Source organism: Centruroides vittatus, unplaced genomic scaffold, assembly GCF_030686945.1.
Source record: "Centruroides vittatus isolate TY-2023 unplaced genomic scaffold, ASM3068694v2 contig_954, whole genome shotgun sequence".
In the NCBI taxonomy this organism is placed as follows: Eukaryota; Metazoa; Arthropoda; class Arachnida; order Scorpiones; family Buthidae; genus Centruroides; species Centruroides vittatus.
In genome coordinates this window covers 577,690-699,585 of record NW_027122633.1, presented here as the reverse complement: position 1 = coordinate 699,585, position 121,896 = coordinate 577,690, and the positions used below count along the sequence as shown (strand labels likewise).

Genomic DNA, 121,896 nt, shown 5'->3' with positions numbered 1-121,896 from the left:
CCTTCGTAGCGTGAAAGCTTCTTAAGCCACATCTTATTTATCTTATACTGTACATAAATCCGGCTTAAGATTTAATTTAATTTAAAGTTAATAATTTTGTACTTTTTAATATTGTCTCTAAATAAGATTTTCATATTGTACCCGAAATTTCTTATAGTATGAACTAACAATTTACAGAAAACGCCAAATTTTTCGACTAATATACAATTAATATGATAACACGTCAATGCTTTAGTTTAAATATAGTGAAATTTTAAATTTTATTTTTTGAATTGATTTTAATTAATTAATAATAATTTCATAAATATTATTGAAACTCATAACTCGAAACATTTCTTAATTCGAAATACGTTTAAATTAAATAGGAACCGTACAAGATTAAAAATCTATGTTAACAGGTATGAAAGTTAAACAATGTAACAAATGACATTTTGCAAAACATAGCAAAGATGGAGTTAAAAGACAAAATCAAAACAATTTAAATCGGTTTTGGTCACGAGAGGGCAGTAATTGTCATTAGACGTTGCTTTGCTTTATACTTGAAGTGTTGTCGCTACGTTGATGAACATTACTGGTTGGAACAAGATAAAATAACGAAGGTAAGTGTTATTACGTTTATTTTAGTTATTTAACTTGTAAAATAGGTATATATAGTTGGATTACAGTTAAATATTACTAAACGTATAACGTAAAGTCGAGGGCGAGTTTTGCTATGAAGCAGTTGGCAGCCATCTTTAGAACGAATCAAAGGTTGGACGGACGAAGATATTAATCCGTTTTCATCCGCGAGTTGATTTGTTCTAAACTGACATTTGTTTCACCATTCACTTATTATATTAAAGTATCCATATTTGAAATGATTAGTTACAATTTAATAAAATGATAAAAATAATGTTCTAAATGAATTTTCGTTTGGCGTTTAATTTCTATTCTTATGCTTTTTTAAATAATCTTTAAGACTTGTATGGAATAAAATGAGAAATATTCACGCTGACAGTAATTTCTGTCAGTTCTGTTCTTGTTTTCTCCAGACATTTAATGCTACCTCAAATAAGCTTGCCAAATTTGCATTAAAAAAAAAAAAAAAAAAAAAAAATATATTTATGTATAATTGTGAGATATAAATATAAAGTTAGCTTTTTTTTTGACTTATATTTATGCATATGTAATATTAGATTTTATCATCTAATACTTTGAGTTTGACTGATTTCTCCAAAGGACATTTGGATAAAAACTATGTAAAAGTTAAATAAGAAACTAAAATATTTATTAAAAAACATTACATTAAAATGTTCTGAAAATTTTGAAGAATTTTTATTAGTTTATGTATAATTTATAAATATGAAGAAAGGGAGAAAATTGATTTATGGACTTTTTTTTACTTACACCAATCATATCAAACTACACAGATAATTTAGAAGATTTTTAATCTGTATCTAATTACAAAGTAATAATTTTAATTTACTAATAATGCTACAATGAATAAATTATTATGTGAATATAATGCAAGAGATGAAAGAAGTCTACAGTTAATTTTATTTTAATTTAATTTCCATGTTGCTTTATAAGCTTATGTCAAGCATCAAATATATGAAGAAACTATTGAAGAAGCCAGAAATGTTTTAATAGAATAACATTCAAAAATATTTGTTTTTCTCTTTTCCATTGTCAGACCTTAGTTTTTTTTAGGTAATATTTGAAGTTAAATTTTCCAAACAAATATTCCATTTAAGCATATGGAACAAGAAATACATGCATAGGAATGTTTTATAAATTGTTTAAATGTTAAGTGATTTGGTTGATTTACAGTAACACTGAAATACTATGGTAACAAACACAAAATAGTACTGAGTTGAACATGGTGTGTCTACAAAGCAGAATAAGTAGTGATAAACATAAAGGATCAGATAATACAAAGGAGGAGAATGCTGATTTCAACTGGTGTGTGAACATTGAGAACTTTGGGCTCCGAAACATATGGATTTCAGTTAATGCTTTTTCAAACCAACAGACATGCCAATATAACTCTGCCTATGTGTTTTGTTTTTACTTTATTTTATAAACCATCTTTGTCTATTAAGGTTTTAACAAATTTTTAAAAGATTCCTGACTATGCATTCAATGTTCTGTATACTGAAATGGAATATTTGTTTTAGGACATTGAATTTCAAATGTTTAAACAACTTACATCTGATGATGGGACAGAGAATATTCTGAAAAGGTTTCTTTATTGTATTGGAATGTGTTTCTAATTACTTAAATAGTTCTTTGAATGTTTGTTTGTTTGCTTTATATATAACAATTAATTTTGGTTAATATTCTTTTGCTTTACTTTCTCTAGTGTTTAAGAATGAGATTTATTCCTGCAGATAGATAAATTTTAATTTTTAAAGTAACTTGCATTGGCACTAGAGAATGTAAAAGATGTTTTAATAGTAAAAATTATAGGCTTTTTCTAAATGTTTCTGTAATACATAGCTAAAAATATAATTGTATTTCAGCATTTTGTAACACTTAAATATCTCAATTGCATTTCATGTAAATTTAGTATGAACATATTAAATTTGATAAAATATAGCTTAAAACATAGTTGTGATTATTTATATGAATTTTATTGCTTGGAATATGGTGCATTAATTTTAGTTCAGAAATATTTAAAAAATATATAACAAATGTTTAAAATTAAATTACAAGAAATTACATAATTTGCATTTAAATTGATTGCTTTTCATCAGATAGGACAACATTTTAAATATACAGTAGAGCGTCGATAAGTGGAACCAATTGGGGACTGGGGTCCTTCCAGTTAATGATTTGTTCCAGTTTCCGACTTTGTACGAAAAAATACATTAACCTGTCCGATGTTCAAATTTTTCTCCGTTGCGTATCGCTTCCTGTTGAATTTTTCTCCGTTGCGTGTTGCTTCGTGTTGAATTTTCGTCTGTTTTAAGCCTAACGAAAATTTTTATAATAATCATCGAGGCTATCGTATCGTTAAAAATTATTTCTGCATTTTGTACAAACAAAATAAATATATTAAAGAATATAAAAAACATGAAAATTATACTTTAGAAGTAAATTTAGTATCAAAAACATTCGATTCAGCACGACACAGTCCGACTGAAAATCGTTCCACTTTCCGGCCATTCCACTTATCGACGCTCTACTGTATATCAACCAAATACATTAATGTTAATGCTTGATATCTATACAGAGCAGAAAATATATTGGGAAGAACTTTCTAAAGACTTGATGATGACAAGTTAAGTTGAAAATGTTTGTTCTTAAGATTGATACCTGAAGTCTAATTGCTAAAGAAACAATCTTTCCATGTTTTGATGATAATTTGAAGTGGAAGTGGTTTTGAAATATATATTATATATATAAATGGATAATGTAGTTGATTATATATACACAGCATAAAACCACTAACAGAATTTTATTTGAAGTCAAACATCATTTTATGATTTGGATTATTATAAATATCAATAGAACAGTAGTGGTATGGTTGAATATAAACTATTAATAAATTAATAAACCAATTTATTAATAGTTTATATTCACTGTAATAGTATATGTACTGCTTTAGTTTGATTTTTTTTAAACATAAATCAAGATTATTCATGTTTTCAATTTTGCCAATTATCAGTGGTAAAGTAGTTAAACATAATTTTAAAAGAAAATTGTTTAACAGTTCTTTAAAAATGGCTGCTTTGGGGAATGTTGTTTTGAAATGTGCATTCCTGGTGGTGATTGATAAAATACAAATAAGCATTTACTCAGATGTTTTTTGTATTTAAAAGCTCTAATTAAAGTAGTATATTGATTTTTTTTTTTTTCCACATCAGAAGAATCAGTGCTATTGACTGAAATTTTAATTTATATTTGGTTATTTGAGATTTATCATATTTAATAGAATAAAGCAGCTAGATACAGTACATCTAACATGGTCAGCAGTGTGTTTTATGATTAGTATCAGTAATATACTTACTTCTAGATTTCTTTGAAGTTCCATATTCTGTAATTTTAAGTATGAAGAATGTGTGAGTATTTATTGTACAAAATTTTAAAATAAAGTAGGCATTTTTGCATAAATTTTATGTTTCTTTGATTAATAATTACAGATGTGTTGACTAGTCATTTGAATTTTATTTTATATTTTAATTTTTGCTGGAGTATTAAAAAAAATGAAATTTTCAATTTATAGTGAATATAAAAAATAAAGTTTTCCTCAAATGATATCTATCTTTATTTAAATTGGTATCGTTTAACAAATTTTATGTAATACAAACTTATAATTGTTTAATACAATCTTTTTAGTAAATGAATGAAATAAAACAACCAAGAAATGGGTCTCTAAAATAGGTTACTGCCAAAAGTGGCAGTCCTGTGACACAGGTTATCACTGAATTAGGAATTGTGAAATGAGGAGTGCTAAAATAGAGTATTGTCAAAGTGGGCATTGAATAGAATCTCCAGGGGAATGTTGAATTGAATTACTGCTGAAAAGGAAAATATTGGATAGGAAAAACATTGTCATTTCAGTTGCAATATTCATACTTCTAGTTAGATAGGCAATTGTTTTTAAATAATTTTTAATTTTCTCCCTTTTTTGAAAGAAGTAAATATATCCAGAACAAATATTAATTCTGAGTTGTGTATAGTGAAAAGATTTTTTATGAATTTTTTTTTTATTATTAAAAACAATGGAGGAAATACTTTAAAGAAAAGAAATACATAATTTTTGTAAGCAATGAGAAAAACTTAGCTGTTTGTTGTAACCTACTTAGAACTAAAAATACTTGAAATGACGAGAATTCTTTTGCATGCATAAAGGTTTGACATTAGAAAAGCTAAATTCTGACAGTGACAATGAAGACAGTTTGTGACATTCAAATCATTTGATATTTTATCTGTTTTGTGACTACTATTTAAAAATTAATCATCTAAAATTATAAATCTTATTTCTTAATAAAGTAGATGTAATTTACATTTTGAATTAAAATTACATCTATTTTATTGTTTGGAAATAATTTATTCTTTTTTTAATTTTACAAATAAATTTATATAACTACAGCTTTAAAATATCTGCTTCTTGTATCAGCATGTGACAATAGGATTATAACCATTGACTAAAAGTATAGCAGTTATCTACCAATTAGAGAAAATTGATTGATTGTTGAATTATAAGCATTCCATTAAATCTCTGCTATAATAGTAATTTTTAAAAAAATTAAATACAGAAAGACCTAGAAATTACAGAACATTGTAGAATAGTGTTTTGATACATTACATTAGAATAGACAAGTCATTCCATCTGCTACTTTTGATAATTCATGACTTTATTCCTCTAACTGCAGCCCATGGCTATCCATGGGCTGCAGTTAGAGGAACAAAACAGAAATGGAGTTGAGTTTTGATTTATTCTATTTATAAAAATGTAAAATGGGAATAATTCTAAATGTAATTATGTATTTTAACTTATTAAATATCACTATTACAAATATTTATTAAAAACTTCTAAAAAAAAACTTTATTCCAAATGCAAAAATAATCACTGTATAAACATTTGTTTGAAATATTTTAGTGTAATTGGATAACAATGACTACAGTAAAAGAAGATTAAAAAATACATAAAATGAAATCATAAATGAAAATGAGAGAATTTAGTTAAATTGCAAAGTTTTTTTCACTGCTAAATCTATACATAAAAACTCTCCCCCCCCTGTTGTTCTTGTTACAGTTTTTATTGTCAAAGTCCAGTGTTTCTCAGTCTGGAAATTCATTTTCCATTAAAATACAGTACCATAACAATCTGCCAGAATTTTAATTTCTATTAATGTAACAATACTGGATATGTCACATGCTCTTTAAAGGGTTTCTGACAAGGAATGGTATATACCAGGGGTGGACAAGCAAGAGTTCAGTGGGAGGCAAAATGTAGGTTTTGCAAAATGCATGAGAGCTGCAGTTCTGTACTGTTGTGGCAGATAGTATGGTAAGGTATGTGATTTTATTATATAATATAAAACAAATATTGAATTTTTTAATAAACATATTTTCACAAAATTATAAAAATAAAATTGTAAAAAAAAAAATAAAAAAAAAAACAGAAATTAACACTTTCAGCAAGAGCCGCACGTGACTCAAAAAGAGCCGCATTTGCCCATGTCTGGTATATACTCTCTAATATACATATGGTTGTGTTCAATTCTAGATGGTTCATTGAAATTAGTGGTAGGATGAACCTATTTTAATTATATGAAACAAACATTAGCTTTTTTAGATATTTGATTGAATTTAATTTAAGAATTGTTGCTAGGCCTGCATTGGAATAACAACTGAGTTCTATAAAATTTTTATGCATTGACCTATTATTAAAGGCTTTTTTCAATAATATTGAGTATATGTTTGATATTTAGAATCAAATGTAATGCAAATTTGGTTTTATTTAAAAAGCAACCAAACTTTCTGATATGCCCTTTTATATATTCTGTTCCTGAAAGGATACTCAAAAATAACATACAATAAACGTTTTCTAACTGTTAACACTGTAGAGAGTAATACACTGTCACGAACAAAAACCTTTTTTTTTTTTTATCATTGTTGTATTCGGCAGAAACACACTAAAAAAGTTTTTTTTTTTGTGACAGTGTATTCAAAAATAGAATAATTTTAATAAACATTACTAATAGGTAATAATGTAGATCATATGTAGGTCAACCTGTAATGATATGCCCACTTTTGGCTTGCAAATAAATAAATAAATAAATAAAAATATATATATACACATAAAATCCATTGTTAGAAGTAAACATGAGCACTTTACAGATATTCCTTTTGTTATTAACACTTATATTTAGTTTTCAGTTTTACACCTTTTACTTAACTGAATTCATAAAAATAGCACTAAAAATTGTCACCTGCATAACTGTAACACACATGCAGTTCAAATTAACAAGGATTTCCTGTAATTAAGATAGTTCGAAATTTCATTAGTTTGTAACCGTACTCTTTTGTCCTTGCCTAGGATATAGAGATTTACGTGTTAAGGAATTTGGTTAGTTTGAAATATAGTTACTTTGAAATTTGAAGTGAAAATTCTGTTTTAACTGTGATATGCCTATGTCAACTCCTTTGTTTAGATCGAAGTGCCTCCCATACTATAAGAGAATAGACTAAGAATAACTTTAATCTGGTCAGTATGATTTTGCTTTTACAGGAACACATTTTATGGTGTCTCCTTACTACTTGACTACCCTTTTTCTTTCTTTCATAAAATATGGCTGGGTTTCAAGATTGCAAGATTGGGCTACAAGTAGCAGATTGCAATATTTGTGGGTATCTAGGTTATTACATTTGGGCGACTTACTACTTTTAGGGCTACTTTATCCTGTCCTGCATTGTTCCTGAATATTTTCGTGTTGATCTCATTTGACCTGCATGGGTGTTCCTGAATATATTCGTCTTTGCATCGGAACGTTTTTGGTACTAATGTCACTGTGTCATAATTTTTATATTAAAACAAACTTTTGAAATAAATTTTTTTGTTTTATATTTATTAATATATCTATTTTTGTTTGTGAAAAATATTAAAAAAAAATTTTTGAACGATAAAATAGCCATGATTTAGGCTAGCATTTCGAGGAATTCTGCTCTATTTTTTTACAAAACCTAAATGGCAACCTGTGAGGTTCTCACTGGACATATGCTGTTTACCTACAGTTTATATTAATTTACTTATTTTTGTTAATTAATAATGATGTCATATTCAGGTTTCTTAATAAATTACATCAGTTACATGGCATTTGGGATATACAGAAATAGGTGAATCTCAAATAATTCAAAAGCTGCAGATATTTTGAACTAACAAGGATTTCCTGTACTACTTTCCAGGTAACATTATTTTCATTGTACAGTACTTTTCTGTTAACAGGACACCAGCTGATATGTACAGCAACAGGTAAGATTCAAGCTCTGAATGAGGGGTTTCACATTACCCCAGAATTGTTGACCTTTACGAGATATTTGCCTCCAAAGATGAGTTTTTAACACGTATCAGTATACTGCATATGCTATACATTTTGCATGTAGACGTGTGCTTTTGTGCTCATCTCGGTACCCGGGTGGAGCGAGCCTCATACCCCCTAAAACTATATAACATCAAATACTCTATGAACAGTCAAGTGGGCTACTTGAAGCTGGCATGGTCGCATGGGCTAAATATTTAAATGTGATAGTCTTAGCTTAGCAATGTGGACAGTATTGCACATCAGATTAAAGTTACAAGTGATGTCCCATTAACAGAAAAGAACCCATTGTACTTCAATGCATATACATGAATATTTAGAATTGTAAACTAAAAACTTTTATTTAACCAGATATCTGGTTAAATAAAAGTTTGGCAAAAAAAGAACTGCATTTTTTTTGTAGTCAATAAAGTCTGTGTATTAAGTTTTCCTAAGCAATTTTATGCTTACTTTTAACAATTTGAAGAGAGAACAAAAAGTGATCAAGTAGAAGTGTGTATAATTTAACTTGCAGTGATTCTGAAAGTACAGGTTAAATTCTGATGTAATTAATTTCATAATAATGAAATTTTTGAATAGCAAATAATTTTCTTGTCTTTGGATAAACATACATGTGGATCATTTCAGATATCTTTGCTGGGCTTCTTCACATATCTAATGCACAGTACTCAGTTTTGTCTATTTCAACTTTTCAAAATTTGAGCTCCTGTACCAAAAATACATGGTGACATTGTCAGATTTGTTAAACAATCTGTTTAGTAAGTAGACTGACCCTGTTGGTATGCATTTTTACAGCCTGGTCAAGATTTGTGAAACAAGCTGTAATAATAAATTGTGTAAGAGAGACCTCATTTTAATGAATCAATAATGTAATATTTTTTTATTGCAAAGCCTAATCTTCTCTACTCTAGATACATAAAAATTATATTCTTTTTTGGCCCAATATGTTTAGTCATATAGTGTGTGATCTGCAGTCTGGGAACAGCATGCTTAGAAAAAAATACTTTGTAAACTTTTTTTTACTTTATTATGGTAATATTACAATCATTACATAGCTAATTTATTTTGTTGTTATTCTAATTTATTAAAAAAAATAAGTGTGCAGAAAAAACAAATGCCAGAAAGATGAGTAAAATATCAACATTTTTTTTTTTTGACATTATCCAATTCTAATTGAGCCATTTATTTCCAGAAACTAAAGTCTGAATACTTTCTGCATATTTTTCTTGTTAGTGAATTAGAAAATATATTCTGATTACTGTGTTTGATTCAATGCTATTAAAAATTAAGATATAATCAAATACCAATTACTAAACAATAAGTGCTTAACTTTGTCCATTATGAAATTTTGCTATATTGAATTAAATTTTTGTGATCACAAAGATTCATTGTAGTAAGATTGGACCTAAGTATAATAAACAGTCTGCTGAAAAATTTTATGAAACTGTGCATGATATTTTGATAATCTTATAAATTGTAGGGACTAAATTTGGTTATTTATTACCATAGATATTTTATTTGGCCTTTTATTTACAAAAGTTGTTACCACAATTTTTAAAAAGGTTGCAAATTTCCAATCCAGATGTTATACAATTGAACTTTGAGTGTTAAACTCCAAATAATCAAATCCATTTAAGTTATCCATCAATAGTTAGAATTTTTGGAGTTTTATGACCTAATTCAGAAATTCACATTCATAATTTAGATTAATAGAAAATGTAAACTAAAAAAAGTTCAGTAATTTGTAAAATATGTAGGAAGTTAGTCCATAAGTTTTTGGTATAATGCAAAGTTTTATTTTTGTTTTGTTGTAGAATATGAAATATGATTCATTTATAAATTCGAATAAAAATTTTGTTGAAATCTATTAATTCATTATATTGTTGATTTAACATTAGTTGGAATGAATTTTTGAAAATGTTTTTAAAGTTGAATATTGAGCTGTGATTTAAATTTTAATGAAAGAGTACGAAATACATTGGTGATTAAAAAGCATCTTGATGCTGTTTATGGAGCATCTCCTTCATATTCCATTGTGAAAGAATGGACAAAACAATTCTGATTAGTGATAAAATTTAAATAGTTGTACATGCCAATTTATACTATTAGAGAAAGATAATATTTCTGTAATAGGAAGTGTTTCTGTTGAAAACAAACCACAAGAAAGGCCTACTGAAATGGTTAATGAAGAAAACATCAATGTTTTGAAAGACTGTAGCTAAAAGCCAGAGAATTAACAGTAAAATCTGTTGTATCAAACACCACAGTGCTATGGATCTTACATGAACAACATTGTATGAACAAGATCAATAAGAGATGGGTGCTAAAACTTTTTTCTTCAATTCAGTTCAAAAGGTACAGCAAATGAGATGTTGCAAAGAGTTTTATCTCTAAAGATAGAGAAAAAAGTTGTCAGTTTGACAGAGGATCATGAATAAAAAAAAATCATGATCTATCAAAAAGAGAATTGGTGGAATGGAATCATCCTAGCTTTGGAAAACACAAGAAAAGGTAACAAAAATCCCCTCAGAATCCTAAAAAATTCCTGAATATGATTTTCTTTTGGGATCTTATTGACTTTTTAATGAATGCAATAAAACATTGTCACCAGAAAAATGCTACTTTCTTGCATCAAGGGATTCCATTAAAGAAACTGTAAGGTAAGCTGTCTTGCAGTGGTTCTTAACCTTTTTATACTTGTAGCCCACCAAATATTTCATAATTTTTTGTGACCCCCATGTTTTTTAATAATAATTTGTATTTGTTAAATTATCTATAATAAATTGATTTTTTTATTATTGCTTAATTTTTTTATAATAAATGTAAATCATAACTTTATTATTTCATTATCTATTTAAATAACATTCAAACTTCACAATTAAACATAAACATAAACTCATTCTTATTTTATTTTTTGTTAAAAATTAAACATGTCAATAAATCAATCCAAAGTCAATGCTAAAACTAAAACACCCACAACTTGTTGTAAAGATTTTGCATATCTTTTGCAAAAATATTTAAATTTTCAAAGCCTACTACTAAGCCTACTATTTTTCCTAATTATTTTTAAAATTCCAAGCATTAATAGTTTCTTAGAATTGCTTTGGAATAAAAGAAGTAAATACTATGGTGTAAGTAGCATATTTGCATTTATTTCTTCTGTACTAACAAAGTTGTTTGTAGGAAGAATTAAAAAATAAATAAATAAAAACTAAATAGGAAAACTTTATCTTTCTTATTTCACTTTTCAATACGATATTTGGTTAAACATCAATTTTCTTTTTATTAGCCTATATTCTGAAGGAAATTTTGTATAATTTGGCAGCCCCCTGGCAAACTTCTTATGGACCCTAAGGGGCCATGGCCCCCCTGTTAAGAATCACTGTGATAAAGCACCAGTGTACAAATCAATTATTGTGACAGCTATTCAAAAATGTGGCTTCAAAGAACTAAATTATTCACCTTACAGCTTTGATGTGGTTCCGGTAATTGTTTTCAAAATTGAAATCAGATTTACAGGAGAGAGAATTCAAGACTGATGAACTGCAGTCTGCAGTAATAGCACATTTTGAAGAGAAGGATTTGGACTGTTAACAGTTCTATACCTTTATAAAAATGGTGTTGTAAGGAATTGTTGACATACAAAGAGACTACAGTATATTGAAAAATTAAATTTATTTTTCTGTAGTAAATTAGGGCCAGAAATTTTTAACCTTACATATGTTGTTGATCTGTTTCATCATTTTCTGCTATAAATATTATAGGCTAAGTGACTAATAGGTCATTATTTGTAATGTCTGGTCATTACATGTAATGACTAAAACGACTGCACAGCTGATAAATATTAATTTATTGAATTGACCAGACATCATAAATAAAGCTATATTCCCTTTGGAAAATTTGATTTTCAAGAGGAAACCACTCCACTTTTTCATTGAAATAATTCATAAAAATAATTCTTAAAGTATTTTAAGAACAACATACTCATATAAGTAATATAGATCTATTATTTACATAACTGTTTAATAATCAACAGACACTATATAGTAGTTATAATCGTTATTAAAATAAATTTTGCTTTGGCAATTACTTTGCACATAGTTTTCAACAAAATTTTTCGGTTTGTTTTATTAATTGTATTAATTAAGATAATGTTAACAAAAAGTATTGTTAACAAACTTACATAATTAAAAAAAACTTCTGTAATGTTATTCGACTGACTGGCTAGTGTTTGTCAATGATCACTCCTCAAGGTATTGTTATCACTTTGCCCAACAGATGACAGCAGTGTTCATATTGACCTATCAGTATGATAAATTATGATAAAAGAATGCGAAATTTATTATGGGCCTGATTTTGTTTGTCATTATTTATGATGTACAGTACATATTAATCAGTTAGTCCATAACACATATATACATTACAAATTTTAACTTTTTATAATAAAAGTTTGTGCACTGAAGAATTGTTGAATATGCACTCTGAGGATTCCTCAGTGTTTCAGTACTAGCTAGCTTCGCTTTCATGTTTTGTCCGTTTGGTGTATCTTGCATTTTTTGTAAAATAAAATACTGTACTATATATAGCTTGTGTTTTGTAAATTTTAATAATTTAATTTTACTGCTATCTAAATAATACTGTATGTGTGGTGTGTGTTAGTCTAAATTAACACAAGGAAAAACTGCAAATCTCTAGTTCTCCTAAACCTTAACTCTTAACAAATACTGTTGACTAGATTAAAAAATACACACACACTTTTATTGCAATAATGTTATATAAAATATACGTGGTACGATCCAAAAGTTCAGGGAATGCAGTAATCTAAGACAACAAAAGCATGTATTTGAAGTTACAGCATATGAAATGGATTCTACCAAACCACCTCTACGTGTTCAGGTTAATTTCACCCATGTCATGTGATTAAACCTCGCGCTGCTGTTTAATTGCTGGAGTATCATTAATAACAACTTGCTGGGAAACAGGCAGTGAAGATGGGCCAGATTTTACTTTTTCAAATAAAGTTCAAATAAGGGCATTCCAGTAACAATGGCATTAGATAGCTTTGATTGTAATGTGTTAGAACAATCTTCTCTTTAACATTGATTAGATTTTTCATGGTTTCTATTTCTCCATAACTGCCTGTTTTAAAAGAAAAGATACATTTTCCATGGAAGAAGGTGACATGTCACTTAAAAGTACTTTATTCTTCCAAAAACAGTTTCTATATATAAATATTCCCTTCCATATAAGGAAAAAACACCATTTCTATTTTATAAATAGTCTGGTTTAGTTTGCATATGCCTACTTGCCTCAATGGTCTCAACTAAATTGGACTGAATATTTGAATAGTTTGAAATGAAAGTCAGCTTCTACTAAGATTCATTACTTTTCAGCTCTAAAATTTTTTTTGTTATAGATGTATCAGGTAAATACATTATAGGATTAGAACAATGAAAGATGCTATTTACTGAACAGTTATTAAATTACATGTAATGTGAAAGAGTAATTAGAGACAAACTTTGTTGTTAGGAAATGACAGAAAATGGAAGGTTAAAAGTTAATATAAAAAAGCAGTCATGAACACACTAAAATAAAAAAGGTGGTGGAAGATGTGAGGTTCTAAAACAAAAAGATTTAGTAATAGTTATCAGTGCACTAAGAGCATAAGAACTAGAAATAGAGAAGAAAAAAGTAAATTAGGATGAAGAAATAAGAATTATCAGTAATTTTTTTCATATAAAAAAAGTCTGGAGACAAAAAGGGAGAACAAGCACAATTCTTTCTCTTTGCTTTTTCTTAGAAATGAGGATGGTTAGATAGGTAATAGGAGTATAATTAAGATGAGAAAATATTTATATTTGATATAATTTCTTCAATTTAAAGAGAATAATAAAAGCATAAAGATTGAGATTATCACCATATGATGTGAAGAGATATTCAACAATGAAAATTTATGAAGTACAGAAGGAAAAGACTCAAGAAAAGACATTGAAATGGCAAGATAAAATATGATAGGAAAAAAATTGAGAGATTCCATGTGGTACTGATCAATGTAGTGATCTCTGAACATTTTGGGGTAAGATGAGAAGAAAAAGAATTATGCTATTAAAATATGTAACCATTCTTTGAAATAGTTTTTTCCTCCCCTATAAAATTATAAATTTTATATGCATTTTTGAGTGAATTGTTTTTTTTTACAAAACACTTTCATATAAATTAGTGATTTTGAACTCAAAAATATACATGATATAATTTATTTTGGGGAAGATATAATTAAACTAACATTATAACAACTGATCAAACAATTCATTTTATTTAAAAAATTCTAATGAAGACAAATCTGTCATTGTCAACATTAGAAGTAGGAAATTTTGACATTTTTAAAATATTTATATCCTGTGTTCCTAAATTGTCTGCCAGAATTATTTCAGTTTATTGAATGAATTGTAAATGACAAGTATTATCTATTAAAATTCTACAACTATACAAGAAAAATAAAGAACATAAAAACTATGCATCAAACAACAATCATAACAGAATTTGCTGAGCTGGTAATAATGGAAAGGCTGTTCCCCAAACAGGGATCATGTCAAATTTATCTCCTCTTATCATAGAATGAGCTAATTTTTATTAGATAATCTCTGAAAATTCTTATACAAAGCCTTGCAACATTGTCAGCAAACTGAATAACAAACATGAAACATTCTCTCTCGCTCTGAGTACTTATTTTTTTTCACTGACTCAACCTTTTACTCTTTCAAAACTTTATTTTAAAATGTTTTATCTCCATTCCTGTTCTTCTGAATAAAGCTTCATTGATCAGATGAAAAGCTTGCTAAAACATTAGTAAGGTCTCTCCCAAAAATTTAGGTAAAATGATTTTTCTTGACTAAATTTTAAAATACTGAACTGTCAATTGATGTATTGTGATCTCATTTCACTTAGTAAATCTCGTTAAATATTATTAAAAAAGATAAATTTAACAATTTAATAGTGATTAATTAAGATTCTTATAAAAATAGAAATTTTGCTAAACAGTTGTTGTTCCAAAAGTTTAGGTAAATTTAATAAGTTACATCAAAAAAAAACTTTTAATAGCTAATTGTGCTTCCATTATTTTTAATAATATCAATTCAATGCCAAATTGTGTGATTAACAAGAGTTTATAACAATTTTGATTTCAAGTTATTACCATGAATCTTCAATTGCACGTTTAAGTTCTGTAACATTAGAAAACTGATAATGCCCTGCCTACACCAGTCTAGCCATGATCTCTCATAAGTTTTCTATTGGGTTAAGGTCGACTTCTTGCAGGCCATTTCATAACATTAACACTTTGATTCTGAAGCTAATTTTTTGGCTGAGTTTGAACAATGAATGAGTGTGTTGCCCTGTTGAAATGTCCAGTTTGGACCACCTATCATTTTTCCTATAGGAAGGAGATTATGATCTAAGGTATCTTGATAATGTTCTGAAGTCTGCTATCCAGAAATAAATGCTAGACTGGAAATTCCATTGAATTCAAATGCTCCCCAAACCATTAGTGAGCCACCACCTTGTCTGCTATAAAACACTGTCTTCTTTTCTCAGATCATTCCAGTAGTAATTCCAGCCAAAAGGACCATCTAAGTTCCACTTTTTTTTTTTATCATTGAAGGGTGTACTTAACTGTTTCTTTCCACATGTAGCTTTTGGCCTATTCCAATTTTGCTTTAAGTTGTTCAGGTTTGAGAGATGATTTCTTCACACACCCTTGTTAATTTAATATAAGGATTTTTATTTATTATTCTGTGCACAATATTTTTAAAAATATTTAAGTTAGACACTTTTAAAACTTGTTTAACTGATAAATTTTGTCTAGATACCATTCTAATAATACATCTTTTATCTGTGGGTGATGTTACTTTGTCAACCTGAACATGTTACTGGTTTAAAATTTTATTTTCTTGCCAGAATTTTGTTATATTCCTGAAACTGTACAACCTATTTTGATTGAACTTTCAGTAACTGAATGTGTACTTGCTTTCAATCTCCAAATTTCACTTCTTATGAAAATTTGATTTTCTTTGGTGATATTGATTTTTCCTTAATCATTAATTTCAATAATAACCATTATAAAAACAAGATTTCACAAGATTTTATTGTTAAGTGATAACTGATGTCATTCATTATGAATTTGTCTAACAATTTGCTCAGAAACAAAGTATTATTATTACCTAAACTTTGGAACAGCAAAATCTAACAAAATTTCTATTGTATAAGTAACAAATATATATATATTTATTTATGGTGCAGTTTTTTATATAATTTAAAAAAAAATCAATCTTCTAAAAAAAACCTAAATGTTTTTTAAAAAGTTTCTATTATTCTAAGCAATTTAATAACTTTTAAGGTTTAAATTTATCATGTTAATGACATTCTAGTATGATGGATTTTGACATCATTTCTTATTAAATCAATTGAAAGTTCAGTATTTTAGGTAAAATGATTTTTGATGAAAAAACTTACTTTTGGGCAGACCTTATAATCTTAGTGGTGGTGTTGTTTTTACCTCATTAAAGTTTTTTTATTTTCAATAACAGTGGTTAGTGTTTTTCTTTTTTAAATTTGTTTAGTTTCCAGTATGTAATGATTATTCTGGAAATTAATAAAATTTCACCAGTTGTTTTGCCATTTTGTTTTATATCACTGTATTGCAATTTTCTATCTATTCATTATTCTATGCAAATGACTGACATTCACAGGAACACCTCACACAAATTAAAGTTACCTTGTACTTTGCCTGTTATTTTGATAGCTGATTAACAAATTTGAGATTTGATGGAATAGTTTTTTACTGTGTTTATCACAATTTCTTTTCTATAATAGATGATAATCTTGAATTATGCATACTTTTGTCTATTTTCTAGTTAACATCTTAAAGTAGAATTATGTAATTTGCAGTATTATAACTTAAGAACATAGACAAAAAGTCAAGCATTCCATATGTGATTATGAAAATTCATACACAATTTTTTACAAAATTATTTTATTTTACGAATAATAATTAAAGTTTGATTCCCAGATATTTGTGAATACAATTAGCATAGATGTTTTATTGCTTTCTTACTTGTTGAGTTAGTAATTTTTATAAATTGCATTTAAATCTTATCTAGTTGAGTTGGAATATTATAGAAAGAAATACATATGAGTGTCCAGTGCATATATATGTGACAGATTGTAAGTAATTGCTTCTATTTTGCTTATCAATTAAAAAAATGTGCTAACTTTTAGCAATTTTAATCTCAATTTTTCTCTATGGCAAGTAGCATGTCTCTTGTATGTTTCACATGTATTCTGGAAAGTATACCTGGAAATATACTATTATGACCATCACAAACAAAACCAAAACTGTGTGTTTAGTTTTTACTTCTCTTTATATTTTGATTTTATTTTCTTAAGAAGCTTTGCAATCATTATTACATGACCTTATAATAAGTTTTGGCAGCAAATTTGTGTGATTTTGATTTGAAATAGTTGGTTGAATAACATCTGGCAACAAAGTAGTCAAACCTTGGGTTACGAATACCCAAGAACAATTCAGTTTATGAACAAAATTTGGAATACCACATTTGCTCTGGTTGCCATAAGATAATTTAGTTTCCAAACAAGCTACTCAGCAGAGCTGGCCACTGATGGTCAACTTCCTATGTTGAAGAAAGTTGATGGCCCTTGGCTACTGATTTAGAAGTTAGTGGCACCAAGATCATCTCGGATCATTATACATTGCAACACACATTATCATGAGAGTAAGATCTACTTCTTCTGTTTTTTGGTATGCATCACAATTGGATTTAAATGAAATTAATAAATAAAAACAACATTAATTGACATTCATGTAATAAAAATAACATCATGAATTCATGTTTAAAGATGCTTAATTCAAATTAAATAACAAAATTTATTAATGTGTTCTAATATTAATATCTAGTATTTATTAATATTAGATATTCAGTTAATAAACTGAAACTAAAAATAAAATCAATTGAAACATTTCTGAAAGTGTGGATAAAGTACTTGTTGATTTTGGTTATGTTTCATCCAGGCAGAATTGAGTCTCTATAGCATTTCTTTGTAAAGTGTGTTTTGATTTCTGTTGACAGTATTTTGCTTTTATTTATATATATTGCATATGTAGACATTTTTATTCATGAAATACAGCTAAAATGGTAAAGGGTTTGCTTTGTGGGTCAGGAACAAATTTATCCAGTTTACTTTTTTTTATGGAAAAATTTGGTTTTTGAATAACTCTTAAGAACAAATTAATGTGAAGTTTGACTATGTAATTAATTTTTTGATGTGAATTAGTTATTTATACTGGATGGAGCTGGCTAATTTTTAATGTTGTTCTGGTACTGTAAAAAATCAATGATTCTATAAATTGCATAATTTTTCAAAATACATATATTTATTTTTTTCATTTCTTGTAAATATGCTGTATATTGCCTTATGATAAGTGAAGATTAAGTGAATTGAATGATTACAATAGAAATCCACACTTTACTGCAAAATTTATTATAAAATTTCACCAACCTTTCTCTCCAATTTCAAGATGCTTATTAGTAGACTCCTAGAAGTAAAATAGAAACAATCATCATAAACCTTAAGTTTATTATGGAGTAGCAAATACTTGTGTATAATTTAATTTAAAAAATTTCTCAAAATTGTTTTTTTCCTTCAATTTAATGTATATATACTATGAAAGGATGCCATTTAGCCATTTATTTTACCAGTTGCTGATTTGTTTTACCACTGATTAAAATATCACCATGTAGTAAAATTTGCACTACAGCAGAAAGCCTGATTGGCATTTACCACCACTATTTCAATTTATTGCATTAATATTTGTGCATTATTAAAATTAAGCAAACTAATAGTTGAAAAATATTTTATCAATTGTAATGCTAATTCTGAAAGCAGATGTTTTGACAAAATAAAGTTACAAATTATTTTGATTATTAAATTTTAATTTCTCAGTATCAAATCAGACTCAATGGAAATTTTAAAAAATTCTTCTTTGCTTTCTTGATATGTACACATGTGCATATCCATCCCAAATTTTCAGGAAATTTTATATTGGATACTGAGTTATTAAATTTTATTTCCAAAATATTAAAAATATTTTATTTTATTTACAGGTATTTTTAAATATCAGGTGTTGATATTGTATATTTGAAGTACAAATCAGTTTTCGAGCAAGTTTTTGGCCTTGTGGCTATTTCCATTCCATTTATTGGAGTATATCATGGCATCTATTCATACAGAACCATTAGTAAACTCAACTAACCATAGTCCAGCAAGTCCAGTAATGAAAAGTGTAGCAAATTCAGTTGTGAATCAGAATAACGTGAGGTGAGTATAGAAATATTCACCATTTATGTGAAAAATTCAGTTGTGTTTAACAACACAGTAATACAAAATAACATATAGATTATTCTTTTATTTTATAATATAAATTTTTTCCTTAGATAATTATATTTTTGGGAAATAGAATATCTTATGATTGTAAATGATTCAAAATCATATTCAAGATTTAACTTTTGTTTTGGATCACTATATGAAATATAAATGATTAACACTTGCACAAACTAGATGAAAATATAATGCTAGAAACATAAGTTCACATTTTTATTCAGATTTAATCATTTTTCAGGATCAAAATCCCATCTAGAATGCATGTGTATAGACAAACACACAAAAAAAAATGAGAAAAAACAGGACGCACATGATTGAAGTTACTCATATTGAAGCAAAAAAATAAAAGAAATAATTACAGATATGTTTTTCTTCTATAAATGATTAAGTGATTTATGCAATTAAGTAAATACTTCTAGCTTTTAAATGTGTGAGAAAAAACTCATTACAGGATAAATTGTCCTGATCACAAAAAACAAGCAAAAAATATTAAAAGTAAAATTTTATAATAGTTTGAATAATTATACCTGAAAAGAAAATGATGCTTGAGTCGTATTGTTTTGAAGATTTGTTTTTAAGTAAACTAATAATGTGTGTTTTACATAATCATATAAATTTAAGTTTCATGTGCTATATGGGTGAAGAGTTCATGTACCATTGTATTGTGCATACAGAACAGGCTAGTCTAGCCTCATGCCTGGTTTGGCTTGCAGACATGGATTTCTCACATACCAGTTGTACAGTCTGGCTAACAGTACTAACAAGTAGAGAAACAATCTCCAGGACGGATTGCAGAGACAATGTTTAGATGCCGACAATGGTTTAGAGATCATCTAGACTGCAGTTCAGAAAAATTAGATTGCAGAGAGAGCGATTCTTGCTTGCCACAGTTTATACAGCATTTGGAGACAAGTAATTTGATCTATTTTCTAGACTCACTTGGCAGCAGGTTTAGATGGTATTTTAATTTGAATGGAAATTTTATTTGTGGAAAAGTGTAGATAAAAATGGATATTGTTCATTTGATAAATGTCGTAAATAGTACGAATTGACAAAATAGTTAATTGCTTGGATCGAAAATATAATTAAATACTGTAAATTTGTTTTAAATGTTCCAATTCTAATATTCAAACACACCAGACTTAAAACTACAATTAATTTAAATCAGATGCATTTATTTAACTTAAAATTAGTGTCATGTAGGTTATAAAATGTTAATGCATTTCAGGATCGTTATTGTTAATTCCCTTGTCAGAACATTCTAGTAAACAAGACAATTTTCATAATTATCGAAACCTTTTTTTATAGAAATAAAAAAAATGTAATAATAATAAAATATTTAAAATTATTCATCACTATAATTATAAAGGAGAGTAATACAATGTTAGAATAATTTCTTCAAAATTATTCTGTGGATGAATTTCAAATTAGATACAAATAAATTCAGATTTAGAAAATTTATATTTTAAATCATTTGTGATGAAATTAAATATTGAATGGAAAAAAGGTGATCATTAACTGCAAAACAATGGTTGTTGATAGCCTTAAGATTTTGTTCTGGAAGCTTTCAAAATATAGCTGATGACCTTATTGGAGTTTTTTCTGATATCACAAATAACCAACCCAATTGGCTGAATCATTCCTACAGCAGTGGAGTAATGGCAATGAAAGTAAGAGCCAGTGTTTTGCTGAGGTTTGTTTAGACAGCATTCAGAAATAGACTACTATTGTCTCTGCAACTCACTTTAAATTACAGTTCAGCCAGCCAATGTTAAATGCTGTCTCTGCAATTGGCTGCCACTTTCCTTGTTTGTTTGTTTGTTTTTTTTTTATTAAGTTATGGCAATCCAACACTTTGGTGATCTGCCTAAGGGGATGCCTTCTGGGAGGTCTTGGAACTCAGAAAACTCCACTTGGCCAGCTCATTCTGGTGAGGCGTGAACTCATTCCCTGAACTTCCAGTGTTCAGGGAATGGAACCGCTTGGCCACTGGTGGGCTGCTTGTGTTCCTTCTTTTGCAGGATCTTGTAGGTAATTGTGAACAACATTCACTGATCTTTTGAAGTCTCCAATGAATTTTATCGATAAAATCCATTATTAAATTTTTCTTTTTCTGTTCATAAATTTCCTGATATGGAGTCTGTTTAATGCGTATGTTGTCATCAGGATGTGTTACAAAATGGAAAATCCCGTCTCTTTGAACATGTAAAGCCTGGCACATGCAGCTAAAGCCACTCACATGCAGCAACAGACGATGGAAATAGTTGCCATTCTGTGTCATGTGTACTCACATGCAGAAATTGCCCTGCAATTAAAACACACCATCTGTCAGCTGTAAATATAAACAAGCTACTATGGTAGGTAGGCCATGTGCCAGTAGTTGAAAATGGCATCTACTGGGATTGCTTTGTTATATCAATTAAACTTTTAAGTTTGCCTTCAATCTTATTGTAAATTAAAAAACCTGAAAAGTGAATAATTTGGATAGGAAAAATATTCTAAGTCGTCGAAAGTTGGGAATATCAAAAACTTTTGTCACCGAATTATGATTATGCCATTCCCAATACTTTACACAGTAAGTACGTCTATTTGACATTAATATTAAAATCAGATAGTAATATAGCTTATGAATGAAATGTATTAGTGTACAAATAAAGCTTTTTAGCTTGCCAACCGCCTTAGTTTGAATGCTATTGTCCCACGTGATCTTTATGACGACATTACTAAATGGCCTTCCTATTGGTCTACTTTTTGCCATTCCGCTTTCCGCAATGGCAAAACTTGAAAATTTTCAACTTTGTATTCCATCAGGTTTTACGGAAAAAGTTAAGTCATTTTGCTGTTCCGTTGACAGTTTCCGTTGTCCATTGCTGCATGTGAGTACCAGGTTTAAGTCATAAGTAGATACAACATGACTCCATCATAATAGTTAGCATAGGCCTAAGCATTCATTAAAAAATATTGTAAAAATTACTGAATATCTTAGAAGACCATGTTGTCATGTACTATTCATATAATGGCTCAAAAGCACCTCTTATAATTTAATATACAGAACAAAATAGTTTTTTTAATCCCAAACTGATTTAAGGTCAATCGAGATTGCCGAAAATTGTCCCCATCTGCTCTATAAACTTGGCTGTTAGTCCAATCTTCTTATCTCCAGTATTTTTTTTTCTTCTTAGAAACTAATAAACATCAGTGAATCACCCTGTATGTCATGTAACCCAAGTAACTTGTCCGTGTATATTGTTTGAATTGGTATTAAATATTTTATTATAAATATTGAATTAATTTTATATGAGAAGACAATTCTTAACTATTTTTTTTATTAATAAAATTCTCATTTACGTGATTCCTTCAAATCTTCATGAACTAAAAATGTTACCATATTTAGTGTTTCAGTTTTGCATATTTTTGGGATTTAATACATTGATAACTCAATCTCTAAATGAATTTTTATCTCGAATAACAGTTTTAAAAAACATTATATATTGTATTTTGTGTTGGGGTGGTCAGGATAATTAATAAATTGTTTTATTGTTTTGTCATAGTGAGGGTATCACATTTTATAGTTTTGTGTTTTAGCAGCTTTTTCTGGACTTTACTTGCTATTCCAATTTTCAAGTGATATCATGTCAGTTTTTCAAGTATAAATTCTGTTGTTCAGATACAGTATTTCTGTGCAGCTACAAACCTGGATGGAAACAAGTACAAAAGAATATACTTGATGTTCAATAGATGTGATGATATTGTCAAAAATGTTTGTTTCAAACTTAGAAACTGCAGTGAAGAAGACACATCAAACCCTGAACAGGAAACAAATATTCATGATTACTTTCAAAAGACAAGTTAACAGTTTCTTTGTGTAAAACATATCTAGATATGTTGATTTGTTTATATTTTATGAAATGAAGGAGTGAAGATCCTTACGTAATCTGTTACGATCTTTACGATGATCTGTCTCGAGTTGGTCTTTACGACTCGAGAACGTTCGTACGATGGTTCGAGGAAAGCTACACCTCCACACTCAGTCCAGTGAATATTTACAGTTTATTTACACAACAAATATTTACAGGATGTACAAGTTTGACAACATTACATACACTATGCAACAAAGATGTGGCATCTCACGTCGGCTTGTCTATTGGGGATTGTTAGAACTCAGGTCACTTTTCAGAGCTGGCTCAACCGCGTGGCCGTCCAATCTCTACACTAACCCTTCTCAGAGGAATTTCTAAGAGGAGAATGCTCTCTCTACACCTCAAGGGCTTCCCTGGTGTCAGAGACTACCACGTATCCGGTCTCTCGCCCTTCTCCCCGTTTCTCTCGCCACCCTTACAATTTAAGGGATTCCACGGCGACCACTTGCGACCAATCGGATCCTTCTTTTTCCCTGGGAGCTTCCAAAGACGTCCGCCCTCCTCCGGACGACGTAGCTTACAATCGCGTCCGTCCCTTGTTTACGTCTTTCAAGTCGACCAACACGTGGCAAACACATTGACGTGTACTCATAAACGGAGACGCTACTCCCTTTGTTGTTCCCGGCCGTTTATAGCCCCAAATTCCAGGTGGGACTAATTATCTCGGTCGCGTGGCTTTTCGACCTATGACGCTAAAAGCGGACCTTTACAGAAGGCATTTATGAAATTTCATGAAAGGCCTTATCCATTCTGAATACACACACATGTATTTGTATGTTCTAGCATGTTTTTACACAAATGTTTTGGTTTTTGCATATTCACTGATTTAGTGTATTTTTCACCAGTTACTTAAACAGTTCTACTGTATAGTTTAGTATAAGAGAGTGTTTTTCTTAAAAGTTAAATTTATCATTCACAAATAATGACTTTTATTTTGGAAAAGTGGTTTAAATAATTTGAAGGATTGTATACATTTTGTCTCCAGTTTATATTACTATCTTAAGCCAAAGATCTACTGCCAGTATTTATTGTTTATAATGGTTTTATAATAACCATATATATAATAATAATATTATTATGATTATTATCATTATTATATTTTTTTAATTATTAAATGAGAAAAACCTAATATCATATGTAAAGATTTGTTAAATTCAAAATTATGCAAAATATTTTATGAATATTTATTTCAAATTTTTTAGAGATGTTATTAGTGATGATATGGGTTGGAAAGCCAAACTGAAAATCCCACCTCGAGATAAAAGAAAGAAAACAACAGTAAGTATTTAAAATTTTTCTTAAAGAATTTTATACACTTATTACATTTTATGCAATGAAAATTGTCTTGCTTTTCTTATTTATAAAATATATTTAATTTAGTATTAATTTCTCCTAATAATGATAAATGCTTCTTCAAAACTGCTAGAAGAAATGTACTTATTCTTCCAATAAACAGTGAAAAAAAGTATGAAAATTTTTCTAAAACTAATTCCACTTTAATACAGAATTATCATGCCATGATAAATGTTGAGTTTAGTTTGAGTTTTTTAAATTTATTCACTATAAGCTGGAGGTAACTGAATAACTAACTATATATAGTGCATTTTTAAATTCAGATGAAGTAATCTGATCATATCTAGTTATTTGATTTGTTTCAGTTTATACTTCTATGATAAATAGAAGCTGTTAAAGGTCAAGTTCAATGATTAAAAGTAAGTGTTTTCTAAAATTGAATACTTTTGAAATATTGATGTTGTTATATCAAGAAAGATGATAAAGGGGGAAAAATTGGCCTTCCAGAAATGTTAACACAACGAGAGATTTAAAAATTATTACACTTTGCTCTGAATAATATGCTGAAATTAGAAGAGCATAAAATAAATTTATTCAGTAATATATAGTTTATAAAAAGCTTTTCTTGGGAAAATGTGTGTGTATGTATTTTAGAAGTTGCTTTTCAGAACAGTTTTTCTTGCATGCTATATTTGTTTTGTCAAGTTTTTAGCAGTTTGTGTTTTTAATAAAATTAATATATTTAATATTAAGAAAAATTGATTTTAGTTTAAAATTTTGGCTAGATATTTAATTTATTTATTGTAAATTTAACTCTTAAAATGAGATGTGAACAAATAGAACCTGTTTAAGCTATTGATAATTTATTAATATGAATGAAAAATTACATAGTGATAGAAATAGAAAAATCAGTGCTTAAGGATGCAAGAATATACTATGGTTTGTTAGAAGTCTACACAAGATAAGTGTCCCACTGCTTGAGAAGTATTGGATATTGTATGCAAAAAAGCTACCTTTACTGCTCCTTTAACCATTTGAAATTATTACACCTTTGGATCTCTGCTCCTTTAGCATTTTCTTTGGTTGAACAAATGAATTACATGATGACAGAGTTTTAAGCTGGATGACCAAGAACCTTTTTGTTTGGTAACACACACTGAACAATTCTGCCAGTACAATGTAGTTATGTACTGTGGTGAAGAAAAATTAGTGCCAACAGCATTCTGGGTCACTTATTCCTTATGGCTTTATACAGATTGTCAGATGTCTGCATGTAGTACAGGATGTGATTTTAACCTCAAGATCTTTAAACTCTAGAAACAAAGATCATGGTCATAATCAAATTGGTAAGAATTACCTTACTGGTAAGTTTGTCTTCAGCTTTCTGAATTTAGTGTTCTGGGTTGCTTCCATTGTATATTCTTGCTAGACAGTTCAAAATAGTAACCAAGTTTCATCACTGGTTACTGTTTGCAGAAGAATCATTACCCTTTGATTGGTAATGCTTGGTAATAATTGGTCCAAACTTGAACCCATGTGTCGTTCATTATGGTCCTTATCAAGCATCTGAGGTAGCCATTGGAAACACTTTCCTATACTTTGTATTTCTAATAATGTTTGTACTATACCAAAAGACATGTTGAATTTGTTAATGAAAATTTTTGAGTTTGGTTGTGATAGTTCAGTTGTGACTTTTGAAAGTTTATTAATTTAATATTGGTGATGGTTTTGTTTATTGCAACAATGTGTGCTTGACATGTATGCAGCAAATCTTGATTTTTCTTGTATCATTCCCAAAACATTTGTGCCCAATTAGTAATTGTTTTTGACACAATCACCATAAACAGAACATATTAAAGGGTACCCTTCAATGCGTTCTGTTTACGTTTTCACTGTTAAAAATTGAATCACTGTTTTGCTGGTCAACTTTGACATATTATTAGCTTCAGTCATGTTTACAGGCATCTAAAACCTATCTAAATACTGGATGATGTAACAATTTAGAATAAATTGTTCTATGCAATGCAGCTAGATTACATTTCACTTGACATAAGACAAACTGGTTTCATTTGCTTACACCTCATACAATCAATGTATTTACTAGTTTTTTTGTTATATGTTGATGTTTTTGTTATATGTATGTTTTTTTTTGTTATATAAATGATGCTTTAATTTTTACATGGTATAAGTACAATAGAAATTTCTAAAAATGTGTGTACACACTTTCATTCATACACTAACTGTTCTTGTTTTTTTTCTGTTCATTTTATGAATCAAGTGTCGTCCATCTTTCTTTATTTAAATTTATCAGATTGATTTTAATATTTTCTAAATTTTAGATTGGGTACTTCTAGATTGACTATAAATTGCATAAAAATATTAGTCATGAATTATGATTTTTTAGTTATTGGGACCTTGAATAAGTTCTCGCTGTTTTCCAACAGATGGCGTTACCAGAACTGTGTGCGTGTATTTTTAGATGGTGACGCATCTGTGAGGAAGTACAATAAGCGACCTTGAAAATCAGTATGTCATTTCGATGAATTGTAAACAACTTTTTTTTTCATAGCATTAAACATGTTGCATTTTGTGCCAAAAAAAGAGTATTTGCAGGGAATTTTATTGCACTATTTTATTTTTAAAAAATCTGCAGTTGAAGCACACAGAATTCTTGTTGAGACTTACGGTGACCATGCTCTGTCGGAAACAACATGCAGAGATTGGTTTAGACGCTTCAAAAATAATGATTTTGATGTTGAAGATAAAAAAAACGTTCTGGCACACCAAAAAAGTTTGAAGACGAGGAATTGGAGGCATTACTTCATGAAGACTCATGTCAGATGCTAGCTGAACTTGCAGAATCATTAAGAGTTGATCACACAACAGTTTCAAAATGTTTGAAAGGATTAGGAATGATTCAAAAGCAAGGACATTGGGTGCCGTACGAGTTGAAGCCAAGAGATGTCGAACAACGTCTTTTCACGTGTGAACAGCTGCTTCAACAGCAGAAAAGGAAAGGTTTTCTGCATCGTATTGTGACTGGGGATGAAAAGTGGATTCACTACGATAACCCTAAGCGTAGAAAATTGTGGGGTAAGCCCGGCCATGCATCAAAATCATCAGCAAAGCCGAATATCCATGGTTCATAGCTTCTGCTCTGCATTTGGTGGGATCAGCTAGATGTAGTTTATTATGAGCTGCTCAAACCGAATTAAACCATCACATGAGATCGCTATCGACTACAATTGATGCGTTTGAGCCAAGCATTGAAGGAAAACCGGCCACTATACGAGCAGAGACATGACGAAGTGATTTTGCAACATGACAATGCTCAGCCACAAGTTGCACAGTCGGTGAAAACTTACTTGGAAACGCTTAAATGGGAAGTCCTACCCCACTCGCCGTATTCACCAGACATTGCCCTTTCGATTATCGCTTGTTCCGATCGATGGCACATGGCCTGGCTGAGCAGCACTTCCATTCTTATGAAGATGCCAAAAATTGGGTCGATTCTTGGATAGCCTCAAAAGACGTGTCATTTTTCCAACGTGGAATTCAAATGCTGCCAGAATGACGGGAGAAAGTAGTGGCTAGCGATGGACAATACTTTCAGTGACATGTTTTTTGACTTTTTTTAAAATAAAGCATTAATTTTTACGAAAAACAGCGAGAACTTATTCAAGGTCTCAATAGTATTTAGATATTTCTGTTTATTTTCATGACCAAGAATATCTTAATACTTATTTTTTGTAATTTATCAATTTTCTAAAAACTAATTTACATTTACTAGTTATTTTATTGTTTAATTCATTTAAATTTATTTTTTTCTGAATTAGTAATTAAATATAAATTTAATAATTTAGTACTTTTATTTGGTTTAATATATTTTGATCAGCATTGATATTCTATTGTATAGGAAAATGAAAGAATTAGATAGTGGTCTTTTAGTCTTACAGTAATTAGTTTAAGTCAATTTTTATTTGAACAATATGGTTTAGTTGCTTATTTTTGTTTAATGAGTTCATCCTGGATTGGTGGTGATAAGTTTCCTTAATAAAAGGATATACAAACTTATATTTTGCAAGTGTTATAAAAAAGTTTTTTATCATGAAATATATCATTTCAGAGGATAATTCCAGCAAAATTTTTGTTTTACTATAAATGGATATTCTGTACTTTTTGTTCTTGCCTAATCACTTGTTGGCAATGTTTTTCTAATTTGATCCATGCAGTGAAGAAGAATTCTAATACTTTGAATGGATAATTTCAAAACTTGATTAGTCTGACTTTTTCAGTCAGATATTTTACTAAGTGCATATTATTTGTGAAACCATTAGTATGCTTTTTAATCTAAGTTGAAGAGCAAAATTGAGTTTTCTAATATTTTGACACATTTTTATAAAATTGTGTGTGTATATGTGTAATTTAATAATATATAAATACTGCACCTATAAATGGACTATGCGTGTGTCCATTTATAGGTGTAGTATTTATTCAATTTTGTTTTTCTTTCACATTTTGACCAGGTTGTGGAGTCTGTATACAAAAGCTTTGACTCTGACTCCAATTCCTGCATTTATATATTAATACAAAATTAAATATTGTATTTACTTGCATATAAGACAAGGTTTTATTCATTTATCACAGCTTCAAATTCTTAGGTTGTCCTGTACATGGGAGTGAAAGATTCTTTGCATTTTTGCAAATAATTTTTGTGAATTGTGTATTTGCATTTTTTACCGGATGCTTACCCTCTTGTATTTAAAAACATAAGTATTTTATCTGGGTTGTTTGACTTGTTCTTGTATATTGTCGGGGGTAAAGATGAATAGCAAATAAGAAAAGCAAAGCTTTTGAATTGAATTCCAGATTGAATATAAATAACATCGCTAGACGTGATATACTATAAAGCTAGACTCCAACCAAATACCGAATTCTATCAGGCTAGATATGACTAAATACTAAATAAATTATGCAACCAATTTTGCACTAGAGGGACGTGTTAGGTGCCATCTCTTATTAACTTTAATAATTATAATTTTAATTAATTTAAATAATTTAGAATTACTGGAAGAAAAAATTGAACCCACAACTCCAGCTTACTGTGCAGATGCGTTGCCAGTTACACTATCTGGACCTCCAGTCTGATCTCCTCTTCCAGCATATATAAGGTTATGTTATAACCATCAACAGTTATTACAATGCAGGTTGAAATTCCAAAATCACACAGGAGCCTGATACAAGTTTTAATCCATTTCACCACGTGAAAACAGATGATTGTTCAGAGAAACTCATAACAGTTAAATCTACTCTGTCGATTACACTTAAGAATTGACAAAAAAAGGTTCCCCATTGTCCCGCTTTACATGAACAAATTGTTGTCAATTTTATAAGATTTTTCCTTAAATTTCAAAATGCCAGTAATTTTTGCAGTACATTGCATTTATGTTCATTTGATATTTTACTTGTGATTAAACGAAATTAGAATTGTGTTAATCAGGGATGCACAACCTGCAACCCGGGGCCCACATATGGCCCCCTTTCAATGTTTATGCAGCCTGCGGAAGGTACAGGCTAAATCCATTCTTTTAAGTGTGTCTATGGATTACTCACTTTGTTGTGATGTGGGTCCTGTTATCTTAATGCAGTGAAACAAACCCTACCTATGTTAAGTCTATGGAGAACCTTTTTCACTTCATTGGACAATAAAATTATTACTTATACTTCTTTAAGCTCAGATTGACACTTTTAGGCTTGAAAGACTTGGCTTTATCCAATAAAAGTAACGAGAATCTGACTCCTGGGAAAATTGCCACCAAAACCATGCTCACTTGAGCTCTCTCATCAAAATGCATTGGTAAACAAACAAACTAAAGTAACTATATATTCTGTTTTTTAGCTCTAATTTTTCTAATTTTCATGTTGATTGACTATTTTAATAAAACCATTAATGTTTTATCTGAAATGTTTAGCCATAAAATTTTTCCCACGAAACTCACTTCACTATATACTAGGTAAAAAACAAAAAAAAAATTGTATCAAATTGAACTGATATTTTTATCTTAGTTTTTCCTCTCCCAAACAAGTTTAAAGTTTCAAGTACAGAACTTTTTCCCTTTCACGAAGTCATTAGCACCCAACTGTTTTATGACTTACCAAAGTGAGAGAGGTGAAAATGGGGGAGCAGTTGAAGTTTCTTATTTCTAGCTAATACACTTTCTGGTTTAGATATTGAATATTTTAAGTCTAATACATAATATTATAGCAATTTTTATAAGAATCAAATAGAATACCACATTTACTCGCATATAAGATGAGGTTTTTATTCATTTATCACAGCTTCAAATTCCTAGGTCATCCTATATGCGCAAACGAAAGATTCATTTCATTTTTGTAAATAATTCTTGTGAACCATGTATTTGCATTTTTTACTGGATGCTTACCCTCTTGTATTTAAAAACAAAACTATTTTATCTGGGTCGTTTGAATCGTTCTTGTATATTGTCGGGGGTAAAGATGAATAGCAGTAGGAAAATCAAAGCTTTTGAATTGAATTTCAGATTGGAATTCCAAAATCACATAGGAGCCCGATATAAGTTTTAATCCATTCCCACGTGAAAACAGATGATTATTCGGAAATCAGAATTTGGAGAAACTGAAACTCATAAGTGTAATCGACGGAGAGTGGATTCAACTGTTAAGAATTGACAAAAAAAAGGTTTCTGATTGTCCAGCTTTACATGAACAAATTATGTTGTCGATTTTACAAGATTTTTCCTTACTGACATTTTAAACTTTAAGTTTTGCGGGACAATTTGTGCATTTACGTTCATTTGTGATTAAACGAAATAAAATTAGAATTGTATTAATAAATCTAATTTTCTTTATTTTGATCTTTAAAGTCACACCTCGTCCTACATGTGAGTAAATACGGTAATAAATATAATAACTATATACTTTTTTTATGTCGATTTTGAAGGAAAGCAACAAACAAGGTATTCCATCACTGCTAACATCATACTACTTTTTAGAATTGTAATCTGTTAATCTAAAGGCTAAAACTATGCCTTTATCGCATTTACTTTCTCAATAACTGGTTGTATGTAATGAAAACATACAAATATAGCTGAAACCAGCAAAAAGGAATAAAATTATTTAAAGATGAAGTTTTATCTGTTTCTAATGAACATTATCTTATGCTTTTTTTTTATTTATTTATTTATTTAAATGCTGTTCTTGCATTTTAGGCATGGATGGAGCCTTATGGGAGTGGTGGTGATAGACTTACATCATCTAACAATCAAAATTTGCATTTATTGAGGATAACATTAGATGTTTTACAAATAATTATAGTTGTTTGAAAGAATAGTGCAAAGATTCTGATTCACTGTTGGTATTCGCAGATGACATCCTGCTGGAAGATGGGCGACCGGTATCTCTGCAGATCCAAGTTCCAACTGGTCTCTATTAATGTGGATGTCTAGTTAGAGACAGTGATCGTAGCACACTGATCTTTGCAGCTGGTTTTTTTGTTGGAGTTAGTGCTTATTCTGGAAGATGTTGGTTTCTGGTGGGAGAAGACCACATTTCTCTGGCTTTGTTCACAACTGGGATGTAACTCAGTCTTTAAGAACATGAGTTATGTGGATTTATATTTCCCTAGTTCCTAATTTTTATAAAATTCTTTCCCGAAATTCAGGTTCTGATTGGTCATGATCTGTTTCTTCCTTCCCAATTAGTTCCATCTCTGGTACTAGGGACTGAATTTGGGTTACATAGTAGACGGACAATTTCTCCATTCTGATATGGGCCAACTCTCCCCAAAGTGTTCACTTCCTCAAATGATAGCCGATAAATTAGAGAATATGGTGTTTCTCTTTCCTTTCAGAGAAGCAGCAGTTGTGTCCACAAGATTCCCAGCTACACCTCAGAGAAAGTACTTGATCTTTCACTTCTGACCATATATATAATTATGTGGCAAGTAAAGTTTTATATCAATATCACTTTCCTTTCATTACATAAATGTCAAACAGGAAACATGATAAACAAGTTTTTATAACACCAAATTCCCTTCACCATGACAAATCTCGAGCAAAGAATGTATCACCTGAACTTAAACTTTTATTTCAGTTACATTCTCCTGCAACGTTTAGTGGGGTCTGGACTATAAAAGAAAATTAGGAACATCTTTTTGTATCAGTTTTCTTTTCAAGACTAAAGAATTGTTGAATATAAAATGATCTGAAAACATAGGTTAATCAAATTACTTCAGAAGTAATTTATTAATTATTTTAAATGTTAGTATAAATAATGTTAAAATCTTATTTTAATTCCAAAATAACTGGATAGAACAATATAATTTTTAGAATAACCCAAAATCCAGCACAAAGTAACTTACTTTAATAAGATTATTGAAAATGTTTATTATTATTTACTTTGTGCTCACTTTTGAGTTATTGTTATAATTGTTACTTATATTAAAATTTATTAGTAAAAAATAAACCAACTCCTATCTCCAGTGACTTGAGAATTGCTTTAGACCTCAACTCTACAGTCCTGATTTTGACACATCTAGTCAAATTATCAGTTGCTCTTATAATTTTGATTTGTTTGAATAATTTGATTTATAACTTACTGATATCAATGCATTTGTAATCAATAACATTTTGTTTTGATAAGATACTAGTACTAAAAGTTATCTACAATTGAATAAAAAAGTTTATCCATAAACAGATGATAAAATTGATTTTTATTTTTAAATATGTTATAATCTTTAAATATTATATTATTATAATTACTTTTGTTTTAATTTAGTTTTTTAATAGCAATTTATCATTATAAATCGTTTATCTTTTTATTAGATTTTAAAATCTGTAATCCTAAATTCAAAGTAAATAAAATTAAAAATTGATTTGAATTATTTGATCCTGTTGCAAATGCCCTAAATTTTAATTCATTGTGGAGATAACAGTGAAATTTCATTATTTTATATGATGATAACTTAAGTCAGTTCTGCTACTGAATATTGTAAATGAAGACTTAATGTATCTGAGTTTAATTTAAAATAATTCTCAAATCAAATTTTTGTATTTTATTTTATAACAACAATCTTTTTCTGTAGGATGTTACTGATACTAAAGGAAATGAATTTGAAGATTTTTGTTTAAAGAGGGAATTACTGATGGGAATTTTTGAAAAAGGATGGGAAAAGCCATCACCTATCCAAGAAGCCAGTATTCCTATAGCATTATTAGGTCGTGATATACTTGCACGTGCCAAAAACGGTACAGGCAAAACTGGTGCTTACATCATTCCTATTTTACAGCGGGTGGATACTTCAAAAAATAGTATTCAAGGTAACAGTTTTGAATTCTTTCTGGACCTTTAAATTATATATTCAACTACAGTAGAGCGTCGATAAGTGGAACGTCGGTAAGTGGAATAACCGGAAAGTGGAAGGATTTTCAGTCAGACTGTGTCGTGCTGAATCGAATGTTTTTGATACTAAATTTACTTCTAAAGTATAATTTTCATGTTTTTTATATTCTTTAATACATTTATTTTGTTTGTACAAAATGCAGAAATAATTTTTAACGATACGATAGCCTCGATGATTATTATAAAAATTTTCGTTAGGCTTAAAATCGACGAAAATTCAACACGAAGTGACACGCAACGGAGAAAAATTTGAACATCGGACAGGTTAATGTATTTTTTCGTACAAAGTCGGAAACTGGAACAAATCATTAACTGGAAGGACCCCAGTCCCCAATTGGTTCCACTTATCGACGCTCTACTGTATATAATATATATATATATAATTCTGAAATTGTTAATGCATACCTTTCAACTCTCTTGATTCTGGCAGGATTTTTTTCTTCCTCTTTCTCCTCCTGATTTTTCTTTTCATACAAAATCTTTTCATCTTGTTTATGTATAAAGAAATTTTGCTTAAACATAACAACTTCAAATATTAATATATCTAATAATAGTAATAATATAAGTCATTGATTGCACTGTTTGTACGTCTGTCTTAATATGCCTAGAATGCCCACTAGGGGTGTCCCAGGCTACTAGTTCATAATAATGTAACCTTTGAGTTTTTTTTATTTGAATGTTAATAAAATTTTACATCTGTCAAGAACTGAGGTAATTTTTGATAAAATTAGAAGCATAAAATATTAATAATTCTTCTCTGGGCAAACTAGATTTGTAACCATTCTGGACAATGAGTTCAACAGACTCATCTTGTGTTGCTTACATTTTCTCAACAAGCAGATTTGAATAGCATCTGATCAGACACTATGCTATTACAGTTAAATTGTCACTTAACATTAGAAACTATGATTACATCTTCAATTTCTGCATTTGTCTACTATCTAACAATATAAAATACTCATGGATTAAAAAAATGCATTTTTTGTGTTTTGTTTAAATGTAATATTGATCATACCTGCAGGGAGGTACTAGGAGAAAAAAGTCAACCTGCTTCTAATATAATCCCATAGAAAACATTCCACTCTTTGTTAGAGGTTGGTTAAATTACAATTTAGTTATTTTGTTATACTCGGAGAAATGTTGTCTTTAAGATTAGTGTTTTGTTCACTTAGATTATATTTTTATTTTTACATAAGTCATTCAGTTGTCAAAAATAGATTACTTAGTTTCAAAAATGAAATATTACAGAAAGCATCAAAGTTTGTGGCTGATTGTCTAAACAGGAGTGTTTTCTATATGAAAAATTGAAGCAATCACAGAAATAACAGGTGAACTATAAAATATTTGGCAAATTACATAATGATGATGAATTCACAAATTTAAAGCTTTGTAACTTGAAGCATTTTAATAATATCAATTAAAGGCATTAGTCATAATTGAATGAAAGTTACAAAGTAAACAAAAAAATTTGTTGCAAATTTGGAAGTTTTAAAAATTTTTTTATTCTTTAGTTGCAACAAGGTGACATGACACAAAAAAAAATTATATTGTCAAAAATAAATGCATTAGTCCATTCAAAATGAATTGAAATTGATCCAGAGATTAAGGAGGAGCAAAGAATATAAGGAATAGTATTTTTGGAAATGTGTATTTATTTTAATTGTTATTATGTCGAATTGTATTCATTACATGCAACAGTTGCAAAGTCAATCACTGAAAATTTTTGACTGTTACTCTCATGGCATCAAGATGCCTGCATTTTTTTTTTCTTAGAAACTAGTTATACAATGGAAAACGTTGCAATGTTGCATTTTCTGTGATTCAAGAAGGTAAGGTTACATGCAACAATTGATTTTTTCCCCCACTCGAAATTTCATGAAAAATCAATTTTTTTTAAATCTATATTAGTGTAAGAAAAATAGTTTTAACAGCATAATTTAGCCCATTGTAAAAAATAAAGGTCCAATGTATTATTAAACTGTGTACACTACTGGCAAGCAAACTAGTTTTACACAGAACACAGTACAAATGCACTTGACGATAGAATGCTGATTGCATATATGTCTCTATATTAATACATAATATAAAACAGTTTTGTTGCATTCTTTCTTTGGAAGAAGACACATGTGACATCTTTTTGGTATTTCTGCTTTATTTAAAGTATTTCCTGCAACACTCAGTGTGAATGCATCAATTGTTGCAGAAAATGATTTTTTTTTTATGTGAACATTCTTTTCCTACATTCTATCAATGGAACAACTTTTTCAGATATATAAATTCCTTCCATCAAAATATAGCATACAATTTTTTCCTAGAAACTCTATTATTTTCATGTAATTTTAATGAAATTTTCTATTACATTTTATGGTAAGATATCAACAATTATAGCACAAGTTTGGAGAAAAATAATTAATAAACAAAAGAGTTAGATATTATCATCAAAAATAGGATGTCCAACATTAATAGAAATGTACTGATTAAACTTAATTATAAAGAAAGTAATGATTGGAATCCATGAAATTTGCATAAAAATACCATCAAGTGGAAAGAAAGATTAGTAAATTTAATAGTACCTTACTATTAAAAATGGGGTGTGGGAAGGATCTAACTGTAGAGGAAAAGATCAAAATTGATGTATTTCACCAGGTAGGGAGAAAAGTAACTTGGATTGCTAAAAATTTGGGAAGACCTCTTCAACAATATAAAAGTATCTCAATAATAAGGAGCAACAAACAGGAAAACGAAACAGTGGGCGCAAGAGTTCAATAACACCTAGAGAATGATGTGCAATTGTTCAATGTGCACTGCAAGGAAACACATGCATTCAAAAAATCAAAAATGAATTGAAGCTGAGCTGTAGTAAATCAACAGTACACAATGTTTTGAGATCAACAATGTTTCATCAAAATAAAGACAGGCAGCCAGCTCAAGGAGAAACACAAACAACTTCAATTACAGTTTGCCAGAAACAACTTTGAAAGAGGGAAAGGATGGCAAAAAGTAATTTTCTCAGATGAGAAAACGTGAGAGATTGACTGATATGATGGTTAAGTACAGGGTTCCTACTCAAATTTTTGTTTTAATTTCCATGACTTCCCCTGACCAACTTAATGAAACAATGGAACCTTACAATTTAAAATATATGTTAATGTGTTTAAAATATACAATAATTTGCCATTGGAACACAATGTATATTTTAAATTGTAAGGTTCCATTAAGATTCCATTATTCTGTGCTTGAAGAAAAAAATCTAATTTGTTGAAAGTACTTGTCAAGTAAAAAAAAAATTTTAATAGTATTAATATTTTTCTTATAATTGCTGAATTATTAAAATTAAAATGTTTTATTAAAATTGTTATTTATTCTATTATTTATCTATTATTAAATGTATCATTAAAATTCTGTTATTAATTCATAACCATAAATCTACATGGCTTTCAAAAAACTCAATTATTTTTTTATTATTCATTAACAAATTCTATATAATCCATGTACAAAAGTGTATATTTATTAAATTTCCCTCTTACTAAATATCTTGAACTTTCTGATTTTTCTTCCTGTTTGTTAATATTTTAGAAAGTATTTTGTTATGCAATCAAAATTATTAAAATGATAAATATTACCATTTAAATTATTTATCATTTTGTGTACTTTGTAAATTTTTGGAAAAATTTTCCATAAGCTTAGGAGAAATTTTGGGTCCTGAAAATATTCTGCATCTCTTTTCATAAGTTGTATTTCACCACATTACTTCTTGCTCCCTGTAGATGGCTATACTTAGTCAAACATATTGTCAGCAAAAACTCAACAGAGCAGCCAAGGAAACAAATTCCCTGATTTACCCCCCCCCCTGACTTTTTGACAATTTTTAACAAATTCCATGACTTTTTCTGAACACTAATTAAAATCTGACCTTCACTGATTTTCTCTGACTTTCCAGGTGCATAGGAACCCTGTAAGTATTATTGGGCAGACAAAAGACTAGATCAAAAGCAGTACTCTTGAGAGTAGCTGGTGGTGGTACACTCATGACTTGGGCGGGAATTGGATGAAATGGAAAGACAGGTCTAATGTTTATTGAAGGTTGAAACAACTCTGAAACTTATCAGGAGCTTGTCTGAAAGCAGCTCCAAACTTACGAACAGAAAATTGCTGGACAGGACTTTGAATTTATGAAGGATAATGCGCAAGCTTCCATGTATCAGAATCAATGTTGTTCTTTTTTCAGAGCAAGCACATCAGACTTTTGGACTGGCCACCCCTCAGTGCAGATTTAAACATAATTGATAATCTTTGGAGTGACTTGGTTTTTCAAATGTATAGCAGTGGAAAACAATACAAGAAACGCTGCTCTCATTGAAGCATGGAAAAATATTCCATAAGAACGACTGCAATCTTTGATTAATTCAATGTCTAATCGTATTTTTCAGCTTGTTTCCAAAAATGGTAGCAAAAATCAACTACTAATTTTAATTTAAAAATATCACAAGTTAATTTGTTCTGTTAATGTTGGACATTCTATTTTTGCTAATAGTATCTAGCTCATTTATTAATCATTTTTCTCTGAACTTGTGCAGTAATTGTCAATAACTTTAATAAAATTTTCTAGTACATTTTATAGTAGGTTACATGAAAATAATTTCTAGGAAAAAGCTGTATGTTCTATTATTGTTGGAAGGACTGTATGCTGCTACACCACTATATATCCAAGAGGTTCATGAACATAAAAACGTCAACTGTTGAGTTTTTGTTTGTACTTGTATTGATTAACCATTTGTAAGTTTTAGATTTAGGTAGAAAAATTACAGTAAACTTCAAGATTGTTGATATACTGGGATTTTTTACAGTAAAGGATATATTTTTAAAATTGGTGTTGTTTAAAGGTTATTAATGTGTCATGAATTGAATTTATTTCATATTGGCTCACTCCATCAAATACTGGAAGTATTATTTCAGATTGGAGATTTCCAAATCAATGACTTTTTAAATTGGGACTTTCAAAGATCAATGAATGATTTTGACTTTAGACATGATAAATAATAAATTAAACACTTTTTTTTAAAAGATTAATTTTTAGTAAAAATAATAGTAATAGAATCTTCTAGTAATAGTAGTTCAGTATAATCTTTTACTACTACTATTACTTGGTGTGAGTATAACACTAAAACTAGATTAATTTTTATTTTCAGCTCTTGTAATTGTTCCCACTAGGGAACTAGCACTTCAGACAAGTCAGATTTGCATTGAATTAGCAAAACATATTGATGCTAGAGTCATGGTGACAACTGGAGGTACAAATTTGAAGGATGACATTATGCGTATTTATGGGAATGGTAACTATATTAATTCATTAGTTTTAATCAATTAAGTTTTTGTTTAATGTATTTTAGTAGTATTGAGTTTATATATAATTTATTTAGTATTGAATTTACTTAATACACATTATGAACAATAATTATAAAAATATCAAAAGGTTTAACTTAAGATTTCTATTTTTTAGTTTAATCTTACATAAACTTGATTGTTTAAAAAAATCAGACTGACTGCTGATATTGCCGTCTTTTTTCATTCAAATTGAATTTGGATTTTGTATAGAAAGGGGAAATTATTTAATCTTTCTAGGAAACAAGACAAACAGTATAATTTATTTTATAGCAAAAATACATAAGCAGTGTCAAATATAAATTGTAGTTTTTCAAAACAGAATGTAAAGAATGTTCAATAATAATTGTACAAACAGAGGGAAGAATATCTACTTGCAATGCAAACATATTCTGTGGTCCTTAAAGGTTTATGCACCACCTTGAAATTTTGAAAAGTCAGTTTTCAAAAAAAATTACTGACTTCTGAATTTGTTATTGAAGTCTTGGAAGAATTGAGAGTTTTTTTTTTTGCATAGAAATATTTGATGTAAAATATCAATTCTGATACTTCATATGATTTCTGTCTGGTGTTCTATGTGAAAGGTATTCATATTTTATAATTTTTTCTGAATTTTGTCCAGCAAAAGTACATTAAATTTGTTCAAACTTGAACATGTTGCATATTATTTTGATCAATTTAATGTGAGGACAACTTAAAAATCAGTGTGAAAGTCATTTGTAAATGAAGTAGAATGTACTGATTTTTCCATAGACTTTTCATAGTTTTTTGACAAGACATTTCAGAGGCAGATTACAGTTGCCATGGTAATTTAACAGCTGAGACAAAGTTATGACCAATTGATTCATGAATTTGTTTTACTTTTTTTCCCCTTGTTTAATGTTCCATCAAATGCATAAAAACATGCATTTTGATCAAATGACAAACATTCACACATTGTAATAGCTAAAGATTTGTGTAATTTGCTTTTTAATGCTTTTGTTCAATAACTGTTCACATGGTTAATAGGTTTTCCTAGTGTCAATTTATTTTTTATTATTTAATGAGTTCATATAGTAATTGTATCTCTATATGATTTAATTACTATTAGATTACAAATTGCCTGATATGCAACTTTTTGCATTATTTTTAATAATATATAACCTAACAGTTCCTACATAAAACATTGGAATAATGGTGGATAAATGTTTGACATTATTTCTAAATGGCGTGTGTGTGTGTATTAATAGAAAAACAATTTAAATTTAGTGGAATTCAAACAACAAAATCTTGTAAATAAATTTTTTTATATATAGAATAAAAGTAATTTATAAAATATTTTAAAGATATTAATATTAAGAAATTGGAGTTACAAAATGATTAACAGACAACTTCTCACAAATACCATGAAACCTCAATCCTTTTAACATTAGAAAAATATTGGTTTATTATTAGCAGGGGAATACATAGTGAATTATTACATTTTAATTTTAAGAAAGTAAATATTAGTAGCTAAAATAGTTTTTTTTTTTCTAATAAAAGGTTTTTATAAATTCATTTCAGTACATATAATCATTGCAACACCAGGAAGGATTTTAGACTTAATGGAAAAGAATGTTGCTCATATGGACAAATGTAACATTCTGGTTCTTGATGAGGTAAGAAAATACTAGTTAGAAATATAATAATACATGTTTTTAGAAATTAAGTTTGAGTAGAAATTTTGAAAAAATTAATATTAAATTATTTCTTTGATTCTAAGATGCACCATTAGTTTAATATAAAATTTCTTATTTTTAAAATAATTAAATTTTACACTGTAGCTAATGATTTTAAAAAATATTGGAAGATAGAGCTCTGAGCCAAATTGTTATTTAATGTAATGAATTATATATGTCATTTTAAGTTTAACTTAGAAAATTTTTAAAAATAAATTTTGTATGATAGACAATTTATAATGTCTTTTTTCACACACATGAGGAATTAAGTCTTCCAAATGGAATTGACCTTTGTTTAGAGGCTAGTCGTCTGCCTCAAAATGTAAAAAGTTAAACAACCTTAAAATATTAAAATCTTTCCTCTGGTGATGGAATAATCAATTTAAAAAAATGATACATAAATTTTTTTTATCAAACGTCATTTATCATAAAAATTATTGGTAATGATTTTCATTATAAAAAGACAGCATTATGTTAAACTGAGAAAAGATGGTGGTTCACAATATTCACAATTTGTCAAATTCTAATAGTTTTTCATAAAATTCAAATTTTCTTCAAGTAGTCTACATTTGTTAAATTTAGAGAAATCTGGCTTTAAAATTCAGCAAATAGCTTGACAGTGTGTATCTGACGAAAGAATTACTATTTACTGAATATGTGTTGCTAGCTTAAAAATACAAAACTATTCTGAAAAATAAGTGTTAATTGAAGTTTTGCTTGCCTGTGTTTTCTGAAACTGCCATTTAATGCAATTTATAAATTGATAAGATTGTCATCTGCTCATTTCCTATAAAATAACAATGATCAGGGTGTGGAATACATCTAGTCACATAAATGAGGTTCAGAGGAAATGAAAGAAGTTCTAGGGAAATTTGCAGTTGAAAAAAAAATGGCAGTAGCTGCAAAAAAATGTAGTAATGTCTTTGCCTACATATTTTAATAGGAAAATTTGCCAAAATGTGTGGATCTTGTTTTAAAAGTGAAATTGAAACATTATTTACTTTGTTCAGTTACTTGTTACTAGGGATTGCAATTGCTGGATCCTTCATCCAGCAATCCAGCTGGATCCAATGCATTCTTTGGCCTGCTGGATCCAGCACTGCAGATCCGCAAATACTCAATTAACTTTCTAAATAATGGCACAAAAGTCTACATTGTTGGTGTTGCCGCTTTGCTACGTGCACTATCGCTCGGCGGCGAGAGTGGTGTTGCCATTCAGTGTGGCACGTGCTACACCACCTCTCTATACCACACTGTCCGCCCTTTTACCTCTGCTGATCTAATTGCCAGTTGACTTTCCGCTCTCACTAAATAAAGTGTCTTTGTGCTAAATAAAATAAGTAACTCCTTTCCTAGTCTTGGTGCATAATTTTAATTTACAATCGGTTGTGACGTCAATGAATCATTTGACGGACCGATTTATGATTATTTGATTACCCTGAAACCAATTAGCATAGAGGCAGAAAGGACCTTCTCTGCAGCGGGATATATATGCAATTCATTAAGAAGTAGGTTGGGAGACAACTCCATCAATACCATTTTTTTTCTTGAGATCCTACTTCCAGAAAAGTCAAAAAAATAACAGAAGTGATTTGTTTAATTTTATTTAATCCTTTTAAAATACTTTATTCAAGACAAGACTAATATTTTATGACTTTTACTCTAATTCAATTAAGTAAGAGTTTTTAACTTTTATTTTATAAGTGGTTAGTGGGCTGGGCTAGGCAATTTTATTGTGAAAATTAGTGGGAAACTGAGACTACCTAGTTAGTTAAATACAGTAGAGAGTCGTTAATCGGAATGCCGTTAATCGGAACGATTTTCAGTCGGACTGTGTCATCTGAATCGAACGTTTTTGATACTAGATTTACTTCTAAAGTATAATTTTCATGTTTTTATATTCTTCAATATATTTATTTTGTTTGTACAAAATGCAGAAATAATTTTTAACGATACGATAGCCTCGATTATTATTATAAAAATTTTCGTTAGGCTTAAAATTGACGAAAATTCAACGTGAAGCGACACGCAACGGAGAAAAATTCAACACGAAGCGACACGCAGTGGAGAAAAATTTGAACATCGGACAGGTTAATGTATTTTTTCGTACATAATGGGTAATCGGAACAAATGACTAATCGAAACAACCCCAGTCCCCAATTTATTCCGATTTTTGACGCTCTACTGTAGTTAAATTAATGAGTATCAGTATCTTAGATATATGATGATATGAATGTATGTGATTCATGATTGTGATAATAACTAACTAACCACTAGATTACTACTAATTACTTACTCACTACTTTACTAATACTAATAATTAAATTAGTTATAAATAACTACAGGCTGATGTGTAGAGCCTATATAAGAAAACTGGTAAGACTGATAGCCACTTCGCCAGTGATTATCTGTTCTTACATTATTATAGTATATTAATATAAGTTAATTAGTAGAATTACGTTTGCTATTATTTAACTTATAGATTACATTAAATGTTTAGTTAGATTATAATTATAGTAGAGCATCGATTATCCGACTCAATTGGGGACTGGGGTTGGTCAGATAACCGAAAAGTATGAAAAAATACAATATTAGTATATCGCTACTTAACTTACTTTGCATTAAATTTTCATCGATGTTAAGCCTAACAAAAATTTTTTTTTAAAATAATAATAATCGTCGCTTATTATATATATATATATATATATATATATATACACACATTCAGGTTGCATATTTTACATAAAGTAGGCCTATACATTAGAAAAAGAAGTCCAAAATTTTCTTTTGCTTCACAGCCGACACTTGTTTTTTTGCCACTAAATCTCACACACGTTTTAAAAACAGCAATAGGATAGCGTTGTTAAATAAAATTAAGCCTCATTTAAATACTGGCTTCCCTTTCATGGTCAAGCCAGTGTTGTCAGCTAAAACACGCAAAAATTTAACAAAAATAATATTAAAGTAGCCAAGACAGCCAAATGTTGTACCGCCACATCACTCGCGGACATTTGAATTTGCGGACTAGAACACGGTCAGTTAACCGAGGTTACGGTTGATCGGGGGTCGGATAATCGATGCTCTACTGTATAAAGTTGATTATCTCTATCCGAAGTGTTAAACCGAATCAAAGTTAAGTTTACTACCTAAATGTGTAAGAACTTTTACTGATTTATAGTGACCAGTCTAAATAATAAGTTTTGTGAGTATTTTAAAATGATGTTTTTTTGTTTTTTTTTAAACATAAATTGATGGATAGATAACACTTTATTGCACCAAAAATACGTCCATGTTGGATCCAGCTGGATTGAAAACTGCTGGATTGCAATCCCTACTTGTTACATTGCTGCCTACTTAGTTACATGCTTGCAGTATGGAACCTTATTTTTGATTTTTACAGAAAACCAAAATGGAGCTTTAAAAAATTTATTTCAAAATTCTCTTCATTGCTATTCAATGGGTGAAATTTCTTGTCAGCTCAAATTAAGATGAAATATTCACTTGTTCTTTGCATAGAAAATTTTGCAAATTTAAAAAAACAATTAAAAAATTTTTTTTGACTTTTCCATTAAATAGGTAAATAGAAATTTTATTATAATTTTATAAGCATTTTCCTTTATTTTTCATAATTTATTATAAAAGAATTATTAATGTCAAAATATTTTAAAATAGTATTGCATTTTTAATAATTATAATAATAATAGTGAAACTAAAACTTTAACTTATAACAATTATCTTCATTTTGAAAACTGGTGCTTCTCTCAAATAATTTTTCAAGAAGAAAAATGTATATTGTTGTTATAAATAAATTTTGAATTTTTGGACTACAAAGTGTTAATTAGCACCCCATGCTAAAAGTTGATCAATCATGTTGTCAGCTTCTATTAATCAACATACTACATTGAGTTTGTGTGCCATCCTACGATAACGTGTAAAATTTAAAACATGTTTTAATTTAAGCATTCCTTAATTTTTTTATTTAAAAAAAAATTGTTAATTTATTAGTTTAGTGTTGCAAAGCAAATTATATGGTGATCCAATTTGAAAATTCATATCAAATCATAAACACCATAGTAGTGATTATAATAGAGACCAAGTCATTGTTTTACACCATGCTTTCTTTGTAACAAGTAGATGTTATAAAAATATATACATTCTAATATATCAAGTTTTGAAGACTGTTGAAAATTTGGATAAGTCTGCATCGTCTCCCAACATTCTTGCACAGAAACACCAAAACCTTTACAATTAGAAAATCTCTGCACAGTGAAGTTTTGTTAACTTCAAAGAATTACAAATGAGTAGTGCATGCCTTCAAAATGTCAAAAGAAGTAACTCTTATTAAGTTTTGTTGCTACTCAAAAGTATTATAAAACAATATTTATAACATTTGTGACATCAGCTAGTGTGTTCCCTGTCAGTCAGGACTTTGACTATATCATTGATTTGAAGATATAGGAAACTGGTTCAAATGATTTTTCACATGTGTTTTTCAACAAGTGAGAGTGAATGTTGTATGTGAGACTTGGGCAGATGGAGGAGGGAAGTAAGAGATGGGGAAACCCAGAAATGATGCACTAAATGTCAAAATTATTCTAAAACAAACTATGTTTACTGACAGCTGTATATGTATGTATGTATATATATATTTTTTATGATTATACAAAATAAATTCTAATTCATGTAAGCATGCCATTTTGTTGTCAGGTGTCTTTATTGAATCTCTACTTCAACACTATCTTAACAAGAAACTTCTATTGCCCTTGTGAGAGTGAGTTTACATTAGGTCACACGTAGATTACCTTTAATAATAAGGGTGATGTCTTCAGGCCAACTATTTCTCTTGAATCAAAAGTTCTGTATTTCTTCTCTATTTCTATTAGCCTTCTATTTCCTGCTGGGTGGTGGTTATTAGGTTGACAAACAACTTTCATGGCAGTTGGAATGGTTGAGTAACGACTGGACTGGGACTTGTCAGCTGAACTAGACTGGAGGATGATCACCAAACTGTATATTGTAATTGGAGGAGACTCATTTCTCTCCCAATTACAATAGTTTGTTAGTACAATAGATTTTTACTTGAATAGAATTAGTCGACCTAGTTGACTTTTTGATGGTCCTTTTATATCTTTATCTTTCCATGCTTTCTCTGGGTCAATACATGACTAATAAAGATAAAATTGGATGGAACAACAAAATATCTAATCCTAAATTTTCTCTCTACTTCTCTGTATGTCATCTCTCTAGGAAGTGTTACCTTTGTCAAGATCTGGTGACTTCTTTGTTGCTTCTCTCTCAAAATGAATATTTTTGAACAAATAATTTACGAAATAAAATTTTAACAAAATGAATATTTTGGGAATTTAAAGAATTATAGCCTGGGATCTCGCACATTCATGCAATTTTTAATTGACAATTCTTCATCCAGAAGTAAAAAAAATAATTCATGTTCTTCATAATGAAATTGGTAACATCAAGCAGCCATATTGTTGCACTGGTAGGAAATGTGACAGAGTGACTGTTTAGACTCAACAGGCATCTTATGCTGGCACTGGTTTTTCTGAATGCTGTACACTAAAACCAGCTTTTTTACAAAATGATCTATACATGCACTGATGCTCTTAGTTCATCTATTGAAATCAGCATTACTTTCTAACATTTTAAATGTTAGACACATGTTTTATTTACATATAAGAGATTTTGATTTTAAATGTGTAATGATTTTGATTATGAAAATTCAGTTTATAGCAGTGAAATTAGTTTATAGCCTACTAGCATTAAAATTATTGAGTTGCATGTCTTAATTGTCACTGAGACTGATTTAACCACTTTTCAGTAGAAATGGTTTTGTAAAGTATCTTTTGTTGGAGATGCTATAAATAAATAAATAAAATTATACAAAAGTCATGAAACATAGGGCTTCATAAACTTGCACTATAGAAAGCTGCCATACTAAAAATCTCAATCAGAATCTTCAATCTCAATCCTAATATTCTTGGATACAGAAAATGTTTTGTTTGTCTATGTAAGTATGCTGTGACATTGGTTTGGTATGCCTTGTAGGAAACAATTCAATAATAATAATGCTAGAATAAACTTGAAATAAAAGTAATAGAATATCCATGTTAAAAACTTTTCTTATCTGTAGTATATTTGATGTTTGTTTGAAGTTTTGTGGATGGAGGTGAGTTTGGGATGGCTTGACAAAAATGTGGCCATATAAATTGTAGAGCAAATAAGTGTGTACACATGTCGTCTTGACAGTTTTCAAAAAGGTTGAGGACTAAAAATCCTTTACAAGTCTTTACATAGATAATCTTACTGAGTTATTGATGAGCTTCTGATTGCAATTTAAAATACAGATAGTCAATTTAAAAGAGGTATAATTAAAACAAATAATCTAGGGGCTTCAAGAAATTATAGAACTAGCAAATCAGTGTTTAAATAAAATTGATATACAAGTATGTTAAAGTAAACCAAATAAATGTTATTACTCCTAATAATTTTTTTGTTTTTGAATAAGTAATTTATCAAATAGTTGATTATAAATTTTTTTTTGTTAGGCTGACAAATTACTTTCTCAAGATTTTAAAGGCATGTTGGACAAAGTCATAAGCTATTTACCCAAAGAACGTCAAATTCTTCTATATTCAGCCACATTCCCTTTAACTGTAGAACAATTCATGGTAAGTACTTTTTTTATATCTATAAATATTCAGTAATATAGGAAATATTTTGATACATGGAATTTTTCTAATACTTGGTAACAAAACCTATTTTGCTGTTTCTAAATATGGACTGTTCTTAAATGTCCACTTATCTTAATGGAGGTGAACAGAAAAAAGTTCATAAGATCAAATCTTAGTGATAAGAATTATAGAATTATTAGAATCTGTCATTGTGTAATATCTATATCTTTTATACATATGATGGATTAAATTAATCTTGAAGATAAGTGTCAAATTTTTAATACAGTGGGTGATCGGATAACAAACACTTTTGCGAAAGATTTTTATGTTCGGACAATGAACACATGATCGGATAACTAACCTGTGATCACAGAACAAACACAAGAAGCAGCAACGTAAAATAATGAATACTGATTGGTCTTCCCTTGTCTTCAGGCAACAATTTGAAACTTTTCGGATTGTAGGAGACATCAACATCGATGCTCAACCCGGTATATACGATCGGATAGTATTCCTCTGAACTTTGAAACTCTCCCTTGTAATTGCAGCCTTTTATTTTTCTGACAGAAACAATTCTTTTATAGTATTCGTGAGACTGTCGGGCAGGCACTCGTTAAGTTTTGCATTGGTTTTTATTTTCAAAAGGCGAGAGTATAATAGCAAAGGTAGAGAGTGGGCAGAAGATGTTTAATGTTGCTGGGCAGTATGGCTTGAACAGGTCTACAGTAGGCTGCAGTTCAATCTTGTTTAAGAAAGCTACTGTATAATCAAGAAGACTCAAGCAGCTAAAGGAGTAACAAGAATCAAATGTGAGAAATAAAGAACATTGAAGAGCTCATAATGGAAACTGATCTGACGACAGAAGAACACAAAGAACTCTTGAATGAAGAACACTGAGAAACTCGGCGAGACGTTTTCTTCTGAAAAAGAGGGTTAATACCGATATCTGCTATTAAACATCTTTTGAAGAAGTGGGAGGATGTCAGAACAGTGGTCTTAGAATGGCATCCAAACCAGGTTGAGGCTAATAGGCTTAAGGATCTTTACAATTACAATGCTATTAATTCCCTCAAATGGAAAAAACATGACATAACAATGCAAGACTGTGTGTGTGTGTATATATATATTTATTATTACATATAAATATACATAGTAAGAAAGTATATATTTTTTTATTTTTGGGGTCTCGAGAACGAATTAATTAAATTCCACTAAAAACCTATAGTAAATCGATAATCGTTTAATGAACAATTCAGATAGCGAACAAAGTCTTGGAATGGATTATGTTCGTTAACTGATCACCCACTGTATATTCTATTAAATATACAAAATGAAGATGCTAATATATATTATTAGAATCTAATTTATTGTTATTGACAGTAAATTCTAATTTTGACCGATAAGGTTGCAGCATAGTATTCTTATTTGGTTATTAAAAATATTTATATAAATAAGATGATAAATATTTTTATCATAGTAATGAGAAAGTACAGTATTTAAATTTTAAGTTTTTCTAACATTCCAATTTTAATTTTATAAAATGGATATATTTTGAAATTAATCAGAATATTTCAAAAAATTAGATGTTATGATTTCTTCAAATGCTCTTACAATAAAATTTTTGTTAGCATAGCAGCTTAAACAATAAGTTTTCTTGAATTCTTTTAACATTTCTGTTGTATTTTGTATTAGCTATAGAACATTGTTTTAGATGCATTTACATGCATAACTTACAATCTAAAAATTGTATCTCAGCATAAAATTCAATACTTAATCATACTTTATAACTACTACTTTAAGTTAATATAGTTCAAAAAAGTACTAAATGAATTATAAAATTCATTAATACTAATTATAAATTAATTTTTATAGAGAAAACATCTTAATGAGCCATATGAAATAAATTTAATGGATGAATTAACATTAAAAGGAGTTACACAATATTATGCATTTGTTCAAGAAAGACAAAAAGTTCATTGTTTAAATACACTTTTTTCTAAAGTAAGTATTTTTATCTATTATTCAGCTAAATATTGTATTAACTAAATTTAAGAGTTACTTACCAATAGATAATTATTCTTAATACTTAAACTTTAAATTTTTTTTTTTTTTTTTTGCTTTGTATTTGTAAATTTTATATCTACAGTCTGTTTCAAAATTATAAACACACCCAACTTTTTTCAATAACAAAAACATTAACAATTGTAATGTATTTATTATAGTAATATATTGTTTACAACATCAATTTAAACGTTTTCTGAAATTTTTAGAGCAATCTGACAATTACAAAAAAAATTATCACAGATATTTTCAATTTTTGATTGTTTCAAAAGTATAAATACATGTGCACAAAAAAACGATTTATGATGTTTCAGTATTTTGTAGGTCCACCATTTGATTTAATTAGTTCAAATACTCTATCAGGCATACATTTTACTAGTTTTTGAAGTTCTTGTTTAATATTTTTCCAACAACCCATGATAGCTAATTTCAGTTCATTTACAGTATTATATTGTCTGTTTTGGTCATAAACAAGATGACTCATAATGCCCCAAACATTCTCTATTGGGTTCATATCGGGTCCGTGATAACCAATCAATTACATTATTTTTTTTTCCAGCAAACCAATTTTTAGTTGACTTTAATGTATGAATGGCAGCATTATCCTGTTGGAATTGCCAGTTTTCTCCCCCAATAAGTAATCCAAAAGTTATTAAATTTTGATACAGCAGTTCTTATACTTTTCTGAATTCATTCTACTATCTATAAATACAATATCTGTTTTACCTCCCCAACCAAATTCTGCCCACACCATTACAGGTCCTGCACCTTGCTGTCTGCTCATTCTGACTGTTGTTCTTCCTCAAATCATGTTAGTAGTGACTATAACCATCAGGTTCATTCAAATTCCATTTTTTTTTATCTGAAAAGACTATTTGTTTCCACTCCTCTTTCCATGTCATCTTGTCTTTGGCCCATTTTAATCTAGCTGTTTTGTGCAATTGTGTTAATTTCAGTTTGGCAGTCATTTTTGTAAATTTGGCATTTTTATGATTATGCATGCATCTTCATATAGTAGATTGATTTATAGCTGCTAAAATTTGTCTTAGAGATTGTCCTGATCCTTTTAGTTGGTAAATTTCACATATTTCCAGTTCTGTTAGTGTTTTTCCACAAGGCATTGTTTTAAACCACAAAAACCATTTAAGATTGGCACCACAGTTTTAATAATGAGTGATACTCTCCTCTGGTGACAACTAATTAAACCAATAATTAATAAAAAAAACAGTATAAACACAGGTGCATTTTATGCACCTGTGTTTATACTTTTGAAACACCCAAAAATTTAAAATCTATGATGATTTTTTTTTTTGCGATTGTCAGATTGCTTTAAAATTTCAGAAAATATTTAAATTGATGATGTGAACAACATACTGATGTAATAAATACATTACTATAGTTAGTTTTTTTTTAACTGAAAAATGTTGGGTGTGTTTATAATTTTGAAATGGACTGTAAATATGATATCTAATCTGTTCTCAAAAATTATAATGTAAATTATTATTAAATCTCTTGTAAATTTCTTTAGATTTTTGGTATTAAACTAATATAATTTTTTATAAATATTTTTGGTATGTAATGAGATTCACAAATTTAGTTCTTTCACTTCATAATTTTTTGAAGTTTAGATTAGATGTGATGAAAATAGACCATGATAATGATATGATTAATGGTATCTTCTTCACTGGATTATATGGATTTCATATGCGAGATAATTCAGAAAGCTAATATAAAAATTAAGCATAACAGGAAATTTATAAAAATAATTTTGAAATAACAGAGTATAGAAATCTGATTAGTTTACATAACCATTATAAAAGCAGGTATATGTATTAAAAAATTGAATTCAGAAAGTTATCCAAATTTTACACACGAGTCAATAATGTTCATTCAGAGGAAGAATATATTACTAGACTAACATATAAACTAGTTGTACCCAAAAATATATTTGATAAAAGAATCATACTTAACAATTTTTTAAATAATTGCTAATTTAGTCTCACTGAATCTGGCATGTACAAATCCAGATGGCTATAAAATTGAAAATCACCATGTTTAGGTTTAGGAGGTATTTCAGAATACATTAGTTGAGAACTGCTGCAAAGCCCATTGTCTAACTGCTGCTAATTTTATGTGAATTTTTTAGAAATGAAGTTATAAACCTGTCAGATGCATGTGCAACTGAGTTAAAGAATTACTTAGGTCGTTTTTGTGCTTTAAACGATCAATGTTAATAATTTAATTTAGAATATTTATATCATTTTAAGATTATGATCTTTATCTATTTTAATTTGATTTTCTATGGGGAATCTCTCATTGTATTGGCAACACCTATTGAGTGCCATCTGTTTAACAAAACTATGACATTTGCAGGAAAATGGATCTTGGAGTGAATCTCAATGTACAGTTATTGTTAAGGCATTTTATAAAAATGATTGTGCCGCAGCTGCTAGAAGAGAGTATCTGTGTCATTTTAATCTTGGGAGGCATGATCCTGAGGATCTAATATGCAATCGGGTTTGAGTGAAGAATTTTGAAGCTATAGGAAGTGCGTTAAATGGGTAGGCCTAGGATTGTTGAACACAACAATAGAAAATGTAAAACTAGAAATCATAATCACTAACCGATGTCACAAAATTCTATGCATGCTGGGACTTGAACTTTGTCATCAGTGCAGATGTCATCTCAAAATATTTTGAACTGTGTTACAGTTAATCAGTTAGTGATTATGAACAGCAAATACATTATTATTGTTGTTTTGACTAAGATTTTGGATGATCATGCTTCCTTACATTCATTATAGATGCCTAACAAGGCACCTTTTTATCTTAGCAGTTTTGTTATTAAACAAACTATCCTTAGCGGTCATATTGTCCATCAATTGCTGATACACACCAGAAAGTAAGTATTGTGTGGTGTCACTGGGAATAATTGGTTCCCCCCTTTTTTTGAGGATCAGAAAGAACAAACTACAGTAACATCTTGCAAGTATGCCCACATGATACACAAAATTAGCAAAAGAGGCCATTTTGATTACAGCAGGATGACATACTTTGCATTCATTGACAATTTCCATGCAAGTTGTTCATTTTTTTTTTTTCAGTAAATTTCATATCTAGGAATGATGATGTTTCTTGATTACCTGAATTATTTTCTTTGTGACTACTTGTGTGAGTACCCTAAAAGCAAAGTGTATGCAAGTCAACCACATATCATTGAGGAGCTGAAACTACAATAATTGGCTATCAGCAACATTTCAATAGGAATGTTGGAATATGTGATCATTGATCTGTTACAGGCTGAATGAGTGTGAATGTTGTCAACCTGCAGGGTGCACTATTTGTGTTTTGAATAAAGCACGATCACAACTTCAGTTGTTTTACAAATGACAATGTTTAAGAGTGTAATTGATGTAAATTTTTTTTTTCCTAATTAAAATGTGTGTGTTGTTGCATTTGAAGATACTTGTTTTATTCAAACATCTTATATTTCATTAAAATTTTTATATGAAATGATTGTAGCATTATGTTTATAAAAAAGATGTAATAATTAAAATTTAGACTGAATATAAGAGTGTAGACCTAATTAATTGTTAATAGAAACATTTTTTAAAAATGTGATTGTGTAGAATGTGCCTTACTGTAACCAAATATTTAAAAAGTTTAAATATTTTTCAGCTGCAAATAAACCAATCTATTATTTTTTGTAACTCAACTCAAAGAGTGGAATTGCTGGCAAAGAAAATAACAGAACTTGGCTATTCTTGTTATTATATTCATGCTAAAATGTCTCAACAGCACCGTAATCGTGTCTTCCATGACTTCCGTGCTGGGTTATGCCGAAATCTTGTTTGTTCAGGTAATTTAAATTTTTAAACTTTCATTTTATTGCAATTGAAACTAATTTTGGTATACTTTTTATGTTGTCATATTTAATGAAAAGTTCAAAAACAATGGAATATTAAAATATCATATTGTCATGTAAAAATACTTTTTTTCATTAGTAAGTGCTTATTTGAAAGAAACCGGTAAATAAATGCTGTTGTTTTTGAAACAAGAATTAGAATGAGATTGTTCATTTTTGTTCTTTAAGTTAATGTATAATACCGTTCCAAATCTGTTTAAAAATACATAGTTTGGTTTTTCTCAATTTATGATTACAAATAACTAAGGGAAAATTTGTTAAGTCATCTGTTGTTAAAACTACAATACACTTTGCGTTAAATACAGTAGATCCCCAATTATCCAAAGTAATATAGACCAATGCTATTTCAAATAACTGAAAAATTTGATAAAATGATGGCTATTGTTGTTTCAGATTAAAAATTTGAGAATATAAGATTTATATGGTAGCACTCTTTTTATTCTTTAGTGAATTTAATCTAAAATTATTTTGTACGTTATTATGCAGCTGATACCATAAGTTGTTATAAATACTTAGCCAAACAATCGCCTTAAATACTCGGGCTATAAATCCACTATTTTTAATAATAAATACTAAGTAATTTGCTACTAGAGGTAGATGTTAGGTGCCATTTCTTATCTAAGTTAATAATTACTCCATATAATTTAAATAAATTATTAATTTAGAATCATCTAGAAGAAAAGAAGAACTGCCAGGTGGCACAAATGGAAATGGCAAGTGGAGGTTGTGGGTTCAGGCCTTGCTTCGTGCCAATTCTTTTCTTCCAGATGGTTCTAAATTATTTAAATTGTTAATGTTTAATTTTAAGACATACCATTTGTCTTAATTTGCTATTTAAAAAGTCTTTAAAAAAAATCAGAATTATACCAAGATTAAAGTAAAATTAGTTTAAATAGTTTGTTTTTTAGTAAATATTTGATTTTTATTGAATAACAATTCAAGAAGAAATAAATATTATTTCTTCTTGAAATTTTAAAAAGAAATTTTATTTGACTTTTTATTATTAATTTTGTTTGCTTATTTTTGGAATGATTATAACAAAATTTGTATTTTAACAAAGGTTATAATTTGCAGTTTATGTAATTATTACTGGCTATACTTATTACTGTTTTGCTGTGTTTTGTGTGAGAAACTTTGAATACTACTTATGAAATCAGGAAGATGATTTTGAAATTCTAAGTCAGTGAGTTTTATTCAGTATGCTTCAAAGCTGGTTCTTAGTATTCCTTGAGAGGAATTGAATTAAAAAAAGAAAACAACAGATAGTTTGACAGGGATATCCAAGCAACACTGCGGCCTCTTACTATTTTTATTTAGCTCACTGCAGCCTAAATTTTTTTTAGGTATATTTTCATTTATTTTGCTAAAGTATGTCATAAAACTTATTCTCGCTTCACTGGATACACTTTGATGTCATAATGACATAATTGGTGTTAGAAAACTGTTTTATCTAGAGCAGTGATCTCCAAACTTTTTTCATCGTGTACCCCTAAGATGAAAATAATTAAGTTGTATTTTCTTCACTATAATATAGTACAGGGGTGGGCAAGCAAGAGTTTAGTGGGAGCCGAAATTTAGGTTTTGCAAAATGCATGGGAGCTGCAGTTCTGTACTGTCGTGGCGGATAGTATGGTAAAGCGTGCGATTTTTTTTATATAATGTAAATATAATATAAAACAAATATTGAATTTTTTTAATAAATGTATTTTCACAAAATTATAAAAATGAAATTGTAAAAATAATAATAAAAAACAGAAATTAACACTTTCAGCAAGAGCCGCACGTAACTCAAAAAAGAGCTGCATTTGCCCATGCCTGATATAGTATAATATGTATAAATATAATATAATATTCTGTATGCGTAGTCAAAAATCAAATTATTTATTTATTTATTTATTTTAAACAATATACATAAATTTAAATTAAATTACAAATTTACATTTTGAGTTAGAATTACAGTATTTTGAAGGGAAACTTGGCATATCCCAAGTATTGCTTTGCATACCCCACTTTGGAGACCACTGATCTAGAGAACTATTAGGCATGTGGGGTAGTACATACTGTTGTGAACAATTTTTTTTGTGCATGAAAAACATCAAAACTGCTGAAAGAAATAAGTTGAGAGATTCCCATTTAACTAAGATTTTTAGAATTAATACTAACTAGTACCATAAAAGCAGATATTGACAATATTATAAAAGGAAGGCAATGTCAAAAATTGCATTGAATTTATATTTATTTTGTGTGAGTATAATTTATTTTTTTACTGTCAATAATACAGTATTTTTGTAATAATGTATATTTATTAAAATTTGATATTCACATTTTGAATTTTTTCGTAAGCATATATTTATATAAAGTGTGATATAAGCTTCAGGGGTTAAACTTTCCCGACCACTTACACTGCACAGGTTGGTAAAACCCGATCTCGATGTCGCTTCAGATGGCTAGGGGGACAAAAACAAGTTGGGAGTGCATCGGTAAGTGAACAGGTGTCCTTAAATTGACAAAGACAGGTTTTAACAAATAAAACATTTATTGATTAACTAACAAAATTGGTTACAAGGCTATGCTACTAGATTAAATGTGGTTAACATAGGATTAATGCATGGTTTTACAAGTTCAAAATGGGACGGCTATGAGCTAAGCCTAATGCCATTGCCAGGGGGAGAGAATTCACAGAATTCTAACAAAATACCTCTGGATGTGAGATGGGATAACAGGAGTATAGCGGTCGTGTCCTCTCCGATGAGATCCAAGGCAGTCCTTTTGCAAGGAGATCGATGGGCACAAGTATAGAAATACTTCCGTGTGCTGACGCGCGCCAAGCTTCTGGGTGTGTGGGCTTTTTTAGCATTAGTGTGGGAAAGCAGTCCATTGTTGACGGTGACTTGCAGTTCTTGACAGCTAAGTGTCAACTTTCCCACCTAATTGTTGATAATTGAAGGAGGATGTTTACAATAATTTCAGTAGGAAAAAACGAGTTTCCTTTCATTTACAAAATTTTCCTGCTAAAATCCATGGTCTCACATAAAGTATCTTTTGTGGCCTGCTGAATATACCCATATTTCTAATTTGGCCCATTAGGAAAAGGGTTGGACAACCCTGGTATAAGACTTTTTTATTAGTACAATAAAAAAAAAACAAAACTAAATTGTTTATGCATTATCAATTATTTTGAAGTTTGTATCAGCCATATATCAAGATGATGATATATGGAAATGAAATTTTTTTTTCACAATTTCATCACAAATTGAATTCCTACAAAAGACTTTTAATTCACAGTAATTTCTGATCATTTCTAATCAGTTTTAAGATGAAAAAATTAAACATAGAATAAGATGGTTTTTAATCTTGTAATTGAAAGTAGTTCTACTCTTTTTATATAGTAAATGTGAAGTTGGTTATGCTAGTATTGACTATTTTGAAAGAGTATTTATTTGTAATCATTTTACTTTGAATAATTTAATGTAAATGATTTATAATTAAATAGTAAAACTTAACGGTGGGTTAATTGTGATGAATGTTACTGACTGCTAAGAGATACATAATTCACTCATGTTCAAGTGTTTATGAAGCAAAGGAATCCTTATGTCAAAGAAATTTATCTGAACTTTTTTACACACACTTTGTGGAATGTCATTTCTCACATCTGTATATGCATGCCTTTGTAAGCACCATTGATTTAAGATAGATATGTATCTTCATACAAGTTACTGAAATTTGAAGACTTCTTTTTGTAATTTAATTCTGTAAAGTAAGGTACTTCCAATAATAGACAATGCTTTTAGCCCAAGACTATAAATTAGGTAGTTAGATAACCTAAATAAATAGAATCTAACAATTTGGAGAGCTTATCACACCAAGGCCAACAGAAAGAAGGACTAGATCTTTTACAAAAAAGTTAGTCTTTAATAATCACATTCAGATTTAGGTAAGGATGCATTTCGGGCACAAGGACCCCTCATCAGCTTACAAACACATGGCACCAACATAACAATTATAACATTAATAGTTAACCAATACAAAGGGATATCTAATACAGTGCACTGTATATATTAGATATCATTTCTTCATTCAATAAATTCCTAAAATATACTTTCCATCTTTCCTTGACCCTTTTGTAATCTTGTAATACCAGTCCTTTATCATCATTAATTAATTTAATAGAGAGAGAATCTTTCGATGCCTTATCTCTTGCTTTTGCAATTCTTATCAACTGCCTTTCCCCACCTTTCCTTTAAAAAACTTTACAAGTCTTTGCTTTCACAATAGCCACTGCTTTTTTAGTCATTTTATTTGTCAAATGGTAAGGTTTTTTATCTTCAGGCCTTCCCATCAAATCCCACTTTTCTTTGTCTCTTTCTTTTGTTTAATTGTGGATTTTACTTCAGCATTCCATCACCAAAGTTCTTTTCCTTCTGGTGACCTCTTCCCTGAAGTTTTTCCCAAAACCATTTCTCCAACTGTCAAAATGCACTTACTATTCAGCAGCCACCATGTTTGTACATCATCTGGGAACTGAATTTCTTTTAACACTTTTACCTTACTCTTTCCTCAATTCTTCCTCTTTTAGTCTCCACCATTTAATCCTTTGTTTAATCTGGCTAACACAATTCATACAATGATCCATAAGAAAGTCAATCCACCAGAACTCTGTTGTGCAGCAATACTTTCTTCACTTAATACCTTACTGTTTCTCGCTTCACTCAGATACCTCCTGCAGCACAAGAAAAAAATCAATCTGGCTGGATCTGCCTCCACTCATGCTCCTGCTGATTCATTTTCTTCTCAAAGTAAGTGTTAACTAACACAAGGTCAAAAGTCACAGCATGATAGCCTAGTCTTTTTCCCACACTCCACCTCCCAAGAATTTTTCTTTCTGCATTCTTCCTCTTCCCAACATGACCATTAAATCACCTGCACAGATTAACTTCTCGTTCACAGGAACACACATCATAACTTGGTCAAGATCTGCCCAAAAATTTGTCATCTTCACGTGGTTATGTCATATTTAAATGTGTCTGGAATAGGAGATTGAAACAGACTTGGGTAACATAACTGGCAATGTATCTGCTTGGTAAGCAGGAGTTGCAGGTTCAAGTCCCACTCCATGCCAATTCTTTTTCTTTTAGAATAGTGTAAATTAATATTTATTAAATAACTTAATTTTAATTATTATTGTGCCTAACACCTCCCTCTAGTGACTACTTTAGTAATATTTAGTAATAAATAGAATTGCAGTAAAGTAGCTTGATGTAATCCAGTGGTGGTTTTTCCTTCTACTCCTTACTTTTGTGAGCAAGGACAGTCATAATTTTCATGTAGAAATAGTCATAATTCTAATTTTTTCTCCTGGCATTGGAAATCCTTCTCAGTGATACATTATCCTATGGACAAAAAGGGCATCTGCCTGGAACCCCACCAACAAGGACTCCAAACCAATCTTGCGAAGAATATTTTTCCCTCAAAAAACCACCTTTGAAGAAAAATGTCTGAAGTCAACACAGTACATGAGACCCCCCCCCCAATTCAAATTTGCTTAGGCCCCATGAATCTATAACATGCCATTGACTCTTCTTTAAAGAAAATATAATGTTACTTTTAGTTCTAAGAAATTTCTGTAATTAATTTGTTCATAGGAATTTGAGTACATTTGAGTCTAATTACATGTTTTTTTTCCTTATAGATCTTTTCACAAGAGGTATTGATATCCAGGCTGTCAATGTTGTTATCAATTTTGACTTTCCCAAAATGGCAGAGACTTACCTTCATCGTATAGGAAGATCAGGACGTTTTGGACATTTGGGGATTGCTATTAATTTGATTACATATGACGACAGATTTGCCTTGCATCGAATAGAACAAGAACTTGGAACTGAAATCAAGCCTATTCCAAAAGTAAGCATTTACAATCTTTGCTTTCTAATTTACATACTTTTTTGGAAAAACATACCTAAGATTATATAAGATTCTAGACTATAAGTACAGTCCAGAATCTTTGGATTAAGTTAAACAGCAAAATTCAAACTAAAATTAGTATAAAAGTCAGTTTATTAGACTAACAATATTGAAGACTAGATGCAAAGATCTGTTGTAGATAATTTAGAAACATGTTGAGAGTTAAGATGCCACTTGTAGATAAGTAAGTAAAACTGCTGTCAGGTATAACTGTCATTACAGAATTTATGGAGTCAAAATTTTTATTGAATTAATTAGTTTAGCACTTTCATATTTTTACTTGTTGCAAGGTATTTGTTAATAATAGTATTTGTTATAATTAACTAGGGATAGACCCAAATACTTTTAAGAAGTGAGTGAGTTTGAGAACAAGCGATGAATTAATTTTCTGAAAAAAAAAATGAGAATAAGCTAATACAGACTGTCAGTTTGCCTTGTATAGAGTGGTTGGTAACTAATTAGTACTGAGTATTTTTGAACAAGTTTTATTGGTAATAGATATTGAAGTAACAAAATTAAGTATTAAAATTCTTTTGAGAAGTCAGATCAAGAAATAACTTTGTCTCTGTATTACTGTAATGCAATTGCAATTAGAATTTCCAACAGCAGAATGAGATACTAGTTCTTGGTATTTGAATTGGTTTGTTTACTGTCATATGAACTCATGAGGATTTCATCCAAGAAGCGTTCAAATACCTAACACAAGTTTTCTAGAACAACAAGAACTTTTGCATAGTTTCAATTTTAGCATTCAAATACCTTCAACTTTGGTTGGAATCACTGCATTAAAACTAGCAATGAAATGTTTCTTATATATGTAGTATATTCATTTTTATAGTAAAATCACTTATAACTGTGACATGTATCTAGTACAGTTTAAAGATTAAAAAACAGGAAAGTTCTAAAACTTGTTCAAAATAGCATTTGAAAAAATGGTGAAATATTTGGTACAGTGCGGTTCCAATTTATATTGGTTTTACTATATTTCTGTTTAACTTGCATTATTTTTGTTCGGCATATCTATATATATTTGTTTCATCCTGTAAATAATTTATATTGTATTGTGTGTGTGTGTTTTACATATATAAGTGACTTAATAATCCAGTTAATATTTTTTGTTTATAATGATTTTCCTATTATGGTCTAGAAATTTTAGTTTTAGTTGTTAATAATAATACAGGATACCTATGTACAATGGTCCTGCTTAATAAATTAAGGGTTGTTTGGAAATGAATGTCACTTTTAATTGATACTGTTTTACTACAACAAAAAATGCAAAATACAATTCTGTTCAAGGAATATCTCAGATTTACTTTTTGCTAAGTAATGGTCAATTCACACTGTTGTCCTATACATTTCAGTTTTGTTTAAACTCCTGTCTTGAGTGTCACTAGACTTCCCAATCTTTTAAGCAATATATATTTCTACAAATTTACTTGAATTAATTCAAGTTCTTTGCACCAAGGATGGGAGGCATATTGCTATTTTTACACAATGTCCAAAATCTCCCAATGGACAGGTTTGGGGTACATTGGGATGGTGGTCTCATTTTCCATGAACTCAAGCTCAATACTCTGAAGGTAACATTGCAAGCATGCCAGATCTGGCCAGAAGACCACATTTTCCTTATGGTGTTTTTGGAAGAAAGGAATCAAGCACTTTTTAATACTCTTTGAGGTATACAGCAGCATTGATAAATCCACAAGAAATGAATAATTTATGTTGTGTTGTGTGTGTGTTTTACGTATATAATCCAGTTAATATTTTTTCGTAAATTGCCTCCCATGTTAAGTACATTTTTGGAAATGGATTTTCCTATAAACTTGACTTCATGCAGTACATCTGACTTGTTTAGTTAACTGGTAGAATTTTATTCTAGGCAATTTAAGTTTTTAGGGTAGTATGTTTCATCATCTAGCACCAATACTTTGTCCTACGGCATGCAGGTAAACCTTAAAAATTTTGACAGTTTGTTTTCATTCTATTGGGTTGTCCGGAAAGTTCGTGCTGATTTTGAAGGAAAATTGAAACGCAATAGATTTAAATTTTAATATACATATATTAAATTATATAGCCATTCTTTTCTACAACCTTTCTCCATCTTTCAGGCAACTTAAATTCTGTCCTTCCAGAATCTCTCAGGTTTTTCAGCAAAAAACTTTTCTGTGTGATTTTTTTTTTTTTTCCTATCTTGACCAAAGAGTTGAAGTTTTTTCCATTAAGATAATTTTGTAATGATCGAAATAGGTGGAAATCAGAGGGTGCGAGGTCTGGTGAATATGGTGAAGGAAGTAGAATGTCCCAACCAAGCTCCAACAACTTTTGTCGAGTTATTAAAAGACACACATGAGGTCGCGCATTGTCCTGATGAAACACAATGCCCTTCCAACTTGCTATTTCTGGATGTTTTTGTTTAATTGCTGTCTTTAATTTGTCTAATTGGGAACAATACTTCTCTAAATTTATTGTCTCGTTGTTTGGTAAAACTCATAACACAGGATCCCTTTCCAGTCCCACCAGACACAGAGCATGATCTTCTTTGGATGAAGACCAGCTTTTGGCATGGCTAAAGATGGTTCATTCCACTTTCCCCATGATCTTTTTCATTCAATATTATTATAAATGATCCATTTTTCATCTCCCGTCACTACTTGCTTCAAAAATAGTGTCTCATTATGTTTATAGAGCGAGTCGCAAATGGAAATGTGATCCATCAGACTTTTCTCTGTTAAATTGTGGGGAACCCATACATCAAAACAGTTTATATAGCTAAGCTTCACAAAATGCTCATGGATGGTGGATTTTGACACACTTAACATTTCTGCTAATTTACGTGTTGTATAGTGTGGGTTATTCTCGATCAGTGTTTTAATCTGATCTTCATTTATGGTGGAGGACCTACCCAGGCGTTCTTGATCTTTAAGGCTGAAATCGCCAGTTTTAAACCTAGCAAATCACTTCTGCACAGTTCTTTCAGCTACAGCACCTTCACCATAAACAGCACATATCTTGTTTGCCGCTTGTGTGGCATTTTTGCCTTTCTGGTAAAAGAAAAGCATTAAATGCCTAAAATGCACTGTTTTCTTCCATATTCAAAGGCGTATAAAACTGACAAAAATTAATGTATTGTAACCAAATTTTTTCCAAATATGCCTGAAGTATCGTCTTTTACGATATGTATGCATGTCATTTGTTTTCAATTGTTCTGACATGTTCAGACCTGTCCTTATGCCACTTATCAAAAATCGGCATGAACTTTCTGGACAACCCAATACAATCCTTCTCCTGACTGTATTTTGGAGTTGGTTCCTTTCTATGATTAGTAATGCACTAACTTCTTCATTTAGTGTACTTACTGGAAGAACAAATTTTGCAGTTGCTGTTCTTGATGTATTGAAGTCTTCCTTGAATATGCATGCCACTGCCTGCAGAACTTAAGTGGCTCATATGCTTGCAGGCTGACCAGTAGATTTTCAATACTCTGCAGTGGCATGTTTCTTGAACCTGTCTAATATTCAATTGATAATTGTGAATGTTTTCAGGCATAAAATGTTGCCTAATCTTCCTTTGATCTCTTCCTGAAATGGTTTGTAATAATGGCATATATGCAGGGCAAGTCCTCACTTCTTTCACACTGCATGTCCCAACAAGCAGGTGTATAAGTTTTATCATGATTTGCATCATATAACTATGTGAATAGGTTGCTTTAAGTGACACTTATATTTCCAAATATTTTATTGAAATTTTCATACTGGAAAAGGGGACAAATGTGAGAAAATAAAATTGTTTACAAGGCATTTCTTTGACTAGTTTTATTCAGAAAATGTAATGGAAACTTTCATAATGAATACTTCATTACTTGTAACTGCTGCTGATGATCAGTTAGTAGTGGAGTTGTTTTGGTAAGGTTGGGACACCCTGTATGACAGCTCTGAATTTGCTATTTCTAATTTGAATCATTTTGAATTTGAAAATTAATTTGCTAAGTATTTTTTCTTAAGATTATTTAGTAAACAGTATTCAGGAAATAGTTATTACAATATAAAAAATTGAAATATTTTAAATTTTTCAGTTTTTTTTTTGGTATTACTAATATAATTATTGATTAAATAAATTATCACTACTATATAATCTAGGAAAATTTCAGAATAACAGTTTCTGAATGGAAAAATTTATTTCTAATGTACATATTACCAAAGAATATTAAATTTTCGTAATTCAGTAGAGCATCGATTATCTGACTCAATTGGGTATGGGTTGGTCAGATAACTGAAAAGTGTGAAAAAATACATTATTAGTATAGTATATTAGTATATTGCTATTAGCCTACTGTGTGTTGAATTTTCATCAATGTTAAGCCTAACAAATTTTTTTTAAAAAATAATCATTGCTATTATATCGTTAAAAATTATTTTGCACAAAATAAAGAAACAAATAGAAAATTAAGCCTCATTTAAATATTGGCCTCCCTTTCATGGTCGAGCCAGTGTTGCCAGTTAAAACATGCAAAAATTTAACAAAAATAATAATAAAGTAGCCAAGACACAGCCAAATATTGTAGCGCCACATCACTAGCGGACATTTGAATTTGCTGACTAGAATGCAGTCAGTTAACCAATGTGACGGTTGATTGGGGGTCGAATAATCAATGCTCTACTGTAATTAAGATAGTTTTTTTTTTTTTTTTTTTTTAAATTAAATAGGTAAACTGATTTAAAATACTAATGGATTTTGAATTAAAGTGTAATAGCAGAAAGGGTTTATATTTTGTTGCTTGTGTATTTACACAAGTTAACTAGTAATCTATAATATATCTTTGATTTAAAAAAATACTAATTATAACAGTGCCATATAATAAATTATTTATTGTTCATTTAATTACCATTTGAATAGCATCAATTAAAAAAAAATTTTTTTTGCAGGTCATTGACAAAAGTTTATATGTCCCTGAATATCAGTTAGATGAAGATGAACTTAAATAAATGCTCTTTGGGACTTCTGATCATGAGGTAACTACATAATTTTTAATTATAAAATCATAAATTAACAAAAATTAATATTTCAATTTTTAAACTTTTTTATGTATAATTGGTTTTTTATATATATAAATGTGTACATGGGTTTTGTGTCAAATATTTCTTACAATAGTTTGAGTTGTCTTTTTTTTTAAATTTATATAATATATATTGATTTCAGATTTTTATAGGAATTAGAATAATTGCACTTAAAGGTTGACTTGTGTTTTAGAAATGGATTCAGAAATATCTGTTGGTTTTATTTTGATTTTTATATTAGTATGTTTTTAAAAGTGGGATTAAATTCTTTTTGAAGTAAACACCAGAATATAATCTGCTTTTATGGCTGGTATAAATTTATGATGATTACACATGGACTACATATTTTATAATTAAATATTTTTTTACACATTCTGTATAAAATGTTCAATCTTTTTTAATTTGATTTGGCTGATGGTCATTTGAAATGATTAAAAACATTAGTATGTGTTGCTGAAGCTGTTTTTTGTTGGAAGTTTAAGGTGTGTTGATTATATTTTGTAACAGATTCCAGCTTTGATGCTAAGTAGACTTGTAATCATTATTGTAGTAATTTTCTTGTGAAAGGGCTTCATCACATTTAATTTTAAAATAAATATTTTAAAGAATTATAAAAACATTCATAATGGATGAAATAGTTTTACAAATGACAAAGCACATACCTCACAATATACTTTTACATGTTTGCTACTGCTGGAGTCAGACTTTTATCCTCCCTGCAGTCAACTTCTGTCAGAACTGTGCATTAATATACACGATATTGAAATTACAAAAATTGTAATAATAAAATTCTGATGGAAATCGATTACAAGGAGGATAAAATTGATTCCAACAGTATCCTACAAGTAAAGGCTTGTTGTGATGTGTGTGTTTAGTTATTTAGGGAACTATTTCATCAGTTATGAACATTACTATATTTTAAAAGAACTATAAAAAAAAATTTTGACACACAACTTCAAAGCCAGAGTTGTGACTGGCAAAATTGTTATGTGAGAATGTAAGACAACAGACCAAGAATACTGGTGGTGCCTCTCCTGCAGTACACAAACAAAAAGCAGTGTAATATTGTTTGATTTTTCTCAATTAGTTTACACTCTCGCTTCTTATCTGTTGTCTCTACTACATCTTCTCGTACCAACTGCCTAAGTTTTGTATGAATACAGCTTCAGGTTCAAAAACTGTCAGTTCTTTGGGCGATTATTCATGGCATTCACTTTGGTCCTAGTGGTGGAAACTTCTGCAAAACACTAAGTTTTTGAACCTAGAGCTCTTGCTCACATATCTGGGTGACTCATGCAGTTCTCATATTACTGTACTCAGTGGCGTAGCGTGGGTGTCAGCCGCCCGGGGCAGAGGAAAATTTCGCCGCCCCACTACGCTAAGCCACTGACTGTACTTGCATATGCCAACCATGTCAGTGTTATACTCTTGCTTGTCAAAAATCAGACAATAATATCCTACTCTTCCTTTGTGCCCTGCTGGAAAGTCACCATCAGTTATCTTAGTCTGTTGTCTTACATTTTTATTTGTCAAACTTATTATATATATTTCTTACCCTTCCAAATTTTAATGGCACTTTCCAGTTTTTTATTGAACTTGCCTTGTATAAAGCACTGGAGTATAAAATACTCTAACTTTTTGATAGAATATGCAATATGACTTGCTGCTGAAACTGTTCAAAATCCAAATTTGACCTAGAACAAAATTTTAGAATTATAAACATCATAAAATTGGTAACTGTACATAGCATGAGTGAGTTAGAAATTAAACTACAAACTGTTCACATCTAAAAATCATATAGTACGTTGTAACATTGAAAATTTTAGTGTATGGACATTTAATTTTCAAGTATTCATAAAATGAGAAATTAACAGATGTTTTCAATTGGAAAAATATATTTACAATAGTTTGAGACATTTTTTATTAAATACCATCTTATTTTTTAAGATATGATTTTCAAATGAGTATTACTTTCCCAGAAATATGTTCATGTCTTACAGAACATTTTATATGGTTGTTTTCAAAAATTGCATCCAACATATTTTTAACCAATTTATCCTTTCTCCATTAGTATTTTTTTAACCTAAAAATTGCATTCTCTAGAGGCTTAGTTGAAATGAAATCCTCTCGTTTCATTTCATTTAGAATGAACTTATTTTTTCAACACTTTTATGACTGAAATATTCCTTACGGACAAACAATAAATTGTTTGTTTTTTCTTACCATTTCTACAACTCTGAAGTCTCTATTATTAGGTAGAAATGAATGCCCTGATGATAAGAACTTATGGTCAATGGCATCTACATTATGTTTGGCAGATTGGACAATTTTTAACTATGTCAAAGCTACTTTTATATTCCTGTTTTGTTCTGAACACATGTCACTGTAAGCTATAATGTGCTTTTCATTCCTAAGATTTTTTAGATGTTTCAGGATGCATGATGCTTGTTTGCATTGATATGCTATATTAAAATTATATATTCAATGGAATAATTATTATTTAAAAAATCATTGAGTTAATCGAGCAATACTACATTAATAATAAAATATAAAGCTCTTATCTCATAAAATTTTACTGCATAATATGCATTTCCATATCCATTTGCAACTCTCAAAATGGGACTTAAGCCACTTTCAGAATAAAAATTTTTAACATTCTTATTAACGGGCTAATTTTCGTTTTACAAAATCTTAGTGATTTTAAATATATTACAGTAGAGCGTCCTTTATCCGAAAGAGTTCCAGTCGGACTGTGTCGTGCTGAATTGAACGTTTTTGATACTAGATTGTTTTTATATTTTTAATTTATTTATTTTGTACAAACAAAATAAATAATTTTTAACGATACAATAGTCTCGATTATTATTATAAAAATTTTCGTTGGGCTTAAAATCAACGAAAATTCAACACGAAGTGACATGCAACGGAGAAAAATTTCAACATTGGACAGGTTAATATATTTTTTCGTACGTAATCTGTTATCCGAACAACCCCAGTCCCCAATTGATTCGGATAAACGACGCTCTACTGTATTTACAATTTGTTTCAAAATGAAAAGATAACGTAAAAATGTAAATATTAAAATAGCTACCTTGATTTTTTTTTATTTTTTTTGAAAATGGACTTAGGCCACTTTCAAAATAAACAGCTCATATATATTTACAAAAGATAGTCTAAGCAAATCTACAGTTTAAAAAATTCTTACAGCACTAAACACATGATTCTGGAGAAGAATTGAGAAATGTCATTTTTCATGTTCTGAAATACACAATTTTCTTAGTCTCTTCTAATTGTAATGTATTTTACCACTTAAGCTAATTTGTGGTCCTTGTATTTCAAATGATCATGTCCTAAGCCTAGACAAAACTCAAATCTGTGATTTTTCTTATACCTTGGACTTTTGTCAATCTACTTTTTGAACTTTTGTTCTGTCACCCTATAACTATTAGAAAGGTTAATAACTTAGTTTTTTTACCTATAACTAACAAGGAATAATAATTTATTTTTTCATTTCAAATTTTATCAAACACTGTTTTGAGATACTTTTCTCAGATTTTTGTCATACAATTTTGTTTCAAAACATAATCATTTTATAAATTCCTTTGCTTCTGCTTGCAATTTTTGCAGAATCCTTACAAATTTATTTATTTTTTAATGTAATATAATATATTAAGCCATAAAACTTTTTTAATGCTTACAGGGTATTCATCACCAGTGTCATTTTTTTGCATATCAGCTGTGGGATCTCTTGTGACTAGACTGTATAAATCCTGCTCTGCTCTTGTGATGAAGATTGTCAACAGTGTTAATGATGTCATGGACACTTCATAATTCAAAAGAAATATGAAAGACGAATCTTATATTGTATTTATTTTCTGTTATTTTCATGTTTAGATATTTATATTTGTTGAGCTTGTGGAGATCACAAGCTTGTCGTGTTTGTGATGAAAAGGGAACAGAACTTCAGATCATTCAGACTTGATTGTTGTGTGTATTCCAAGCAAAAAAGAAGCATCTGATGTTGTGTTCCCTTGATGTGATCTTTGTCAGATTGTTAAGCAGTTTGACACTCTAAATGAAATGCTTTTTAAAGCAGTTCATAAAAATGAGTTTTGAACTTTTTGTTTTAAAACTGTGTTCCATTGACTCTGTAAACAATGCAAAAAAAGAAAAATTTAAAATACTGAATGGCTTAACTTCCAGACTTCAAAAAATGGAAGCTGGATATAATATTTTTTAAGGACTTTAGTGTGCCTGTGAATACTTTTATTGTATCATATGAGAAATTTAGCTGTGTAAAAGAGTTCACTTTCAGTCGTCATTAGGACAGGGTAGAAGGCCTTGCCACGAGATGTTCGCACAGCTTGGATCATCTGTCATGTTCATTGAAAGCATCATCTGGTATGCAGACGATGCTAGTTTGTAAATATATAAACTTAAGAGTATAAATCAAATGCTCTTAAGGATCGAATTCATTTCATATTGTTAGCTTGAATTTGGTTAGTTGAGAAGATTTGAAGAAGCATTCTTTTGCTTCTTATGTCTGAGACCATGCTTGTCTGGAATAACTCAACACAACTAGTCATCTTGCAGAACAGTTAAAACATGGCAATTCAGTTGTGTAAAATCTTTGCTCTCATTTCTGTTTGATATTCTATAAAATAAAGATGGTTTCTTAAAAGAAACCATCTCCAGACAGGCAAGGTCTATACTTTGTAGGTTTTCTACACCTATTTTTGTATTGTATTAACCATAATGTTCAATGAAAGTTTCTCTGGCATAATCTGCAAAAAAAAAATATTATTCTAAAAATTTAAAAAAAAATGAAATCTTTTTGACAGTTGAGTTTTGTAGAGGATCTGGGGTTTTATTAAGTATATATGTTCCTAAAACATTCATTTCTATTTCATTTTCTAATTAGGCAGATAATCCCAGAGAAACTTTCATTAACAAATGTAAATAGTAAATCACACTGACATCTTTAACTACGGAAACAGCCAACCTCTGTGCTGCACTGTTTACAGTTTTGGATATGTGCTACCGAGAATGCTTAAACTGGAAAAAATGACTAGTGTTAAAATGAAGAGAATAAGGACCCTCTCAAAGAAGCCACAGTGCCAATTTTACTGCTAACGAAAAGCAGTTTCATATCCCATGAACTGCCATTGCAGCAATGTGGAATAAAAGTGGACTTCAGTTATTTCTTTGGTGATGGTGTCCAAGAAGTTTATATAAACTATAGTGTAATACTGAAGCAGCAAGTAACTGCCATTAATATGGACAGCATTGCATGACATTTCAACAGTTGGCTTTCTAAAACAGTTTTTAAGTTCAAAGGTTATAACTGAGTGTTTTGACAACTGAACTGCCTTAAGATGAAGTACATCAAGATACAGAATTTAGAAAACTCCAGATCCTCTACATAATACAGTTTCTTCTAAGCTACATTGGTTATCAACACTTATTTTTGTTTTCTGCTCACAGACTGAGGTAATCCTTTAATTAAATACAATGTATCCTAGAAGATAGCTGTATTTACTGGTACAAATACCACAAAATCTGGAAACATCTTGAATGCTGAAGTAGTTGTGATTGGGGAAGTATGTTCAAGTTGTCCATCTTCAGCTTTTGTGGTTTGAGGAAAATGCCAATTAGTAATTTGGCCACTATTGGCTACTCATGATTTGTTCCTAAGAAGAAGAAACTTAACAATACTTTTTTGAAAGTCCATGGAAGTGTAAAGTATTGTTGTTTGATGGCCAAAACAATAGTTGCTTATCTTGGAAGGAAAGCGTCAAAACTTTTATTGCAAAGAGTCTGTTTTATTTTTCTTTTCCATCAGATTAAAATTCACATCTTTCCTTCCAAGATTTTGCACTATGACTTTTATTTTTTTGTTTGAGTAAGAATAAAAAAAAAGTGAATTCTTGGTATGAAAAAAAAATTGGCAATGAACAAATTTTGCAGTACATTAGTATAGCAGTTACTGTAGTTCTGACATGCGCAGAACATACATCCTGCAATAATAGAGGAAAATGGAAAAAGCACAAATTGAAAAAAATAAAACCTTTTTTTGGCCTTGTGATTTATTTCGTGTGGTTTTTTTAATTTAAAATCTACCTTAACATCCGTAACAGTTAACTATTTTGAACATTTCAAAATTTGTGTGCTGCCATGAGATATATTTTAAGAATTTGGTTAATGCTCTTATTGTAACGAACATATTGTAGTTTTAAGTAATGAACTTTAATTTTAAATAAGAGTAATTTTTCTAGATTTAAAATAAAAATTTAAATAAATGAAAATTGGAATAGTTAAAACAATTTTAAGTTATGAAAATTAAAGTTTTCTGCATTTGCAATGAAATAGCTTTTTAATTTTTTTAATACACATCTTAACATGTATCACAGTTCTTTGGAACATTTAATGGTGTTCTCTAATTTATAAAGATTTACACGATCACGGGTTAAATCCATAAAATGTCAAATTCAGTGAGAAACAAAATTCCATTTGCTTGTAAAGTCCTGGGGATCAAACAGTGTGCTTAATATGAATACTAAAAAATGTATACATTTTTTTTTTAAACTTTAGTTCTTGATGTGATATATAAAACAGTTTTTTTCCTTATTCGTTTCTTAAGAAATAATCTTAAAATTGATGTATAACAAATTACATAAAATTTGTAACTACAACAAAACAATTTTTGCTTAAAACAATTACGAAATAAGGCTTTATAATTAAACCACTTGAGTCACTTGAAATAGTAATCTAATTACAAAAATGCTCTCTCTCAGTTGTTCCAAGAAAATTGTCCAATAAAATTTTTTTGGATTTAATAGATTTTCGTGTTTGGGAAAACTTAAGTCTAAAATTTTAAATGTGATAAAATATCGAAATAGGACGTGTTGTACAATTGTTTCCTATCCAACTTCGGATACATTTTTAAAGCAAAAACAGATTTGCTAAAAAAATTGTTTAACATCGTATTTACATTTGAAGTCATAATAAATTTCAGAAATGTTTTACAAAGAGCTTTATTAGTCTTATTAATGCATAACCAATTAACTTGTTAATACATATACGTATATAAATTCAGTATTGTATGTATAAGGTTTTAATAATCTGGTGAAGTAATCAAGCCACTTCGATTCAAAGTTATTATACAATACATACAAGCGCATTCATCATTATTATTTGATGCCGAAAGCCGTGATAATTTTAGCGCAATGTTATGAGTTTACTCACAACTATATCTTTATTTTTATCCCAAGTTGTCAGCATCAACTATAGATTTCTAAAATATCTTAACGAAAGAATTGGTTCAAGTGCTTAACACTTTCGTTATAACGTATTACATCTGTTGATGCTACCTCGTTTTGAACAGTAAGGGGAAACATTTTTAGCGGTCCCTTCGGTTGACTTAGTGGCGGATTTCAAGATAATTCTTTTAATTTATATCTTTTTGGCAGTATTAGATGGATTCGTTCAGATTTGAAAGGTATTTCCATTAAAAAAATCCAGCAACGAGTTGCTTAACTTTCCCAGTAACATTTAAAATTTCTATGGTGCCATCTGTTATGGTATTTTTTTATTAAAAACTTTATATTTTTAATTATTATAAAATGGCAAAAAAACTTAATTTTGAGACTAGGGGTGGTTTTTATTAAAAAAATTGTAAATTCTAATAACGAGTAAAGTCGTCATTTTGTCCGACCCTATTCGAGATATGACACACGACCCTTTTTATCTCGCCACTCTGTTGACCTTTAACTACCGAAAATTAATAGTATCAATCCACTTAATATACAAACCTCCCTGCAAAATTTCAGAAATTTTTGACAAAAGGTACAAGAATTAAGTTTCAAAGAGGGTAAAGAAAATCGTGACCCCCCACAAACATCCATACAGGAAAAAATGAATTTTTGATTTCTCGACGTTTCAAGGTTTCCTGGGTAAAAATTTCGGTGGTGGTCATTTTTTGACTGATCGCCATAGTTTCTCTCTGTTATATATGAGTCGGGAAAGTAAAAATTCAAAAGTGAATTTTCACATTGAATTGAATTGCGTTGAACATTGAATGCAATGAATTTGGAAGATTATTTTTCCAGTAATCAGCTTTTGAAACATGAATTACACCTATCTCAGGTTGCACTTCGCTGAAATTACGTGATAAAAATTTTTGCCTTACTATTCGAAATAATTTTCATTTCTCTATTAACTTCATCTAATCACTTCAAAAATTGTGATGCCATCTACTTTGTGCCATGCCACAGGAAGATTTTTCAGTTTTGTTTTTTTTTCAGAAAATTTTTAGGGCACCAGCATCACCAAATAACCAAGGATTTTAGTTTTCTTCTCTAGCACTGTAGCTTTAAACAACGCCGAGTTACTGTTTCGCTAATTTTTCTCCTTTACACGGGGACCCTCTTTCTGAACAAAAATTTTGGAATTTGTCGAAAAATAAAGCCGTTTCATCATCATTAAACTGCTTAAGGCGAGCATCTGTCAAATATTTTGTGAGTATTCAGCTATAACGTAACAATTGATTCTCTACTAAGAACATGGAAACTGATATTTCTCTTGGTAAAAGATTTATTCCAACCGATACTTGATTGAAATTTTTTGATTTTAGTGATTCGGTAATTTTTCTTGCTTCTATAACAAGGCCTGGAAGTGTGTGTTGACGGCATGATACTTTACAAAAAATTATATTCCGCTGTAATTACAGCATCGTTTACGATTATCTTTTTAAGTTTCGTTTTTCTTCTATGTTCCTACTTAGGAACTATAATATTGACTTAGAGCAATTCTTTATTAAGCTCAGTTTAATGCAATTTACAAATTTCCCCAAAAAAAGTGCATTATAACTTACTTGGAAAACACTGCGTCAGTCAGTCGCGCTTTTCAATTTTTAGATTACCGTGTGTTCTGTATTAAATCCCGAGAGTAAAAGTTCTGTTAAAAATAAACTGGGTTGAAAATCATGAGAAACGTGTTGAACATGAACTGTATAGTGTAATTTAGTGTAGCATGGTGTATGGAATTAAATTTTAACGGTTTCAAACTGTACAATCGGACAGCGCGCACACTTTCAAGGTTCACAAGAACATTTTAGAAATAAAACTATAAATATAGACTCGATTGCGACTTCTCATGCTCAATAAGATAGAGCTTGAGAGCCGAAGGGTAACTAGGTAAATTCGAATTGGAGGGAGTTTGAACCAGAAGATGCTAATCAAGATCCTGGGGTTAGTCATACTACTATCGATAATACTGAAGTTTCGGTATCCAATAGCAACAGGTTGCTTGTGGCATGTTCGAAGTTATACCATGCGTAAATATATTGCATGTCAATCTCTTAGACCGTAACCTGCGGTTGGATCAAATATGCAACGTAAGCTTTCCGTCGCTATTTGATACGGAAACTTGTATCTTTTGATAGTTAAATCTAGGCCCTGATTCTGACAACGAAACAGATAGAAATAAACAAATGATTTTATCTGATACTAAAACAGTGGAGCATAAGGAAGAATGGAAATTGGAAAAGCACTGTTACGTCGTTCTTTGTTAGATATTCACTGATGAAATCAACTAGTGTGTTTAAAGATGTCGAAAAATGTATGGGGAAAGCAAAGTGCGTAGCTGCAGTATATATTTCCTTTGAAGGCGGTACTTTATAAAATACTATTAACACGGGTTAATAGGTAAAGTTATATCAAAAGTTCGGTTTATTTTTGGATGTATATTGCGTATAAATTTTGTAAATTAGGATAAGAAAATGTTGATGTGGCGAAAAGAACTTTAACATTGTGTGCATTCGGCAGCTGCTTATTCGAATTTTTAATTCCACAATTGTCAGTAACGGACGATTTTTTTGTTTGATAATCAGTTCCCTATCATGATAGGCCAGAACATAATACTAATTATTTTAAGAGTAAATGTAACTCTATTTCATTAAAATGTAGTTTAATAAATGCAAACTTTTATATTTAGCCAAGTGATTACTTTTTTATGGAAAAGAGAAATTCGAATAACATCTATTAGTGTCCTGAATGACACAATTCAAAAATGGATGATAGTATGTATGGTCGATAGCAAATAATTTGCGGATCATCATGATATTTTATTCCCAATTTCTTCTCTGGATTTTTTTTTCGAATTTTAGATGTCTTTGATGTCTAAAGCTTCTCTTAATATAACAATGTTAACGTTTAATTGTCAGCGATCGATGTTTCATGTAGTCGTTATCTGTCATGTTGATCTATTGACGTCATAACCATTCTTTTTAGGAGTGTTTTCGTGCAGCTAACCAATACTGGGTGTTTGACTATATTTTACGTCATCACTTCGGATTCATTTTGTTTCTTAGAGATCGCTTTATCGATTGGCAAGTGTTATTATCGACAACCTATTAGTTTGTTTAATCAAGTTGACTGCCGGCTCTATGGCTGAGGCGGTTAAGGCGTCAGTCTACCTATGCAGGATCCTGGGTCGAATATGGGCAGTCGAAAAACCTTAGGAATTTTATAGAAGTGGTCCATTCCGGATAAGTTGGGCCTTGTCCCTCATCTGGGCTCTCCATTGTGGGCCGGAGTAAAAGTTCCGTTAAATATAAACAGGGTTGAAAATCATGAGAAACGTGTTGAACATGAACTGTATAGTGTAATTTAGTTTAGCATGGTATATGGAAGAATTAAAATTCCCTCTCATTAAATATGTCTCGGCATGATCTTTGTACAAGGGTAATCCCAAAAGTAAGGTCTCCTATTTTTTACGAAGAAACGTTTATACAAAAATAAAGTTCATATCATTTTAAAGCTTGAACATTTATCTGTTTTTCTACATAATCACCATTTCGATCGATGCATTTTTGTAGGCGCTGTAGCAGTTTTTATATGCCCATGTCATACCTGCTCGCCGCCACGTCGCGGGTCCCATCTTGCACACACCTTCCGATATTGAAACTTTTCCGTTAAAATTCTATTAATTGTGCTTGGGGAAAGCCCAATAACCAAAATGCAGAGATCGTCCAGAGTGATTCACCGATCTTCACGCATGGTTTGCTCAACCTTCGCGACTGTCTCGTCGGAAATTGACGGTCTCCTGCTTCTTTCTTCATGAATTTCAGTACGATCAGCTGCAAACTCCCTATACTACTAGATGTTTTTGACATCTATGCACGACTCGCCACACACTTCTGTCAATTGGCAATGAATTTCGATCGGTTTAACAAACAGGATTCGACTAAATCTCCCGTTTATTAGTTTACAGATTTCTTTGTTACACTAATATTAACAAGGAACACCCTTTTTCTACTTTAATGATCTTAAATTTCATATATTAGTACAGTTTTATTCGTATATGGCAACGCGGCAAATGGGATCTGCCGAGAGAATAGCCTCCCGGGAGGACTTTTATAGGAAGGAAGCTGCCTCTATTTAGGTATTACTAACGGAGTGAACGTGAATTTCTCCATCGATGAAAATTAGGAGATTATTTCGTCTCCTAAAAACGAAATCAATCCTCGAATTTTGGCATGTCAAGTGGTAATTGGTGTGTTTCTGTATGAAACTAAAGAGTTGAATAAAATTAATGTGAAAATACTTCTTACAACGAGTAATAAAAAAATTTACCGACAATCAAACATTGAGTGAAACACTTCAATAAATTTCTAATACCCCATTGAAATTTCATAGTTTCAATAGGGTATTAAAAATCAACTAAATTTTGAGGGACCCGAAACTAATCCGGAAGCCAGGAATTTTTCGGAGGTAATCCATCCCAGAAATGTGCCCTTCCCTCACCACCCGGCCATTCCATTGTGGACCTGGCTGAACTTGTGTTAAGTTGTGCCACAGATGGAAAGAGGAAAAGTCTAGCAATTGGAGACAAAGTCCTCAGTTGTTATTCATTGTCATTCTAATTTCTTTAAAAATAACTAATGGCATGTAATTATTATCGGTTCTGTATTAAAAAATTACATTTAGAATTGGTTATTTTATTGATTATTAAAATTCTAAAATGTCATCATAATGATAAGGTTAGCGATGAGAAATGTAACCATTTCACTACAGAAAAACTTCAGATAGAGAAGAGAAGAAATGTATCTTGTAAAAAAAAAAAAAAATTCGTGAATACTTAAATTTTAATATAATGAAATTTTGTTATATCGAAAGCAAGACAAATATGACGATCAAAATTTTCCCTAGAAAATTCTGCAGAGAATATCCCGAATTATTGCTGAAACGAAATTTTAGTGTATATTCTGTTTGACATTAACGTATTAAAAAGCAATTAAAACGCAAAAAACCGCATGTAAAATAAGATATACATAGAAAGCCGAGTTCTTCACGGTAAGCCTTAATCCCGTCCATCTCCCCCCACTTGGGGGAATTTGCGACATGTCAATTATATAAAAAACACAGTGCGTATTCGAATGCAACGTTGTGTCAAAATTTCAAAGGAATCGGTGGGAACAAACGAACGTTATATTTTATTTATATAGATAGATAGAAAATGATCTGCTTCAGTCCATTCTCACAGAAAAAGCAAACTTAGGTCGTCGGAAGTTAGCGCCATCTGTTGGACATAAAAGCCTTAATTCCATATATAAATATATTTTTGAAAGGGGGGAACTGGTGTTAAGTTGTGCCACAGTATGGAAAGAGGAAAAGTCTAGCAATTGGAGACAAAGTCCTCAGTTGTTATTCATTGTCATTCTAATTTCTTTAAAAATAACTAATGGCATGTAATTATTATCGGTTCTGTATTAAAAAATTACATTTAGAATTGGTTATTTTATTGATTATTAAAATTCTAAAATGTCATCATAATGATAAGGTTAGCGATGAGAAATGTAACCATTTCACTACAGAAAAACTTCAGATAGAGAAGAGAAGAAATGTATCTTGTAAAAAAAAAAAAAAATTCGTGAATACTTAAATTTTAATATAATGAAATTTTGTTATATCGAAAGCAAGACAAATATGACGATTTCAGAGAATTTTTAATATTTAAAATTCTTAAAGCCACAGAGAAATATTCACCAGAGGTTTGGATTTTATTGTCTGAACACAGTAAATATTTGTGACATTTGTTTTGATATGTAAAATATTCAAAGTTATAAATACAAATATTTGTATTTGTAATAATAACTGATGAATACATTGAAAGATTTCTCATTCGAGATATTCAAACGAGTGGTCTTTACCTTTTCATAGGGGATTTTGACGAAAATGCAAAAAACACTTTGTGAAAAATAAGATGATTATTATATTTGCGTATTTTTCAATACTCCATACAGTGTTTTTTACTCCATAAAAATGTTTCTAATTGTCGGTAAAAAATTTTTTTTGATTATTCATTATAACAAATATTTGCACATTGATTCCATTCAAATCAGATAAGTTTTTCTATAGGAAATTGTAAAATCACTGTTTGAAACATTCAACTTTGAGGGGTGATTTTATTCCCTAAAAACGTATTTTCTCTGATAGAAAAAATGCATCTTAGTTTTTTACGTTCAGATATGATCAAATAATAATAATGAAATGGGGAGACTGGTAGTAATTCTTTTATTAAGTTAAAAGAAAAATTTATGTTACTACGGAAATCTCTAGGTTCGCATTAAATTCATTTATTCCGTGTTTGAATGTCTGGAATGAGAACCCTTTCAATGTGTATTCATCGTTTGTTCCTCATTATAAATAAAATATTCGAAATATTTGTATTTATAACTTTGTTGTTTAAATACTTTGTAACATTTGTTTTAATATATAAATATTTATGTTCAAACAACAAAATAAAATTTCAAACTTCTGGTGAATATTTCTCTGAAATTGATGATTTCAGAGAATTTTTAATATTTGTCTCGCGTTGATATAACAAAATTTCACCATAGCGACATTTTGAAGTATTCACAAAAATAATTGTAAAGTTACATATTTTTCCTCATCTCAAGTTTTTCGGTAATAAAGTGAAATAATGGCATATTTCTCACCACTATCCTTATCATTTGCGAGATTTTATTTTTTAAATTTTAATATCGACAGAATAATCAATTCTAAATTGTTAACACAGAACTAGTCATTGTTTCATGTCATTAGTTTATCATTCAAATTTAAAAAAAAAGGATAACAATGGAAGTCTAGTTATTCTGTTGTAAATAAACTGTGCAGTAATAATTTTTGAGAACTGAATTTTCAATAGCACACCACTTAAATGACTCACTATTTTGCAAACAATTCCGATTGTTTTCTCCCTCTTTCCACCTTTATGCCTCTAGTCCAGTGGTTCTCAATCTTCGAAGTCGGGGAACACTAAACTTTCACATTGTTTTCTACAGAACACTTACAATACATCAGCTTTAAAGCTTTTTGAACACCATGCTAAACTTTTTGAAATCAAGCGCACTCGGTCTAGTAGATGACAACATTGGCGTTTGCTAATTACATTCCCATACGAAAATTATGTTACATTGTATTGATTTTTCTTTTGTAACAATTTTTAATTGTATATTTGTTTTTTCGCGGAATACTTGAAGTGGCTTTACGGAGCACCCGTGTTGAGATTGAGAACCACTGCTCTAGTCATCATAGGTTCAGCCAGGCCCACAATGGGGCGGCTAGATGGTGAGGAACGGGTTATCTTCCGAAAAAATTCCTCGGGTCCGGATTCGTTCCCGGATTCACCAGAGCGGTAGACTGCCTCCTCAATCGTCTCGGCCATCCGAGGGTCTCCAAATCGTTCAATATATTTTGAAGAAAATGAATGCTTAAGATGACGAACATCAGATTTTATTGCATTATTAGAAACGTATATTTTTTAAATAATTTGAACATTGCATTGAGAACTTCTGGTGGTTGTTTTTACATTGAGGATTTGGCTATGCGAGACAATATGGAGAAAAATTATCGGGAATGCCACTGGCATAATAAAATAAATGATTATTTTATCAATATTTATTGCTCTTTTAATAGCCATTAAATATATTTCTGGTAATAATAATGTGCAATTTCAAAAGTTTAGTTAAATGAAAATGAGTTAGACTCAAGTATCAAGCAGAGCACTTGAATTTGGAAGATATTTTAAATTTTTATTAATAAAATTATTAATAGGATAAATATACGAATAAAGTGTTGAAAAATTCCGAATTCTTAGTCTAAATACACCTAATGGAATTATAAGAAATAAAATTAAATGAAGTTGCATCGATGGAAAAACGATAATACATTTTCAATTCAATTTGTAGAGAGAGAAATATAATGGGCTAGTAGAAATTAACTAAAAGCGATAATCATTTATTTCATATTCAGAGGAAAAATATAATAATAAGATTGTATATTTATTTTTGTAATGTAAAAAATCTTTTTATTTTCGCGAAACCCATACAGCGTGGTGGAAGGAAAATAAATTTAATTTTGTTAATCTGATTTCTTTACATTGGATTAAGTCAATAGAGATATTTCTCGATTAAGTAAAGATTGTTATGTTTATATTGTTGACGACGACCAGTACTTTAGACGAAGTGCAAACATCGACGATATTAACTCGTTCGACTCCGTTGTTTGTGTTAAATTTCATGGTTTTTAGCGCAAAAAAATGGCATCGAAACGGGGCGAATAACTCTTGCAAATTAACGAAAAGATGTTGAATCGCCGAATGACTGAATATTCGTTTTGGTAAATAGCCCAAGCTCGTATGAACACAAACTTTAAACAACTAACAGTTTGTGTAATAAATGTTGAAGTTGCAAAAAAGAGATTTCATCAAATGACTAAATTTTTAAATTGGAAACACGCGTGTAACGTGAAATTAAAACATTTAATTTAAGATGAAAAGTGTTTTGATTTCAATCGTCCTAAATTCATTGTTAACTTTATCAATGTTAATATACAGAATTTAATTATAAATGTTTTCAATAATAACTAGATTATTTATTATTCAGGGCAAATTTAATTGGTAACATTACGGTGTTTATTTGTGTTGCAAAAATTATGTAAGATATAGAATTTAAAGATTCTCTTGTACATTCCCGGTTTAATTTTGGATCTGTTCAGTAATATAGCAAATTATGAACTTTAATTAAAATTTTTATGTCATGTAATAATTATCTTGAAAATGATGACACAAATGCATATTCTGAAGCATAAAAACTACTGTATACTTTAAATGATTTTTACAAATTACAATATTACATTATGTCGTTCTTGCTTTTTCTAATTCTACATATTCGTAGAGTGAGAAGGAATTTAACTCATCAAACAACTGTATGGAATTTAACTCATCAAACACGAGTAAACAATATACAGCTCGAAAAGATTACACGCTGCCACCAAGAGAATATGAAATGACAATAATTAGAAAATTCTTTTATCAGGATCATTACAAAATTGATTTTACGAATATGATAATGGAGAATAAAACGAACAATTTTTGATTTATAACATTATTTAGTTATAGAAACGTAAAAGCAAGTTACCTTTATCATAATTTCTAAGAGGGCTTTATAATGATTGATTTTTACTTTCCCAGCTCTGTTACATAGAACCTGGAAAGTATGGCGATAGGTCAAAAAAGGATCCATCCAAGATTTTTACGTTTTTGGACTCGGGACCCTCGAGAAATGCAAAATAATTCGGTTCTTTTTCTGTATCTATGGATATTAATGTGTGGGGGAAGTGCACGATTTTGTTCACCCTCTTTGCAGCTTAATAACATAACTCCTGTGATTTTTGTCGAAATTTTCTGAAATTTTGCAGGGAGATTTATGTATTAGGAAGGTTTGTGATATTAAATTTTGGTAGTTAAAGGTCGAAGGAGTGGTGAGATAAAGGGGGTCGTGTGTCATATCTCCACAATGGCGATGAAATTGAAAAACAGCATTCAGGGCCGGTGTCGAACTATAAAAATCAAAAAAGTATTGCATTTAAGAAAGAAATTATTATTATTATTATTATTATTTATTATTCTACTCTGAATTCAAAAAGAATAATAAATATACAGTAGAGCATCGATTATCCAACCCCGATCAACCGTCACATCGGTTAACCGACCGCGTTCTAGTTGGCAAATTCAAATGTCCGCCAGTGATGTGGCGCTACAATATTTGGCTATGTCTTGGCTACTTTATTATTATTTTTGTTAACTTTTTGTGTGTTTTAGCTGGCAACACTGGCTCGACCATAAAAGGGAGGCCAGTATTTAGACCAGACTTAATTTTCTATTTTCCTTTATTTTTGTATTTATTTTGTGCAAAATAAAGAAATAATTTTTAACGATACAATAGCGACGATTATTATTTAAAAAAAAATTTTGTTAGGCTTAACATCAATGAAACTTTAACGCGAAGTAGGTTAATGGCGATATACTAATCTTGTAATATACTATGCTAATAATGTATTTTTTCATACTTTTCGGTTATCCGTTTTTTCAGTTATCCGATCAACCCCAGTCCCCAATTGAGTCGGATAATCGATGCTCTACTGTATTAAAAATCGCAATGCAACACGTAGGCACCTACTTCTATTAAGTAGTTAGTTGTATTTTTGTTGCATCACTTAACACTCAAACATTTTGTTCTTACAACAAAATATTTAAGTTTATGAGAAATGTGGCTAAATTCGTCGTTACTTTACATACACTACTTTGTAATTATCTTCAAAAATCATTAATAGAAATCAAATTTGTCTTAACGGACACCTCTTCAAAGCAGACACTCCTCCATAATGGACAACTTTTGAGATCCTATGTAAAAAGTATGTAACTTCATTAAAGTTGACCTCTCTTAAGCGGACACGGACACAAGTATTACAGTTGATGTATCGACCTCTCTCAACGGACAGAGTAGATTCTCATCGAGTCGACTTTCTTATTTGAAGTTTCCGCGGTTGCAGTCAAATCGATTCCGAAAAATGTCAATACTGTATTTGCCTGTTGAGTTCTTAAAATCGATTTGACTGAGCAATTTTATTATAACATAGTAAAATTTCTATGTTGGCTAACTTGCCCTTGTAACAGTTCGCTCAGTATCTTTATTCACATCAGTCCGTAGAAAGCACATGCACCTTATGACCATAATTAGCAGAAACAACGTTTATTTTTCAATGTTCTAACATATATCACATGATCACATCAATGAGATTGGTCGAAACAGTTGTGTCGCATAGTCCTCATAGTCCCACAGTTTTGTCATATCTGTCTTGCACACTTTTCAGCATAGTTTCATGAAATACAGGATGATTTATATCACTGCAAATCACTATGTCGACAAAGAGAATGATTGTCGAGATAGACATAGCGTACAAGTGTCCCGACTGAGTGTACAAGGTGTCAAGATACAAAAACAATTCAGTCATTCTCTGAGATTCAAGAAAAGGAGAATAAAGATGATGATTGATCGTAATCGCTTCACAGCCGAAATGACACTTACTACGTAATTACAGCCATATAGATAGGCCCTGAACTATATGAACAAACACAAGCAGTTTTATAAGGTGCAGAATAACGTTACAGAAAAGTTTTATGTTACAGTAGAAAAGACAGTAAAGGTACTACAAGATATAATTATGCACAGTGAGAATCAGATTTTTTAGAACCAACTGTAAAAACAAACATACATGACTAAATTTAAAAAATAATACCGACCCTCTTATGGTACAGTTCATTCATTCTTTACTGTAATATATCGTATTCCTAGTTTTTGTATGGCATGTGTATTACGTTTAAAAATAAAATTAGCGCAGGGTACGTTTAAAGGTAATTTTCACAAAACCTGTTTTAGGCGGACATATTTTTATTACGGACAACTTTTTCGGTTTTGCAAGTATCCTTTATAGAGAAGTTTCATTGTAAATCAATTATACTTATGACACGTTTCAATTCATATATTCACTATACAATATATAGTCAATTTATTAATTCATATACAGGGTGTCTATAAAGTCCGTGTGCACTTTTAAATATTAATAAATTTGGAACTATACATAATAAAATTAATCTGTAAAAAACATTTATAAGCCAGATGTATCTGGTTTTTTTCTCGTTATTTCAAAAATTTATTATTCTTATCCATATTTATTTATTTATTTTAAACTTCAAAACGACTGTTTTCTTATCAGAATTGTTATTGACCCATGGACCCCTCTTTGGACAGAAGTGACGGATTTCAGCTCAGCCAACCAAAGAACACAGTTTACTTTCTCTTCTAGAGAAGTCATGGGTCAATAACAGTTCTGAAAAGAAAACAACCATTTTGAAGTTCCAGGAAAAAATAAATAATAATGGGTAAGAAGAATAATAATCAATTTTTGAAATAACGAAAACAAAAACTAGACACATCAGGCTTATAAATGGTTTTTTACAGATTAATTTTACCACGTATAGTTCCAAAACTATTAATATATAAAAGTGCATACGGATTTTATAGACATCTTGTATATTATATCAAGAAGATTTCTGTTAGCTGAAGTCGTCCTAGATTTTCGGCGGATTTAAACAAATTAGATATCGATAAATAAAGATGGTCTGCAGATGTGCAATAAGTTTTTTGTTTTCAGATCAGATGATCCATTCAGGAAATATCGGGTTTCAAAGTTTTGAAATTTCCCTATCATTTTCTATAGGGAGTCGATAAGAAACTTTTTGCAACAATTCAGTGTCATGTACACCGACGATCCATCTGTATATGTTTACGAATGAATGTGTAGTTCTGACAAAGAACTCTACGACGTGAAGTTTTCTTGATTTTATAAGTGTCTAATGATTATTTTATAATAACTTTCCTGCCTTCCCTCTCCTTTCTTTGCTCTTGGAAAACTTTACCTTTCTATTAGTCGTTCGCAGTCCTTCGAAGGCCTATGGATATTTACCGACAGTCAAAGTAGCCAGAAGGACTTGTGTTGTATTGCCACCTTATCACCACTAATTTACCGCCTTAAACGTAGTATACAAAGAAATTTTGCAATTCATTTTTATACTTGGTTCTTAAAGCCTTATTCCGTGGGTACTGCGGGTTGTCTGCTAGTAGTATATTATAAATTTATACATTTTTTCGAAAAAATTAAAAATATAAAAAAAACATAGGCCTATAGTCTATTTAATGTTTTGATTCTATAGCGTTAACTTTCATTATTAGCCTCAATATAATTTTTTAAAATTATGTAATATGTAAACATTAATAAGAGAATGTAATCGACTCAATTTTATAGTTAGTTAATTTTATTAACCATAAATTAAGTCAAATATAATAATCAAGAATTAAATTTTCTTTTATATATATTTAATGATCATTTTAATTTATTATAAATGCAATAAATGTCTCTTGCTAATTTCTTTTTTTTTCCTTTTTTTTTTTTTTTTTTTTTTTTTTAATTTGCCGAAAGTTAATACAGTATATACTGGTACTTTTTTGAAATCCCATCAAACCAAACCATACTTATATGGTTCGTTTTGATGGGATACGGAAACACAACACATTTACCAAGGGAGATGCCTCTCGGGAGGACTTTCTATGAAAACTGGTTCCTATTTAGGTGCTAGACATGTGGAAAAAATCGGAAAACTTCCCTTCCCCTCGATCATTGTTTAGTGGTTTTATCCACTTGGCTACTGGTGGATTGGTGGCACATGTTACTTGTATGCAATAAAGCTAGAAGCCGACTGGATGGCAGAAGCATTTAAGGTGCCAATCTATCACTCTGGGGGATCGGAGTCGAATCCTGGAGAGCAATGCCAGGAATTTTTCGGGGATGGTCTGTCCCAGACCTTCACCTCTCGGCTCTATTGTGAGTTGGCTTCATTAAGAGCCCCGAAAAAAGGTCCTCTTAGTGCCCAAAAGCCGGAAAAAGTAAGTAAAAGAGAATAAAATAACAGCCTGAAAGTAAAGAACAAAAACAAATAAACGTATTTACTTACTATTTATTACTTTTTTTTTATAAATGAGCAAAAATAAAAATACTTGTTGTTGGCTTTCGTCCTAAGCAACTCTATCGATATGGAATGATTATAATATTATATTTAATTATAGGAACTCGGAAAGCAATTTACAAGTTTGAAGTTCGACTATGAAACGTACTAAATTGATATTGATTCGTTGAATCAGTAAGCATTCGATTCTTGTTTCGGATTTTATCCAATTTTCTATTCATACAATACATTTTGATCGATTAATATATAAAATAATTATAACTATTATAATTAATATCTAAAATTGATAAAGTTAATTATTCAGACATTTAAATGTCAACATCCGAGTGATGGAACAAACGGAAATCAAACATTCGATAGAAACAAATCACTTTGGGAAAAGCTGACACATGTTTATTTTCATAATTTAATTAAGAATTTACCTGGATTTCCTTTATTAATTTAGCATCTTTGATGGAAAGAACAATTTTATATATATATATATATATATATAGACAATTGCAAGAAAAATTGTTGTAAATCCAAGTTTTACTAATGAAATATAATGATCTTTTTTCTATTTAATTGAAGAATAAATAGAAGTTTCCAAGAGACTATAAAATGAATATCTTGAAATATCTCAAAATCGGGTAATTTATGGACTCATATAACTCGAACTAAAAGCACACATTTTGAAACAAAGTTTAAGTTTTTTTAATAGCAAAACCGGTAAGAGAATTGCTTCATTTATTATTAAAGAGAGAATGTTGCAGAGTCTACATATTATTGATGATGCGGACAAAATAAAAGGTAGAGAGAAGCCACTATTATCGGATTGTGTTTCGTCCGGAGCGGAAAAATGTCATAAGTATAAATTTTGTGGCCGAGAGACTATCAGTCCGGCCACGTTTTTGACAATAATTGTTTCGTGTGCAACTTTACTTGTCGATGGCGGAGGAGAAGCGGAAACGATAATCTGCACTTTTCTCCGGAATAACGGAACTCGTCGGACGTGACGCGTAGTTCCGCCTTTGTTGGCAAATGTCCTTTTTTTCTCTCTTGTTAACAAACAGTTCAGAAGAAAATGGCAAAGATTTTCGCAGCTGCAGCCGACGTACCGGCTTCCGAGAGGCCAACATTTAGCGAGATGTTAAGGAATAAAATCGCTTCCTACGTCTTACATAAATGTTTTACAGCTCTGCCACCCGCGTATTTTGGCAAATTACATGTCACGGAAGGAAGAAAGAAGTCCGTCTAACATTCCGAAAAGTATTTAAGAGTGAACTCTTCTAGCCTACTTAAGAAACTCCGCACAAACTTTAAGTTTGTTCGGTGAAGGATAGAAACGTTTAAGAACCTATAGAAAATCTTGGTGATGTTTGTCGTCTAAGTAGTTAGTCGGTTTGAAAGAAAAAAGTCGAAGCTTCTTTCTATATAAATATGACAAAATCGGTGATTAGAGATTCCGCTCTGGCGAACTCGGTCATAAAGTGTAGCGAAACTTTATCTTCGAGTCATTGCTTCTTCTCGACTTACTTAAGAACAGAAGCGAAGTGAAAGAATCAAAGTCGCAAACACACTTACAAGTGCAGGTGTTACGATAGCCCGACCGAAACTAAGAAGCTTAGTGAGAGATTAGAGTCACCGGCCTTCGACTGAAATAACTGCAGATTATTGCAAAGCAGTCGGTTGGAAGAAATTACTGCCAAGAAAACAACGGAAAGATATAGATTGTCTTCGAATCCGTTAATCCTTTTTTACTTTCTTAACAGGATCTTATTGCCTCAATTTCTTTTTTAAATAAAAATGCCGTTAACATTATTTAATTGAGCGAAGAGGACTGATGAATATGGTAAATTAGACGTCCACCGCACGTTTAAAAACGTCGGAAATAACGTACAATGAAATAGTAATGTCTTACATTCAATTCAAAATGTAAAAATATATAATTTCTATCGATTAGCGGATGAGAGAGAGAGAGAGAGAAAGTAAAGTGATCTTAAAGTATTATTTTTATATTAATTTTTTTAAACTAGCCTGGACAAATCCAAGCCAATATATATTTCATAATTATAGACGTATATATAGATTGATTTAAAGTAATTTTTCATGTTTATAAATCAAAATATCTTTTGAAGTGTCACATTCAACAAAGAGTCAATTGTAAATTTTTTTTCTTTTTTTTTAGATTAACTTGCAATTTACTGGTTGACGAATTCTTTAAACTTCCGCTCTATTTGGACTAAATGTTCTGGCTTTATTAGAAAGTCCGGGTTAATCGACTGTTCGGCTAAGTCGATTCTACTAGAGTACATTACTGGGGTCTACCATTTCCGCAAAGTAAGCGACAACTCGATTAGACGATAAGTGAAAATTCCAATAGTCTAGCACTTTAAAAAAGTAGAAAATAAGGAAAAAAAATTAAAAAATTCGTCAAGGAACTGACACAAACCCTTAGACGTCAGAGACTGTGATGAATGGATAACTGTCGAAAGCTAAAAAAACAGTAACCGCTCGAGAGTCGAACAATAAATCCTTAGGATAGCGACATTGATCTCGTGGGTCCATGCCACTGTCTTTTACGCCGAGCACGTTTTTAATATAAGACATATTCAATTTTTTTCTGTCTGTGGCAGTCATATAAAGAAGGCACGGACGACTAAAAATCGAAATTTCTTCCATTTAGCTCGGAGTGGTAGCGGCGAAGGTGGGACCGCGGGGATCCTACACCTCCTTACGACCCCAACCATCTGACAACAACCATTACTTCCGGTCCACTCGAAAGAGCGAGTCGTGCAGGAAACCAAGGAAAATAACATTTCCACAAAAGTCGGAAGTAAATTCTCCAACTTTTATTCTTCCACGTGCCATTGGCCAAATCCCGCATTTTGCTAATTTTTTTCCTTTTTCGTCACAAATACGAATAAAAAAGAAAGGAAATTTCTAATCTACAACTTCGAAAATTAAAAAAAAAAAACTGTTTAATAATTTCGAATTACACTCGATAAAAATTCAATTTAAAATGATTTCTTATGTAGATTATATGATTGACCTATTTGTTTCTAACTTTATTTATCTCATAATCTTTTTTTTTTTAAATATAAATTAAATAAATATAATTTAATTCAAAAACATTGCATCTTTTCTAATATTTTTTTTTGTCTTTTCCTTTATAATTTGCTTTATTTTTAATTGCCGAATTTTAATACAAAATTTCGTGTATGCTCTCAATAAAATAATTTATTAATAAAATTTGTTTGCATGTTAGATTTCAATGATTAAAATGATAGATTCATTAAATCAAAATTAGATTTTTTTTCGGTTAATTCGTGTGTTATTACGTTATAAATTAATAGGTAATTAACAAGGTGACAGTATCTAATCAACGTAAGAGGACAAATAAATTACGAGAAAAAATATTTGTTCGTCACTAAGTTTTAATGTTTTCGAAATGTAGATGGCGGCATACGTTTGAAACCAAATAAATTCGAAAAAAACAACTGTCCAGCTCGAAAATAAATGGAAAAAAACAATGGAAAAACAACTTAAATCCATCAGAATAAGCGATAAATAAGTATTAAATAAGTTAATTTATCAATATGCGGTGGTAAAAAGACTTCATTTTGCGTTATTACGAGGAAGGAGAGAGAAAAATAAAGTAACAATTATTTAACGTGTGTTATAGTAGTGTAGTTTAACCCACGTTCTCAACTCAAAATATATATTGAACTCCAGAACGATACAGAAAGTAATGGAGATAAACTTCTCCCGGTTAAAATAAACTGGAGGTTTTCTACGATTAATAAATAGTAGCAAACGGATTGAAAGTTGGATAAAAGAGGAGTGTTTAGGCCTATACTCGACAATACCTTATCGATAGATAATCGTTTTTAACAGTAGAAAAGGTCGAGATGTAGTTAACCGAGGAGAGTATGGAGAGCGATCGGAGGTAGGTCCGACGAAAATGTTTTGTAAACAGTTATTAACAGAGAACGGCGTCTATAAAGCGGGGATCAGAAATCAATGAGGGAGGAAAGCGCAAACGATAAGAGCTAATGGACAATTAGGAGTCAGTCGAAGTTATCGGGTGAGGAGAAGAAGAGCGTGGAATATTCGTCGGTCATTAAGTGACGCCTGCCGGTTGGAGCGGCAATTTCTCACGGATGATAAGACGTTCCGTTGGTGCAGAAGTCTCTCGATAGCAACTTTTTTTTTCCTTCTTTCGTCTTTTTTTTTTTTTTTTTGTCTAGAGTCAGTTCTCGTCTCGTCTTTATCGTTTCATTTGCTCTGTTAAACAGCGACTATCGAAACGCTTAGCATAACGTTCTTTTGTGGTCGACTGGATTCCCTTTCAATAAAAGAATCTGGCCAACTGCTTGTTAAGGATGCTTCTAACTGACGACGGGATAAGTGACGATTTATCGATATTCCTAATCCTATTCCAGATGTTTTCGCTTCTTTTCATTATTCTGTTTGTTTTTCTCCTTCTTATCTTCTTCCTGTTATTAAATTCGAGCGAACATCGTATTTCCCTTCTGGCATCTTTGCAAAATTATTATTAAAATACTTTTCCTTTGTCGGGTACGTCTCGTAATGAAATGAAAAGTAAACGGCGTGGCACAAGACACGATTCGACTTATTACTGAACTGTCTAAAGATTTTCTAGGAATAAAAAGTAGATGTTTTACTTTTATAATGGATTTAAAATCCAGTGATCTATGTCAAAATTTAGTGGGATATCCCGGAATTCCTTAAAAGTTAAATATAAATCGAATAGAACTGTTATACCGATACCATTTACAACTGAAAATACGCGTAAATCCATTCGGAATCTCCTTTTAGAAAAAAAAAGTACATAAATGTATGTACGAGCTTGTAACGTGTAGTCTATATATTAAGCTACATCAATGTAAATTGGCTATTATTTGTAGAAGAGACAAACAAAACCAAAATCCCCAGGCATCCGTCAAAGTGTAGTCCATCCGATCCACCTGTTCTGCCAAGAGAGTTGTTGATGTCGTCTCCATTCCTCGAGAGATACTTCGCATCAATGGAGAAGAAGCGCGATCGTTAAATGTTGAATGTGGAAGCTTCTTTCCATAGACCAAAAGGATTCTACAGCTTGTTCGCTACGGAATCCTTTAAGCCGCATTCTTCCTAAAATAAGATAGAAATGCCTTCTTCTCTTCTATTATTGAAGGAAAGGTAAAAGAGTCACATTAATATAAATTTCGAATTTAATCCAACGAAACATTCTATTCTAGAAATTCCTTATGTACACTTATTATATCTGCATTTAGTGGGATGTTTTGAATTTAAGCGGATAATAAATATATAATTTTCAGAAAAATCTAGAAATAAAATTTTATTAGAATCTTTTATGATAGATTTTAGTGTGGAAAAGATCATCATCGCTTTAAAACATCGAAGGTTTCTTTTACAATCTGATTTTTAAGATTAACTTCTTTCAAAATACATTTAAATCTTTGTATTATTAATTTATATTTTTGCTATTTGGCTTATTTATATAAAATAAGTAATACTTTTTTTTAAAAATATTAAAATGAAATGTGAATAAATTTAGTAGAACTCCAGAACGATTTATTCCTTATAAAAACAAAGAATAGGCCTAAATCGTTAAAAATTAAACTAATTTGAATGATAATTGCTATAAAATATAAATATGTAGAAAAACTCACTGAACGTAAAATAAAATATGTTCAGTGAGTTTTCTACATATTTACATTCATAGTCACCATTATTTATATTATTTTAGTTGGTTAATGTTACCTATGGTTCCAAGATGGCGGCTTGTCTCTGATTCCAGCAAATAGAAGAAGGGAAACAGTGGAGATGCACGTTCTAACTTAACCTAACTTATTCTAATAAATTACCATAATTATTACCAACAAAATTATTAGAATAGGTAAGGTTAGGTTCGAACGTGCGTCCCCACTGTTTCCTTGCTGGAATCAGACGAGCCGCCATCTTGGAACCATAGGTAACATTAACCTTTTAGTTAGATCTAAGACAAACTAAAATTATTTAAATAACGGTGGATATGAATATATTTTCACAAGTTTATACCTGAAATATATGTTCAGATATAAACTTGTGTAAATAATAATTTTATTTTTAGCATTTGCATTATAAATATTCTTTATTTATTTTATTTTATTTGTTTTTGATATAATCCAATTAAAAATTACCGTCATTAAAGCTTAATTTTATGCCAAAGTGTATCATTTATCCCTCTTTATTTCAATTTTACAGAAATGTGTAAACAAGATTTCACATTGAATGTTGAGAAGCTAAATCATTTTTATTTTTAAATAGTGACTCTTATTTTATTTTATTTTTTCTTTATATTGAAGCTATTCTATTGATACTTCGAATTCCTTCTACACGACATGTTCTTAGTCGATACGACTGGGAAAAAAACCTGTTATACTCGAAGGAGTCTTTGTAAAATGGACAATAAAGCCTTTTCTACTCACAATGAGGCACAAATAAAAGTTTAATAGGCCGAACAATCGCTACAAAGGAATTGTTTTATAATAAATCTGCCTTTTATCTTCATAAAATATTGATGATTCTTTTCGCATCTTTGATAGTTTCCGAAGAGCCTTTTCACTACCGTCATTCTGGAGATCGTAAAACGTCGAGAACAATCAAATTTAGACGTGTTCGCTAAAGACGTGAAAACTTTGAGCAAGTTGTTTAATAAATAACTGCTAATGTTGAAGCAACATTAATGTATGGAGGACAAGTAACTGCTTGTCATTACAGAAACACTCGGCTAATGGTAGAAGAGGGTTCTTTCGCTCTCAAATTATATCCTCTTCTGCAGGAGTCGTTTCACGCGACGAGAATTTTGATATGGCTCTACACTTACTTTCACAACAAGGATAATGAGTTCTACTGCTTATTATCTTATTAGTAAAATCATTAACACCAAAGGACAAAAACAATTTCGTGGAGTAAACAAACCCGAGTGGTGTTTATAAGCACGATAAGGGAATATTAATGTTTGCACGGATTTCATTTAATAATTTATGAAAGAAAAACGTATTGTTTAACAATTATAGAAATTTTATTACGTAATTAGTTAAATAAATAAATTATAATTATCGAATATATTTTTTTTTTCAAAAAAATATCCTCCTTAAAGTCACGATATTAGGAAAGAAACACGACTTGATAAAGAAGATTATTATGTTGGATGTACTCGAGTTCTTTCAACATGAACTCATTAAATACTTTAGAAGAAGAAGTAGAAGAACAAAAGAAAAATGTAATAAGATCCTCAATAAAGAAAGTAAAAATTTTGATAAAAAAAAGAAAGAAAAAATTCCGTTAACAATATCTACTCGTCTTTTTCTTTTCGTTTAAGGTGGGCGATATTTTATACTTTCAAAATTCGGTAGCTATCAGAAAGATGCAGAGTCTCACTGCTGGCGATAAATCACTGGCTTTAAGTAAACAGCCAAGCGTAGCCCTCCTATTCTATATAGTTGATATATGTGACAGATAGAAGGACTTTCTAACGATACAGGGTGTAGTTACCATCCTTTGCCAGGCGGGTAGCCGACGGTTGAGTTTAGTTTACGTAGCCGCAGGTTAATAACGTTTACCTAACTTGGAGAAAGTTTTACGGTGTCTAACCGCTTGTCACAACAGCTAGGCTTTAATGCCTAGTATAAGCTACCATTTGAATAATCGAGGGAGAAGAACTCGACCATTTTAACGACAGTTTGGTGAAAAGTCAACAGGAGGAGTCGAAATAAAGTTTCTTTCTCAGCTACTATCTCGGTAGATATATTAAAATCTTTAAACGGCTTAGCTGGCCAAAGTCATAAAAGAGAATCATCTATAAATTTTACTGATTTATCCGCGATTTAGATTAGTCGGAGAAGGACGGAAGCAGTAAGTTAGACTATAACCAAAGCGTTCGATGAATTTTTCGTCTTAAATAGCGAAGGAAGAAAGAAAAATCCGAGTCTAGAAGAGATACTGTCGTTGTGTGGAAACACGTTACATGTTTTGTTGGAAGAAAGAGCGAGATGCGACCGAGTTTTATTTCCAAGTGGCAGATCCCGATGGCGTCAGTTGGTAAGCAGAAGCTGGAAATATCAAAGCCAACTCCCCGGTTTCACGCACTCGATCCAACATCGACAGAACTGTCGCCGCAAGCTGAGAGTTGATAAAATGTTTATCCGTCGGTCCGGTCGGAGAAGAGCGATAGATTGAAGTCAAAATATATTCCTACAATGGCAACGGACGAGAAAATCGGTGGCAATAAGAGCCCGAGGTCAGAAACAAATAGGCATTCACACTCGACCAAATTCCTACTCGAATTTATGGAGATAACTCGATTCTTCCCTTTTAACGCTCCATATAACTTCGTAACTATTGTCCCTTTCCATTGTCTACGCGGGACCTTTTGGACAATTCACTGCGGGCGACAACCAATAAAAATTTGTCAATAAGTTGTAGAAAAGTCAATGCCACTATAAATGAAACTCAAATTTCCCCCAGCAAAACTCTTTTCTAATTTCGATTTTTAAAAATAAAAGAAAAAAATTATAACTTATATACTATATAGGTCTATATATAGAGAGAGAGAAAGAAGGAGAAAGAAAGAAACTAAAGGCACAAATATGATTTAAAAAAAAAACAAAACAAATTTATTGTTTAACTTACATTTATTAATTATGACGTACGAAATAAGAAAACTTGAGAAGTCTTTATAAATAAATCCTGTATGTGAATCAAAAAGTATTGTCTTATTTGAGTGATTTTATTAATGCAAAGTTAGACGTTTGTATTCGAAATTGTTAATGACTATAAAAAAATAAAAAATGAAAGAATACAAGAAAACTGTTTTTGTTCCTAGAGCTAATTAGTTTTCGCATTTTCTTCTAATCGAAGAACAAAAAATAATAATAATAATATCTTTTTTCTTAAGAAGAAAAAGTTAAAAAAGTAAGGAAAAAACAAACATCTATTTTTAAAGTTCTCCAGCACTAAGCAAAGTGAGTTATTTTGTCACGTTCTCTTGTAAAGTTAACCGAATCTCAGGCATCGTTTCACCAGGTGGTTATGACTGCATTATGGGATTAGGTGGTCTACATCCAGACCATTTTTACGTTCTCTAACTTCTGCTCTTGTGAGATTCTAAAGAAGCGGGCTCATCAATTCTAACTTTCCAGAGATGTTATGGATGGGTGGTAAAAGAGGCTCGTGACATTCGAGCATGACCTGCTCGGTTCAGCTCGATGGAGGAAAAAATACTAACAACGTCAGACACGCTGGAAAAAAATATACTTTTCTGGGTTCTCTAAGTGACTATTTTGATTCGCGTAGATTTAAATCCATTTATTTTGATAATAGTAATAAAAAAAATTAATCTTACTTTTAACGAAAGTTAAAGCAATAAAATAAATTGTCTATTTACTTAAAAAAACTTGTCTTCTTTTTATAATAAATTAATCATATAAGATCCATTAATATATTATTATTTAAATTGATTTTAAGCTTATGAAAGTTTAAAAATTGTAAAGCTTTCGAAACGATGAAAAAAATAATATATTTTAGAAATGAAAAGAGGATCAGAAATCTATTAGAAGTGTAATATATTGACAGGGAAAAATGATTATTGAAATGTTAACGTTTCTAAAATAACAGCAAAGACATTTAATCAAGTTTCCAGGTCATTAATGTTTCGATGAAAGTAATGTTCTTTGAAAAAATCAAAGAACTTTAACAAGACCGTCATCGATGAAGAAAGATAATTATTCAAAGAGAAAATCTGTAAGGTCGAAGAGAGATTCCGTTCGACTGAACTCTTCTGACATTTTTAATAACAATATTAGTCAGATATCGATTGAAAAATTAAACGACAAAAATGCCGAAACTCAGAAAAAAATAAATGAAAGAGGAAAAAAAAACACCCACCTGGCATTATCGATAAGAATTTTGTCGGGTTTAAAAGAATTAGAACAGAAGATGATAGAAATGCCGACTGCATATTTTTAAAAGTTTTCGTTCTCTATGAATAAATTTAAATAATACAAATTATTATTATTTTTTCTCTGTTCTGTTTAATGCTTTTGTATAAAGTGAGACGGAGTCAGTCTCTACAATATTTAAATTTTGTTCATTTTTTAACGTTAAATCGCCTTCGTTCTTACGTTCGGTTATTGTTAAGGAGTATTGTATGCCGGCGTATATAAAAACTATATAATTTATTCTTTATTATTATAAATTATAAAAGATAGATATGAATTCGATCAACATGGATTGGATTGGATTGATGGGAATATATAAGCGTAATCAAGGGAGGAGTGACTCCTGGGATGACTTTTATACGGGAAAACTGACCCCTAATTAGGTATTAGACACGTGAATAAACCGAAAAACTCCACGTGGACACCCGTAGCTCAGGGAGAGAACCCGCGACTAGCTCTCATTATATCCATTGGTGAGTTCGATTAAAATGGTGTAGACGAATAAAATGTCTCAAAAACGATATATTTAGAGCAGAATTTGTTTACTTTTATTCATAAACAATTAATAAAAGTATGATCAATTTTTCATTATTTTTTTTTAGCTTTACGGGTAAAATCCTTGTAAATTTGAGCACTGAATGTTTCATTATAAGTAGTGTCCAGATAATGAAAAATGGAGGATACTTACACGAAATTCTACTTAACTGAAAATAATATAAAAATAATATGTCAGGTATTGCTTTAAATGATCCATATTCATTACAACTTCTGTATTAATTCATACAATAGACCAGATTTTTGTACGCATTTCAAAATTCGTTTTGATAATCGAGGTAAGAATATTATGAAAGATAAATTGGCTTTTATTTAGCCATTCTTCCCAAACAAAAAGACAATTGAAAACACAAAAAAAAAATGGCTGATAAAAATAGAAAAATTAAGATAACGGATTAAAAAAAATAGGCCTATATATTTAATACAGCAACAGAAAATATTGAAATATCATTAAGACAGCGGTAAAAATATAAAAGAAGTAAATTTAATAAGTAAATTACCTTATAGATTTTAATTTTTAATGCATTTAACAATTTTTTTTTTCCGAAAAATTATTAAATAGGTGAAAAAATTCTAAGAAAATATTTTGTTTCTAAAGAAAACAAAAGTAAATTAATTTTTATTTACAAGGAAACATTTACTGGTGCATTTACACCGGTAAATGTATTTTCACGTATACTTTCACTTGTATTAACCAAAAATTTTTCTTTAATATTGAAAATTATAGAACGTGATGCGTTAGCTTGAGAAAAATTTAAAAATTTCACTCGATTTATAGCCAACATTAAGCTAGTCTTTTCGATAGATGTAAAAATTATTTACATAAAATGACATGTTTACATTGAATAAATTTAGTATAAAGTATGGTGGTATGTTTATGACGTATCCCTTCTAATTAATATAAGTTTAATTAATCTGAATAATATATTTGTCACTAGATGGCATTGTTTAACACTCTAGACATAAATTGATTCTATAAAGGAATAAAATCGCCTTTCTCTGTTTTCAGTACGAAGGTTTTACTAATATCAGAGCGAGATACAACCCGAAATTTCCATTATTATAATGGAGAGATAAGAAATTTAAGAATCATTTTTATCGCTTGATTTATTTCTTAAGTATAAATCTTCGGATGGTGAAGAATATAATACTTTATAATGGAATTTTGTAGCGTATCTTTCACTAAAGATAGATAGACAGACAAGATTTATCATTATCTGCTCAACGAATTAATAATTTTCAAGTGTAAACTTTAAAAAATCCGAACATTTTACGTGACTAACATTATATATATATATATTTCTCTTTAAAAATAATTTTTAGTTAGAAGAAGTTGTTATGAAATTGTAATTTCAACTTTATTCACTCGAAATTTATGTCGTTTCCTTTAAAGAACGATTGTCTAAATCTAAATCTAAAAAACTGCATTTAAAAATGAATAATACATTTTAAATTAGAGAAATTCCATATTTATTTTAATTATTTTCCCGTCTGCATTATAATTATTCACTTGGGCCTCGTTTCGTGTTTAAACAGAAGAAATATCCTTTCAAGAAAATTTAATTACTTGCCTCGATTTTTACAATCGACTGCGAATTATAATTAGAAAAGTTAGTGGAAATTCGGCATAAGCATAAATCTATGAGAATCGAATAACAGGAGATAAACAAATAAAACAGTAGAAGCAAACAGATATGGAAGGGATGAGTTGTCTTCGAATTCTTTCAATGATTTCTCCTGACACAACACATCACATCAGCAAAATGGTTCACACTTCGCTTTGTTTTTTTACGTACAGATATATTATAATTCCATCAATATATCGCTTCTATTAATAGATATGAGTTAAATATCATCACCAGGCGAGTGTTTTCAATGCTTTCTGTTGATAAAATTTAAGAAAGTCTCCCTTTTTTTCAAGTAAAAAACAAAATATAATTTCAATTTTATTCATTTCTCTACTGTTCGAATTTGTGTTTATTTTTTCTCTTAAAATACGGTCAAACATTGAAAAAAAAAATCTGCATTGAAAGATGAATAATGTATTTAAATTGAAAAAATTCTTTATTTATTTTAACATGCATTTTAAAATATGAGAATAATAATAAATTTTATTCGTATTTACATATTTGATTGTAAAATAGATTAAAGATTTTTAAATTCTAGCCAATTATTGGCGCGTATACAAATATATACACAGGCTAATGCTTATTAGTCTGTGTAGTGTAATAATTATTATTAATTATAATTAATATTTATTAATTATACGAAGGTATATTTACAGTATATACAATAGGAAATGCCACAAAATACATTTCTATAAAATTAATTTCCATGTTTAATTTAAAATTAATTAAATCGCGGATACCTGTTGATAATGTGAGAACTATATCAGTAATTGGGCTGCAATTCAAAGAAAAAATTGTAGATTTATAAATTCCCACTGTTGTCCGTCTGTCTGTCTGTCTTTCCTTAATCTCACGAGACCAGATAAACCGGAAGTCATGTCATTTCAATTCAAAGATTTCCCCTGAAAGGTGTTAGATAGATGACCTGCACGACTCTGTTGTTAAAGGAAAAGTATGATGTACAGGGGCAAGCCACTACTAAATTGAGGTGGAGAGCATATATTTTAAATTAAATAAATTAAAAATATGATTAAAAATTGGAACCCGGCATTGTGACAATGTCATTATTATTGTAATTTTTATAATATTTGTATTTTTGTATAGAAAATTAAAAATACGATATCACAAAATTGGTTTTCCATTATTACATTTTCTGTGTTTTATATTTAATAATTTGTTTTATATATTTTTGACATGTTGTATATGTGTGTGTGTGTCTGTGAATATATGCAGATTTATATGTTTTCAAAGGGAAATTTCAGCAATTGTATAAGCAATACGAGAGTGGAAATTTGAAGAATTTAAATAATTTTTTAAACGAATTTAATTCATATTTCGCTTATAATATATGATTAATTGGTAATTAGAATAATGTTAAGAAATTGTGAAAAGAAAAAAAATGCATTAATGCTGAATGCGAGTAATTAAAACATAAACAAGCAATTTAAGGTAAATAATTTAATATTGAATTTATAATTTGTTCACTTATATCTTATTCAGATTTAAAAATTTAAAAGAAATATTGTTTTTTAAACATGAATATAAATTAAAATATTTTAATTATATTTGTATGAATTTTAATTAAAAATATATTGTTTTTTATTTATAATAATGTTTATTAAAAAAGTAAATTGAAATTAAACATATTTCAAAAAATAAATACATTTAATATGATTTAGATTACATTTTTAAAAATATAAAATTATTTATGGTTAAAATTTAATCTGTATTTTTTATTTTTAGTTTTATATTTTCTGTAAAATCTATTTATTTAAATTAATGTAAATAGAAGAGATATATTACAAGTTATAAAATTTTAATTATGCTTGTTTAACATTTTATTTTTCTTTTTGTTCGTAAAAATATCCGTAGTGTAGAAGAATTTCTACTTACAGGTATCATTTCAGTGTAAATTTCTAAGAAGAAACAATTAATATTGACACCAAATCATATAATTCATAAAACAACATGTTCCTTGTGTTATTTTATTTATTTTTATAAAAATTATTTATATAAAAACATATTGAGATGATAAAATATTAAGCAAAATGACAGCAAAATCTATAACTTTTTGCCACTCGTATTAATAATTGATCAACTCTTAAAATTGTAGATGGACTACTTTACTTTGACGTGGAACCACCTAATTTCAAAGGCCAACCTATAAAAACTCTTCTTCTATTTTTATGGAATAAAAGACTCGATATCTGAAAATTTGATAATGCGTAATTTTAAGCATCTCTCATCGATATCATAATAAGATAAATGTTAGAACTTTTTTTATATTCATCATTTTTTAATGCATTTTTATGGAATCAGTGTCAAAAAAATTTCGACGTTATGGAGGAATTATAAAATTCCAACTGACGTATTGTTGTTTTATGTATGAAAAACTGAGGTCAATTATTAATATGGAACATATATCAACGAATAGGCGATAGAAAAGAGTATATTACTTTGTATGAAATTTTTAGTACCTGTTTTATAGCAAAGAAAAATCAACACTTTATCATTTTAATCTATTCCTATAGAATAACATTTTTCACTGTTAACGTATACATTTTTTCCCTTTCTTGCTAATGTACAGATTTCCTATAAATGACTTTTATTGATATTCAACCAAGTCGTTTGTGTCACGTTCCCTTGCTACTAACAAGACACTTTGAGACAAGTTCCATTCCTAAGAAGCAACGAACCATCAACGAAAATGATTTCTTCTTCGAATATTATTCATCATCAATTATCAAAGATCAATTCTTAGCTTCTTTGTCTATACAACAATTAATTTTTTTAAAAGTGTTTTTACTAAAAGAAAAGCATTAACAAGACGTGATTTATAATTATATAAAGGATTTTTCAATACTTTACTTATAATAATATATATACATTTATAACATGCGCTTTATTTTAAACTTTTTTTTGTAAGATAAAGATTAAGAGTAGAGACAATTTAGGTTTATAAAATTTAATATAAATCTTAGTGACTTATATATAAAGCTATAAAAAGAGGTGTGAGCTGCAGATTATTTTGCTAAAATTTAAAAAAAAAAAACACTAAAAATACAGTCCAATAACGGGCACTTCTAAACTGTGGTAATTTTTTAGGGAATTTTTTTTTCTTTTGAACAAAAATGTATACAAAATAACCTCAAAACAATGGCTATATTTTATGTTCCAGTTATTGGTCATGGTTCAGAGGTTTGACTGTGTATGTAAATTTAATTATAATTGTAGAATTAAATTAAGATTATATAAAATATAAAGCAATTACAGGTAGTAGGATTGCAACTCTATTAAATATGTGTTTATTTTTTAATGTTGTAGTCCGTATATTATACGAAAAATCCAATTTTTTGCGTTTTATAATTGAATTTTTTTTAGTTTTCAGACAATATTAAGGAAAAATTTTGTAACATGGATACAAAGAAATTAGATGTTTACGACAAACCATCTTATAAAATATTTATACAAACAGTTTTAAAAAATTTGTATAAATTTTCTATATTAGCTTATAGTTTTCTTAAAACTTTGTTTCTTATTTTGTTTTCTATTTTATTAAATAAAAGATATTCGTTATTCATATTGTTCTGTTACAGTATGAAAATTTTTGAAGTTTTTACATTATTTTTAATTTTAATTTTGGCTCTTTCCGCCTTTTAGACATTAAGAGGGCCTTTTTTAAAATTCCTATTGTGGTTTAGGCCAAGCCTATAATGGGGGGATCGGGTGATAAGGGCATATCCTGGATGGACTGATCATGAAAAATTTTCTTAGGAGTTGCTCGCCAGAATTTGATTTCGAATCCCCAGAGTGACAGGTTGATATCCTGATTATCCGGCTGTCAAATTTTTTACATTAACATTGATTATATACAAGAATTTTGAATCAATTTAGACAAGTTTAAATTGATTCTGCATCACATTTTAACCAAATATGTTATCGAATTACGTAAATGATTTCGTTTTACTACAATGAAACAAAATGGCTGCTATTTAACATATTTTTTAATTCAATAAAAAGTCAAATTATCTATTTCTTAAATTAATTTTTTAATCGAATGAATATTATAAATATTAGATTAACCTTGGATTATTCATTGTTTTTTAATTACTTTTTTACAAAAAACTAAAGAAAAATTAACTTCTGAATCATCTAATTAGGATATCTTCTAATTAAAGAAAATATCCGAAAAAAAATTTAATAAATATATATATATATATTTTTTACGGAATTTTATTCTACTAATAAATTAGTTTATAGCAATTTTAAGAATTAAAAATAACGTATTAACCGATTAAGTTAAAACTTTCATGAAGTGGATACAGAATTAAATTTAATCTCATAGAAGCATCGTTAATGAACTCTTCATCATCTCTACATTTACAAAGATAGAAACCATTTAATCAAACATAATGTTGAATGAATAAATGCGAGAATAATCGAATTAAATAATGAAGTCATTGATATCGATATTTACAATAAGAATATAAGCTTATTAATTTTTTTTTCAAATCAGAAGTTTAGGTTTATACATCAGTTTGACATCTCAAAACCTAGGATTTTTAATTAGAAATAATCATCAAACATTAAAAAAAAATGTTTTAAATAGAATTAAAGATTTCAAAAAGATGAAATGCCGTATTTTTACACGTTAATTTCACATATAAAAGTAGTTAATCGTATCTCTTTCATAAAGAATATCGTAAATGTATTAAGAAATCAGTATGTACAGGAATTAAATATTTAATTATTTAAATGGTGTTTGAATAATAGGAAGTTTGATAAGAAAGGCATTGTTGATTAAGTCAAATTCTTTATAGTTCTGAAGAAGAAAGAGAAGTAAATTCGTGGGGGAAAAAAGCATAGAAAAAATGTAGAACTAGTAAATTTATGAAAAAAATTCGAACACATTCATCATGTATCAGACTAATTAAGCGATAATGACGGTAATTTACTTAATTTAATCTAATTAGACGCTTTTGGGAATTGGAAATTTGTTCGTAGCTAAAGAATATATATCATTTTTATTCTGTTCGAATTTTTACAGATTTGTTACATACTTCATTATCTAATGATAATTAATTTGTTTTTTAAAGAATTTTCTTCGTTTGTTACAAATTACTTCTTCAGTATTTCTTTGAAAAAAAACAACTATTATTTACAGTTGTATTTTCTAAGTATATAAAACCGTCTTAATTCCTAGAAAGTTTCTAATATAATTGATATAAAATATATTTTTCCTTTACAGTTTCTGGAATATTTTAAGAATTCCGGAATATTCGTAGATTATTCGGAATTCTAGAACATTTTAAGAACATTCGAAATGTTAACAACAGCACAAAAATTTGTTTCATTCGTGTATTGAACAACATTTAATTAAAATTGATTTTAACTTAAAGTATATCCTAATTGTACAATTTCGTTCGATTATTTGAAAATCGATTATCCGAAATAAATCTTATTAATTAAGATAATTTATCCCGAATTAATAGAGAATCTAAGAGAAAATTTACGTATAAGAAATGTAAAAATTAAATGTGTAATTAATAAAAACTTTAAAACTTTTATTCGAATTATTACATTAAAAAAACTACTAATTTTTTACAGTGACGAAAGATTTTTGTTTGTTTACAACGTCATTGAATATAACAAAAATAACAAAGCTGAGTCTTTACAGATATTCTGATCGAATTAGGACTCGCTAGAGTCCAATCAATTGAACTTCAATTGCTTCTAATTCTCAATTTTCGGCAGGAAAGCTCTCGAAAATATTGGAAGTAATTAAGTTCAATCCGTGCTCTTCTTCAGGTGGAAAACATTCTACCGAACATCAATTATATTAAACAAACAAGTAAATAAATTTCTACTGATTCAGAAAATTGTTCTATTGAATATAAACGTTCATTTTATTCATTAGTTAAGAACAATTTTTTATTTTTGTTTTGATTTACCTTTTCTCATTTTATCATTTTCGCAAAGGAAAAAGACATTATCAAATTTATAAACGGCAACATTTTATATGTTTTAATTGCAGGTCATACACATACATAAAAAAAAGCAACAAATAACTTTTTTTACTCGTATTACGAAAGCTTAATTTATGATTAAAACGGAATGCAAACTTCGGCGATGATAATCTATTAACCAAAATGGCGTTTTCGCTGTTGGGATTTACTATAATTAATAGCAGTTCCCACAGGATACACAAATTATGAAATGGTGTCTCTGTTTACACATGGAAGACATTTCGCTTGGTTGGTGGCACAGACTTATATGGCTCGTTGCCTTTCCATACAATGCTTACATGGCCATGTCTTGTTGAATAAACAATAGAATTTTCGGCTTCGATTACATCTGTTGATGAATATCATTTAAAATAATTTGTATAAAGACTAAGCGAAAGAATTTTAAATAATAGTTTTAAATGTCTTCTCTTCTATGTGAAAACAGTGAAAACTGTTACCTCCCTAAGTTGACAGGTGCTACATGATTCTACAATTTCACGTGCGACTTATTCATTTACAATTTTGGTATTACATTTCCATATACATAATTAAATTCTAAACCTTTAAGGCTTCTCTCTATTACATTTAACACACATTTAAGAGAATGCAAAACTCAGATCGATAGTTAAAGGATGATGCTAAAACTCTTATACCAAATTATTATTGTTTGTAATTAAAACTCGGAAGAGATAAATCTATTTTAGAGAAAAATAACCCGTTTTGTATATTAGAAGAGGGGTCGTATAGGTGAGAAAAGCGTAAGATAATCCGAAAGAGAGAAGATATTGATTGGTAGAGCCGTTAAGCGAATCCAGAAATTCTTGCAATCTTTACAATTTGGTCGTTTCCTTTGGGAAAATGATACAACTCCGAACAGATATCGATATAAAAGAGAATGGATCTCAGGCACATCTAATGCATGTTTGGCGTGCTGGAGTGTCTGTACGGTTGTCGCTCTCGGTGTATTGTCATTCAGAAACGGAAGAATAGCTCCCTATCTGATTGTGTGTGAGTGAAGTGACACCAAATGTCTCTATTCCAAAATGAATATTTTAAATTTTCATCACATGTCTCGTATAACGGTTGCCACATAAAAGTTTTAAGCGAATTTCGTTACATTTCGTATTTTCTTTCTATTTTATTTTTTATTTTTTTAAATATAAATTAAATTTCTCCGTTGAAAAATCTACCAATTATTTATCATTATTTTTTTATTTTATTGCTATAATTTTTTATTTTTACTAAATAGATACCTCTTCATCAAAAATTTCATATTATTCAGTCAACTTATTTTAACTTTATAAATAAGTCAGAAAAATAATATATTATATAATAATAATAGTTTTTCAGATAAAGTTTATATTAAATTGTAATTAAAAATATTAAATTCTACCTTAAGACACATTTATGGTTATAAAAACTAATAGAATAACCTTACATATGAGATGTAAATTTAAAATAATTGAATTCAAATTAAGGGTTTAAAATGTCTAATTTTATATAAATTAAATAATAATTCTACTTTTTTGGGGGCTGTTAAACGTGATAACGATTATTGGGACTAGTTAAAATAACGAAAAAATAAAGTTTAGCTGATACTTTCTTAATGGCAGAAAAGTTCTATTTGTTCTTTCCTATCGAATTCTATTAAATGTTTAGTTTTATATCTTTCTTTATATTTAAAAGTTATAGTAGGCCTACTTACGTTTTACAAACTTCCATTTATTGGAAGAAGTAAAAACTTTTAGCAAGTATCGAAATGATCGATTGATTGCACTTCGAGAAAATGCATTTTATTAAGTAATATCGATTAGACAAAATTTTACTTTCACTCAATCAAACAATTCCAGAATATATATCGAATTTTAGACATTATAGGTCTTTAAGAAAAGTTTAAAACAGGCTTTAACCACCTTTAGAACAGGCTTGAAAGACAGAAGAAGTTAAGGCCTCAGCCTACTGTTCTGAGGCGAAAAATATTGTAAAAAATAATTTTAAAATTTTATATAAATATTTATTAATTATAAATTATAGAAATAAAAGTATAAACTTATGATTTATATTAGTAGGAATCAATTAAAAATCAATTCTAGATAGAAATCATTAGAGCTAATTTTAGTCTATCTATAGTAAGTTCTATCACTCATAAAATCTGGATGGAAAGTTTATCTAAATCACCGTTTAATTAAATAGAGAACGGGGATTTGGCGTATATAATTAAAACAATTTCACTTTATGTGAGAAATTTTTATAAATTATTTTAATTCTATTGAAAAATGTGTGACAATAGCATTCAAAATTACTTTACGTATATATAATAAAATGAAGATAAAAAGATGTTTAGCATTCAGACCTAATCATCACTAAGCACGTTTATGAATACTTTTCTGTACAATTACTCTAATTGCTTTAATGTATGGTTTATAGTGTTAAAATCTATTGTCGAGTAAAACTCATTATACGTGTGTAAAAGAAAAGTCTAAAAATATTTTATTATTAATTTAAAAATTAACGTATAATTATAAAAGTATTTAATCTTATTATTAATGATGGAGTCATTAATTAATCAAGATGAAAAATATTGTTTGTAATATTTTACTATAAATTTTCCAGCTTTTTCGGTTCATAAATTATGCAAGGTTTAATTATATAATTTAAATTTTCGATAAAATTAAAGAGTAAATTGTATACAATTTTTAACATTTATATTTAAAAAAAAAAGTCGGTTGAGACGAGAAAATTTTTATTGTTAAAGAATGGAGTTCTCAATTTTCCCGAGAGAAGGAGGAATAAAAGGAGAGAGAGCGAGAGAGAGAGAAGGGGGGAAACTGTAGATAAAAATTCAAATTTTATACGCAAAGCATCCAAATTGCGCTAAATAACCCGAAAACCATTAATAAAACGACAAACTCAGATCGGAGTGTTAAATATAAACTGACAATTTTAAGCTGCGGAAGAATAAAATGTGAAATAGCTATTTGCTAAACCAGTTATCTTGCAAGCGAATGACACATTACTAACGCTAAAGTAAACCAGCTTTAGCGAATTTATTTTTTAACTGCTATCCTCTTTGACAGAGTTAGTGGCTACCATTCACTTAAACTACCATCATTGTCATTTCTAATAAATCTAAAGCTGGATAAAATATATATCAGAGATTTATTTTCTACAAAAATAATATAATTCTTAAAATATTCTAGCAAATAGTACTTTGATATCATTTGTCATATTTCAAAAGTTTCTTCAAAATACATATATATATATATATATATATTTGTAAAATATTTCTTTAAGAAATCTTTAAAATAAATGCAAATAAGTAAAGAAAAATTAGTTATACTTTTTATCAATTGTAAAAATACGCTGTTTTTTTAGTTACTTTGCTGGTAAAAAAAATAAGAATTAAATGATTTAAAGTAAAGATTTTGTAAAAAAATTATAAAGTAAGTCTCATATCATATTCCTTTCCTTTTTTCGTTAAGGTTCCATACAAAAAACAGGTTTGTATTCGGATGATAGGACTGGTGAAAGAGATGATAAATGGATTTTTCTATGTTTAAAGTAAATTTGGTAGACAAATTTATAAAAATGCTTTTAGTTGCTGATTCATGTCCAAAAAAATAGAAAAAAACCAGCAAAAACAAAAAAAATAACAGTGAAGAGTGAGCAGAAATTTGAAATATTGATGCTTGATGCATATTCACTTCTAACAAAGTTTCTTTATCAAAGAAGAAAAAATAAGATACTAATACAAATTCTTATGTTTTTATTTTGTTAAATACACTTTTGATTTACCAAAAGCGGAAGTTAAAGAATTAGATACAGAGATTCTGTGAAATATGAGGATAATCATTTTCTTGTTTTGTTAATGTTTTATACAAGAAGAGCTTGTAGTTGGAAATGATAGAACCCGATAAAAGATGGTTATAGATGAATATTCAGACGTTTATATTAAATTTCAAACTTGTTAAATAGATTTATAAAATTGCTTTCATTAATTTGCAGCACGAAATGTTGCCGGGCTACTTAGGAAATAATACTGCAGCTGCATGAGAATTGACGAGCTTTCGGTAACCCGAGCGTGTTAAAATTGATTCTGGTGTCAAAATGATATAGGAAACAGAAATAAGCTCGGCAAGTGTCTCGTGTAAACAACCATAAATCTGAAATTCTCTTCCAATGTTATTTCCTACCTCCGACAGATTTTTTGATAATTTGATTATTCGACAGTTGTTCATTTTATTATTTTTTAATAAATTTATATAAGGAGAAGAAAAAAATTTAAGCGGGTTTAAAGATAAAAAAGAAAAAAGAGTAATCCCGGAAAATCCGAAGAGCGCTCCTCTATATTTAAGATGTGAATTGATGACGTGAAAGATTTTTCCTTTTTTTATTTTTTTGTTTGGTGTATTTATATCGGGGTCTATTTTGAAATGTGAAAAAAATAACATCGACACGTATAGTTTCTTCAACCTCCCATTATTCAAACATTTGAGGTATAGTTTTGGATATCGAACAGGGAGACAAAAGTAGTAACCGTGATGGGTGTCATCCATCATTCGGACTCTGTTGAGAATACATTGAGCGATTTCTCTGGATACCTTGGTCACGATTTTCTCAATAAAGAAATTTGTATCGTTTCTCTCGCGTGATAAATGGTCCTTTTTGCTTGCAAAGCCACATTTTCGAGGCAGAGAAACATTAACGCCGCTTCCTACTAAATATTGTATGGGAGACATATTATATAATGTATGTCTAGCGATAAAAACAAAATGTCTTCCACATGGCTAAAATATCTCTTTCCAAAATTCTTCTTCTAATCCACGCCAATGCTTTGATATTAATGCTTAATAAGTTAAATTTATTTTATTGTTAAATACAATTATACTTAAACCCATTTATATTCTTGTAACAAAATTACGAAACAATCACACAGACATTCTTATTTTATAATATGCAATACATTCAATTTTATATCTACACACTTATCGCAGGTTTAATATATATATGTATATATATATATTTAAATGGAAAAATCTTATCTGTAAAGCAATTTTCTGTAACATTTTACAATCATAAAAAAACATTTCAAAAATGCGAGAAAATTAATAAAAACATATTAAAAATAAACAAAATTAATTACATAATTAATTCTTAAATATTCTATAAATTTATAATCTGTTATTTTTCCTATAATAATAATAATTTAAAGGAAAGCTCATAAAGAAAACGAAGAAAGATTGTTAATATCAAAATAGGATTAAAAAAACTATTATGATTATTTTTTTAATTTGAAAAATAAATAACAGTGTAATTAAATTGAAAAACCAAATGAGTTGTGTAGAAAAAAAACACAGGAAATGAAAGGAAAAAAACGTGATTTTATCTTTTATAATCCTTTGAAACGTCAAGATGCGGATTACTTTATAGCTAATGTTAGTCATTAGAAGTGTATAAGTAATGCGCTCGAAGAATTAAACGTTTTCAGTTACTAATCACCGACTTATTAAAGAGAAGATTTTCAATTTTGACAGCTTAGAATAAAATATCCAATAACTGCACTCAAAGAAATGAAGTGTGTTAGTTTTTTCATGAAGATACATTTCTTCTGGTATATGCACATTTCTTTTAATTCTCACTAAGTAATTTGCAAGAAAGTTTCATTTTAGTAAGTAATACATTCTGGAATTAAAAGAAAAAAAAATTAAGCTTTAAAATAAAATGTAACTAACTTAAACAATAATGTTTTATCATTAATGATACACGCTGTATCTCCGTACAAACTATAGTACTTACAAGATGGAGTTTGTAGCCATTAAACATATATCATTTAAAATTACCCGATGGATTATGTATTGAATATTAACTAAAACAACCCGAGTTAATATGCATAACATTAAAGAAGAACCTCATTTATGTAGTGATTAATGCAGTATAACAAAGAGTAATTAGTTATGCTATTTTCTAAAATTAATAATTAAAGAGAATTTAACTTAATGTAATTATTAAATAGCATTAATTCTGTGTTATATGTGAGGTAAGAACATCATCAATGATAAATGAGTAAATGACTAATTTGCTTCTACATTGATTTGAGGTTAATTCGTGTATAATATTATCAAAATAATAAATTTATAATTAAAGACTTTTTATGGGTCTAATTAAGTTTATTATTATCGTTTTTTATCGAAATTTAAACTGTTTAATAAAGTTTTAAATATGAATTTTATATTAAAAATATTTTGGATGTTATTGACACATACTATAGTAATTTCTGAAGTTTATGTACTTTTTACTTTATAAAATTAAGAAGAATGAGGAAAATCCTCTAAGGATGAGGAGGATGAAGAAATGAGAAAAATGAGGAAAATTTTTCAAGTATTTTCCTCATTCTTAATTGTTATTAAATTTTTTTTTTAATGTTATTAAAATTTACATGTAAGGATTAATTTACTCGTGAGGAATGTATTATTGCCTCATTATTAATTTATTAAATTCGGAAATATGTTAAATTATATTCTAATAATTCAGACACTTCCTTGGAATGAATAATGAATGCAGTCGCCTTCAGAAAAAGATGGAAAATCATATTTGTTAGAGATTGAATATTTTTAAATAAGTTATGTATTGCTGATAGTTTAAACAAACGATAACTTATTGATGTTGATATATTTCGCGAATATGTCATAAGCCTATATTGATTGCAGCTTAAACAAGATAAAGAACAAAGAATTCTCTATTGAAATTCTTGAAATATTTTATTATTCTGTAAAGAAAAATCAAGTGGCAACTGTTAATGTGTTGTAAAAATATGCGTTGACAATAAAAAAATATTCGTATCAACTTTTCATAATTCCGAAAAATCGATATTTATCAATTTTAATATAAAAATGATTTTTTCTGATATAAATATTAAAACAAAACAACAAATTTTAAGATTTAATAGCATTATACATCAGGAAATAGGAATGATATTTTACTTTAAACATGAAAAAAAAATCAAATCCAGTTAACTTATTGCTTTTAAATTTGAAGAATTTATTAAAATACAAAAGCACATTATTAACAAATTATATTTTATATTTTAAATAATTACAGATTAAATTGTTATTATTTCAGTATTTTAGATTCATTCGAAACAATTACAGTAATCACAACCCAATTCATCAGCCTGGAAGCACATTAAATGTATCACTAAAGAGTGGCTTCTACTCCTTCAGGATATTTTCTTTAAGTCCTTCAATATGTCTTGGACGTTTTTCGTAGACGAGTGATTACAAATGGTCTCACAAAAATAAATCTAAAGAAGATAAGTCTGCAGATTGTAGCGGTCACTGTACAAGTCTTCCGTGTCCACTTCATTTATCTAGTAGTGCCGATTTCAACTACTGACGAGAAGTAGAAAAACTGTTCAGTGATGCATTGTCTCGATGAAATCGGAAAATTCATCTTAACGTTAAAGACGTGACGTCTAAATAAGAAAAAACAAACAAAAGAATAATAATAATAATCAGAAATTTTATCTTGTGAATTGGACCATCCTTCAGCATAATTGCTAATGCTCGCTAATATTTGAATCCTCCTGGAAATCTTTCTTAAATGTTTAATTTTATAAATTGTATTTTCAACGATAACAATGCAATAAATAAGTTGTTTCATTAAAATTCGATTAAAAATTACAGGAAATCTTTAATTGAAAGGAAGAAAACTAAGAAAAAAAATGTTTATCTTTAGGATAAAAATTAATTTTTTCTAATAAAGATCTTGTTAATTTTCTATCTTGTTGAAATATTAGAGGAAGATGACAGCTTTAATCCTGCTTCGTATACAATATTCTTGACTATGTTTCATTCGATGCAAGAAATGCTATAAATTATTTAAAATGAAATTTATCACAAATATAATTTATATTACCAATATGTTGAGTGAGAAAATATTAAGTATTACGAATTATAGTATGAGGGAAAAAAATAATTAACTTGTTTTTTGTAAACATATTAATCAAAAAGATAATGCAACAAAATTTATGACTTTTGAGAAGGTTTTTTTTTCTATAAAAATTGCTTTTTTTATTAAGTGCAACCACAATGAAAACTATGATAAATAATTTTTTAAATAAAGTAAACAGAAGATAAATACATCAAACGGTATTGAGATTTTTTCGATATAAAGTGGTGTACTCTCGTATAACTTTCTGAATGATTGACTTGTAGACATGGACAAAATATATATTGAAAATATGACATTGATGTAGCATGACTGATGGAAAATAAACATCAAAGAGTACATTCAAGACAACAATAAAAATATATATTCAAACGGTTAGAAAAATGTTTAAAAAGTTGTGTAAAGATGTGTAGAAAATAGGGTAGCATTAATATTTAAGCAGAGATGACAGTAGATGCTACTCTATGGGACCAAATATGCTGATAACTTTCGATTATGACGTAGATCTTTCTGAAAAGCAATAGATTTAATCATATAGATATGAATAACTTTTGATATTAAAGTAGCTTTCATTTCACAAACTAGCATTTTTTTGAATATGACAGATGCAGTACTGATCTCTGTCATGTATACACTGTATATTTGTTCAAAATCTAATCAAATAGTCTTTTGAGACTACAACATCCATCAGAATTTAAAAGTTCTGAAAATATTTTAGAAAATACAGATGCAATATAAATTTTATCATTATACTATGTATATGTGTACAAAGATTATAAATCTGTATACATTAAAATGTAATCCTGTTAAATTTCAAGCACCAAATTTATAAAAATTAATTCAAAAATCAGTTATTCCAAGTATTTTCTACTTTAAAATAAAAATGAAAATTTTAATTTAAAGTTGTGATTTACAACAAATACTTAAAATTTAGAGCAAAATGTTCTAAATAATTATGAAAAAATGTGTTGTAAATTCACCACGTCCGTAGTTTATAAGCAGTAGCAATGAGCGTGTCTTGTTATAAAATATTAATTTAGAAAATGCTGTTGTTCTTAATAATAAATAATATTTTAAGAATATATTTAAAGGAATCATTCTTTCTCGTTAAAAGTAATTTATTTTAGCATATAATAAATATTTAGAATCTCAAAATGTATTTATATTATGAATATAAACTAGCTTTTGCTAGTAATTTATCTTTTCTCTCGTGTTTACTATTGAAAAATTACAACGATTAAAGTAAGTAATTTGAATATGGAATATTCTCCAAGTTAAATATATATATATGTTTAAATTATTTTTATAAAATGAATTTCCATATTTAATTTAAAACCAATTAAATCGTGGATATCTATAATGTGAGAAATATATCAGTAATTGGGATGCATTTGAAAAAATTGTGCTTAAAATAGTATATTACTTTCCAATTTGATCCATTCACTGAAATTATAAGTAATGTAGATGGAAAATATTAAATTCCGTAAATGTGAATAGAAAACAAATAATTTTACCTATATTACAACATTGGGCGGCCAACAGACCTACAGACCTATATATTCCCACTGTCGTCCGTCCATATGCCTGTCTGTCTTTAATGTCGAGAACGGAGTGAGATAGATGAAAGACAAGACCAGATATAAAAATCTTAGCGACAGAAAGCCTCGATTAACTATATACAAACTTTCCATGTAAACTGGATGTTATTTCAATTCAAAAATTCCCTTGAAAAGAATTAGATACATGACCGGCACGACTCGATTGCTAAAGGAAAAGTATGACGTACAGGGACAATTTGAGGTGGAAAGCATATATTTTAAATTAAATAAATTAAAAATATGATTAAAAATTGCAGTTCGGCATTGTGACGATGTCACAATAAATATTTGTTCGTTACGGTTTGCAGATGGATTCATCCGACTTCAACAAAACCAAATTGTAATAGTCAGACACTTGGTATTAACATCTCTGAAACAGCGAAACTAATGGACTGTTTGTGTTCATCAATAGTCAATGTCTATCAAAGGTGGTCCAAACATGGCAAAACAACGAACTGCGGGGAAGGAGTGGGCCAACTACACCTCATTGATGAAAGAGGTTGGCATACGCTGTCTCGTCTTGTGCGAAGAAACAGGAGGACCACCGTGTTACAAGTCTCTCCCGTTTCAATAGTGATGACGTCACGAGTGTGTCGGAACATACTGTTCACTGAATACTCTGATAAAGGGTCTATAGAGCCGCAAGTCTAGTCTTGTGTCTCTCATTACCGACAGTACTTGCAATGGGCTCATTAGCATCAAACTGATGCTAATGAGCCCATTGCAGCGTTGAAGAATGGAAGAAGATTGCCTGGTTCGACGATCCATAAATCCCTTGACAAATCTAATTGAGCACTTGTGGTTTGAGTTGGAGAAACGAATTCGTGATACAGCATCTAAATAACGTTATTTTCAGAAACTGAAAGCTCTTTGTGTGACATTATAGTTCCAGCTCTCACTAAACACCTACCAAATCTCTTAGAATCCATGCTGTGCCAGGTTCAGGCTGTTTTGGCTGCAAGAAGAGAATCAGCATCCTATTAAATATGTAGTCCTAATGTCATAATATTTTGTCTGGTCAGAATCTGTTTAGAATCTTAGGGGAATAAATATATGGTATTTCATATGTCTAAATAGATAAAAAACATAATTGATGTCCTAAGCGTTTAATATGGAAACTAATTACTGTTATGAGCATTCCATTATAAATTTTTTTCATTAGCCTGTAGAAGTGAATTTTTCAATTAGAGTTCTTTATTATTTTCTTTAAGAAATAACTACTTTACCACTACAAGATAAAAGAAATAATATAAAAAGTGTAAGAGAATTTAATCAAATGTTTTCTCTCCCATACTTGTAGATTATTGAAAGTTTTTTGAAAGTATTTACCAATTATAACTGTAGACAGTTATGAACTGTAAGATACGATGATAAGAACAGACTGAAGTAAAGATTATAACTTTTTACATTTTTTTAGGGAAATGATTATTTTTTCTAATTAGAAATTTCGTCATCTGTTTAGAGTAAAAACAATAACAGTTTCACAAGAATTTTTTTGTATCAGAATTACATCTCTAAAAATGAAACTCTTTGTTTTGGTTATTATCTAACATATAATCTATATAATTTGGGCGTTAGTATCCGTTCGGAAAGTTTCTTTATATTTATTTTTAGTTTCCGAAAAGCATGACATAGTCCTGCCCATGAAAAAAATATGTACTTTCGTTGGAAGAAAATATGGAATAATAGCAAAATAAATGTGCGTTTTAATTGTAGAGCAATTTTCTAAATATACACTAGAGAATCTTCATGATAAATATCAATTTTTATCTGTAATTACGAATTAAAAGATTTTTAAGAAAAATAATATTATTTTACTAGTTAATTAATGATAAAATTTTGCTAATTTGAAAATAGATTTTCATTAAGAATATTTAAATATTAAAAATTTCTAACATCAAAACCACTACTCTAACTTTATCATCATGTCCTGAATTTTCATCTTTAAAATATAAATAATTTATAAATATATTTTCTATTTTTTAATCGACAATCTAAACAATATCTAAACAACATACATTTGGTATAATGATGATAACATTTGGGTATTAGTTCTATGAGATTGCTTAATAATGGCATTGGGAATATAACACTAATGATCAATATCACTGATAGTCAATTTGATTAACCAATCAATGTTGCTGACTCTTAGGGTAATTATTACTGACTGACTAATGCTGATGATATTGGCTGTCAAGCCCGTCCTCTGACTAGATCACTGTGGCCTAACCTTTAATTGCCTACGGATCAATCACTTCAATACAATAAATATAGCAGTCCACAAGCAACATTTCAGAATAAAATACTTTCAATAACAAAATGTGTTTGTTGGTTGGTTTGATGGGAGATGGCATCGCAACACGTGGGCGATGTGCCAAGAGAGATGAATCAATCCTCCCAAGAGGAGTTTCTATGGAAAACTCACCCCTATTTAAGTGTCAGACACATGAAGTGAACCGGGAAAACTCCACGTGGCCAGAACGTTGATGAAGCTGAACCCGCAACAACTACCATGTTACAAAGTTTAGATGAAAACCATATTCCTACATTAAATCAATCTTCATAATAATTATAAATCTTTAACATTTTTTTAAAACATAAATATTGGAATTCAAATATTTATAATTACAGAATGTTTTTTTCGGAATCACAAATACAATTAATCATTTATAAATCATTTATATTCAATTTCCTTTTTGATAACTTAAATATTAATGTAAAGGAATAACTAATATACTTTAATTAGACTAAATTATTTGTTCCAAATAAAAGATGCAAAGAAAAATTAAGTAAAATGTTTAATTTACCCGTATAAAATTTAGTAATGTTTTTGTTTAAATATTGTAAGATGGTGAAAAAAAAGAATTCAAATATCATTCTACATTTTCGTTATTTATAATCTATATAATGTAATGAAGGTGGGTTTCCATATGCATTACTCTAATAATGTATATCCTAATAATGTATTATTAATGATGATGATGTAATAAAGGAAATCGCCTTTATTACATCATCATCATTAATGCATTGAAATTAATATTTGAAGATAAAAGCAATTGATAGCATTTATACCAATTCTGTGCTAAAATAAAAGCAGTTTTCTCATTGCTAAATGCAATGTAAACAGAATAATTTGCTCTAATTTATTAGCTTTATTATAGAATAAGATAAGAATTATTCTATTTCAAATATTTAACAAGTTGAATTCTATCATAAACAGCTTTTCTATAAAAATATCATTATTAAAATTAATTTAAAACTGGAAGAGGAAGATGACCTACAGCGTGATTAATGCGTTTTACAGAAATTACTTCATTTTTTTCAGTAATTTGTTATTTAATAAACACGGTTTACTTATTTTTATACAATTTAAATTCACTTACGATATTTAAATAGCGTTACAGAATTTATGTTATAGACGAAAAATTATTCAGACTAAATGTATTTATGTTATTCAAAAATTTCACATACAAAAATCGAAAAATTATTTTGACATTGTCACAATTCCGGGCTGCAATTTTTAATCATATTTTATATGTAATTTAATGTAAAAAATCACAAACTTCCTATCCAGACCAAAAGTTAATGTATAGTTAATCGTGCTTCTGGCTCCTATATCTGCTCTCGATTTTTATTTATCTAACTCCATTCTTGAGATTAAGGACTGACAGACGAACAGACGGACGAAAGTGAGAATCTACAGGTCTGCGATTTAAAAATTGCTGCTTAATAAATGCAAGTGAGATGATGTTATCGACAGATACTATAGTTGAGATTTATTATCATTAAAATGATTAAATATTAGAATAATCATTAGAATAATTAAAAATTATATGAAATATTGTGTTGATAAAGCCGAAAAATTTATTAAAAATATATTTATGGTTATAAAACATAAATAAGCACATTAAAATCTTTATAAATTCTTCTTTTATACACTACAGGAGCACAAATAGTGAATCAGAGTCGATATTTCTTTTATGTATTTCCCTGCCAGAACATGTAAATTTGTTAAAGGAATATTTCTACAGAAATTCTGTAATAAAAATAACGTAAAGTTTACAGAAATCAAAAATATGTCTATCTTGTTAAATTTTAATTAATAGCCAAATTTAAAAATTTAATTATTAGCAAAATTAAATCAAAAACAATTAAAAATACAAAGGACCCATCTAGGTGGCAAGTAACTAAGTAAGCAAGCCAATGACATAGTTTTAACTATTTTATAATAATATTTTTACATTATTTTTAAAAATCTAAATAAGTCATATTTAATATAGTTTTATAGTAATTTTAAAAACTTAACTTCAATAATAAATTTTATTAGCTTTATAACAATAGATAAAAATACACAAACTAATGTTAATTTAATTTGTCACTGCATTTTATCTATATTTATATAACAGAAGAATGAGCAATTTAAAATGCCTCTAGAGAATATTTAAAATAATAATTTAACTAGCAATTGCCGTCGTCATTAAAAATAAATATTTCTGATATTCATATTTATTATCCTAAAGATATTAAAATACAGATAGACCTGTATTTATTTTACAACTGTTTGTAGAATTATTACAATAGGAGATTCTATAATTTAAAAAAAATAAATGAAATTGTATAGATACGTAATGTATGAAATTAATATTCAACACAAAAGAATTTCACTTTGTTTGTAATTCTAATATTTGACCAGCTTTCGGAAAATTTGATCCATGGTTAGGCTGAATTATGTAATTTCAACTGTTCTTGTTAATAATGGAGTCATGTCAGTCATCTACTCCGTTCAGGAGAAAATTTCTGAATTAAAATAACGTGACCGCCGGTCCAAATTAGAAGTTCGTATATAGTTATTCGGGGCATCCTTCCACTAAGATTTCCGTATCTGGTCTCGACTTTAACCTGTCTTACTACGTTCTCGAGATTAAAGAAGGACAGGCAGACGGATTGCCGGTTGAATTTATAGGTCTACATTTTTTGAAAATTGCAAGCCAAAAATCACTCGTTTACGATTTTTCAATTGTACGAATAACGTTAAAATTCTAACATCTTTTAGCTCAAACTGTTCTGTGAAGACTTACAAATACAACATATCCCTAAGAATAGAGCTTAAAGAGCATAAATTCCCTCAAATTCCTGGATGATAATGCGAATGAAAAGAAATTCTTAAAAAAAATTCAGATAGGATTGCGTCGTACTTGGTGGCTTTACGAAATTGGATTAGGACATAGTCGTGTGGAACCCATCGATTCCTGCCTTGGGGTTTAAGTTACCGATTTTCTTAGAATGGTTGTCCCATCTTATGCTGACAAGTGATTCAAATGGTACCAAATAAAAAACGAATACTAAGGATAAAACGATTCATCTTTTGTTCTTAGTATTCAAAACCAACATCTATCGATTGATGTCATTTTTTTTATCATCTTTTCACAATGATTTATAAAATAACTTCAAGCATTATTCGTTTCAAATTTTATTTCAAATAGAACATTGAAGTACCTTTTCCAAAATAGAAATCAATAACATCGACTAGAATATCTGTTAAATGCATATTTCTGAAATTCTTGAAAACGTTTTATTCAATTCCAGCAAAACGCTATTGTAATAATGATAAATATAGTGAATAGTGAAATATATAGGCTGTTATAAAAAGATTTTCGTATAAAAGAGAAAAGTTCGGCTTTCTTACAGTACATAAAAGTAAATTCATTCGTTGGTTCTCGATTTCATTATATCAAACTAAATAATGGGAACAATTCATGACAGAAGTTATCTCGTTAACTCTATATTTCAGAAGTATCATATATACTGTATGCATATGTATATACTAGACATGACACACTTCTAAAATATTCAAATTTTGTTTTTGTGAATTATTTAATAAACAGCTTTAGTTTGTTAAATATTAATTAACTACATAATTTATGACATCGTATAATTTGTATAATTCTAAAATTAATTAAATAATCTTTATTTTTATAAGAAGTAAGTTTATCAAATCCGATTTTGATATACTGCATTTTACTTTGTACCACCGCCAGAGAAACGATCTTAAGAGTTTTACATAGTATACTGGGGCGGAAAAGAGCCTCAAAATAAAGGTCAACTCGCAGTCTGATGCTTTGTTGTATTCGTGCAAAAGACAACTTATGAAGACGATCTTTCTTGATTTTTTAGTATTTCTTTTATTCTATTTCTTCTATATAAATACTTGTTCAACAACTAATTTTTATCAGTTTCAGCTAAGAAGAGATTGAATGTTTCTCTATTAGCTTCAGTTAAACCTTTTCGATTGTAACTAAATTCTAACATGTGTTTAAGATTGTGTTTTTGGAATAACATAAAATAAAAATAAAGCTTTTTGCCAAAAAGTATATTTTTGCATCGTGCCTAAATTTGACATCATTGTGTCAAACAATATGTCAGGCTTAAGTACAGCACTGGAACTATGAGTTCCAAAACCTGACACTTACAATGTTGGACTTTATCATTTCTCTCTTAAAAAAGCTTTCAAGATATCATAGGTATAATTTCAAACAGTACGTGACATAAAAATTTGAAATTCCATACAAAAGTGTCAGTTTAAATACAAGTAAGGCAATGTGCCTGCTTACCGTTTTGCTTAGCGATGATAGTTTCAGTAAAATCAATGTGCAAGCTTTGTAGTTGTTTCATTCATCTTGTTTAAAGCGCACGTATTCAGATATGACAAATGTGAAATGTTGCCAACATAACATAGAAGTTGTAAATGTTCAGAAATCCCAATCTAACTAAACATCACCTTCCTATAATAAATTTAAATTCAAAGTGTCAGACTTTAGCCTTTGATGAACTCTGTCATCCTGTTTTTGTTATCTAAAAAAATGCATAAAATAAAATTAGTTTATCTCCATTTATATATTATTTAGCTTGATTGTTTTTAATTTATTATCTTAATTACTGAACTGAAGTAAATTTTAAGACATCCTGCATTAATTTAACATCAAAATCAGAAATCATATGTTTGAAAATCGACAGTTTCGTAGAACAAAAGGCTTACAATGACATATCCACTGAAAATAATACTTAAAATATATTTTATAGGCTTCATCAAATGTTAAAATTAAATGAAATTCAATTGAATTAAGAATAAATATGTGCTGTACATTTACTATGATACGAAAAAGTAATAAAAATATGAAAAACATTTTTATTACCAAATGAGCAATTATTGGGTTGCAAATTCATAGGTCTGCAATCAAAAATTGCAGACCCATGAATTTCCACTGGCATCCCTCTGTCTGTCCTTCATTAATCTCCAGAATGGAGTTAGATAGATGAAAGTCGAGACAAGATGTGAAAAACGTAACGGCTGGAAACTCTGATTATATAATATATATGTTATAAACATTGTATATATTTTATACAAACTTCCGGTCCAAACTGGAAGTTACGTTGTTTTAAATCAAAAATTTTCTCCAGAACAGAGTTAGATAGATGACGGGCATGACACAATTGCTAACAGGAAAAGTATGATATACAGGGCAAGACACTACTAAACTCGATAGCATTGTGACGAAAAATTGCAGCCTGACATTATGATGATGTCACATTCATACAATACCGGACTTCAATTTTTAACCATCTTTTAATTTAAAAAATCACGTGATTCCGGTGCAGACAAGAAGTTCGTACGTAGTTAATCGAGTCTCCGATCCTTATGCTTTTCATATCTGGTCTCAATTTTCATCTATATACAGACGAACAGACAAAAAGTGGAAATCTATAGGTCTGCAATTTGAAAATTGCATCCCAATTATTTTTCAGTGATTCTCAATTTGTAAAATGAATACAGATAATTTTAACGGGTATTTTCTATTTAAAATATACAGGCCAATTCTTATTAGTAATTGTCTCATAGCGACCTCACAGATTAAAAAAGATAACGCAATAGAATCTATTGAAAATGTGCTTGTTGGCTTGTGATTTGCCTCACTATCTCATAAGTACGTTTACCACCACGACGTTAATCGTTGTACTTTATAAATTATTATAATATACGCTTGTTATCATATACATTATCAATTATTTGAAGCGATCTTGTATGAAAAAACCTTACAAATGCTGTAGAAGAATACATTTGTAAAGTTAAACAATTAATTAAATGGTATAAACAAAGAAAGAGTAATGCGTTACATTTCGAACTTCGTAACTCAGATTAACAGATTAAAGAAACTTTTTACTTAGATTGTAAAGAAGAAATTTTGTAAGTCTGAAATTAAACATGAAAATAGTTTATTAAACTATGTAGAGTTTACATTACATATTAACGTAGTTTTAGTCATTCAAGTGTAGTTCTAGTACAAAAAT

General features: G+C 29.3%; 1 protein-coding gene across 2 annotated transcripts; it reads left to right on the top strand.

Annotated features, from left to right (window-relative positions):
• Window positions 1-452: 452 nt before the first annotated feature.
• me31B (ATP-dependent RNA helicase me31b) lies at window positions 453-70,988 on the top strand. 2 transcript variants are annotated; one of them, XM_067282342.1, is made up of 12 exons: window positions 453-599; window positions 19,208-19,421; window positions 24,607-24,682; window positions 33,819-34,053; window positions 39,325-39,468; window positions 41,060-41,154; window positions 47,778-47,900; window positions 49,776-49,904; window positions 53,642-53,822; window positions 59,578-59,789; window positions 64,772-64,858; window positions 68,604-70,988. In XM_067282342.1, exons 2-11 carry the CDS (start codon window positions 19,315-19,317, stop codon window positions 64,829-64,831), a joined length of 1,362 nt encoding a protein of 453 aa, XP_067138443.1. In that variant the 5' UTR covers window positions 453-599; window positions 19,208-19,314; the 3' UTR covers window positions 64,832-64,858; window positions 68,604-70,988. The 2 variants fall into 2 exon arrangements, with proteins under 2 accessions (XP_067138443.1, XP_067138444.1); XM_067282343.1 differs by having other exon boundaries at window positions 484-599; window positions 19,225-19,421.
• The last annotated feature ends 50,908 nt before the right edge of the window (window positions 70,989-121,896 follow it).

Coding starts and splice junctions, on each gene's coding strand:
- me31B (XM_067282342.1), top strand. CDS start 19,315: ATGGCATCTATTCATACAGAACCATTAGTAAACTCAACTAACCATAGT. Junction 19,422..24,606: donor GTGAATCAGAATAACGTGAG/GTGAGTATAGAA, acceptor CAAATTTTTTAG/AGATGTTATTAGTGATGATA. Junction 41,155..47,777: donor ACATTCTGGTTCTTGATGAG/GTAAGAAAATAC, acceptor TTTTTTTGTTAG/GCTGACAAATTACTTTCTCA.